The sequence below is a fragment of the Equus quagga genome, chromosome 3, assembly GCF_021613505.1.
Source record: "Equus quagga isolate Etosha38 chromosome 3, UCLA_HA_Equagga_1.0, whole genome shotgun sequence".
Classification (NCBI taxonomy): domain Eukaryota; kingdom Metazoa; phylum Chordata; class Mammalia; order Perissodactyla; family Equidae; genus Equus; species Equus quagga.
Window position 1 is genome coordinate 65107129 of NC_060269.1, and position 144179 is coordinate 65251307.

Here is a 144179-nt window from a genome sequence, read left to right on the forward strand (position 1 = left end):
ACTCCCTTGGAAACAAGAACCAATTATTATCTCTTATCCTTTTAACTTGACATGAAGATCCTCCTTTTGGAAAAGGGAATCTGTGAACTTCAGTTCTCCATGTGGTGTGACTCTTCATCACTAAAAGATCTAAATTCTAAGTTATTGCAGTTCCAACGCTACTGAAACACTTAGATGTCCTCTTTTTCTTTGGCTTTCAGCCAGGGAGAAATGTGATTGTTACTAAGACATTAACAGAGTACTTTCAAACATTGAAATGATCCCATTAAAATAATGGCCTTTGGTTCCTGTCATGTAAGCACGGGACCCAAGTTCTCACGTTGAATTATTAGACACAGGATACAAAAGGTTAAGACAGCAAAATGGGGTAGATTGAATTCCGTCCACAGAGTTGAGTAATATTTTTCAATTATTTAAATGGTATTTTGACATCACATAGAATTAACCACTAACAAATTAGACTTTCCCTTTTTGTGCTTTTGAGTTCATGCATTTAGTGTCCAGGAAAAGTAATAACCTTATGATAATGCCAGTAACAGCATGGAGAGATTGCCAACACCGGGGAATGTGTTGGCCCATAATTTCAGTCAGGTCCGTGCCATTGTTCTCTCTGAGAACGTTCTCATTGCTTTTCTTTCTCTTTAGATTTACGTAGATTGCTAAGGCAGCTTTCTTAACTCTATAGCTTTTTTTCTTTTAGTCTATTACATTTATAAAAGATAAAGCAGCTCTCCATAATTGAATCCTATGTTAACAAAAAAGATAGAATTAAGAAAACGCAGAGAAAATGGGAGATGGGGAAAGTGTTTAAACAAATGGCTGAAATTGTGGGCAATTTTCCAGTTTGATTTATGTTGCTCTTAATTGCCAATTCCCAGGAGGCTCTTCTGCTTGTTCTTTAATAGGAGAGGGGATGGTCTATGCTTTGACCAGGAGTGAACCTGAAATGATGGACGGCATGGGCATTTGACAGTTATGCTCTGTGTGCGTGAAGGAAACTTCCCCTGCCTGGGCTGAGAGCTTAACTCACTTGGTTTGTAACTCCCATAAAGGCCAGAGCCCACACTCAGGGTGCATTTGAAAGTCACAGCATCACTTCACTGATTTTAAAGGATGATGTTTACTGTCAATTCTTTGTCCAGGAATCCATAGAGGTTTCTTACCTCAATGCAAAACTGAGGGAGAAACACATTTGGAGGACATTATTCAACTGTAAGGTATTGTAATAGCATGTGCTCCCTTACACAAAGGTAAAATTTATTTTGAATAAAAAATTACAAATATGCAAAAGTGCATCACCTCTTGTTCTACTACAGAGAGAAGACCGCTGTGAACTCATTCACATGTATTCTTCCAACACGTTATAGGTGAGTGTGTTGTTGTGGACTAGATGCTTGTGTGCCCTCAAAATGCCTATGGTGAAGCCCCAACACCCAATGTGATAGTGTTAGGAAATGAGGCCTTTGGGAGGTCATTAGGTTTAGATGAGGTCATGAGGATGGAGCTCCCACATGGGATTTGTGTCCTCATAAGAAGGGGAAGAGAGTAGAGCTCTCCTTCCCTCTCTCCATGCACACAAAGAAGAGGTCATGTGAAGACTCAGCGAGAAGGCCGCTGACCACAAGCCAGGAAATACATCTCACCAGGAACCAACTCACCTGGCACCTTGATCTTGGACTTCCAGCCTCCAGAACTGAGAGAAATAAATTTCTGTTGTTTGAGCCCCTCAGCCTATAGTATTCTTTTATAGCAGCCTGAGCAGACTAAGACAGGTGTATTTTTTAAAGTGTGGACCAATGGTTTTCCATCCCTCGCATTCTTGTCTTTCTTTTTTACTTTATCCAGGTGTGAAGTACTCTATAGAGAGAAAAAGGTTTGTATGATTATGCTCCTCTCATAGTAGAGTGGTTAAAAGCAGGAGCTCCAGTCTGTTTGTGTTCAAATCCACCACTTATTGGCTCTGTGAGACAAGGCAAGCTACTTAACCTCTCTGTGCCTCAGTTTCCTCAACTAAAATAGGATGTGTACAATACTTACTTCAAAGGGCTGTTGTAGGGATTAAATTAGTAGATATATATCTAGTATTTAAAACCTCTGTCAAATGGTAGTCACTACAAGAATTTGCTGCTACTATTCCTGTTACTACTATGGACTTCTCAGATTGAACACTACCAAGGTGGAACTGAAACTTGGGGAGGAGGACAGAGAGATGGGGACAACGTGGGGGAAAGAGAGAAGAGGAAGAGAAACCAGAGAGAGAAGGGTACTCCAAGACAGCCACCTGACTCCATAAGGACTGAAAACAACATAAAAGAAAAATTGTCCTAAATCCAGCCTGGGACAGAATCTTTTTGTATGATGTAATTCACAACTCATTCTGAAAAGAAATTAGCATTTCTGATCAAACACTGGAGCAATTTTCTGATAAACTTTAATGGGATCAAGTCTTGTTCCGGGAAACCATGCTCTGCAGTGACTGCCACTCTAGAGTCTAGCGGTCACGCAACCCTGGGTGAGGGTAAAGTCCCAGGTTCCTCTCAGTGTAATCGTTAATAGTGTGCCCTTGCTCTCTCAAACTATGCCAATTGGGGCAACAAATTCTTTGGATCGTATTCCTATCTTTTTTGTATGGTGTAACTTTTCATATATAATTTAACAATGATTATCCAACCATTTTTTCTTTAAATGTGTCTTCCAAAAGTGAATCTTTAGCATATATTAAAGGCTTTCCATTGCAGCAAGAATAAAATAAAATTTTGACACATCTTCTTAATTAAACTGCCAAAAAATATTTTTACTTGACAACAACTTGATAAGTAAGAGAAAAGGTGTGTGGTCCCATCCTTCTGTATGTTTATGATCTGTTAGAAATAAGTTTTTTACCAGCAAAGAACAACTGGAATTTGTAATTAAAAATACAATAGCATTTACATTAGCACCAAAAAAGTGAAATACTTAGGTATAATTCTAAAAAAATGTGTACAAGATCTATATGAAGAAGCTACAAAACTCTGATGAAAGAAATCAAAGAGGAACTAAATAAATGGAGAGATATTCTATGTTCATGGATAAGAAGAATTTATTGTTAAGAAATCAGTCCTTCCCACTTTATCTGTAGATTCAATGCAGTCCCAATGAAAATCCCAGAAACTTATTTTGTGGCTATCAATGAATTGATTCTCAATTTGATATTGAGAGGCAAAAACCCAGAATAGCCAAGACAATATTGAATAAGAAGAACAAAGCTGGAGGACTGATGCTATTTGACTTCAAGATTTACTAAAAGCTACAGTAATCAAGACTGTGTGTTACTGATGAAAGAATAGACAAATAGATCAATGGAGCAGAATAGAGAGCCCAGAAATTAGACCCACACAACTATAGTTAACTGACCTTTGATGAAAGAGTAAAGGTGATTCAATGAGAAAAGATAGTCTTTTCAACAAATGGTGGTGAAACAACTGAACACCCACATGCAAAAAATACACCTAGACACAGTCCTTACACCTTTCACAAAAATTAATTCAGAATGGATTACAGATCAAAATGTAAAACACAAAAGTATAAACCTCCTAGAAAATAACATAGGAGAAAGTCTAGGTGACCTTGGGTTTGGAGATGACTTTTTAAGTATGATACCAAAAGCACAACCCATGAAAAAAAACTGATAGATTTGACTTCATTAAAATGAAAATTTTCTGCTCTACAAAAGACACTGTTCAGAGAATAAAATGATGAGCCACAGACTTGGAGAAAATATTTGCAAAACATGTATCTGATAAAGGACTGTTAGCTAAATATACAAAGAAATCTTAAAACTCAACAATAAGAAAACAAGCACCCAATTAAGAAATGGGCAACAGATCTGAACAGACATCTCACCTAAGAATATATACGGATGGTAGATAAGCGTATGAAGAGATGCTCAACATCATATGTCATTAAGGAATTGCAAATTAAAACAATGAGATAACACTAAGACACCTATTAGAATAACCAAAATACAAAACACTAAAACACCAAATGCTGGCAAAGATGTGGAGCAAAAGGGAATTTCACTCATTGCTGGTGGGAATCAAAATGCTACAGCCACTTTGGAAAACAGTTTGACAGTTTTCTTACAAAACTAAACATGCTCTTACCATACGATCTAATAATCGCACTCTTTGATATTTACCCAAATGAGCTGAAAACACATTTACACAAAATACTGCACATGAAAGTTTATAGCAGCTTTGTTCATAATTGCCAAAACTTGGAGTCAACCAAGATGTCCTTCAATAGATGAATGAATAAACAAACAGTGGTACATCCAGACAATGCAATATTATTCAACAATTAAAAGAAATGAGCTATTAAGCCACAGAAAGACATGGACGAATCTTAAATGCATATTACTAAGTGAAAGAAGCCAGTCTGAGAGGCTACATATTCTATGATTCCAACTCGATGACGTTCTGTAAAAGGCAAAACTATGGAGACAATAAAAAAAATGAGTGGTTGCCAAAAGGACAACAATGGGATCATACTATCCATATTCTTTTGTAGACTTTATCTTTTTTTGTAACTGTTTTATGAGGGTTTTTCAAGCTACTAAATATTCTATAACATTATTTTGGCTATAGTGATTTCCATTTTTTTATACAATAAGTGGTTATACCAATTTCCCATTTTAGAAATTTAGGTTGGTCCCAACAGCTGGTAAATAAACAGCACTGTGACAACATTCTTTCAATTCCATTCTTTCAGATGTGAGTGATTCTTTGGTTAGGATAAGCTCCTAAAGGCAAAATTGTTTGATAAAGTCATATGGATAGGTAAGGTTTTTCATACTTATTGCCAAATTTCCCTCCAGAAACATCCCAGTTTTCATTCCCAACAGTCTGTTCCCTTGCCAACACTGAGGATTATCATCATGTAAATCGATCCTAATTCCATAGGCAAAAGATACCTCATTACTATTAGTTTTAATTTGCATTTTACTACTAATGAACTAAAATATATTTTAATATGCTTTTGGCTATCTAAAATTCCTTATGATTTTACTGAAAGATATTTTTAAATTAATTACCATATTAAAGGAAATGCTGGCTGGGGACCAAGTTTTATTTTAAAAAAAAACTAAATCTCTAAATACATAGGCCCACCTATTTAATAATGTTAATTAATTTAAAGAATGCTTTCAAGCGTAAAGAAGAGATGACAGGAATTAATGTTCTTCAAAGAACTTTAGATTATAATTTCCAATTCTGTTAGTGGCTATATCTACTGATAAAAAAGTACAGCACCTATTAAGCTTCTCAATAGCAGCAGGAAATTTTTAAAACGAGGTTTTGTTATGGAGCACATCCGGTAACAAAGAATCAATCTATACAGGAAGACCAGAAAAACAAAGTAAACGCCCCAAAGCAGGAAGGGTACCGCTACCTGCCAACCTTTCCACTGCCTGTGCCGTGGTGAAGCTGTGCTGATTGATTTGAATGAACTATGTTTGCTGTGAATAGCTGCCTGGATTCACGGAAGTCTTAGAACCATCACTCGGAATGTGGTAGAATGATCAATCTTCCATTTTGCTTACTTTGAAACTCACCAGCCTCCTACTAATAGGCTTACAGCCAAATCCTTAAAGTCTTATGAAGAGAATGGGAAGTTCAACAGTAGATGAGAGATCTCAGTACATCTCTAAAAGATGGGAAGTAAATGGAAGCGAGTGAGCAATGAAGCAGAGCTAAACGTGCGAGACTTTGAACTCAGCCGTGGAAGCCACGGACCAGCCCTGCAGGCAGGGAGGATGTGACTGGAAGCGGAACCCTAATGGAAGGTCTGTGTAGGTGAAAGTTCACCCCCCACCCACCCCTACAACCCGCACAAAGCAGGCGGGGAAAGTAGGTGTCTACAGTCTCCTCCCCAGCACAATACCAGAAAAGACAGAAGAAAAAGCCAAACATAAACTGAGGATGCTCATTTAAAAAGTGGATGAGCTGCCTTGCCATCAGCCAAATAAGGACAATGACACAATTTGAAGGGCACTTATGTCACGGTTCATGCCCTCTCACCCAGTTAGTAGGTCACCCCCACGTCTTTTTATCACCTCATATTTAGAAATGAACAAGAAATAAAAATTTACCAAACATTTGAGGAAAATCCGCAATAGGAAAAAGAGGAACAGACAAAGATAAATGAGCTAGTTGCAAGATTTTGTGCGACTAGATCCCCCCTGACCATTTCCCTAGCTGTGAACTACCAGCACAACTACAAATTTGTTTGCAAATTCCCGAGGAACAGCTGGTGTTGCTTCTCTAAAGATACGCAGAGAACCAAGAGGTCGGTTTCAATGTGTGGAGCCTGATCATCAACAGTCAGCCAGTTAGAGATTTCTACTAAGACCTGTGACTACTACACCTGGAGGGCATTTCCGTTTGCTGCATACCGACTGTAATACTTCATTTCATCCACTATAGAGTCAGGGCAGGATGCACAAAATGTTCACAGGAGCTGGACTCAGGATGAGCAGTTCCCTGTTGTTCTTACGTTGAAATCTGGGGGAGAACTAAATGCTATTATTCAGAGCTCATTAGTAGAAAACAAGAGTAGTTTGGATGTCTCTGCACTGATCCTTGCTCTCACCGGATGGCGCTGCGGTGTGACAAACCTTCATTTCCTTTGCCGTAAGGCTCACATACTGCTACCATTTCAATCACAGGAAACAGCCATGGAGTGAGCTGCTGGTGAGGATTCCTTCAAGTTTCAGGGAGAACTAAGCCACCACACTCCCATGATTCAATTCGTGTCCTAGGCATGGAAAATGGTGGTTGGACATTTCTACCAAAGCCCGTTATTTTTGAAGGAAGCCAGGAGATGTCATTCTATTGACTCTTTCAATTCCTTTTTCTTTCCTCATTTCAGGGATCTATAGTGCTGCTCTGTTTTGCTTTCAAAAAGAGAACTTGAAGCACATAGCTTGTGTGTTTCCGTGACATTTTATGGAGAAACATCAAACTCTTGCGTTTGTAGTTTGGTACCGGACATTTTGGAGGTTTCTGTCAGTGCTTGGTATAGCTGCTGTTAAATTGCTTTCAATGAAATGATGAGTACTTCATTAAGTTCAGTGCAAACCTCACAATCAGGACACTAATTTGCTTACAGGAAGTGTACTTGCAGCAATTAGAATGAGTTCTCCGAAAGAAGAACTGAAAGATGAAGTCTGCAGTGTCTTGATTCTACTCTTGCAAAGAGAGAAGCACCATTTGGTTGCTTCATGCATGCTACCCAAAGCCAAATGAAAACAAGTCATGAATAACTCCCTCCTTGCGACTGCTAAGAAGAATATAGTAGTACAGTTATCACATATTTAGGAAATGAAATTGAGGTGAGGAGTGAAGGACATGAATAAATGAGTGAAAACTTGGCTGAATTTCAACCCTGGCCATGTAGCACTGACAGAGGACGTTGCTGACATTGCTGTCAACGTCTAGAACCAGAATCTCTTGTGCTTTCAACTGGTTCTCGGAGAAAGGTCATGGGATTCACACTAGACACTCCTTTAACACCCAGGGAATCTGCCCAAGAGCAAACGTGGCCCCATCTGTACCCTTGACTCTGATCAACACTTATCAAGTTGGAGAGGGCACGGAAAGCATCCTTCCCCAGCAGCTGTTTATAAAGTAAATGACCCCAAGTCCAATTCTTACCAAGTGCGTGCTATGGGAGGCATATGTGTCAATGGAGCCGTTAGCACAATATTTAATCACACTTCAGCCGTAACCATATTCACCAAGGATAGAAACTTCCAAACATTGATTTCTCAGATCTTCCTTTAGTTGTAAGGAATTCATTCCAGGAACCCCGTGTGAATGCACTTTCTATGAGCAAAGCCAAGCCTTGTGACTGGTGAAAGGGAGGAGTTCATTCACACGTTCTAACTTAAACTCAGCCCTGACTAATGTAAGTACCACAGAAGCTCCCAAACATCGGTCTGGATTTCTAGAACTGGAATTCAAGTTCTCCTTGCAAGCTCTAGGGATTTACAGGAGTGAACAATCTAATATTATCTGTTTGACCTTTTTAATATCAGAACAATAGTAGTTAGCAAACTAATTCATTGCACTTAAAAGCTGGCTTTCGTGAGCGCTCAGAGAAACTTCTAAACAATACCTCGTGTTACCAAGGACTGGAATCAAAGCTCTGAAACTTGTGCAATCCTCCCTGAAATGTCAAGGAATCCACACCAACAATTCCATGTATTTTTATATTCTGCCAAAAAATAAGTCACAAGACTATGAATTTTCTAGCAGGGGAAATAAGAAATAAGCTTACTGCAGTATTGAAAATGTCTTCTTGAAACTGCCTTAACTCCGGACCACTGCTGACTGTGTTTTCTGTAAGCACACCTGTACTCATCATGTGGCTTATTGGGCGATATGGAGTTAGCTTATTATACACCTGCATTTTCTTAACTGTATCACTTTCTGACAGATGCTGAGAAACTTTGCTTTCATTGTCTAGGATGCGAATTAAGCACTCAAGATTTTCTGACTTGGTTCTCCCTGAGTCTCCAAGGAATTAAGATCAGATTCTTACTGAAGTTCTGATTCTTAATAAACAAACTGGGCTTTGTGCCAGAGTTTCCAAAATATGAGCGTTAACACACAGCACAGGCCCTCAGTTCTCCTTGACACGGCAAAGACGTCTTACCTTCACCCACAGAGAGCTCATTTGCTACTGAAAAACTGGTAGCAATGCTGTGTGCTGTGAGCTTTTAGCAAGAAAAATGTACTTCAGTATAGCGTCAACAAGCGTAGACAGAAAATGTAAATATTACTGTCGCTGTCCAAGGACTAAAATCAAAGCGTTGAAACTTGTGTCCCCCTATTTCCCCTTAAACTTCAAGGGATCCACTCCAGTTGATCTTTGCCATTTTGCTTCCTATAAGCAAAAGGGTGTTTTTCATTTCTTTTTAGCCTCGTAGCAGGTGTAAGGAAGACAGTAACAATCCCCTTAGCCAGCGTTCAAAAGAGCTTCCCCGAGTCGGTCTGTATTGTTGGGAGCCAGCTTCAGAGCTCTGCAGCTTCTCCCAAGTTTTGAAAAGCACACACCAGCTACTTCATTCAAGTCTCCTTCAAAAAGAATTGTTTTCAAAATTTTGTAGCTCCTCAAAGACATTGGCGTATTTTCTGTGCCCAACAGTCTTAACCATAATGACCCTTCAAAGAAGCCTCTAGACATTGCTGTCACCTCAAGGCGCAAGAGGCTCTCAGTTCTCGGGGAATTACCAAGGAATTGACTCCAGCTGCTTCCTGGCAGGTTGCTTTTGGAAATTAGTAAAGACCAACATGTTTGGGCAGTAAAATGAAGGTGTTAGCATACTCCTTGATTAATCATCAGCCTAACAGACGTCAGCTAAGACACCCCAGTATTGTTATCTCAGCCAAGGAGTAGATTTTAAGCTCAGTTATTTCTCTCACCCCAGGAGACTCAAAACTTCCACGAATTCCTGCTGCCTCTCACTGTGGATAAACAGAATTACTTGTACTTGTAACAAATATATTACTGTAAATTGTTTGTGATATATGCCATAAAAGGAATGAACAGGGTGGTGGGAGAGAGAAGAATCATGGGCAACAGTGAGTGGTCAGGGAGTTAACTACTGAGGAAAGAGAATGCAAAAAACCTAGAATTTCATGACATGACTCTCTATCAACTATAAGGTACCATCCACTCCTTCCAAGTCCATTTCCAGGGAGCAAACAAGGGCAAGAAGGAAGAGCTTCCTAAGGGCAGAAGCGAAGGCATCATCAATCGTGATGTGAGCAGTGCTGCAGCTTTGGCGAGAAGGGATGTTGATGGAGCTTCCAAACACCTGTCTTGCCTAGGATCAGATTCCAGGGCTAGAGCTTGGGTATCTCCCTTCTCCTCAAAATTTTAAGGATTCCACTCAAGGTGTGCTGCTTCCTGGATTTCTTCCCAAGAACAAGCTTTGTGGATAGCAAAAGTCAAGCTGTAATAGACTCTTAGTTAGCCTCAGTCCTGGCCACAGGGGGTACAGATAGAAGCTTCCACAACAAGTTTTGAATGGCTAGGATTTGACGGCATGCTGGATTCCCCCCTGCTGAAAGAATCCACTCACACACAGCGTTAATAACTAATACAAACGCTACTGAAGATCTCAGCAAGGAGACAGTGGAGGGACCTGTGTAACATCACACAGCCCACAGCACGCTCATTAAAGTCCTCCTTAATGGCCCTTTGTGCCCCAGCCCCTGCATCCAGTTTACATTTCCAAAACCAGGACCAGGCTTCTCCAGTTCACTAGATCCGTCTTCCTAGGGAGGTCGCTAGATGCCATCTTTTATTATGTCCCATGCTCTAGGGGAGCTCCCTTAGGTTCCTCAGCCATGGTAGTTTGTTTTTCTAAACAAATTCAGTACTCTTACAAACAGGAATTATGATGAATAAAACCATCTAAATAATAAAACCACTGATAAAGGTAACCAGGTAATCAAAAAGCAAAGGAAAATTGGGTATGGTTGAGCAAGCATCAGCAATAGATAACGCAAACTGAAGAGGCGGAGTCATGATTCCAGTCGGCTGCAGCACATCGGTTGCACGGATGATAAGGCTCCAGTCAGCAACTCGGGGAGTGGACTGCAGCCCCTGGAGAAAGGAGCCCCTAGACATCAACAGCGGTCAAGGCCTAAGCTAAATGGAATTTGAAGCAGGGCTCCCATTTCAGAAGGGAAATAGAGGCAGAAGTCCAGTCCTAAAGAACTAGAGAGGCAGGAGATGGTGTGACTCAAAGGTTGTGTAGTTATCCAGAAGCCATACGTAGACAGAAGGTCAGTGAGCACCACAGCTTTCGTCTCTGAGAGCCTTCCTGCTCCTCCTCAAAACCGGGAATTCTAAACCAAGTTGGAGAACATCAAGGCTTCACCTGGGAGGGCCTGGTCATTAAGAAGGGCAAAGGGGGCTGCCGAGCTGTATGTGCCTGGGGCCAGGCACTGCTGTCTGACGCTGACTCTTTGCAACCAAGGACAAACCACGAAGTTAAAAAGTTATGATGTGCAGTCTTCTGGAAAACAGACACTCCCTAACCTTGCCATTCTGATTGACTGTTTCTGAGAATCACCTAGATGATGAACCTATGAGTTACTAAAAAATTCATAACAATAGAACAGTCTCTTGGAATTTCCCCCTAGACTTTCAGTGTCTTTGGTCTAAGATGTTCTATTGCTTTCTGATTCTACTCATTTCTCATGTCTGGAAGCTAAGAGCGAACTCACCAGATTTGCTTAGTTTCATTTAATAGAATATTTTTCCTTAGTTATTTCCTCCTAATTTCAATTTTTTTCTTAGCAAAACAAGACTCAAGGCACATAGTGAAATAATTTTGTACTCAATTTCAGAATTTCTTTAAAAGTATTTTTTTGCAAATAACCGAAACTCCCAATATTAGGAGAATAGGTTAGAAAAGTATATTTCAATGTAAAGGAACAGCCCACAGCCTTTAAAAGCAACCATTAAGCAGACAACAAGGGAAAAATTGATGATAAAGTATTAAGTTAAAAAAAATAAAATGCTAAATTCTCCTCAGGACACTACAAAGAATCAAATATAAAATCTGACCTTGGAAGAAATAGCTTACATTCCAAGTGAAGTCAAGATTGTGCTAATCTACACCAGTAGAAATCTAGTAATGTGTGTAGGAGTGGATTGTAAGCACGTCAGACAAAGGAGACGGAGCACAGCACAGCACTGAGCTGAATGCACTGATGTGGGTGAAACGACCAGAGATGCAGGGCTTCACCCATCAGCTGCTACAACTGGAAATGGTTCTAACAGTCTGCTTGGCTGGGAGACTGAAACTTGGACTCAGCAGTAGCCTACATCCACCAAGACTGGTATTCTAGAACTTTCCTGGCATAATGTAGAGGAAGGAATTCAAGGGATTATGGTGATAGTAATGTTGAGTGAATTTCTCATACACAGCCTGACCTCATACACTATCTGCACCCCTTCTACATTCCTCAAGAGGGTTCAGGGGACCCTTCCTCACTAAGGCATTGAGAATTAGAGTAGCGAGAGAAGCATCAGTCCCCTCGTCTCCTAGATGCTGATGTGACCGTGGAGGGTGCCTCTACTGAGATGGGCTCCTTGATTTCAGAGGACTCATGGGATCTCAGAGTAGCAGAGGCCAAATAGCACTTAACTGTCAGAGACAAGTGGGTACAATTAGAGTTATGGTGACCAGAATCTTTTGTTCTGCATGGAACTTTGATCCAATGTGGCTCATTGATCACAGTGTTCCTGGGAATAGAGTAGATGGGAAACCTACTAACATGTGTCTTGGTCTATATAAAAGGAAAACTCCAGATCTATGGTCAGAAACCTGACCTGAGTCACTACAATGGAAAAACCTTACTCCACTTCCACACTCCATCCATCTCACACACCCTGGACTGAAGAGGAGACTCACCTTAAGGAAGGACCTTGCAACACCGTCACAAGTACATACTCCTCCAAACCTTCTCTCAAAGGACATATGACCCTCATAAATGGTAACTGTGCGCTGGGAAAGGAGAATGCCTGGATCTTTTGGGGGTTATGGGACACTAGCTCAGAATTGATACTTATTCCTAAGGACCTAAAACATCTCTGTGTTCCACTAATCAAAGTGGGGGTTATAAGAACGAGCTGAAAAGTGGACTTTTAGCTCAAGTCTAAATCACAGTGGACCCTGTAGGTCCAAGGACCATCTTTAGCATTATTTCTCCACTTCCTGAATGTATAATTGGAACAGTCACACTCGACAACTGAAAGGCTCCCCGCATTGGCTTCTGACCCATGGGCTGAGGGTTGCTGTGGCAGGAAGGGCTGAACAGAGTTCCTGAAACATCCCCTCTCTGCTAGGACAGTAAGCCCAAAGCAATACAGCACCCCGAGAGGAATCTGCAGAAGTCAGTGCCCCCCGGCAGATCTGAAGGAGAGGAATGAGGATAGTTACCACTTTTCTCATTTAACAAATCTGTCTGACCTGTCAGGAGGTGGATAGATCTCAGAGAGTGTCGATTGTTATAAACTTATACAGGTGCTGCCTTTTATTGTGGCTGCTGCTCCAGATGTGGAAACTTTCCTGGAGCAAATCGGAACTACTCATTGCATCTCGTATGCAGCACCTGGTGTGGCATATGCTCAGTTTTCTCTACACCAGTTTCCAAGGACCGCCAGAAGCAATCTGCTTTAATTGGCAGAGCCAACTGTACACCTTCAAATTTTGCCAGAGGGTGGGAATATTGATGATCTTGACATCCCACAAAAATCATACTGATCTACTGTATTGACAACATTATGCAGATTGGACATGATGGACAAAAAATAGGAAATATTTAGATGCCTTAGTAAGAAGACAAATGCAAGCCAGAGGATGACAGATGAGTCCTGCCATCCAAACAGAGCATGCTGGGATATCCTCTCCAAAGTGAAAACAAATTGTTGCACCTTTCACCTCTCACCACTGAAAAACAGATGATAACGCTTGGTCGGTCATTTTTTATTTTAGAGGAAACATACATCATATTAAGCATGCTATTCTGACCCATCAAACTTCTGTTTTTGAGTGAGGACCAGAGGCCAAGAGAGTATCTGCAGCAGGCCCAGGCTCCGGAGCCAGCCGCTCTGTCCCTTGGGCCTTGACCCAGAATATCCATGAGGCATGAAGTTTCCATGGAAACTAACAATGTGGTATGAAGCCTCTGACAAGCTTCAATAGGGGAGTCACAGTGCAGAACCTCAAGGTTAGGAGCAAAGCCTTGCCTCTTCCACAGATAATTATTCTCTTTTTAAGAAATGACTCCTGGCTCTCAACTGGGCCTGAAAGGGACTGGATGCCTAGCCATGGGCTAGCATACCATTATGCAATCAGAGCATCCCATCGTGGACCAGCGTTATCTCATATACCGAGTGATAACGGCGCGGATGCACAAAATCGGAGACACATTCCCACGTAGAAATGGTACAACGACTCAGGCTCAAGCAGGCTCAGAAGGCACAGGTAGCTCACATGAGCAAGTGTCTCAGACTCCCCTGACATCCGCTCCTGTCCACTCCACTTGGACGACCTCGAAGAGATTTGCTGAGGACTCATTGACTGAGGAAGGAAAAGGCTCCGCCCTGTTTCAGATGGGCCTGCACCGTACGTGAGCCTGAAATGGACTGCTGCTCACTGCAGCCCAATCGGGAGTGTCCCTGAAAGACGGCGGGAAGAGCTGAATGAGAACATTTGTTGCTGTCTTTGGAAAGGTAGCCGGAGGGACAGGTCTGCGCTGATTCAGAGGGAAGGGATTAACGGTTTGGCGGTTGCTCAAGGACTTGGAAAGAATGAGATTGGAAGATTGGTGACTAGGGTGTCTGGTGACAAAGAGGTATGTGGGTGGATCTCCGAGAATAAGCATGGGGTGGGGGACATGTGTGTCCCACAGGAATGCTAACTATAGGGCATCCCCGTGGTCGAGGCTCTTAACCATTAGGTGAGAGTGAGCCAGCCCCTTGCCCAGCAACCCAGTTCTTTGTCCACATGTGCATGTGCAAGAGACTCTGGCATTGGGGGCGGGGGGCGGCTGTCTTAGTCAGCTCGGACTGCTGTAACAAAACATCGTAGACTTGGTGGCCTAAACAACAGACGTTTATTTCTCACAGTTCTGGAGGCTGGGAAGTCCAAGATCAAAGTGCTGGCGCATTAGATGTCTGGTGAGGGCCCTCTTCCAAGCTGCAGGTGGTCCCCTTCTTGCTGTCTTCTCACATGGTGAAGAAGAGAGAGCCAGCTCTCTGGTCTCTTCTTATTTGGGCACTGATTCCATTAGTGAGGGCTCCACCCTCGTGACCTAATTACCTCCTGAAGGCCCCATCTCCAAATATCATGATATTGGAGATTAGATTTCAATGCTGAATTGGGGCGGGGGGCGGACATGAACATTCAGTCCGTAACGGGGACTGTGCATGAACCCATTAACATGGGTTTCTCTCCAGTTAAGGCTGATCTAGCTACTGCCACTGCCTAGTCTGTCAACTATAGAGACCTAAGCTGGGCCTACATTATGGCACTTTTTCCTGGGGAGACCCACCAGCTGCCTGGTGGTGGTTGGTTATACTTGACTGCTTCCACATGGAGGAGACACAAATTTGACCTCATTGGGATGGACACAGATTTGCCTTTTTGGACAAAAATGCTTCTGCCAGTGCAATTATGTGTGGATTTACAGAACACCTTATTCACCATTATTCCACATGATATTGCTTTTGACCAAGGAACATATTTTATAGCAAAATAAGTGCAACAATGAGCTCATGCCCATGGTATTCACTTCTCTTAATGAGTGCCACTTCCTCAGAAAGGACAAGCCTGATAGAACCAGTGGCCCAGTGGAATGGCCTCCTGAGGACTCAGTTACGTCAGTTAAGAGACAACATGCTGAAAAGCTGGGGTTCTATCTTATAAGAAGCTGTATATACTTTGAATCAGCAACTAATACACTGATGCTTTTTTCCTCCATAATCAGAAAACCAAGTCCCAGAATAAATGGATGAAAAGGAAAGTAACTCCCTTCACTATTACACCTAATAAGCCACTTGCAGAATTTCTGTTTTCCATCCTTGCAACTTTAGGCTTTCCCGGTTTGGAGGCATCAGTCCTCAGAGGAGGAATACTTCCACCAGGGATAAAAACAAGGGTTCCATGATGACCGCCACTGGGCCACGTTGGAGTCCTCACACTTCTGAACCAACAGGCAAAAACGGGACTCCTGAACTAGCTAGGGGGATTGGTGCTGATTCCAAGTGGCCGGGTTACTTCTATACAATGGACAGAAGAGGATATTTCTGGAGCCCAGTGGTTCCAGTGGATTCTTCAAGATTCTCTTAGTATCTCTCTGCTCAAAATAACAGAAAGTGGAAAATTACAGAAACTAAAAAGAAGACAAGACCATTGACAAGACTTCACCTGGGGTACCCACCCAGGTAAAGAACCCCAATCAGCTGAGGAAAAAGGGAACATGGACTAGGCAGTGGAAAAGGGAAGTTTTTTCTTAATACATTGGAATATAAAAAAGACAGTACAGAGAGTGTCTGGACATCTATACCCTTCACCCAGCTTCTCCTAATGTTATCATCATCATTACTGTGGTGCATTTGCAAAACTAAGAAACCAGCATCGTGCATTGCTAGTAACTAAACCCCAGCCTTGATCTGAGTTTAGCAATTTTTGCATCAATGTTCTTTTTTCTGTTCCAGGACCCAATCCATGATATGATTCCAGGACTCATGATGTCACGTCTCCATTGTCTCCTCTGGTCTGTGACAGTCTCTCAGCCTCTCTTAGTTTTTCATGGCCTTGACAATTTTGAAGAGTCCTGGTCAGGTACTTTGAAGAATGTCCCTCAGTTTAAGTTGGTCCGACATTTCTCTCATGATTGGACTGGGGTCATAGGATTTGGGAAAGAATGCCACTGAGATGAAGTGCCCTTCTTGTCACATCATATCAGGGGTGCATGACCCCCACATGACATCAAGGGTGGTGTTAACCCTCATCTCTTGGTTAAGGCTGCATTTGCTGGGTTTCACCACAGTCAAGTAGCCGTTTACCCCTCTCCTACGCTAGGCATTAAAAGTGAGTCTCTAAGTCCAGCCCAACCTCAAAGGGCAGAGCAGGAGGAGAATTAAGTCCCCTTTCAGAAAGGGGGGCGGCATCTGCACATAGTTTTTAGACTAAGGAAGAGCTGTCTCTTCTCCCCCTTTATTTATTCACCATTTATTTCTATCAGTATGGACTCCGTTACTGTTTGGGTTTAAATCCAATACTGCTTCATATTTTGTAGTTCAGATTGTTCCCTTGTGGCCGTGAGGAGCACTTGCATGTTGACTCCTGTGTCCCTTTGACATATCCCCATCTTTTTGTTTTTTGAGCATTTCCTTACTTTCTGGCCCTATAAAATACTCCACACTCATCTTGTATTTTCCCTGTCCCAGATCTAAAATCAGTCATTCCTCCAAAGAACTCTGGTTTTTTAATTGGAGAATAATAACTAGAAATCAAGATCTGGGGACTGGGTATCTGTCATTGCTTCTACGTCCTCTCAGTGGACAAAGCTAGGTGCATGTGAGTATATTCTAACCCACGTGTATAGACACATCTGTAATTGTGTCTGTATCCATCCCTCTGTATATGAATATTAAGTGCACGTGATTCCAATGGTGCCTCCAACTCTAATCCAGTACTAAAGACTTCATTCCAGCCTTCCCTCCTTGCTTATCTGTAACTCTAAGAAAAGAAAGCTCTAAATATTAACGATGGTCTTCTAAACAAGTACTCAAGCAGCCTTTGCATATTTTCCTGTTCCTGTGCTTTGTGTATATTATATGTTCACTAATTTTTCCCCCCTCTTACTTCCCCCTTTTTATTTCATATAAGGATTGTTGGTAGTGGTTAACTGTCAAGTTATTGTTTAGGTTACAGAATATTCCAGAAGGACTCTAATTAAATTTGAGGAGTAATAAACATCACCCAGAGATGGAAGCCATGACTGACTCCCGGAGGGGGCTACCTCCCTTTTGGGGGAAGAGAGTCCCAGCATCTTCGTTTACTTGAAAGACAGTCGCATCTGATTAGGTAGAAGCATAAAGTTGCTATTGTTTTCACTGGGAAGTTCAACTGTGCGTAGGACACTGTGTATACGCATGCTGACTACCCAAAGAGGTGAACTGTAGTGTTATGCTCTTCTCTCTCAGCTCCAAGTCCGCGCTTCTATGCTCTGCTGTGTAAGTCCAGGACTGGAATTCTGCAAACTACATTTCGGCGGGCTTCCTGTTGGGTTCGCCAAGAGCAGGCAGTAGAGGGAGGTGAGAAGGCTGCCACCATCACGCAGCAATGGCAGCAGCTGCTTTGTCCAGCTTCTTTCCAAACTTCCAGAACCAACCTCCCGTGCCACCTCAGAGGCTCAGATGGCAGCGCATCCTCCTCAGAGATCTGAGTCCCAGTTCTACAGAGACCCCCTCCAAGCTCCTGCTTTCTGATCATGTCACCTCCTTCCCTCCTTGCCCCCAGTCCTGGTAGCTCCTCCTTGCAATGACCGTCTGTGTGTTACTCAATTTCCCCTTTTGGCTGTGTCAGTTTTCCAACTCATGTTTATCCAATTCTCTATATTACATTTTCTCTGTTAAAACAACTAATTTAGTTTCTATTTTCCCACTTGTATCTTCACAGATATTGAACAGAATGTATATGCATGAGGCTAAGAAACAACCAGCAATATGCAAGCTGAAAATGGTTGTTTTGGTGTGGCAAGCTCATGGGTGCTTCTGTATCTTTCTCCAAATAATCCTAAAGTCCTAGTGTGATTTAGTTTCGTAATTCCATGCCCTTTTCAGAGGACAGTGTGTACCCTGTGTACCAGGGCAAGCTACCCCTATGTGTAATGATACGTAAGTGGATCAATTTATGTAACCTACTGGTAATTGCCAGATAGGAGGGGACAGAAGGCAAGTGCTGACAGAAAAAGCAAATGGAATACTGAGAAAGATTCTAGCTAATGGAGAAAAACATGTATTCTGGTACAGAAGAACAATGCCAGAGTTCAAAAAGAGCACAGCATTTTATTACATTAAAAGTTCTGTCTTTCTTTTTCTTCCCTGCTGTTTGAAAGTAGATGGGGTACACAAGTGAACTGCAGTACTTCTGGGAGCAACAAGGTGTGTTTCCAGAAGCAGCATGAAGGGAGACTGCTGTCCCACCTGAGCCTTCCCGGCCGCTGCACGTGGGCACTAACACCCTCTGTTGCTCAGGACACTGAGGAGTCAGGGACTGAATTGTGCTCCTCGCCAAAACTCATATGTTGAACTCCTAACCCCTAGTGCCTCGCAATCTGACTTTATTTGAGATAGGATCTTTAAAGAGGTTAAATTAAGCTTAAATGAGGTCATTAGGGTGGCCCTAATCTGATATCACTGGTGTCCTTATGAGAGGAGATTAGGACACAGACGCACCTGCACGCGTGCACATGAGCGCGCGCACACACACACACAGAGGAGACCACGTGAGGACACAGGGAGAAGGCGGCCATCTGCAAGCCGAGGAGAGAGGCCTCCGGAGAAATCCAGACACCTCAATATCAGATTTTTAGTTTCCAGAATCGTGGGAAGATAAATGTCCGTTGTTTAACCACCAGCCTGTGGCATTTGTTCTGCAGCTCTCGCAAACCGACACACTGCGCCCTTGATTAGCTCGGTGACAGCCCCCTTGCTTTGATCCCACTCCAGAAAAGTGCATGTTTTGTTACTAGACAGGGCTGTGGCCCCAAACCCCTATCAAGTCTCTGTCTCTGGAGAACTGGGCTGGACAAAGTATGAATTGCAAGGGCTTCACATCAGGTTATCTCAAGTTCAAGGGGACTGGCTTTCTATCCTGAGAATAAGCAGTGTGCGGTGGGGTGGCACAGCATGGAGCCGGGCGGATCTCCACACTCACTGCATGTCCAGCAGATCATCCTTCAGATCCCTTCCCTGTAATGAGGATGCTCATATTCACCCCATCGCTATGGACTGAATGGCTGTGGCCCCACCCACCCGAATTCAAATGTTGAAGCCACAACCTGCAGTGTGGCTGTATTCGGAGACGGGCGGGGCCCTGATCCAATAGGATCAGTGTCCTTATAAGAAGAGACACCAGAGAGCACTCTCCCCCACCCCCAACCAGCACACACACACCAAGAAAAGGCCACGTGAGGACATAGCAAGAAGGAGGCATCTAAAAGCCAGGAAGAGAGCTCTCACCAGAAACCGAACTGGCCGGAACCTTGATCTTGGACGTCCAGCCTCCAGAATTGTGAGAAAGCAGATCTCCATTGCTAAGCCACCCCGTCTGTAGTACTTTGTGATGGCAGCCCAAGCTGATGAGCGTACTCAGAGAGAGGCATCGGGAGTTAAATAAGCGAACGTCTCCCTCCCCAGCTCCCAGTACCCAACAAACGCTGGCAGAGATTATTAAAAGTTTAAGACTAGTGGATAGAAGTGAAGTGACTTTGTTTTCTAATGGTCAGAGTTACCCAAATGGAGGGAAAGCCTGGGCATGTGTGACAGCAGCCGTGACAAAGCCCCGGCACAGGCCGGGTAACCAGCAGAGTCGTGGTCACAGCGATAATCCAAGCTCCAAAAGGAGGCTGGAGGACCTGTCTTCTCAGCTCCCTTTCAACACCAAGAGTTTGGGGAAGTTTGCACTGCGATTTCAAAGTCTTTTCAAGCTGCCTTAATAGTCTTTTTTTCTGGATAATATATCTTCAAACCTATAAAGAGATGGTCAATACCACAAAAAATTATCAAAAAAGATGTCCTTGTTGAGTGATCCTCTTGCATGTGTGTGTCTGCTTGCAGAATCGAAAATTCCTGCTTTCACGTTTCTCCAATATCAGTGTAGCAGATGTTTCACAGACCACCTGCCTGGTGACAATAAAGTTACACACACACACACACACACACACACAGAAAAAAGCCAACGAAATGGTTCATCTGTGGCTTCTTCAACTGTTTCCAACACAACAGAGCAGCCCTAACCAATCTCTCCCTCTGGCTTTCACAGCAAACTTCTTCCCAGCCTGCGGGCTGATTTTATTAATTAGCAACTGAGGGTCTTATTCAAGGGGCCGCATCTTAGTCCCAAACATTCCCTGACCTTGTCCTCCTGCAGGGAGACCTGCCTGGCCCGCCTGGTGCCCGTCACCCTGCCTGGTGCATGCCTGTAGGGCACTGGACTAGGCTCTCATTCTGGGATCCCTTCGCGGAACACAAGAATCATCAGCATGGGTCTGACTGACGGGCCCCTCTCCGCCAGGTGTCCTCTCCTTGAGAACAGCCACACAGAACGCTATCATGAGCAGAGCTCCCTTGGGTTTAGTGCCTCTCGTACCTGCAAACCATTTGGAAGTAACAATCACCTTGTGCATGCTTTGAACACCTCTGAATTTTGTCAAAGATGGACAACGGTGTGAGGCTGGCTGCTGTCCTCTGTAGACAACCGCCTGGACCAGCGTGTTAAAACCAGGAGAGAGACTGAGAACCAGAACTTCTGGATTGTGCTGGACGCGCCCTCTGGTGGACAGAGAGAAGGCCGCCGCTTGGTTGCTGCAAAACTGAGTACCAAAAAATTGCTATTAAACTATATTAAATACATTTGATGACTTTAATAAAGTCAAGCACATTGTCCTGTTTTTCAGAATTGTTTGGTAAGTTTATTTAATGTTATTGAAGTAGCATGGTGGTTAGGAGTGCAGGATTTACAGACAGCCCGGGTTTGACTCCCAGCAAAGCTACTTTCTTGCTGTATAAACTCAGGCAAATTATTTAAACTCTTTATGCTTCAATTTCCTACTCTACAAAATACCTCAAACTGTGCTGTGATAACCAAATGGGTAAATGCATGCAAAGTGCTTATAACAGTGCCCAGCACTAAATAAATGCTAATTCTCTCTCTTTTTTGTTTCTGGGAAAGATTTGCCCTGAGCTAACATCTGTTGCCAATCTTCCTCTCTCTCTTTTTCCTTCTCCCCAAACCCCAGGACATAGTTGTATATTCCAGTTGTAAGTCCTCTGGTTCTTCTATGTGAGTCCCCACCACAGCATAGCTATTGACAGAGTGGTGGTGTGGTTCCACCCCTGGGAACAGAACCTGGGCTGCCAAAGAGCACACCAAACTTTAACCACTAAGCCATTAGGGCCGGCTCAATAAATGCTAATTCTTAATCTTAAAAGATGCTGAGAAGTCAGGTATCTGATCCAAAGTTACCCTCTCCAGAAATCTTGTATTAACCAAGGGCCCTTCTTTGATCAGTCCCATAACAACCAAGATTTCTACCTCTGAAACTGACACACTCTCTGCATCTACCCTTCAGCAGGTGTCTCCTGCCCCCACCTGCAGGTTCAGCCATGCCCCTGTGTCAGGACCAGTCTAGCTGGGTCATGCTATCACATGTTGTTGACAAATACTGTATGATCTCACACATATGTGGAATCTGAAAAAGCCGAACTGAGAGAAACAGAGGGCAGAGAGGTAGGGACCAGGGCCTGGGGGAAATGAGGAGCTGTTGGTCAAAGGGTACAAACTTTCAGTTATAAGATTAACAAGTTCTGGGGGTGTAATGTACAGCATGGTGATTATAGTTAACGATACTGTATTATACACTTGAAAGTTGCTGAGAGTAAGTCTTAAATGTTCTCACTACAAAAAAAGAAATGTAATTATGTGACAGGATGGAGGTGTTAGCTATAGCTATGGTAACCATTTTGCAATATGTGAGTGTGTCAAAGCAACACACTGTACACCTTAAACTCACACAATGTTATATGTCAACTGTATCTTAATAAACCTGGAAAAAAATTTCATATAAATATCTGGGCATATCCATTGTTCATTTATCTATACGATCTTGTGTTCTGCTTATCTATTTTTCTGAATATTTCCTATATCTGCAGATACTAATATTGCTACATTTGTGACAAATACTGTTTGCATTATGTTAATCTTTTGTAGATCTTATATTTATTTCTAGATAATCTAGTCTTCATTTTTAAATATAAGCATATCTAAATTGAAAAAATGAATAATAAAAATAAAAAGCGAGCCTACAGAAGGACTATGATTAAGGCTACTGGCACATAAAGCACTCCTGAATCAAACAGATGAGAAGCCATCTCAGTTTTTCAGGGAATTATGCTTCCAAATGAACAACCAGCCTAAACTGAAAGGGACTGTGACCTTTCAAGATTTTAAATGGCTCTTAGGCCCTGTTTGGGATCCAGTTTATGCACCTCCCCAAACAGCCTGCCCCGTGGGCCTCCGTCGCTTGCCTTTAATCCTAAACCCCATGCGCCCAGCCCCCATGCTCATAAAATCCCAACCACTTCATGCTTACTTCATCTTTTTTCTCATACCTTTTTTTAATTGACATATAATTTACATATCATAAAATTCACCCATTAAAAGTTCACAATTCAGTGGTTTTCAGTATATTCACAAAGGTGCCTGATCATCACCATTAACTTCAGAACATTTTCATAACCCCGAAAAGAAACAATGTACCCAACAACAGTCACTCTCCATTCTCCCCTGCCTCCAGTCCTTGGGGATACTAATCTGATTTCTATCTCTGTGAATTTGCCTAACCTGGACATTTCAGATAGATGAAATCATACAGTAACTGGCCTTTTTGTCTGGCTCCCTTCACTTAGTGTAATGTTTTCAGTGTTCATTCATGTTGTAGCATGTGTCAGTACTTTATTCTTTTCAAGGCTGAATAATGTTCCATTGCATGGATATATCACATTTTGCTTATCCTTTCATCAATTGATGGGCAGTTGGATTATTTTCACTTTTTGGCCGTTATGAATGAATTATGTTCACTCACGTGTGAGTTTTTGTGCAGACATATGTTTTCAGTTCTCTTGCATATATATACCAAGGAGTAGAATTGCTGGGCCCAATGGTATCTCTATGTTTAACTTTTTTAAGAACTCCCAAACTATTTTCTACAGCATCTGCAACATTTTACATTCCCACCAGCAGTGTACAAGGGTTCCAATTTCTCCACATCCTCACCCACACTTCGTGTTTATAGCCATCCTAGCAGGTGTGCAGTTTAATCTTATTGTGGTTTTTATTTACCTTTCCCTAATGACTAATGATGACAAGCATCCTTTCATGTGCTTGTTGACCATTTGTCTATGTTCTTTAGAGAAATGTCCATTTTTTAAGTTGAGTTTTCTTTCTATCATTGAATTGTAAAAATTCTTTATCTATTCTGGATACTAGTCCTTATCAGAGGTATGATCTGCAAATATTTCCTCCCACTCTCACCACTGTTTCATCTTCTAGCCCTAGGGTTATCACAGGTGTGAGCTTTGTTGTTTTGTCACGGCATACTCACAAAGGCCCCAGCACCCAGGTCAGCCAACTGTATCATGGAGGGGCTGGCTTCCCCAGCGGCTGCCCAGGACGATCAGGTGACAATATGGGGGAGTTAGTGCCCCAAGAGGTGGACAGTGACTAATGAAGGACCCAAGGTGGGAAGGAGTCAGCATGTAATTGCCCGCTCTTCCTCCACACGATGGACCATTCTGAGCACAGTAGCTCCAATGACTTCTTCAGAGACGGCCTGTGTGATCAAGCAACCTCCTGCATTTTCTTATGAAGTTGTGACCAGCTAAAGAACCCCAACTGAGACAGGGCCCTCAGCTACCTAGGGGACTGAGAAAGCTGGAGACCCCTCGAAAAGGGCACCATTCACCAAAGCCCATTTCCTATGTGGCCAAGGAAGATCATGGAAAAGGAAGACCATCACAGAGGCTGGAGTCCAGGCCCCTGGGAGTGGAATTTGGGCCTAATCAGTACTGTCAGGCAGAACACCATGCAGCAGTTACCTGTCCCAAAGGAGGAACCCAACACCTCTGCCCATTGTGTCTTGAGAGTCACCAAGAAAAACGCAACACACTTAAGCACTGGATGGAACAACCTTTCACTTACATAGAAAAGAGACAGAGAAGGATCAACTTCAGTGGTACGCTATGGTCCCTCGCGGTTAGCAGGTCCCCCTGCAGCCGCATAGAGCAATTGGCTTACGCACACCCTCTCATGCCACAGCAGAAGGACCCCAACCCCTCCCCCGTGGAGTCTGAAACACTGAAAGCTGGGGGCACGCTGAGAGCCATTGAGGCACACACTTCAACAGAATAAAGGGATGCTCATTGACTATAAAACAGGGGAAGACATTCCCTCACAAGGTAATAAGCCCGGCACCAGCTGTAAGGGCTTCCTCTTGGTAAGGAAGCATTCCAGGCCGAAGGTCCATTCCTATAGGGTCAAAAGAGGGTCAAAAGACCAAATGCATGAGACTGCCTTTTCCAGAAAACCCCAGCTCAGGGAGGATGGTGGATCCTGCCATCACTCATCTCTGGGTGGCTTCACCACCCTGTCTGTCTGCTCAGCTCCTCCCTGCCCTGTCTAACCAAGTCCCTGTTTTATAACGTTTCCTCTCTTTGAGGTCCATGGAGTGATTCTGAGATCCAACAGAAGAGAGACATAGGGAGATCTGCCCACATGTGGTGTAAGGGCCCCCCAGGACAATCCCTGTGCCTCAGGTGCAGAAGGAAATCACTCCAGATGGGAGGCGGCCAGAAATTCCAGGAAGACTGAAATTGAAAGAATACCCGATGGGTCTGAATATCATGAGAGAAGACGTAGACAGTTGTGGTTTCGGGGTGTGTATGTGGAAGTACACGAAAAATAAGCAAATAAACAAGCAACCGAACAACAAATAAATCAAGGAATCTAAAGAGTTATGCAGAAAAAGAAAAGCCATCATAGTTTACTACATGACAGCTCTAAATAGTATTTATATGGTCATAAAAATGTAAATACACGCTACTGCTTAAACCATAATTATACTGGGAAAATATGGTTTTATCTTCATATTCCATGTTGCTTAAAACTGAAAATTTTGAAAAATCAAGAAGCCATATAGGCATTCCTTAGAGTTACTGATGTAAATACCAAAATTATCAGCTAAAAGGAGTAAAAATAGTTGCCTCTTGGGGGTGGACCACGAGGACGAGAGATGCAGGATTGCTACTTTTCCTAACAAACCTTGTAGAATATTCTATACTTTGAAGTTGAAAATAACAGCACGCATAATTTGACTCCAATAAAAGTGATGCCCAGGCTGCACAGGACAGTGGCAGATCGGGCTCCAGCCACATCTCCTTCCAGCATGGAATGCAAGGCTGAGAGTTTGAGAAAGATGGGGGTGTATTTCTCACTAGTGAGGAGGATAAAATATTTTTGCTGGTAGGAGGGTGAATCAGAATGAGCGGAAATGGCACCTTGCTGTTCTGGATCCTCGCAAAAATGCCACTAGGCCAGCAAACACCTGTGAGGAACCCCTCCACAGAAGGACCCCGCGGAGCAGCAACCTGAGCCAGGCAGTGTGTTCTGTCTCATAACCCCGAGAACACCCGTGAGAGAATCCGCCACAGGAGGAATCTCAGCTTCACGGGGGCTTATTTCAAGTAGAGAAAGAGTTCAAATGGTAAATCGAAGGCCATTTTATCTGAGTGCCCTGTCTTTGTCATGTGTCACCTTGGCTAGGCTGAGGCACATTTCCCAGAATTCCTTTATTTTGTGTTTCTGGGTCACAAGGAAGATTCTTGGGTAATTTGGAGGGCAGAGGGGAAGCAATGGCCACTTCACAGCTCACACACTTTGTTGCTGATCTGCTGACCCACCTCGCTGGCAGGAAGCAGCAGCTCCCCCTGAAGCTGCTCTTCCTTCCCCGGGAGCCTCCCTCAGCTTCTCCTGGGCCAGGGGTGTGGGTGTAGCTCCATTTAAAAAGTCCCCAGCTTCTGCAGGACACTCATTCCACCAAGGCCACAGGCAACAAGAACTGATATGAGTTTCAGCCCCTCCCCCAGGGTTCCAGCCCACACTTGTGCTTCGCAGCCTGCCCTTTACATCCATCTGCCCTTCTGGACTCCCTGTCAGGTGGACTTGAGGCTCCAGCATCAGACGTGGGGACAACAGCCTTACAGAGACTGCTTAACCAGCTCCCACAGTTGTGTAAGTCCTTGTCACAATCCCTCGGTCCCTATTTTTTTGCATATTTAGATTCCTTTTCTTGTGGGTACTGCCTCTCTGGCTGAACCCAGACTTGGAATTTAAAAATGAATTTTGCCTGCTTCCAGGGATGGGAATGGGACAGACCAAGTATGGAGCCTGGCTTGGAGGAGTCAGACCACGGATGCTACATGCTGTATGTCTGGGCACAAGAAGCTTGAAACAAGAGGCGACCAAGAGCCAGCACCAGAGAGGTGGCAGTCAAGCTTTCAATGGGCAGAGAGGGGAATTGAGGCATGGAGCAAGGGTCACTTACAGGGGTCAAATTCAAAACAGGAAGAGCCAACTTGGGTGACTGGTGGCAGACAAGGGTCGTACCTGCTCCATGAAAGCCACTGTGGCCAAGGTGGTCAGGGTTGAGTAGAGCAGAAATTGGCTTGAGAAGCCAGTGACCCCCTCCTCCCTACACCCCACCCCACACACCCTGATCAGGGTCTGTTTCTGTTTGCATTAGATAATTTGCATATTGTGTCAGTCAATACCCGGACAGGAAAACAGAAAGTACCCTGGATATTTACAGTAGAATAGGATTTAATGTGGTGAATTGGTTACAATGTGTTGGCAGAACTGGAGATGCAAAATAGGGTGAGGGTGGGAATTATCCAGAAATCAGGAAGCTGATACTTGAGCTGGAACTGTGTTTGCTGCTGCTGTGGTTTCTGGAACCCTGTGGCTGCTGCTGCTGCTGCTGCATATAATACTGCTGGAGCCCACCATCACCTGCCATGGCTGCTCCTTCCTGAGCCAGAGCGTGGGACGGGGTGGGGGGGGGGGGGGGTTGCAGCAAGGGAGTCTGGGAAATGTAGTTTCTGGACTTCTAGCCCCCTGCAAAACATAGAAGAGCGCAGAAGGGCAGCAATGGAGCTGAGTGCCAACAGACAGCATGTAGCACTCTTATTTTTCCAAACTGGCTGGAGGAACAGAGAAAATGTTTTTGTGAATGGACATCTTGGGGAGAAATGTGGACAAAACAGGAGTGGCTTTAGTATTCCCACCTAGTCCCATGGACTGACTTTGATCCATCCTGGAGCAAAGTCAGAAAAGTCAGTAGCTGCAGGAGCTGTTTTCTTGAAAGTCTCTGTCCACAGAAAGCAGGGGGGCTCAAGTGACAGAGCGTAACAAATCCGTAGGGATCAGGCTTGTTGGACCGCGTGCAAATGCTTAACTCCTGGGAGCAGGAGAAGAGCTTTAGCTGTGAGGAGACACGCACAAGGAAGGGGGTGAGGGAGGTGAAAGCCCGCTCTGCACCCAGAGGGAGCCTGGGGTGCCCTGCGCTCGTCTGCTTGTCTGCTCGTCACTCAGGCTGCCTGAACAAAATCCCACAGGCCGGCAGCCCCAACAATCGACATTCAGTCTCTCACAGTTCAGGGGCTGTTAGTCCAACACCAAGCTATCGACAGAGTTGGCTTTCCTGAGGCCTCTCTCCTTGGCTTGTGGGTGGCCATCTCCTCCCTGTGTCCTCACATGGTCTTCCCTCTGTGTGTCTATCCTAATCTCCTCTTCTTATAAGGACACCAGACCTATTGGATTAAGGCCCACCCACATGACCTCATTTTATCTTAATCACCATTTTTAAGACCTTGTCTCCAAATATAGTCCCATTCTGGGGTCCTCGGGGTTAGGACTTCAGCAGATGAATTTGGGGTGGGAGGACAGAATTCGGCCCATAACAAGTTGGGAAGTTTGCAGGGTCAGGGTTGCCAGCGAGTCCTCAGGAATCCCCCTCGGCTCTGAGCAGCCCTCTTCCCGATGGAGGGCCAGGTGACACTTCTCAACACCATGAGACCGATAAAACACGGAGGAAGTTAAGAAGACGTACGTGCCACTTCTACAGGACCCATCTGACCCCTGTCAGCTAGTTTATAATTTCGGGTGACTGCCCTCATGGTGGAAGCCAGTACTTCTCAAACTTTTCTGTGCATGCAGATCTCCTGGGAGCTGGTCAATACGCGGATTCTGACTCCGTGGTCAGGTGGGGCCTGTGGTTCTGCATTTCTAACACACTCTAGGGACCACCCATGCTGCTGGTCTGCAAACCAGACTTTAAGCAGCAAGACAGTGGTTCTCAGCTCTGACCCTGGTAGAACCTTGGGGCTTTTACAACTCCCGAGGCCCAAGCTACACCCCGAACCAATTAAATCAGATACTAATTCCCAGGGCCCAGGCATCAGTATTTGTAAAGCTTCCCAGGCTATTCCAATGTGCAGCCGAGATGGAGAACCACTTCTGTTGATGAATTCCCGCTACCCAAAGTGTGATGAAATTGGGAAAAAGACAGTTCCTCCCCCTGTGCCCCGGCCACGCCCCCTCCCCCAGGCGGCTTTGACACCAGGCAGTGCCGGCAACAGAGGCGGTTTCAAGGGTGGGCCTGGGTCTCCCCCAGAGCAGAGAGGCAGCCTCATTCCCAAGGATGTGGGCAACGCTGAAGACTCCCTGGAACAATTGGGGGAGAATCTGAGGAGTCTAAAGTTTCACGTTGGCACGTGGGAGACAGGAGGCTAGCAACACCTGAGAGTCAGTTTTATAGTGACCTCTTTCACACCCACAGTCTGGAAAGATATGGGGACATTCAGGTCACACAGGTTCAAAGCCAGGGCGACAGACAAGGCAAATGCAGATATGGTTGCAGGCAGAAAACAGTACACTGTCTGAGACCCTGTCTGGCTGTCAGGAGACAGGAAGCTGGCCACCGGGCACACACCTGACTGTTCTGCAAAGCAACTTGAAGCTATGAGGCAAGGTGAGTGCACACACCCCCCCGTCGGCGTCTGTCTGGGGACATGTTTTCTGCTAGCATTTCTCTTTCTCACTACATCTGGGCAAATGGGCCGGACATCCCAACACTCCCCATGTGCATGCACTTTGAGAATAAAGAAAGAGGCTTAATTTATGGCAAATGAAAGGTCAAATATTAATGTTACAGGCTTTAAAGGGAAACCGAGTTTCCTCGGAGTCTCCATCTTCTAAACACAACTGTATCCCCTCGGGGGCTGGATGGATGAGGGACGGAGGTCTTCCCGGTGGAGACATCTCCAATCTGAACCGCTCCCCTTGGTCCAGGCTCTCTGGCCTCCGAAGTCCACCTTCCTCCGTGTGCTGTGCTCCCTAGATGATGGCGATGCTTGCACAACAATGTGAATATACGTAATGCCACTGAACTGTGCACTTAAAAATGGTAAAAATAGTAAAAAGAAAGAAAGAGACAAAAGAAATAAAAATGGCTACTAAGAGGTTAAGTCACAATCCTGATGCCAGGAGTTAATCCTACTCCAAAGACTCCAGGTTCATGTTTCAATAGTCAAACACACAGAATGGACCCTAAGAAACAGGCAACAGGAATTGATTTGCCCATGAAGGAGAGAATGTTGATGTTGGGTGATGACCAGGTGCACACCTTGACATCAATAGCTGGGTGCTCACAGTCAGGGTCGCAGGCAGCTTGGCCTGCGCTGTGGCTGCTGTCTCTGGGACAGTGACTCCCAGCTTAGGGGGGATGCTCTGTTCCCATCAACCTCTCTCGGTTTTACTCACTTTGCGGCAATGTCAAGTTTTCCAGTACTCACTACAAGGATTTTAACCATGAGAGTTTCTTGTGTCTCTGGTAAAGATAAAGCCAGAGGCCTGTGTCCCGGTCTAAGTACAGCTCATACCTGTGACATAAAGTCATAGCTGATCAAGGCTATGTTTAGACCCCTGGTAAAGGGAAACCCTAAGTCAGATAACATAGAGGGAACCCATCTTTTCTTATAATTGGTGTCAAAAGGCTCTATTACTTTAAGGAGGCTTCGTCAATATGTCAAGCATTTAACAATCCTCCAGTCTTTATATACAAAATAAATCACATTCCCTTAATTGCACACATTTATAACCAAGTTATGGCTCTGGGCTCAGAAAGTTTTATAGGCAAATCCTTTCAAACTTTCAAGCAACAGATAATTCTTAAGCTATGCTGCAGCACAGAAACAAATGGAAACAATCCCAATTAATTTAAGAAGATACCACAGTCCCAAAGCCAAAACCTGACAAAATTAGCATGCACATAAAAAAATAGACCACTCTCAATTATAAATGTTGATCCAAAAGTCTAAATAAAGTTCTAATGAGTCAATATCGACTTTATGTTAAAAACTAATATGCGTGAATTAATTTGATTTGTCACTTCAATAGATCAAAAAAGAAAAACCACATAATCATCCCAATAGGATTTGTTAAAATTTGGTACCTGTTCTTCAAAAAACAAATCTTTTCTAGAGTAGGATTTTAAAAATATTTTCCTTATATGATAAGTAACATCTATGTGAACACAACAGCCAAAACCATATTTACTTGGTAATTTTTTAAATATGTCCCCCAAAATTTTAGTTTTGAGGGATTTTACTAGTAAGTATAAAAATGGTGCTATGATCAAATAAATTTGAGAAATGATTAATTAACTCAATTAAACAGGATTTTATGTTCTTATATGTATTCTAACTGTCCAGATGTTCCATACCCATTTGACCCTATGAGACACTGTTTCCACAGAGCATCTCACCAGACTAGAATTTTCTAGGAATTCACTTTGGAAAATGTTGTAGTAGTGATCTCCCAAATAATGTGGAGAACAAAATAAGAATGCTGCTGGCTCCAATTTAACATTGTTCTAAAATTTCAGATCAAATTGTTCACAGCTAACGTATTGGTATGGAAAGATACAAGAAATAGATAATCACTGTGGACATTAGGAGATTTGAATGAGTCTGTCAACCAACTTGACTTGCTGACACCTATAGAACACTCCATCCATCAAGAGCAGAAAATTCATTCCTCTTGAGTGCACTTGGAACATCTTCCAAGATGGACCACATTCAAGGCCATAAAACAATTCTCAATAAATTTAAAGTCATTTAAGTCATACAAAATATGTTCTTTAACTTCAGTGAAATTAAGCTAGAAATCAATAACAGAAAGATCTCTAGGTAACCCCCCAAATGTTTAGAAACTAAGTAAAGTACTTCTAAATAACTCAAGGATGAAAAAAAAAAGTAAGGCAGTACTAAGGTGCCCATGTTAAAGTAGGCAGTAGTTCCAGTAAAGCAGTGACTAAAGGCCCATATTAGAAAAGAAAGAATATCTCAGATCCACTTTAGGAAACTAGAAAAAGAAGAGCAAGTTAAATCCAAAGTAAATAGGAAAAAGGAAATTACAAATATCAGAGCAAATTATCAATTAAATAGAAAACAGTAAAACAATAGAGAAAATCAAGGAAACCAAAGCTGGTTCTTTGAGAAGATCAATGAAACTGTTAAGCTTCTAACCACTGTGATCACGAAAAAAAGAGAGAAGACGCAAATTATCAGTATCAAGAATAAGAGGGTGACATCTCTACCAGTTCTATAGCTATTAAAAAGATAGAATATTATGAACATAACACTTATTAACAACTCAGATGAAATGGACAAAATCCTTGAAAGACGTGGATTAACAAAGCATACTCAAAAAGAAATAGGTAACTTAATTACCTAGACCTCTTAAAGAAATTGAATTCGCAGTTTAAAAATCTTCCCACAAAGAAAACTCCCGGCCAAGACAGCTTCAATGGTGAATTCTACAACATATTTTAGAAAGAAATAATACCAATTCTACACAAGTTCTTTCAGAAAATCGAGAAGGCAAAAACACTTCAAAATTTACTATATGAAGCCGACATTACACAGATACTAAACCAAAGACATTGTGATTAAAGAAAAATGAGATCAATATTCCTCACAAACATAGAAATGAAAATTCTAAATAAAAGTTTAGCAAATTGAACCAAACAATGTAACAGAAGAATAATACAGCATGACCAAGGGCAGTTTATCCCAGAAATGCAAGGGTGGCTCAACATTTGAAAATCAATCTATGTAATTCACCATGTTAACAAATTTAAAAATAAATTTCATCTCAATCAAAAATAAAAAACCTTTGAAAAAAATCCGACATCTATTCCTCTTTAGGTTTTTTTTTTTTTTTTTTTGGTGAGGAAGAGTCACCCTGAGCTAACATCTGTGCCAATCTTCCTCTACTTTTTGTACATGGGATGTCTCCACAGCATGACTGAAGAATGGAGTAGGTCCACACCCAGGATCCAGACCCACGAATCCAGGCCACCAAAGTGGAGCACATGGAACTTTAACCACTCAGCCATGGGGCCAGCCCCCCAACATCTATTCTTGATTAAAAATAAACCTCTCAGGGGCTGCGGTTAAGTTTGGCGTGCTCTACTTCGGTAGCCCAGGTTCGCAGGTTTGGATCCTGGGCATGGACCTATACCACTCATCAGTGGCCATGCTGTGGCAGTGACCCATGCACAAAATAGAGGAAGATTGGTGTGGATGTTAGCTCAGGGTGAATCTTCCTCAAGCAGAAAAAGGAAGATTGGCAACAGATATTAGTTCATGGCAAATCTTCCTCACCAAAAATAAACAAAAACAAAAAACTCTCAGAAAACAAGGAATAGAAGGGAATGTCCTGAACCTTGTAAAGAATATCTAACAAAAAACTTACAGATAACGTTATACTTAACAGTAAAAGACTGAATGTTTTCCCCATAAGATCAGGAACATGGTAAGGATTTCTGTTCTCTCTGCTTCTAATCAACATTGGACTAGAGGTTCTGGTCAGCATAATATGCCAAAAGAAATAAAGGCACCCAAATCAGAAAGAAAGAAGTAAAATTGTTTTTATTTGCAGATGATCTGATCGTCTAGATAGAAAATTAAATGGGGTCTACAAAAGCTACTGCAACAAATGAAGAAGCAAGATTAGCAAGATTGCAAGGTCAATATACAAAGATCAATTGTATTTCTAAACACTAAGAAAAAATAACTGGAAATTCAAATTTATAAAACAATCTCATTTAAAATAATATCAAAAATACAAAATACTTAGGGAAAATTTGGCAAAAATGAAAGATCTGTACACTAAAAATCTGCATGCTTTGCCCTCAAAGAAGTGAAACATAACTCTCCACTCCTCGAGTCTGAGATATGCGTAGTGAATTCCTTCCGACGAGAAGGAAAGAAGGAAAAAAGAGTCCCTTCAGAGAGGAGAAACCTGACAAACCCTGCCTCTGCCGGGCACTCGAGGGCCACGTCAGCAGCGATGAGTCATGGTGGCAGGATGTACACTTTGTGATACGATGTGACGTGATGCGATAGTGCGTACACTCGATACGATGTGATGAGAACGACGCTACCTCTGCGGTCATCCTCTCAAAACCAATGACCCCAGCCTTAATCATGAGAAAAACATCAGACAAATCTCTACTGAGGGACAGTCTCCAAAATACCTGATCAGGCCTCCTCAAAACTATCAAGATCATCAAAAACAAGGGAAGTCTGAGAAACTGTCACATCCAAGAGGGATCTAAGGAGACTGGACAACAAATGTAACGTGGTCTCCTGGATGGGATCCTAGGTCATAAAAAAGACTCTAGGTAGAAACTAAGGAAATACGAGTAAAGTATGGACTTAGTTTTTAATAACCTATTATTATTGCTTCATTAAATGTGACACATGTACCATACTTATATAATACGTTAATGATAGGTTAAACTGGGTGTGGGGTATATAGGAAATCTCTACACTAGCTTCATAATTTTTTCTGTAACTCTAAAACTATTATAAAGTAAAAATATATATATTTAAAATAAAAATCTACATGCTGAAAGAAATTTTATAAAGATTCAATAAGTGAAGAGATATACCATGTTTTTGGATCAGAAAACTCAGTATTGTTAAGTTGTCCATTCTCCCCTAAATGGATCGATCAAGTCCACAGAACCCCAATCAGGCTTTTTCTGTAAAAATCGACAAACTGATTCTAAAATTCCTATGGAAATTCAGGGGCCCCAGAATAGGTAAAACAACATTGAAAAAGGAGAACCAAGTTTGAGGACTAACACTAACTGATTTTAAGACTTATTATCAAGACAGGGGGATACTGATGTCAAGACAGACAAGTAAGTCAACACCACAGAATATAAAGTCCAAATATAGACCCACACATATATGGACATATGCTTTTTAATAGAAATACAAAAGCAATTCAGTGCAGAAGGAAAAGGTAATCCACAGACTGGGAGGAAACACTTACTAGATACATATCTGATAAGAACTTGAATCCAGAATATTTTTTAAACTCTCAAAAATCGATAATATTGGGGCCAGCCCGGTGGTGCAGCAGTTAAGTTCGAGTGTTCTGCTTTGGCAGCCCAGGGTTCGCTGGTTCGGATCCTGGTTGCAGACCTACACACAGCTTGTCAAGCCATGCTGTGACAGGCATCCCACATACAAATTAGAGGAAGATTGGCATGGATGTTAGCTCAGGGCCAGTCTTCCTTAGCAAAAAGAGGAGAATTGGTAACAGATGTTAGCTCAGGGCTAATGTTCCTCAAAAAAAAAATCGATAATATTAAGTGCCAAAGAAGATGTACAGATGGAAAATAAGCATACGAAAAGATGTTCAACATTATGCATCATTAGGGAAATGCGATTTAAGTGTTAAAAAGACTGACCATACCACATGTTGGTTAGGGGAGGAAGTAACGGGTTCTCCCATTCACTGCTGGTGGGAAGGTAAGTGGTGCAACCACTTTGGAAAATAGTTTGGCAATTTCTTTTAAAAAGCTAAACATACCATATGATCTAGCCACTCCTAGGTGTTTACACGTGAAAACATGCGGCCATACAAAGACTACACTTGAAATTTCTTGGCAGTTTTTATTGTAATAGCCAAATACAAGAAAAAAACCCAAATGGCTACCAACAAGTGAACGATAAATAGCTTATCCATGCAAGGTAACACTCCCCAGCAATAAAAAAGAATGAACTATTGATATATGGAACAACAAGGATGAATATAAAAATAATCATACTGAGAAAAAGAAGTCTGGCAAAAAGAAAGAAGCCAGGGAAATTGAATCATATGTACTATAGGATTCCATTTCTAGAAAATTCTAGAAAATGCAAATTAACTGATAGTGACTGAGAGAAGATCAATAGCTGACTGGGAATAGGGATAGGAGGCAGGGAGGGGAGAGAGGAAAGAATTGCATGGGTCCAATGAAACGTAGGGGGCATATGTTCGTTATCTTTCTTGTGGTGATCGTTTCATGAAAGTATCAGTCTGTCCAAACATCAAACTGTACACTTCAAATATGGATAGTTTGGTGTATGTCAATTATACCTCAACACAGCTGTTAAAAAATTAACACATTTTAAAAAAACTTTTAAAAAGCAAAGCAAACGACAAATTGGGAAATATTTGCAAATACGTTAAAGAAAAAGGGTAAATAAAATAATCTGTATACAAAGATTTCACAGAAATCAATGAGATGAAAGATAATCACTATAATTTTTAAACGGACAAATTACATGAATGTGCAATTCACAAAGAATAAGCACAAATGACTAACAAAGATGAGAAATAGTAATCCAAAAATAATACAAACATAGAACACAAAAATAGAACACTCTTCTCTATCAAATCGACAAATACTATTTCTAAAGGTATATTCAGTGTTAGTGAGGATATGAGGGCACTTATAGAAATACCTTCTTAAGGTCATTTTGAGAATGCATATGAAAGTCTTAAAGCAGGCTTACCTTTTAGCTAAAGAACTCAGCTCCTAGCAATTTGTACTAAGGCTAAAATCATGAACGAATACAAAGATTTATCTGCAAGCATATTCATTAAAGAATTAATTCTAACAAAAAAAAGGGAAACCCACAACAATAATAGGGGATTGGTCAACTACATTATACTTCCTTAGAATGGTGTACTAACTAGCCAGTAAAAATGTTATAACTAAAAAATATTTCTGTCCAGTACATACAGAATGATGTACGTTTTGTGGGGGAATATATGAATATATATACCAAAATTATATCCTTCTTTGTGTTTTTTGTTTTTTCAGTATTTTTTTACATTTAACATGTATCGCTCTTGTTTTTAAATTGTTTTAAAAAGCTTACTTCTATGTTCCGTCTACTTAGGCTACAAAGCCTTAATCAGCACAGATAAATGAATTTGCATCAGTGGTATACAAGCAGCTAGTGCATTTTCTATCCCATCTACCACAGGCCTTGACTCTCTCTTTTTTTTTTTTTAAAGATTGGCACCTGGGCTAACAACTGCTGCCAATCTATTTTTTTTTTTTCTGCTTTATTTCCCAAACCACCCCCTCCCCCCGGCCCCGCCGTACATAGTTGTATATCTTAGTTGCAGGTCCTTCTAGTTGTGGGATGTGGGACACCGCCTCAACGTGGCCTGACGAGTGGTGCCACGTCCGCGCCTAGGATCCGAACCCTGGGCCGCCGCCCATGCGAATTTAACCACTGGGCCACGGAGCTGGCCCCGCCTTGACTCTCTTAAAATACAAATGTAAAGGGAAGACCTCTCCAACACATGACTCTCTAGTGGGAAGACCATCCTTCCCGGGGTGTCCTAAACAACAATGCGTAGCCCCACACCCCTGTACATCAGGCATAATAAGAAAGTCAAACCTGGGCATAGGAGCAGGAATCGGGGACAGAGGGAATGCGGTGGAGTACGGTACCAGTTGGATCAGTCACTGGCAACTTTACAGTATTGTATTGACAGAGGGAGAAAGAGAGGCCTGACTGCAGGACATCGACATGAAACACCAAAGCAGGCTACGAGGAAACAAAGCCCCTGACTCCCACTGTGGCTGCTTGGCTACTTGACAACACTACTGTAAACTCTCTCACCAAACAGGCCGCTTCTAACAGAAAGACCATCTTGCTTAGTGGGGGCATCTGAGACTTTGGCTCCTAGTAATCAACTTTTCTAGTGACTCTCATTAAATCTATACACACACTTTGTATTTATACAAAATTCTCCAAACTCCGAGTCATCCACTGGTCTCCTCACAGATAGAACACGGCCCATATTCATCTACAGCTGGCTGGGTACCTGCTGAGGATCTGGATTGTTCACTGTCTTAGGTGTTACATTCTGGGGTCTTTTCACACTCTGTTTCAAGGGCTCAGCAACTTGCTGTTGCACAGCTCATACACTGCTGCCATCTAATGGAAAAACCATGCAACCTGCCAGAGCTAAGTTTTTAATAGGTTTCATTCCAAATTCCTCAATAAATATTCTGTCAACCGAAACTATCACACTGTAAGTCATCCAGGAGGAAAAGGGCATGGTGAGAGCAGACAGGACCTCTTATTAAAGTGGAATTAAGCATCTAAAGACAAACGGGTGAAGGACATTCTTCTAGTAAGAACCTGAAGGACAGGTTGCCCACTCTGGAATGGGTGGAAGCTCAGTGGCAGGGTGCCGTGTGGAGAAAAAGATGGAGAACCAGGAATGAGGAAGAGAAAATGCAGTAATAATTCCAACAAAGTAATCCTTTGTGAATATTATAGCATTTGAATAAGTGGCCTCATATTGGATTTGCAAATGAGTCACTAAGAACTGATTGAAACTTCCTGGGGCATGAACAGCAGGACCAGAGAAGCAGGACATCTAGTTACCTTGGTCCTGAAACAGTTTACATAGAAAGTTTAGGTTCAAGGATCAGATCAGAGCCCTTGGAGATGAACTGGCTCTAGGCTCTACGTAGAACAGGCCTGTGGGCCGCTGCTCTGCAGTAGCAGACTTCTCCACTTTTTTCTTTGTCCTATTCTCATTTCTTAAGACCTATTCATTCTTTTTGAAATATTTTTCATCTCTTCAATTAGCTACATTTTCCTGCTTGTGTATCTCGTGGTTTATAGTTCTGTTACAACACTAATCACAATTGTTTGTTTACAAGTCTGCCTTCCTCTCTAGACTGAGACCTCATCTGATCCATTTTCTCTGTATGGACATGCCCCTAGGGTCTGGTGGAGGTCAGCTCTCCATAAACTGTCAACTAGAGGGCATTCTGGATGTGTTTTTGCATAGTTCACACCACTCTTCCCTTTTCTCTCTGCCAAGTAAGCCCCCAGGGAAAGGAATTTATGGATGGAACCCTGAGGACAATTGTGTCGGGAGCTGAGACCACAACCGGGAGAGCTCTGAGGCACAGCTAGAATCCGTGCGGTCTGGAGCAAATAACTCAACAGTTTGGGAATCAGTTTCCCATTTTTCTGAAGATGAAAGTGATAAGATTATAATCTAGGGGAGAGACACGTGGACCTTGCAAATAATCTTGTAATTAATCCGAGGGTAGTGACATCAATAAGTTTTTCCACCCCTCTTCTGCTTCTATCACCCCAGTTTTCCTTTGGGGACCACACCAAGGCAGAGACAATGCTCCATGTTAACCAGACTGTCTCATTGTTGTCCTGGGCACACAGGAAGCCTCTGTTTCCCAAGCTGCTTGCATGTGGGTGAGTCATGAAATGAGTTCTGGCCAATGGAATGCAAGCAAAAGTGACGGACCTACTTCCAGGCCTGATCTAAAAATCTCCTCTCATCCTTTTCTGGCAACACTGGAGGCCATGCATGAAGGACGGTGGTTTCAGAGAATGAAAGGAGCCAGGGTCGCTGAGTTACCGCCAAGAAGAAAGACACAAAGGAGCGCCTCTTGACCTGGAACAACTGCACTGGAATCTTCTTGACAAAAAACAACTTGTTGAGTTGGCCACTGACATTTAAAGGTCATTTTTCCAAAAAGCTTACAGTTTACTTTGGGAAATAAGACATGCACTTTAAAAAGAAAAGGACAACAATAGCAAGCACTCGTATAATGCTTATCATGGGCCAGGCACTGCTCGAAGCACTTCACATGTAATAACTTCTTTAATCCTCACTGTAAATTTCCAGGGTGGAAAATATTGATTACCACCAATTTTTGCTGCCAACCCTCCTCTTTTTGCTGGGGAAGAGTGGCCCTGAGCTAACATCCGTGACCATCTTCCTCTACTTTATATGTGGGACACCCGCCACAACATGGCTCGATAAGCAGTGATAAGTCTGCACCCGGGATCCAAACCCAGGCCACCAAAGCCAAGCACATGAACTTAACCACTCCGCCACCGGGCCACCCCAATGTGATTCTATTCTTAAAGAGCTGATAATCACATATAAGGTAAAATTGGGAGCATCTACTGTGTAATACTGACTATTGAGTACTGACTATTGAGAAGTGAGGACTGAATATTGATACATAAGATGCCAAAAAAGGGAAAGCCAACAGTGCAGTGACGGCAACCATAACTACCCTGCCGAGCACTCATCAGGCCAGGTGCTGGTCCAAGTGCACTTCACACGCTGACCCACTTAAGCCTCATGGCAACCAGACAAAGTCTATACTGTTTTTATCCCCACCTTACACAGGAGGAAAGATGCACAGAGGTTCAATGGCTCGCCCAGGCACCCAGCTAGAGATGGCTAAGATAGTTTCGTGTCCACACAGCCTGGCTGCAGAGCCCCCTCCTACCCATCAGTCTCTACCGCCTCTCATGACTCAGCAAGAAGAGCCAGGATGAGACACATGGATTCCACATCTTGTCATTCCAAGAATATGAGCTGGGCTCATTATTTACCCTCTCTTAGCCTGGGTTTCCTCACCCATAAAATGGAGCTAACAATTTCTTCTTCATTCACTAACTTATATTTACTACTGGTATTATTATATGATTATTATTATTACCAGTATTACTATTAAATACTGAGGCAAACAAAAGAATGGGGGGGGGGAGTGTCAGGCAAATGCACTGAGGCAGAAAAACACAAAGATGTGTAACCTGCTCAAAATGTCTTGGAAGGTCTGTCAACTACAAGAAATAGCTCAGTCTTACTGCGTCAGCTAATTATAGATATATCTGGTGAAAATGTTTCTTTCTTATTTTATCAGGACCTTCCTATCAGGGCAGGTCCTCATGGCCTGCTCCCAGGAATCTCTCTCCCGCGCCTCCTCTACACCCCTCCTTTTCCATCTTCTCACTCCGGGTCATCGGCTTCATCCGGTTCTACTTCCTGAGCTTGAGCCAGCAAGTCCCACTGAACAACAGTTTTTACATCATTTGAGGTGGATCTTCAGAGAGGAGCACCCATATTATAGGGGGAATCAAAAACTAAAGAAACGTTCACCTCTCTCGCTGACGTGGATCACCTCTCATGGGATAATTCCAAAGCATTATTTTGCCAAAAGGTCCCCTTCACACCAGGACAGGAAGGGGACAAGAATGTTTGGAAAATAGTAAGAAGACCAGTCTGGCTGAAGCAGAGATTTCATTTAGATAACATAAAGAATTTAATGAAATAAAACCTAAGAAATACAAAGTTCAAATTAGCATGCAAGGCCTAGGGAGGAGAAACCATTTTTTACAACCCAAATGGTTCCTGTTAAGTCTATGCACGTACTAGCCGACCTCAGTACTGGGTCTGTACCTGATTAATTGTCCAATTGATTCTATGGTTCCATCCAAACACTTTCCTTTATGTTCTGCTTTCCAAGGTAAGCAGCCGCTCCTGGTTGGGAAAAACCAGTTGAAAATGTAAAGTAAGTCAGAGGAAAAGGCTATGAGAAAAGATACAAAGGAAATTTGAGTACACTCATGTTCACTTTCTTTCTCCGTTGCTCTTCTCCAGCATCAAAGCATGGGTCTTGGCAATTCCATTAAAATGTAGCCAAGGGAACATCTATGTCTGGTCTTTGAATGAGATGGCATTTAGCTCAACTAAATCCAGATTTTGAGTACCTGTTGTGAGCCAGATCTTGTGATAAGATGAAGAATATAAAGAAAAATAAGTCCCAAGGAGCCCAATAAAAATGGGCAAAAGACTTGAACAGCCATTTCACAAAAAAAGAAAGAAATACATGAATAATAAATGCATGAAAACGTGCTCAATTTCACCTCTAGAACGGTGAAATGTGAAAGTCTGATCATTTCAAGTGTTGGCGAGGCTATAGAGCCACTGGAATTCTCATACATAGCCAGTGAGTGCACTGATGGTACAACTGCTCTGGAAAATATTTTGGCAATTCCTTAGAAAAGTAAACATACACCTACATCATGACCCAACAATTCCACTCCTAAGTATCTCTACCTAAAAAATATGAGCTGCACAAAAACGCACAGCAGGTTTATTCACAATAGCCAGAAACTGGAAACAGTCCAAACATCCACCCACTGGTTAATGGACAAATTGTGGTATATTCATAGAGTGAAATGTTTCTCACCAATACAAAAGAAAGTTTTACTGAATCTCATAAACATTACACCGAGCAAAAGAAGCTGGACACAAAAGAGTACATGCTTTATGATTCGAGGGTAATGAAATTCCACAAGAGCAAAGCAAAACTAGGGTGCTAGAAATAGGAAGACTGGTTGCCCCAGGCTGCAGCTGGATTATTGTGGCAGAGATTGACTGGACAGGCATACAAGGGAACTTTCTGGGTGAGAGAAATATTCTCTATCTTAATTGGGGCTTTGTTGACATGGGTATATACATTTGGAAAATTCAATGAATTTTACACCTAAAACCTGCGCTATTTTTTGTCGCTATACTTCAATCAACACAAACAAAACAAACAACAAAAATGGATGCAATAAAACCACTTAAGAGGTTCTTTAGTCACGGAGGAGAGTAGTAATGGTAGTTGGGACTAAAGGTAAGGGAGCAGGGGGGAGGATAAGAGTCAGAATAGAGATAAGACTATAGATTTGAGAGATACTGAAGAGGCAGAATTAACAGACCTTGCAGACAGTTTGTGCAGAATGGGTGAAGGATAAGTAGGAATTGAAGATGACCAGCAGATCCTTGGTTTGAAACAACTAAATGGCATGTGGTTTCTATTTTATGAAACACTGAAGTTGAAACAGATCTGTGAGGGAAAGAAGGCAAAGAGCTACATATTTTACATGTTTTTGAGGTGACCATAAACTGTGCAGGTGAGTTTTGAGTAACGGTCAGATATATGGGTTTGACCTGGAAAAGAAGTCATTATCACATAATGACCTCTTAGGAATCTTTATCCCATAGATAGAAAGTGAACCTTAAGAGTAGAGGAGATTGCCTAGGGAGAGAATGTTGAGTGCAGTGAAATAAAAAGGACTGGTATGACAGAGACTTGAAGGATTCTAAATACCGGGTCAACTAGAGAAGAAAGGGCTGGCAAAGAATACTGAACAATGGTGGGAGAGATAGGCAGAAAATAAGATGAGGACATGATCATCAAAGAAAGAAGGGAGGAGTCAACTGCACCGAGTGCCCATAAGAGGTCAGGTAAGATAAAGATGGAAAAGCCTCCCTTGGATTTACCAGGGAGGTCATTTTGTGGTCTATTCAGGATTTGAATAGGTTAAAGAGTAAATGGGAGGTGGAAACGTGGATCCAGTGAATCTGGATGCCTGATCCAAGAAAACTGGCTCTGAAGATGGGAGGGAAAATAGAGTGGTACCAGAACGGAAGCGTAGAGTTAAGAGCGGGCTTTTAAAAGAAAAGATATTTGAACATGTTTCAGTGTTGATAAAATCAGCCAGTAGAGAGAGAGAGATCGAAGATATAGATCAGAAAGTTTTCTGAGAAGCTGGAAGCAGCTGCCACAGGTAGAGGGACTGACGTAGATAAAACATGGGATTGGAGAGGAGGAGAGGGTGAGCGGGTGCAGCTGCAGACAGTTCCATTCATCTGGTAGAGAGCTGTTTCTGCATGATGGTTTACATCTTCCTCGTCTTGAAGTGGGAGGCAAGAACATCTCCTGAGGGGCACATGGGGAAAAGAGGCACAGAGATTTGGGATATAGAACTAGGACTTTGTATATCTGTGAATTAAAAAAACAGGATTCCTGGAAAGTGTTCAGTGCTCAGTGTACAGTTGGAGTTACTGTCAGGATTTTCTCATGATAGCAACTCGCCTAGTTGTGCAATTTTCTCTGGCAGAACTCTGTGGTTCATCCCCAAGCTAGAGAGGAGGATGGTTGGGCTCATCTAGGACTACGGTTTGACAGAGAGGATACAATGAAAGGACAAAGGTCAAGGGACAGGGTGTTGGCAAGAGGATGAATTAAATGACGTACCATGGAATCTAAGTAGGATAGGGAGGGAGACAGGAGGAAGTCAGCGGAAGGAGAAGACAGGTGGAATGTGGACAGGAAGGCTTGGTGCTGCCAAAGAACAGGAACATTGGAAGTATTTGAACAAGGAAATCGAAAGGACCAGAGGATTGGTCAGAGTGGGGATGTTGTGTTGGTGATTTCAACAAGTAGAGCATTTGGGAAATGAAATGGCCCAGGGAGTAGATAGCTAAGGTAGAATGGAGAACGAAACACAGACAGAAAGTCTAGGATACTGGATGAGTCATCTGCGTGGATGTTGAAGTACCTCCTCTTGATGACAGGAGTTGTGGGGGAGAGAAAACTATGCCATGGTTTGATACCAAAGTCTTCAGTGAATGAGAGGAAGTGTCTCAGAATCAGTAGCTAACAGCAGTGAGCAGGATGTGAGAGCAGCATAGCCAAATGGCAAGGGATGGAAGAAGTATTGAGGCTTGAGCACACATCAGCCCCCTCCCACCATGAAGAATGTGGGCAGTGAGAGGCAGAGGAACCTCCTCTTGAGAAGACCGAGGATGAAATTCTGTCTTTAGAAAAGGCCACTAGGTTTTCTTTTAAGGCAAAAGTGTGGAGGAGAATGTGCAGTGAAGATGAGAGTTTACTGAATCACACGAGTGAGTCTGTTGATCATGAAGCACACACAGAGTTTGGGAATGGGAGGTTCAGTCAAGGGGAAGGAGCACAGAAATGGACAGAGGATAGAGAATAAAGGATAGTGCCCAGAATGACAACATGTGGGCGACAACTGAGAAAAAAAAGGAAGACAAGGTGTGATGGACTGGATTTGCACAGTCCCCTGTTACACACTAGCACTTGGGCCTCTTAGAATGCAGCCATGGCCTGGAGGGAGGCCAAGAAGTTTGGGATGGGCTGTGAAGTCTCATTCCGCATGATCTGGCACATGGCGTGGATTGCCAGGGAGCAATACAGCAATAGTCCGAGGTCCTTCCTTCACCATGATGGAGTTGTCCCTGTCCTTTGGGTTGGTGCTCTGCATCAAGACAGAGCCATGCAGGGGCTGCTGGCTGGCAGGACTGCTATGGGGGCAGGGAGGGGGCGTTATCCAGAGTTAAAGTGCCTGCCATGGGGTCCTGGTGGGATGCTAGGGGGAGGCTAATAGCCAGTGGCCAACTAAGTCACAACACTGATGGTGTCTGACATCAAAAAGTGGGTGTAGTGGGAGCAGGTGGACAGGAGAGCTGGTCAGACAGTGGATAATAAAGTGGGGGGCCCACCTCCCCACATCTGGGCAGGTCAGCCACAGTCCATCCCAGCAGACGGCCAGCCCTTCCCCTCCTCGTTCTCTTGAGAGACAAACAGTCCTGGACTACGTTCACCTATCGCTTAAATACGTAGTAAAAGATAACAGATGTGTGTCTCCAGCAGAGGGAGCACAACATCAAGAGTAAGGTGACCTCTTGCAATAGCTTCTTGTGCCCTCAGAGGCCTCTTGAACTGCTGAGGGATAAAAACGGCCAACCTTTGGAGTGATAGGAACAATCAAGGGAAATAGCCATCAGAAACGGAAAGGCTCAGGGGCCGGCCCCATGGCCGAGTGGTTAAGTTCACTCTCAGCCTCCGTGGCTCAGGGTTTCGCCAGTTCGGATCCTGGGCACGGACATGGCTCCACTGGCCAGGCCACACTGAGGCAACATCCCACACAGCACCACTAGAAAGACCCACAGCTAAAGTATACAACTATGTACTGGGGGGATTTGGGGAGAAAAGCAATAAAAAAAGAAGATTGGCAACAGTTGTTAGCTCAGGTGCCAATCTTTAAAAAGAAAACAGAAAACCTCAACATAAAGTCCACCGACCTTCCGGTCTTCTCTGAGGAGGGATTGATCTTAAAGTGCTGTAACAGCAAAGACTTCAGTGAGGGGTCCACACTTGGGTCCTATCAAGCGTCCCCAGTGTCACCAGAGTCCCAAGATAGAGCTGAAAACAGCCAGTCCCAGGCAAGGTCATCACTGAAGGAGTCTGGGCCACTTCTCTCTGACCTCCACCCCATCCCCATCACACACACCAGGGTGCCGGATGATTGTGTTGAGGGATGAAGTTTATGAGGATGAGGACTGTTTGTGTAACTGTTGGGGATGAGGCTTAGTTGCCAAAGCTAATCACATAAATAATCTCAGTGTAATAAGTTATTTGAACCTTAAAACTTTATATGGCGTAGCATTTGGTCTTCAACCCTCCCAGTGGGACTTCCGTCTGCTCCTCACCTTATGTCCAGCCCTGGGAGCCCCAAGCCCCAAGCGGAGGCCACACCCCTCACTGCCAAGGGCGGCCCCTGCCTGCCCTCTCCCTGCCCTCACCAACCCTCTCCTGACATCAAATCCTCATGAAGTGATGACATATTTACCCGCCCTTTTGCTCCTTTTCAAAGCATTTTCAATAGACGTTATTCACTCTTTCGAGATCCTTATAAAAATTAATGGTATATATGTACATTTGTGTGTACACATATACTTGTAATTTTTCACCAAAGCAACACAATTTCCCCAAGTTTTATATGTTAAACTTAATGCATTCCAGTTATTATTGTTCTCCTTGACACTTTTTGCCCTCCTCTAAACCACTTCCCTCCTGCCTTCTGTGTGTTTTATAGACCGCTTATGCCTTCTCCCCTGGAGCTCATCTATCTCCAGGTTTGTTGGCTTCATGAGATCATTGTACTCTTTTCCGCAAGGCTCTCATTTGTTCATGATTGTCCTCCATGAGTCTGCCTAACCACCCTCACAGTCTGACTCTCTGGCACTTTCTCTCTCTCCTTATCCCACATCCTTCCTGTCATACGAGATAGTGGAATAATAGTGATCAAAACATGGCCACTGGCCCCGGATGGAACAGGTTCAAAGCCTGGTGCTGAGCAAGTTGCGTAAGTCTCTGTGCTTCCATCTCATCTGCAAGATAGAAAAATAATGGTGCCTTCTTCTGGGTTGCTGCAAACATGAACTGAGTTGATGTGTGGAATGCCCTTGGAGCAGTGCCTGTCACATAGGAATAAATGTCAGCTATTAGCAATGTGACTCTGACCAACAGACTGTTTTGTTTAACAATCGACACCGTCTCTGATGTCTCACATTCTATGATCTCTGCAGTCAACTAAAGACCTGTGTGGTCGTCAGTCTTCATCTGCTAATCTCATTCTACTTTAGAAGGAGACACAGGACACTGTCTCCAACAGCTTCCCATCGCTCCTTGGCAATCCTCTAGTCTACACCATATCTGATTTGTGATTTGCCCCTTCTGGTTTCGTTCTAAGCTGGGAGTTAGGTCAAGTGGATAACATCATCTCTATCTTGCAGAGAGGGTAAACAAGGCCCCGGGAAGTTAAACAGTTTTCTGAAATATACATACCTAAGCAGCAGCACATAAAAACCTACCCCATCTCAGTTGATGGGAAAGGAATAGATCTGCCCTTTCTTACAGAATGTGTGCTACAGAAACCTGTCAGAGAATATAATTTTCAACTCACGGCAATACAAAACACTTCCTGAGGATATGTATTCCACTTACTTTTTCCAGAGGCTCTAAAATATGTCTTTGAGTTAAATTACATCACCAAAGAGTTATAGACCCACCCCATTGTCTAGCCATGTGGCACCCATGGGACTCCCTCTTTAGAGCACCTGCTCTCTGGCCATCCTTCTGCAACTCCCCTCTCAGATGGACCCAAGTCTCCTCCCAGAGCCTAGACGGCCCCTCCGCTGCGTCTGTCGGGGGCAGACTCACAGTTGAGGTGGACAGCCTTGGGGCGGCTGCTTGCTAGGGATTGTGGCAGGGCTCGGACATGTGGACTGAAGCGTCCACAGGCCTGAGCATGAGGCCTGTCTCGGGGTGGGAGGAAGCCAGGGTGGGAATAGGAAGATGGGCTATGGGCCTGGGATTTCCATTTTAACTCTTGTTGCAGGTCCCACAGATGTCAGAGGGAGCCTTTCTGCCCCCTCTCCTGGACGGATTCGTTTTTCCTGGATCACAGTGCTCCGCCACTGGCACAGTGAAGGCAGGATAAGAGCCAGCCCTGGACCCGCCACACTGGTTACTGGGGGATCCAGAACTCGCCCTCAGGGCTGAGGACCAGGAATCTGTGTTCCTTCTGAAGGACTACTTTATCTTCCAGTCCCTCGACATGTCTCGTGGCTTCTGGCCACGTTTCCCTTTCTCGTATTTGCTGCTGGAACACGCAGGGCTCCCTCCCAGGCTTGCAGCCTCACGGCAGCTGTGCTGTGCTAAAGCCATTCAGGCCTTATCTTATTTTCCCTACTCTTATCTTCCTTCATCAAACACTGTTTATAAAAGCTTGGTATAGCGTATGTTTTTGTAAATCACCTCAGATCTTGTTTGGACAGGGCTGGCAGAAAACAAAAAGAGAAAGGAACTGAAAAAGACCATCATCTGCTTGTTGGGCCCGGGAGCCCCAAGCGCAGATCATCCTCACTCAGTGTTTTCAGAACCAGTGGCACTGGTGCAGGTTAACAAGATGACTGTGGGAACCAAGCTTCCAGTCTGCTGGGGCTGGCGTGGCCCTCGCTCCTGTGGGCCTTGCTCCTGTGGGCCTTCTTGGCACTTGTGTGGGGATGGAAGAACATGTGCTTTATGTTCTGGTGTCGTGACAGCTCCCTGACTGAGCTCTAGATGCAGGTCAACACACCTCAGTCTCTTATCTTCAGGACCCCTGTAGTTTGCAGGTTCTCCAGGGTCAACAAGCTGCAAGGATGCAGGAACCCAGAGAGGTCCTCAGACTAACCTATACGGTCCCACCCACTCCCACTTCCAACTCATGTTTGCAGCTTGATAGTGGAGGCTGGCGTGGCCTCTCTAGGATGGAGTCCATGGATTTCTGACACTCAGCTCTGCCATGCAGAGCTCTGCTCAGAACTGGACCTCAGCGGCGTGGACATAACAGCATGTAGCGAAATCTCTTAAATGGGTGGAGTCACCAAGACGAGGCCCAAGGCGCCCGCTAAAGCTCCAGGAAGGGAAGTCCCGATGGAGGGGGGGTCAGGCAGCTCCCTCCTTGAACATCTCAACACAGACACACCCTGAAACAACCACATTTTGCTTTATTAGGCGTTCCATGGTAATATAACACAGAGTTTTTAAGGAATAAACACGAGACTTGTTTTTTTACCATAATTATTTTGCCATTAAGACAGTGGTTACAAAAAAAAGGTACTCTTCTGGCTACACACATTATCAGCTTTTGCACTGAAAGTTCCTCCACTCATGGGTCACAATCACAATTCCAAGGATTAAAAACCATCTATTATTGAATCCTACGCTGTTTGAGAGCATCAAGTCACTGCAGTTACTCAGTTCTGAGACACTGTCAATTTATTTTAGCATTTACATATGACATTCATTGAACAGACACACAGAGCAAGCCCACAGGGAAACATGCTTACACAGCCTGCGGAAATCTTCAGCTTTTAAGTTGTGTTAAGAGAACAATCCAAAAACCGAAATGACCATGACCAGTACAGGAAAAACAGGAAGACTCAAGTGAATACTGAGGAGCTGCAAGTGTTTCTTAGAATTGAAACAAAAAATTTTTTTTTCCAACTTGTTCAAATTTCCTTGAAGTGCAGGTGAGAAAAAAAAAAGCAAATATATTAAGTTAACCAATTATTTTTTAAAAGTGCAATTTACTTTTAAAATAACAAATAAACAACAACAACAACAAAAAATAACCCCAACCATAACCCCAAAGGCAGAACATGTGGAGAGAAGAGTATAGTGACGGGCTGACCTACGTTTTTAGGTTACACTTTACAAAAGCAGATTTGGTTTAATCAAAGCCTGCGAACGTGACATTGCTTAGAAGTTGTAAACATGTCTGGAAGGAAACGCAACACAGATCAGCAAAGGCAGGGACGGGCAGAAAGGCAGCTGTGGGAGGGTCTCTGAGACAGGAGAGGCGGGGATGTAGATACAGGATAACCTGCGGCATCCTAGGGGCCACACGTCTGGTTTGTAAGGTTTTCTCCCCACAATAGCTCCAACGTGTGTATCACTCATTAAGTAGATTTTTCCTCTTGCAAAGTAAAATGGACTTTAAGTCAAATTTCCCCAGGATTTTCTGAGTTTAGAAGGCCTGCCTATATTGCATGATGTCTTTGGAAATGATTGGATAGAAAAAAAATTTTTCCCCGAAGTGAGAAGTCCTAGTGTGTTCTGGAATCCCCAAAGATACCTAGCTGGGAACTGGCAGGGCCTCAGGGCCAGACTCCCACTAGCTCAATATCTCTGAGCTGGTGGCTGGCTTGAAGCTGGTTGGGTCACTTGGGTTTGGGGCTCAATTTACAGATCTGATCATGCCTTTAGCCAGTCAGCATTGCATGGAGGAAAAAACTCTCACGTCCTGTAGCCTCAGCCTTCTTTAACATCTCGGCACGGTCTGAGGTCCTACTCTGGGCCCACGTGTGAGGGTGTGGGTGAGTAACTCGGCCCTTCCCTGAACCTGGGAAGCGTCTGCAACTCAAACACATGTCCTCGTGATGGCGGGTGGGTAGCACCAGGCTTACATGGACTAGCGTTATCCCCGCAGTCGCGATGCCAAAGTTCACATGCTTCCAGGCAGGTTCTTAGGGCCGCAGTAAAATGGTAGACCCGGATAGCTGAGAAGTCAACACGGGAAGGAGAGAAAAACACCGTCTCAGAGACAAGGGCTGCAGGAGGCACAAAGAAAGAGACAGACATGTGAAAATATTCATGAATGAAGAAGCTAGAGAGAGAGAGCAGAAAAGAAGAGAGGAGAAGAGAGTCCTCAAAAGATTTAATCTGCAGCAAAATCTAGGCCAAAAAGAAAACCTGCCCTTGTTATCAACAGTTGACCCAGAAGACTACGGAACGATGATGTGGACATTTTGGAGCCTCTCAGGAGGCACATGATGAGTTTGCCAACCAGCCTGAATCAGCTTGGTGGTTACATAATTGCATCATTAGGATGTCCAGTTCAAACCCCTTGTATTAATATTGAATTAGGCTTTCCAATTTAGTATTAAAAAAAAAACCTCTCCCCAGTCCCCCACCCACCCTTCCCCAGCCCCACAAAGAAAACTTTTTTAAAAATTTAAAAAGAAAAAGGCAGCTCTGGGCAATTCACTTTATCTTCCCCACCATGAAAAGGAAGATGATAACAAGTACAACAGAGGCTGGCGATGAGAAACACCCTCGTTGTGATTTGCTTTGTTTCGCATGTCTGAGTGTTGGATGCAGTTCCATGTGTGGGGTTGGTGAATAGACCTGGGTGTGATATTTGTAGATGTGTAGGGAAATAGGTGAGCAAAATCAGTGACTCCGGGTGAGGGACGGAGTGCAGGGCCCGAGAGGGTGCCCCCCCCCCTGAACTGGCTGCCCCCCAGTAACTATCACAGGCTCTTAAAAAAAAAAAAAAGGAAGGAAGTCTCAGAATGTCCTCAGGTGTCCCATCCCCCATGCCCAGGTGGGCTGCGGCCGGCAGTCTAGCCCAGGCTGGTGATGTTGGCACGGCCACCAGGGGGAGCCACGATGCGCTGGGTGGTGCGGCGGGGGATGTTGTCGTCGATCTGGGCACCTGGAGAGGAGAGAGGGGCGAGGGTCACAGACGCGGCCACAAGAATTCCTGCTCTAAACCCGAATGACACAGCTCGGCTGAGGGGAAAAGGACCAGGCCCATTCTTCGTCCTTCTCTCAAAACCTCACTGAAAGCTTAAACAAAGAAAGGGACAGGCCTCAAGTAGCCAAAGAATCACAGACTGCATAGAGCAATCCTCACAGATGCTGGTCGGATCCAGTACTTGAAAAAGCACAACCACGTATAGAACAACACTGCACTCAGGCTCTGGACTGACTCGGACCACATCCTGTCCCTATTCTCATTAGTCAAAGTGAGTGTGGCTTCTTGGAAGGTGCAGCCCTGTCTGGCATTCTGTTCCCCAAGAGCCCAGATCCACTGCGTGAGCAGAAGCAGGACTAAGGATGCCTCCTTATATCTGAACGGCCTGGTGAGATAAGACAGCACAGACATTTGTATTATTCACTTTACTTTATGACAAAACTAAGGTTCGTTACTTTTAAATTTTGTGGTAATCCCTTTACGGCATATATGGTAACTTTCTCAAAACCAGTATATGTGACAAGAAAAAAACATCTATCTGCTTAACTGTTTCTTGAACACGCCATAAAAATCTGGATGTGTACCTGGCACAGGGAGCGGGGAAAGTGGAAGGTTTTCAGTCATGGGCTAAATGGAAGGAACTTGCAGGTAAGGGAGCTCTAAAGTCTGGACCGTTTCCTCTCCCCTCCCTGACATTACGAATTTTATCCAAGCAAATATCTAAAATGATCACACGGCTCTATTCTAGGCACTTGGCGTGTCTAGGAACTCGTGTAATCCTCACAAGCAGCCCATGAGGTAGCTACTGTTATACCCATTCCACAGACGAGGAGAGTGAGGCACAGCCAGCATCTGGGCTACAAAGTTAAGCTGTTCAAAGTCCAGACTCCATGAGCTGAACTACCACATTACACTGCCTGGGGGGGGGGGGGGGGGTAAGGAGTCTTGAAATACCACAACCTCCTGTTTATGATGGACGTAACACATTGAAAAACTGTCTCCTAATACACCAGGTATTACACAGTGTCTGCAACATGACATTATACGTGATGTCAACCCATGTTGAGATTCTGAAACCCAGCTGGCCATTTGCCGTGAATTACATCCCCGGTGGTGTTAGTATTTCCCACTTTGGGAAGAATGGGAGTCCCATTCGTCTCTGCTTCTGCTGCTTCTACAAAAGTGATTCTAGACTCACCAGCGCCACCGAGCATGGCCCTGCAGAAGTGGGCCCAACCAAATCATAACCTTACCAGACAAGCTGAATCCAGACTGGTGCAGGTTCCGGACAGGTGGGGCCTGCTGCTTGGCAGGAGATGTCTTAGCGGAGGAGGCTGGAGTGACTGTCTTGGGTGTCACAGACACCTCGCACACAGGTCCGTCATACAGGCCGCGAGGGACCCCTCTCAGCTCTGCCAGCTGCAAAACACAAGAGCCCCTAGACTCAGGCGCATTCACAGAGGACGCCTCCCCAGCAACCCTCCTGATGGGGAAGGAAGAGAGATCGGGACAGGCTGTGAGATGTGAGGATGGAGGGCTCTCCTCAGGACAGGTACTGTTCACCATGCCCTGAATACACTGTACATTTTCCATGCTCATGACATTCTCTCTACCGAATTCCCTTGTCTCCCTTCTCTGACTTGTCAAACTCCTACTTAAACTTCAAAACCCAACTCAAAATGCTCTCTCCCCTTGACACTTTCCCCCATGACTCCACAGGAGTGGTTCTCTCCTCTGAACCTCTCTGCACACTCCTCAACACAGGACATACTGCAGTTTCACTTCATTCTGGCTGGTTATGGACAGGCCTGACTCCTCCGCGGGTATTCTGAACTCCAGGAATAAAAAGACCATGTTTCCCTTATTCCTGAATCCTCCATACTCACCTCAATATTCTGACTCAAAGTGCTTAGTAAGTGTTTATGGAACTGAACTTAATCCATGATAAAAACAATTCCTAAGATCAGAGCTACTCACCCTGCTCCTTGCCTTGATACGCTTGTAAACAAAATCAGGGAAGGGCTTCCGGGGGACGTAGCGCCCAGAGCCTTCAGTGACATGAAGGGTGCCATCTTCCAGGACAATCTTCCCCTGGCTGATGACCACCAGTGGAGAGCCGCGGCACTCCATGCCTTCAAAGATGTTGTACTCGAGAGACTAGTGGAAGGGAGCACAGTGCGCTTTAGAACAGGCCCTGCCAGCCCGGCCAGGTCTCATCAGCCTGGAAGCACCCACTGCGATATCATGCACCCACGAGAAAGGCCCAGGGAGGAGGTCCTGTCCCAACTGGGCGCCCCAGCGGGCGCTTCATCGCCACATCTTAATTTCCCTGTCTAGAATGTGGAATAGTCTTTTCCTACTTCTCAAAAATTTGGGGGGGGGGGGAATAATTGAACAGAAAAACTGTACGGAAAAGTCTGAGAGTTTGCAAATGCTACACAAATATAGAGAGAATAATTCCTTGTATTAACAGTGACTTTGTTCTCACAAACTCAAGCTCCAATCAGATTAAAATCCAAAGGCCTTCTCTGACCGAGTTCTAAATTTAATCTCGAAATGGACCATGCATGAGTAACCTTTCCCTCTGGCTTGCTTGGTTTTCCAATCTGTTAGCGATGTGGTTAAACTGAAGTCCCGAAATGAAAGGACTGTGGTAACCTAAGAGACACGCCTTCGATAAAATGTTTGAGGTTTAGTTAATTTCATCTGTCTCCCTCGCAAGGCTTATGTGAAGAGGACAACACGGAAAAAAAGCATCCTGCATGTGCAGATCACCACGAGAATCCTGTCGGCTCTGAAACGACCTTTGAAAGGGTGGGCACCGTCCTTTCAGGGCTGCATCAAGTGTATCTTTTCCATGTCATTACACAGTTAATGGTCTATACTCTAAGAAGCTCTTCTTGTGCCCTACTGGAGTAACAGAGGCAACCCCGGACATGGTGCCATTTGCCTTGGGTTCACATCTCAGGTCTGCGACTGGACAGTTGTGTGACTTTACTCAAGTCCTTAACACTCCCGAGTCTCAGCTTCCTCATTAGAAGGGAATAAGGCCCACTTCACAGGACTAATGCCAGGACCACACAAAATAAAATGAACACAAGCATCTGGCACGCTACTCAGCACACAGCAGGCATTTAAGAAAACATTCATTTGTTCACTGTGTTTTTATTGCACTTTCTCAACAAGTCTGCAAGCTCTTTAGCGTCAGACATCATAAGATGCACATATTGAATTTGTTGCCTGTAAATGACTGATGACAAGCACCCAGCAGAGCTGTGGGCCATCTCCCAGTTTTTGAAAAGTGGAAGAACCAGTTCATGACTCTAAGTGACAACATTAATAAGTGCAACAGTCAGGTCGCAGATCAGGGTGTTTGGAACCTACCCTGTGTCAAACCAGGAGGCATCGACGCTTCCTGGCTCACCAGGTGTAGACATTTTAACCTACATCCACAAGGCTCCCTAAAATTACTCATCTGGCTGGATGCCTGGAAATCCACGCAGAGGCTTAGCAACAGGGTTGTCAATAACAGTTAGCTAAACGCTCCAAATTAAAGCTAATTAGCCCGTGGTAGGAAACACTATATTACACGTGGAAAGCCTCCTATTTGTATTCTCCGGATGATGAATGCTGCACAGGCATGTTTAATGGTGGCTCCTTCAAACAGAGAAGGACGGAAAAGAGGCACTTCTGGAAGTCAACGTTTCCCACATGGGTTGCCTGGAGGTAAGGGTAAGGCAGTGCTATTGCTCTGGAAAGGTTCCAGGTGGAATGTCTAGAGGCAGAATCTGTCTTCTCAAATCATCTCTCCTTCACATCCTCTCTCTGCCATATTAAGAGCTCCAAATGCCAGCTCCCTGGCAGGGTCATCTGCAGCTCAAACAGAGTCCAGTTGGCCCTTCATCTTACCTCTGGGGACGGGACTCTGCACGGGAGGGGAAGCATTTTCTCCATCTAAGCCTGACCAAGAGGCTGCACACACAGTCTGGCAGGGAAGAGCCCTGCACAATTTTGGGTTCTAATTCTGGCTCTACCGCAAAATAGCTATGTAACGTTAGACTGGTCACTTAAGCTCTCTAACCTCTGTTTATTTATCTTCCCAATTGGGATAATAACACCATCCCTTTATTGAGAAGGCCAAATGAAAGAGTAAATGGGACCGTAATGTTAAACGCTTATGAAGAGGTAGGTTCACTGGGCAGGACTCTAGGACCCCTGCCCATAAAGAAGCCATTCTGGACCCCCAAGAAGTTGTGATCTAAATTACAAATCAGTGTGGCTGTAAGGCTATGCTGCAAAGCTAAGCCAGCCAGTGGGGAAGGAGGAAAAAAGTCAACTATCAATGCTGAGCACTGGGCAGCCTTCCCAGAAGGCACCCACAGATGCCAGCAGAAGCTCGAGGGGAGCCCCGCAGCCCAAGTACCTCTGCCCTAAGGGGAGAGAGTGGGATCCGGCCATGGGCTCAGGGCTGCCCTGGGGGGACGCCAGAGCCCACCCCTGCTCTGTCATGGCGCTCTGGGGAGGTGTCAGAACTTGCTGGCTGAGGCTATCTAGGATGGGCAGTCTAGAATTAGACTCCTACTGAGCCATCATTCAATTTAGAACTTTTTCTAGAATATTCTCTTCAGTCATTAAGAATTCACTTCAAAATTCATGAGTTTCTGGCATAAAATACTTCTGTCCTATGCCCATTTCTTTTCCAAAGCTCTCCCTTTGTCCATGTTTCTACAATATTTTATTTGTTTATACATATACACGCAAACATATACACATACACACACAATTTGTGTGTGTGTGTCTGTGTGTGTGTGAGAGAGAGGAAGACTGGCCCTGAGCTACCATCTGTTGCCAATCTTCCTCTTTTTTTGCTTGAGGAAGACTGTCACTGAACTAACATCTGTCCAGTCTTCCTCTGTCTTTTTTTTATGTGGGATGCTGCCAAAGCATGGCTTGATGAACAGTGCTGGGTCCATGCCTAGGATCCAAACCTGTAACGCTGGGCCACTGAAGCGGAGCATGCGAACTTAACCACTAAGCCACTGGGTCAGCCCAACACACACAATTTCTTATATGAAGAACCACTGGTATCTAACACTTCTGCCTAATGCCCATGGACCTCACAGAATCACAGGACTCAGAGACCTTGTCTACACCCCTCATCCTCAGCTGAGGAGTCTGGGATGTGACGAAGTCCCTTGCCCAGGGTCCCATTAATGAGACGGGACATCCCCAAGCTCTGCAGTCTAGACCGAGAGGCAAGTGGTACCTCAAAACTGCAGATTCTAAAATCATGATCAGAACCGGCTGCTGGGGGCATTTCTCCTATTTGGGGAAAAGTCAAAGTCAATTCGTTCTTTTAGGACAATAAGAGCATCTGTCATTTAGGTTTCTTACAGCAACACTGACATGAGAAAATAGCGGCTTAAAATAACAAGAGTGCCCAGTGGGCATCTCAGGAGTGGACATTTGAAGGTTTTATTTAGATTGCTTGTACCAAGTGCAGCCATGAGAGGTGGTGGATGAAACCATTAACATGGAATGGTGCCTGACTTCTAGAAGCTTCTGATGTCCAGGTATGACTTTGGAGACTTGGAAGGTCTATAGATAGAGACCTCTATCTATCTATACAGAGGCCACGGTATTCCAAACTGACCTCACTAAAGAAAAAGAAATAGCTACCTTTTTCTCAGCACATTGCAAGCTATAACAGACCCTGGGGAAAAGTTCATTCCTATCACAGTGAGTTCTCTTCATAAATCCTGGGGATTCTCCTCGCCTCTGTCTCTTTCTGTGACTGTCATTAGTTTGGATTGTGTCCGCATGGTTAGCAGGCCTTACGCTGTTGTGGGTCTTGGCAGAGATGGTTTTAATGCTGTCGGGGTCCCAGATGACCAGGTCAGCATCGGATCCCACAGCAATGCGGCCTTTCCGGGGGTAAAGGTTGAAGACTTTGGCTGCATTGGTGCTGGTCACGGCCACAAACTGGTTCTCGTCCATCTTCCCAGTGACCTGAGAGCATAACACACACACACAAGCACACCAAACGCAGGTTAAAAAGTTGAAGGACAGAACACTACTTAGAGATAAAAAGGAATAAACTTCTGATACAACAACTAGATGGATGTTAAGGGCATCATGCTGAGTGAAAAAGCCAATCTGAAAAGGTCACATACTGTATGATTTCATTTATATTATAACATTCTCCAAATAAAAAAGTTAAAGAGATGGAGAAGATTCCTCCAGGAGTTAGGGGTGCTTGTGACTATGAAGGGGCAGCATGAGGGGGTCTTTGTGGTGACAGAGGAGATCTGTATCTCGACTGCAGTGGTGGTTACATGAATCTGTGTGACAAAATGACATAGAACTATACGCACACATTGCACCATTGTCAACCTCCAGGTTTTGATATCACATGATAATTATGTAAGATGTGACCATGGGGGAAACGGGCGAAGGGTACACAGGATCCCTCAGGCCTCTATTTGCAACTTCCCCTGACTCTATCATTATCTCAAAGAGAAAAGTTAGAAAAAAATTTGAAGGAGCTACAGTGTCTCCTCAGGAAATATCATTTGACTTGAATGGTCGCCCTTGTCAAAAATTCAGGCGCAGGCTTAGGCTTCCGGTCTACTCAACCCAGTCCAGCTTTCTGTGGCAAGCCACAGATGCCCATGCTGCCTCCTCACGTCCATCCCTGCACTTTCTCGTCTCCACCACTTGTGTTCCACTTCCCTTTAAGCACAGAATTTGAGGAAATGAGCGTGTATCTCTGGGTTAGGAAACCCGCTCTAAAGCCAGTAGAAAAATGGGCAAAGGAAATAAGCCGGTACTAAGAGAAAGAGGAAAATACAAATGGCCAACAAGTGTATGAAAAAAATATTCACTCTAATAAGCAATAGAAGAAATTAAACATAAAACAACGAGATACAAAATTCACTAATGAAATCAGCAATACTTTTGGCTTTTTTGATGATAATACCAAATTGAACCTGGTAGAAGAAACTGGGGAAAGTCATACACTGCTGGCAGCATATAAATTGGTACAATCTTTCTAGAAGGAAACTTGACAATATATATTACAAAAGCCTTAAAAATACAGACCCTTTCACTCAGCAATACCACTTCTAGAAATTTCTTCTACAAGCATAATTAAAGATGTATCCAATGATGTGTTTACAAGGATGTTCAACCCAGTAAAAAAATCAGAAACAACACAAATCTTCAACTGAAGAATTTCAAATGAATTATAGTTCAGCACTAAGACTGAATAGTCTGCTATTAAAAACCAAGTTTTTCAATTTTATATAAGAATGTGGAGACTCTTCATGATATATTGTTTTTTTTTTATCTTTAACCTTCTATTTTTTTATATTAATGTTATGATAGATTACAACCTTGTGAGATTTCAGTTGTACATTATTGTTAGTCATGTTGTGGGTACACCTCTTCCCCTTTGTGCCCCCCACCCCCCCTTTTCCCTGGTAACCACCGATCAGATGTCTTTGTCAATATGTTAACTTCCACCTATGAGTGGAGTCATATAGAGTTCGTCTTTCTCTGACTGGCTTATTTCGCTTAACATAATACCCTCGAGGTCCATCCACGTTGCTGCGAATGGGCCAATTTTGTCTTTTTTTATGGCTGAGTAGTATTCCATTGTGTATATATACCACATCTTCTTTATCCAATCATCAGTTTCTGGGCATGTAGGTTGGTTCCACATCTTGGCTACTGTAAATAATGCTGTGATGAACATAGGGGTGCAACGGACTCTTGAGATTTCTGATATCAGGTTCTTAGGATAGATACCCAGTAATGGGATGGCTGGGTCATAGGGTATTTCTATTTTTAACTTTTTGAGAAATCTCCATACTGTTTTCCATAGTGGATGTACCAGTATGCATTCCCACCAACAGTGTATGAGGGTTCCTTTTTCTCCACAACCTCTCCAACATTTGTCACTCTTGGTTTTGGATGTTTTTGCCAATCTAACGGGTGTAAGGTGATATCTTAGTGTAGTTTTGATTTGCATTTCCCTGATGATTAGCGATGATGAACATCTTTTCATGTGTCTATTGGCCATATTTATATCTTCTTTTAAGAAATGTCTGTTCATGTCCTCTGCCCATTTTTTGATCGGGTTGTTTGTTTTTTTGTTGTTAAGCCGTGTGAGTTCTTTGTATATTATGGAGATTAATCCTTTGTCGGATAAGTGGCTCGTAAATATTTTTTCCCAATTAGTGAGTTGTTTTTTTGTTTCAATCCTGTTTTCCCTTGCCTTGAAGAAGCTCTTTAGTCTGATGAAGTCCCATTTGTTTATTCTTTCTATTGTTTCCCTCAACTGAGGAGTTATCATGATATATTGTTTTTAAAAACAGGCCACAATGTTTGTATGATGCCGATGTTATTTACACACTCACACATCATACACACATGGGCACTCTTGCACTGGCGAAAAATGGAAAGACATTTGCCAAAATGTTAATTGTAGTTCTATCTGAAAGATGGTGCTATGAGTGATTTTTATTTACTTCCTTATTCTTTCTGGAATAAGAACATATTGTTTATATAATCTAAAAGATCCATTAAGAAACAGAAAACCTGTTCTGTTATTATGTTTTAAAACACTGAAAATGAAAACGCACAAAGATCCCCTACATGTCGGTGTATGTTCACAGCTAGCCTGCCAGAAGCCTGCGGTGTGCAGAAGTGCCAGGCCCAGAGGGCCCTAAATGACAGTTTTGAGGAAATTGAGTCTTTTTCCAAGAGCAGAAGGTTAAGTGAGAAAGTCACCAGGTTGCTAAGGAAGCTTTTTCCTGAGCGATCAAAAAAGTCATATTTTAAACACTGTCTTCCTTTCAGTCTCCAGTGATCCACAGATGATAATGATAAGAAATACATATGTAACATTTAAGAGGAAATGACCTATAAGGAGTGGTCTTGGATTTCCAAACTTAACAAATATTGTCACTCAAGTACGAGCTTCTAGAATTTTCTCAACTGCCATTTCAAGGCCTAAATGAGACCACGGCCCTCAGCTGAGGAGGCAGGGGACAGCTGAGGCCAGCACATGAGCGAGACCACTGCTCCTTACCACAGCCTTATCCCAGATGACGGACATCCGCTCCTCGGTGCCATTGGTGCCTTCAGGGATCAGGGTGAAGTTGTCCTTCCCCACAGCCTTCTGGGCAGTGTTGAAAGTACAATGGGCGCTGCCCGTGACCTGGAGATCTCCACTGGAAGGAAAACAGAAGACTGGCTTTTAACGAATCTTCAACTTCAAATCACCCTCGAACATACTTTTTTAATGTGCCAGGCCACTGAAAGTCTTTGCAATAGCCTATCCTCCCCTCAGGAGATAGGAAATTTGGGAAGACATGAAATGATACCAAAGCTTCTTTTTAATGCTGTGTATCTAACTCTACCGTGTGAGGTATCTGACGGGTGACACTGCCCCACAGTGGAATCCTTGATACTCCATGCATCCCCTCTGGGTGCCTTTCAAGATGGCCCAGGTTTTCGTCTGGAATTCCCCCCAGAACAGCATCAGAGTGATAATCTCCTGCTCCCGTTTAGCAATCCCAGTGTGGAGAACAAGGGTGTCTCTGCAAGCCTGCTTTTGCCCACCACGGTGTACCCCGTCAGGTCGCTCTGGTCTGAGCAATGACTGAGAATGGAAAGTGAGAACAAGTCGCCAAGACTCACCAGGACAGCAAGGAGTTCAGAAAGTCCGGAGTGGTGGGGTCAGGGCTCAGGGGTGGGGAGGTGACGAAAGCAGCAGCCTTGGCCCAGTTCTTGCTCCAGTAGTGGGAGCCATCAGTCCCCAGGCTGGCGGTGATGGGCTCACCATACACTACAGTTCCTGAGAAACACAACAACAAAGCTGGATACGGTAGAAGGGGGGAGGCAGGAAACCACTGCTGCTGGAGTCACACCCTGGCCAGCAGCACGCCAAGTGCTCCCAACATCCCTTCAAAGAGGACACCAGCCCAGCTCACAGGTGAGGAAACCGACGCTTGCGGAGGTCAAACACCTCAAGCAGTCAAAGTCACCGATCTAACAGGTGCTCCCTAAGATTTCACCTTTGGCCCCTGCTCCTTTAACTCAACACATTCTCCCTATGTGATCCCAAAAATTCTACCTCCTTTCCTGCAGATTCCCAAACCTTTCCCAATCTCCAGCTCAGACTGCCTTCAAGCACCCCATCCCAAGTGGCATCTAGACTGATTCTGGGGTGATCCATTGCACCTCAAACTTAACCTTGCTGTTCACCAAACACTCTGCCTACTGTCCCAGCATGCCCCAGTCCCCCTGCAGCATCTGGCTCTGGCTACGGTGCTGAGAGGGGAAATTAGACGCGTCATCAGCAGACTGAAGCATCTGGGAGCAAGTACACAGCGCTCCGCCAGCCCTGGTGGTCTAGTGGTTAAGATTCGGTGCTCTCACCACTGCAGCCCAGGATCGTCTCCTGGTCAGAGAACCACACTACTCATCTATTGGTTGTCATATTGTGGTGGCTGCATGTTACTGTGATGCTGAAAGCTATGCCACTAGGATTTTAAGTACCAGTAGGGTCACCCATGGTGGACAGGGTTCAGCAGAGCTTCCAGACTAAGACAGACCAGGAAGAAGGACTTGGCCACCCACTTCCCAAAAAATTGGCCATGAAAACTCTATGAATAGCAGCGAAGCATTGTCTGATATAGTGCTGGGAGGTGAGAAGATGGTGCAGGAGGACCGGGCAGGGTTCTGCTCTGCCATCCATAGGGCCGCTAGGAGTCAGAATTGACCCCACGGCACTAACAACAAAACACGCCCTCCAAATCCGCCCAAGAGACAGTCTGGATCCCTGAGTCACCACCTGAAGGGAGCTGCCCTTGAGGGTCAGACTCATAGCAGACTTTGTAAGAGTGAGAAATAAAGGACTCTGCACAGTTACACTGCTGAGATCTCAGAGTTTCCAGAAGCCTAGTCTAACTTAATACATTGTCAAGAAAGAATGTCAATTCCCTGATGCTACAATCATGTCCTCTTTTCCATCCATTCACGTGCAAACCAGAATGCTGGGAATCATTTCTACCCATCGAATCCAGTGCTTTAACGCCTTAAATACATCCTTTCCTTTCCTCTCCACATACCTTCCCTTAAATCAGGACTCCGGCATTTCTCCCCAGCTCATCCCAGCAGAGCCTCACCAACAGAGTTTAGATTTATTTTTGCTTTCCCAACCCTGGATTCATTCTCCGTGACACTTCCAGAAAGATCTTCCTAAAACGCAGCCTTCCCATGCCATTCTCTTGCATAGAATGCCCCCAAGGAGCCTTCTGCCTTCGAGGATAGACACAAACCTCTCACTGAAGCATCGGATGGCCTTCGTTATCTGGGTTCACATCAAAGCCCATCTTTTCTTTACCAGTGCCCAAAACTCAATCCCGTCCTCCACGCCAATAATCCAATAATAACCCAGTTTTGAATTTTTTGATTCTCCATTTGACGGAGATACCCTGAAAAAAATGAATCTGCCTGCACACGGTAGGCACTCAATAAATATGTGTTAAATTAATTAAAGGGTGTACTATTTCATTAATTAAAAGCAAGAGAGCCGGAAATGGATCTCAGGCCAGCCTTCAACCACCAGGAATTCACCTCTCCTCACCTCCTCCCATCGCAGGGCTAACCCCCTACCCTGCAGGGGTCTTGCCAAGTGTTCCCTTTTCTCCAAACACAGGGCCCTCAGGGCCAAACCCTTCTCAGTCAGGAATGTCTCCTTTCCTCTCCACAGCCTTTTCTGAGGCCTTATCTCTTGATAATATACCACAACACCCTCTTTGCTGCAGTCTCTGCTCTGAGAGCTGGCTCCTCCGCCTGTCCCCTCCAGCCTCAGGAATTTCACAAAGGAGTTGCTGTTCAGCCAGGGAGTGTCAGGGGCCACAGCAGGCAGCTCACTTGAGGAAATCAGTAACAATCCCAAGTAGGAGGGAGGGTTCCAGAACCCAGGGGAAGCCTCACCCAGAAGGAATCCCCCAGGGAAAAAAGGGCCAATGTTCAGAATGGCCTGGAAGGTCCCCTGGGTTCCTGACCTACTCAAAGGTTCCCAGGCAGGATTTGGTCCCCAGGAGCCCGCTGGGCAGCTGCACAAACCACTCAGCTCATCCCAAAGTGGAAAAACACTGCGTAATAAGAAGGCCTTGGCTGCTAGCGAGGCTGTTTACGAAACGCACATGGCTGAGCAGGAGCCAGCGCTGGGCCCTGGGCTCTCACAGGAACTCTGGCTCCAGGCTGCTGGTTTGAGCATCAGAGGGAACTGGCTGAGCTGAGCACAGCTCTCCAACCCAGCCAGGTCTGGAGGTCCTGCTGGTTATTGTCTGGGCACAAAGGTGAGGTTTGTGCAAGTCACTAGGAAAACAAAGGACCTATAACCCTGAAGGTTTCCTGGTTTTGTCGACATGAAAAAGTTCAAGAGAGCAGAACTGCTCTGAGGAAAAGGGATGCTTGTCGGTCTTTGAAAATCCGGGGAAGCATCGTTTCCTGATTTTCCTGTCACTTGTTACTGCTCATCCTCCCCCTGACTCTGCTCTTCAGTCCTGCCTCCAGAAACTTGAGTACAAAGAGGGCCGGTTCCTGGAACATGTCCTGAATCGCACAAGGGTGAGTGCCCGTGACCACAGCCTTATCTCCCGTGAAATACAACACAGACTGGGATGGGGAACCTGGGACTCAGGAGCTAGGTCCTGCTCCCCGTGTGCACAGGAACCTGCATCTCACCACAAGGGATGAACTCGGCCTTCAGCCTCTGAAAACCCAGAAGTGGATCGGAGCTTCAAGGCCACTGATCAGACTTGCCTCCTCAGACCAAGGCTGAGCCAGGACTCCTGAGCCGGGGCCAAGCTGACACAGGAGCACCTGGAGAAGGAGGGGGCATCTTGCATCTCACAGCTCAACTCTGCTTTGCCCTGTTCAGCTTCCAAGGGATTCAGATGTCCTTGCTGTCTTCTGGTTTCTTTCTTTTCCTCAGCCCCCAAAGGCAGGGCAGGAGTTAAGCTGTCCTGTAGATAGCTTCCACCTCCAGAGGAGTGTGGGTCCACAGGTGGGGGCTCTGCCGCCGGCACCAAGGCCTGGCCTCCCCAGGGCACCTCTCTCCATTTGATAAACACTGCACCCGAGGGAGCCATGCATGAGCTTCTGGATGGCATTCAGGCCACAGACACTGCTGAACTGCATGCCAGAAACAATTACTACTAATAATAATAAACCACGAAAATAGGCTTAATTGGCCTTTGCACACTCCTCCAAACACACTGCTGACGCTTTCTTGGCAGCAGTTGGCCCTTTAGGATTTTCTTCTCCACGGAAAGTCTAAACTGAAGGATGTGACCCGGGCCAGCCTTTGGCAGGCTCCCTCGGGTGGTGGGGACTGCAGGGGCCTTGGGGTGGGGTTTATTCACCATGGGCCTGGGGCCCGAGTGCACTCAGGAAGAAGAAATGGAAGGCTGGGCTTTCGACATGTTTGACAGCTCCCGGCTCTGACGGTTAGTCATTTCCCATGAACGAGAAGCAGGAGGACAAATCCTGAGTAGAAACAATGCAAAATCATGTATATATACTTCAAACCACAGCCGCAAAAGCACAGGGAAAAGCCGACTGGGGGAGCACACGCACATACACACACCACTCTCCCTCTCCTCTCAGAGCCCATGCCAGGAGCCATCAGCCTGGGGTCTATCCGTGGATCCTCGCATCAGATTTCGGTACTGAGGGTTGTTCTAGAGGAACAGAATCTTCAAGTTTCCTGAATTGGTCCTGGGGTTTCTGTAACAGTCTTTCTAATCGGAATTAAACGGCACCAATGACTCTTTCCCATTAGTAAAGAGGGCGCCGACTGTCTATGCAAAATACCCCCACTGGACACTCCTGATCAAACGCTTAAAGAGGCAGAGTTCTGGGTGACTGTATTTGATGCCTTAGCACATTTTTGTCAAACTGAGTAGAGCAAGATTGGCTAGTTGTTCCTAATTAACGTTGGACAAAGTAGGGAAAGAAAAGGATGGGTTCAGGGATTCAAATTCCCAGCTCAAGCTCCACATAAATGACCCGAAAGTTTGTGTCTGCCCTGAAGGAGCTCCTTATTTCCTGTAGCCTCAGAACCAAACTACCTCAAAACCGAGCCCAGAGTCCCCTCCCGCAAGCAGCTAAATTACAGCAACTGAATTCCCAACCTCGCAAAGTGTCTGCCATTCAAGTGAGGGCACCAACAGGGAAGGAATCCCGCCTCCAGACAGCCTTCTGACTCGAGCTGCAACGTCACCTCTTCCCTGAGTCTCCTGCAGATTTCAGACTTGCCATTGCCCACAACTGTGAGCCAATTCCTTACAATCTTGTGTGTGTGTGTGTGTGTGTGTGTGTGTAGGTTCTGTTTCTCTAGAGAGCCGTGACCACCAGAGATTTCGGTGAGATTTTAGGATATTCACAGCCCAACCCATGTGCCACTCTCTGGGTTCAATGCTGCTAGGCTGTACTTTAGTTTAACACTAAGGATTCATCCCCAGGTTGGGGAGGTCCTCACAGGCCCTGTGACCATGTGCTTCTCATTATGCTCAAGCCATTCTCCTTGACCCACAGGGCATAGGAAGTCTTGTCTCAGGTTTGGGTTCCCAGGGCTTAACACCCCTCAGTAGCCACAAATGTTCTGAATATTTCTGCATCTGAGTTACAGGGTTGGGGTGGGAGGAGGATGGAGAAGGATGTCCACCAGATGAGGTCATCAGGCACTGCCTGCATGTCACCATTCAAATACGGGAGGTGGCAGCGGCAGCACGTGGACAAAACACAGTTTGAGGGAGCCCGTTCTAGTGACACCCCTGTATTAAGACTCTAGTGGAAAGAGAGATGGCCAGGAATCTGGAACTATGGGTTCTATTTCTCACAGGCTGGATGATGTGGGGCAAGATGTTCAATTTCCACATTTTAGTTCCTCTTCCATGACAAGACCTACTAAATAGACCAATGTCTAAGTTCTTTTGATGAGTCAAAATTGCCCAGAGTATTCTGGTCCTGGCTGTGTCTTCATTTCCCTCTCTGCAGAATGGGGTTGATGATGCTGCCCTGCCGAATGGCACAGAACCGGACAGCATGTGTAACGCTCTCTTGGGGAAGACCGCACGCAGTTGTGTTGGGTCAAGCAGGCATGTGAAAATGGTTCTCATTTACATTTTATCTCACATCTTCACTTACCTAAACACCTCCTTGTCTTAGAGTTAGGACCTGCAGGTCTCTGGGTGGGCAGGCACATGGGGATCAATAAGAGGAGAGGCTACTGCTCCTGCCATTGATAGGAAGATAATTTTCAACAGCTCACATTTGTAGAGACAGGTTCACTTCTCTTACACAGCCTGACCCTCTGAGACGGGGTGGGGTGGGGGTGCATGTCTGTAAACAGGGGCGTCTCCCTCTGAGCTCTAACCTTGGTTGGCTTGCTCCTCTTCCACAACACTGACCATTTCCCATTGTGACTTCCTGCTCGTGTGACCCTCCCCTGCTAGTGAAGGAGCTAACTGAAGGCTGGGACCATTTCTGGTCTCCAGCACAAAGGCCTGAAGTATCACCTAGTAAAAGTTCGTTGAATGAATGAATCTCTCCATTTTACAGAGGAGGAAATGGAGCAGCAGAGTTGGCAGCGTCCCACACTTGCCTCCAGGGACCAGAAGAACCCACCTGAAGTAGAAAAGCAATCCTTAGCAGAAAACCTTTGAGCTAAGTTAGCAGGCATGTTTGCTGTGCTTTTCTAACCAGCACAAAGTTAAACCTTCACTCTTTCCCCATGATAACAGGAGGTAACATTGTTATACGATACATCTTTACAGGCATTCTCTCAGTTAAGCAGCATCATCATCCTGTGAGATGAGTCACTATGACAATCCTCCCCTTGCAGATGGGAAAAGGAGACCTAGAGATGGTAAGTAACCCGCCCAGTATCACATGCTAGTGCATCGTGGAGCTGGATTTGATCCAGGACAGGATACTGATCCCAGAGCACAAACGCTGGATACAGCCTTATACTGGTTTTCTTCTTGGTCGGTGGGGAATGCTTGCCTCTGTATTATCCCTAACTCTGCTGGGTGTCGGACTTTGGTTTCTACCAGGTTTGTTGAGGAACTAAACCCAAAGAGATACCAGAAAGGAGATGGTCACAGCGTTTCCCATATTAAAATAATCTCAAAGCATGAAGGTAAGTCAGATATTAATGTGGATACTGGTGGCCTGAAGTCCGATGCCCGAGGATCAATACCCAATTCCACTCTTCACGAGCTCTGAGCTTCAGTTTACTCAGCTGCGAAGTAAAAAAAAGTACAAAAATTCCTGCCCAGGCCACCTCCCAACGTTGTTATGAAGTTCCAACGAGATGGAGAGAGCCTTCACAACCTAGAAGCAAGCTTGGATTTCTCATCCTTGCTCATTAGCACTCAAATGCACCGGAAATTCCCTTCTGGCAGCTCAGGCTTTCAAGGACTAAAGGGCCACAGTTTGAATGCAAAAGGCACGCTGGGAACCACAATGCCGGCACAGTTAAGACTCATACCCAGAAGGTTCTGGACCGAATAGGCTGATATAGTCCCATCTTAGTGCTCAGCCCCCAATACACATACAGGGTCAAAGTCAGAAAGACAACAGAGGGCCCTCAGGCACTGAGCCACAGAGTTTTAGAGCAGCAGTGGACTCTGATAGCATACTCCAGCTCTGCATCTTCAAATGAGAAACCTGCAGCACAGAAGGGAGAAGGCGCCCAGCACTACAGGCAGACGGCCAGAGCCCAGCACTCAGATGGGGCTAGCTAGCGCCACCTGCCCTGGACCGAGGTCTGCTAGAGGCTGCACTCCTCCATCCTCCAATGTGGACAAAGGAGAGTCTGAACTGGGAAACAAGGCCTCAGTTTCTAAATTACGTTAAACTGAAAGTTTAATTATATTAAAATTACATTAAAATGTTTTCTTAACTTTTTGTTTCTTATTATCATCTGGGTATGGTATGATTGCTAAAATAAATCAAATAAGCTAAGCCCTTACTTCCCCTTTTCAGACCCTGCCAACTTCCCCTTGCTCCACGGAAAGAGCAATTCGGTGATTAGGGTTGGGTGCTGAGGCTGATTCCTATATTGCAAATGTGTGCCTGGGTAATAACGGGCCCAGGTGAGGGAGGGTCACCGAGAGTAATCATCCACAATGTCTCTTAGAAGCACAGCTCAAAGCTGATTCTGAGTGGATGACGTTATTTTAATGGTGAATGTTCCTTTATTTCAAAAAGGCAATTCCTTCTAGCTGCCAGCAGAGGGCAGGTCTCAAGATGGGAATGCAGCAACCATTTGAGGCAAAGCTTAAGGACAGAGGCCCCACAAGAGCTCCAAAGAACAGGGGCCGGGAAATGCTGGGTCCGTCTGGAAGCCATCATCTCCTGGGACAAGCTGACTCAGTGGTCACTGAGCAATTTGTTCTAAGTCTTGCGTGAAGTCACCCAACAGTGAAAAAATCCTGCAGTCCTCCTTATCCATGTGGATCACATCCCGCAGAGAATCAGAAACAGAACCACGGAGGTCAAACTGCTCCCTTATTGACAGAGAAAGACAGAGAGAAAGAGATGAAAGGATAGAGAGAGAATGCGAGAGAGAGAGACCAAGAAAGAGATACAGAGACCAGGAGAAAGCTAGACAGAAATCAAGAGAGAAATGGTGACACAGAGATGGAGAGAAAATCGGAGCAAGAAATAAAGACAAATGGCGGCAGAGAGATGGAGAGATACAGGGAGGAAAAAGGGTGGGGGAGCACAATGAGGAGAGAGGAAGGAAGAAAGCAGGGAGGGAGGGCGCTTTTATGATGTTCATGTTCACATCAGGCCAAGATCCACCCCCAGAGTCAACTGTACACTATCAGGCTACACTCTCAAGCACAGAACAGGTGGTGTGATTATCCAAACTCATAGCCAAGGCAGGTTACAAGAGGGCTCTGCTGCATTCATTATGGGTAAGACGCTCCTCAGAACATCCCCTCGAAGCAGCACTGGAAGCTGTACTTAGTAGATTAGTTTCCAAGAACCTTCTCGATGGACTCCCTAGTAATAACAGAAAGCCAGCCTCAGCTCAGAATATATCATTAGAATTTACAGGAAGTGACCAGGAGAGCAGGACACAAGGGAGTCTGGGGCAAAATCCCCCGCCCCACGCCCCCACAAGACGCTCTTATTTACCCCAGGTGGAAATCACTACCAGCCACCGAGAGGAAACACATTTTGCAGCAGAACGTTCCCCAGGATTCTGTGGCAGATGGCAACTGATGTCATCTGTGTATGTGCCTAGTTTATTTAGACTGCATCAAATTAAACCCACCTTTTTTATAGAAGGGAGGCAGGAGGGAAATGTGCCCGCCCACCCACCGTTTGCCGGGCAGCTCTAAATCGATACTAACAAGGCCACAGCGGTGAAACAGGGAGAAACTGGAGCTCCCTGCCCCGCTCAGCTGTAATTAGGTTAATGCTGGAACATGATGAAAGCCGCCCACTTGGCTTGAGGGCCTGGAAAAGGAGCCTCCCAACCCTGCCGCAGTCAAACAGGCGGTGGCACTCACCCTTTTTCCGGGCCTGAGCGATGACTTCGGCTGCGCTCTTGCTCATCACCTTGGTGATGTAGAGGGGGCAGTTGGTCTGATTGGCGATGGTGATGGAACGATTCACAGCTTCAGCCTCAACCTACAGAAGAGCATCTGAACATCAGAACTGCGCCCACTCCATCAACCCGTCTCTACCCTCCACCACCGAGAGAGGCCAAGATGGATGAGAGACCACTGTGTCTTCAAGGTCCTTCCCTGAGTGGCACTGCAGGAGGGAGATGTGACTTGCCCAGTGTCACTCAATATTGATTCTTCGAAATGATGAGGCAATTCCCTCCCAGCCCTTCTGAGTGGTTCTCAAAGTGTGGTCAGCAGGCTTGGGCGTCTGTAAGAAACGCAGATTCTCACACCCTTCCCCAGATCCATAGGATCAGTAACTCTGGGGGTGGGACCCAGAAATGTGGGTCTTCACAACTCTGTGGGGTTTTCACACTTGCTAATGGTTGAGAACCAACATGCACGGAAACTTAGTGCTCCCAATTCGGTGCAACCATTCCTGCTGCACAGTCCAGTCAAGACATTGAGGGATGCAATGTTTGTGCCGGGCTTCTGTCCGATGCCCACAAATGAAGCCAGCATCGCCCGAGGAACAATGCGACCTCACAGGGCTCCGGGAATGGAGCAGGCAGCATTTGTGTGAACCAAAGGCCCTCTGTGTATAAACATGGCCAGGCACAGACTGGTACGACCCTCGGCACGAGAGGGGAGGTTGCTCTGATTAATAATCTGATTCTTTAAACCTGATGCTTCAGTGAATGATATTTCAAGATCCCAAGTGATTACTGCTAAACATGCGCTCAGGTGAGACTACTCAGATCAACTTATATCTTACAGAGGAACCAGCAGGGTGGGTTTAGAATGGGCAACTGAAGGAGCAGACGAACCCGTGCAACGAGAGAGCTCAAGCAGCCTTTTGCTCCCTCCCAAACCCTGGCAAAAGGCTGTGGCGTCAGCTCCTCGAGGCAAGGGGCTGGGTCTTACTCAGTTTTTTGTATCCTTCAAGCCCCACCTTCAGTAGCTCCCAACGTCGAGCCCAGTACACAGCAGGTGCACAAAAATGTTTACTGATCAAATAAATGACTTCATTTCGTGTTAAAGGTTAAAGGCAGGCTGTTCCATAAAGAGCTGCTATTTTCCACAAGAAATGACTGCGCTCCTAACTGAATCATCCTAGCTGCCCGAGTCTCTCCAGGAGCTTGGCCAAGAGCTGAAGTTCTATAATTGCATTAACTGGTAATCTAATTTAATAAACCAAGACAACTTCACTCACATTTGGCCTTTCAGGCATCAAATATGTGAAGAGAGATGTCTAGAAATCTAAGGGCAAATCAAATGGCTCTTGAAAAAGCTCATTAAACTTTCAAATGTTTTTAATTCCTGGAATAGCTGACCGATCGGCCCTCCCTCCCCTTGGCTCCAGTTACAGCAGAAGCGCCTCTGGCCCGAGCAGCACCGAGGAGGGACGTCCTGGGTCTCGGCGGTCACCTCAAGAGTCCACAGAGAGAAGTGTGAAAAGGACGTCCCAGGAACCCTCACCGCTTCCCACGGGTGCAGGTGACCACCCAAGGTGCCGTCCCCACCAAGAGCCCATCGGGGTGAACAGCCGCAGTGTTCATAACCACAGGGCACAGTGGCCTGGAGCGGGCTGTCCTGGGTGGACTGCAGCTCGAAATCACACGAATCAGGGAGGAAATGGAGCAGAAGCGCCAGTGCTGTCGGGGGCCCACCCTGAAGCCTGGCGTCAGTTAAGACTGGCTTTTGATTGAGGAATCCACATCCCAGGGCCCTGTCTGGCCCCACTCACTCATCCGCTGTGAGGGGAGTTCTGAGCCCTCCCCGGCCCCAGCGCGGGGCAGGCTGGTGTGAGGGCAGAGGCTCAGCTACAACGTGACCTCGTCGAAGGAGAAGGTCCTTCAAACCCAGCTCTCCGCGTTCTACCCAGAACCATGGAAGGGCCCACATTTACCCTTCAGTGTGTGCTGTGACGCCTCCAACATAAACATAAACTGTCTTACACACAGTGAACTCCGATTCAAATAATATTGCTTTAAAATATTATAAAAATCATGTTATAGTTTAAAAATAAAAACTTCTATTTGCCTTATTATGGAGCTGTCAGGGATTGGGGGAAGGGGAGTCATCTAGTCCTGCATTCTGATTTTAAAGATGAGGCACCCAAGGTCCAGAGGAAAGTACCCTGTCTAGGAAGACATGACAGTGTCGGTACCCGACACTCCCTTTACATGACAGCCCCTCTGCCCTTTGGGGGTCCAGTCCACCAACTGTCCGCATACCCTAGTCACACCTTTCTGCAAGGCCCAGTTAGAACACTCCCTTCTCTGTCAAGGATTCTTCATTGCCCTCACCTCCGAGTCCCCACCGTCTTCCCAGACACCAGTGTGACGGCCGTAACTCACCCAGCGCCCCATCACGTGCTACCCCCCTCATGCTCCCCATCTCCCTTTCTCCCCAGCTGGTCTAGAAGTCCTTGCAGAAGGGATCATGTTCTCATTCTGTCCCCCAGGGGGCCTCAATCATAATACGTGCACGGGCACCACTTGTGGAGCGCTGGTTTCTAGACTTCTGCATTCCCTAGCATCTCCTTCAATCTCCCCGGCTGAGGACCGAGGAGAACCCTCCCGGGAGTCTCACACGGGGGAGGGGAAGAGCAGCAGAGACCAGCTGGAACGCGTTTTGTGCAGTTCAAGCCCAAGTCAGCCATCATGACGCTGGCGATCAACCATGAAACCGTGAAGGAGTATGTTTTTGCATGTTATTAACTACTGTTTCACATGTATTGGCAGCCTCTCCCTCAGTGGACTGTGAGGCTCAAGTTCCCTCAGAATGGCTCCATATTTTATTCTCTTTATCACTCACATAGAGTTCAACACACAATGCATCCCTAGTGATAAACTGAAAGATTGTCCCCAGTACCCGAAGGAGAAGGTGCTGGCTCGTGCTAGCAGCTCACAGGGCCATGATAAGGATGCACTTGCTCAGAGGAAGCACCACCTACGGGGGCCCCCACGGAGTAGGTGCCTCTGAACAGCAGAGAAGCAGATGACCCTGGAAAGCAGCCAGAAGAGAAAGCCCCAAAAGCAGCCTCTCGTGAGACATGACTACCCTCCCAAGGAGCCAAGAGCTCCTATGCTGGAGCCTTCCTGGATCTATCAGCCCCCAGGAGCCTTCCTAACCTGCTGCTGGGGACACTGAAACCCTCAAGGCAACAACTTCTACATGTGCTTTTGGTAATCCAAGGTGAAGGCCCAGAAAAGTATTTTTTTACTATAAGTGCTGCTGCTACAAGAGAAGTGTCTTGTGTCTAATCGTGGAAAAAGGGGTTTGATTTCTGTGGTCAAAACGAGAACCAGGTCAACTCTCCTCTGACTGCTTTGGCCTCTTCAGTAAAGCAGGGTGGGCTTGCTTCCTGTTTTCGGGGATGCAGAGCAGACAGCAGGAGAAAGACGGAGGCAAGCCCCCAGGAAGGCTCTAAAAATTCAAGAAGCAGGTGGCTCTCAGAAGTAGCCTCCTGTGACAGGAAAGGCGGCACTGGCTTCTCAGAGAGCAGCATCTTCTCGCCCACTGCAGAGCTGGGGGAAGGGGGGGACGGCAGCGGCTCCCCAGCCAACCAACTGGAAGAAGGTGAGAGTAAACTTTCTAATTAAGACCAATCCCAGATGTCACCACCTGGTTACACAGGCTGGGGCTTTATGCTGAGCCGGGGTGTGCATATGTGTGTGCGTGCATGAGAGAGTGTGTGTATACATTCAGGAATGGGTTGGGGGAGCAGACGGGACACTACACTCTCTGGTTCTCTGATGCCAGGCAGTCCACTCCACGCCTCCATGGTTTTTCGCAGCACAGCTCCGCGGCACCACGCGCAGGGAGAGGATGTAAAGAGGTTCCCAGGATACAGCCACGCATCTGCGTGAATGCTGCCCCCGGGAGTTGTGATAAGGAGGCTGTGTTGTGTCTGCCTCACAGGATGGTTATAAAGCTGCAATGTGACCTGCTGAGCATAGTGTCTGGTACCGTGGGTGCTCAGTAAACGCCAGCTCTGAGTGGGCGCACAAGGAAAAGAAAGGAAGCACGTGAGCCATGCCATCTTTCTGCCTCTCCTGGAGTCCCCGCAGCTCAAATGCCTGGTCCCAAAACTGCTTCGAGACTGAACACAGGACCAACCCTCGGTGGAGAGCGGGGCTGAGGGCCAGCATGCCTTCCACGGCCCTTCCCGCCCAACGGGTTTGTCCAGATTCTTAAATCTGGTTAAAATGGTCACCAAGGCCAGCTCCGAATGGGAAACAAAGCCAGAGAAAGGGATCTTGAGGGTGCCTGTGCAAGTGAAATGGAGTCAGTATGCATATGTGTGCACGTGTGTATGTGTGCGTGTGTGCTTGTGCGTGCACGTTTATGTATAAATCCAGCCTCAGGTACTTTCAGCATCAGCCGCTGAGGCTGTCACCCTCTCTCCTACCAGCTGCCTCCCTGGGATCACTGACGGCCAGCCACGGTCACAGCGTGGGCCCGCACAGCTAACACAGGGGCATAAGATGTCACCTGCAGCCTCCTTTACCCTCATGCTGGCTCTGGCTCACCCCCTGCAGCTCTGAGCACGCGTGGGAAGGCTGGATGGTTATGAAAGGACCTGCATCCCATGGCCTGGAGAGAGACCACACAATTTGGAAAATTTAATAGCTCCCACCCTTTCACCTGGAGAGAGAAGAATGTCCTCAGGACCTCAGATCATGCTGACGGTGCCCTGGTGTGCGAGTGTCTCTGTGTGTACATCTCTGTGTGTGTGTGTGTGAGACTGTGTGTGTCTGTGTGTAACTGTGTGCATGTCTGTGCATGTGTGTGTAGCTGTGTGTGTGTGCGTGACTGTGTGTGTCTGTGTGTGACTGTGTGCATGTCTGTGCATGTGTGTAGCTGTGTGTGTGTGTGTGTGCGTGCAGTAAGGGCAGAGCGAGAAGTGTAAACTCTCAATGTGTGCAAGACATTCCAAGTGGCTTCCACTTTCTCTTTTTTCTGCCTCTTTCTTACATTCTTTCTCCTCTTCCAGCCTCGCCCAAAGTCTGAAGAAAAAGGCTATGGCTACGTGCCACCTCACCCGCACCAGGCAGCCTGTTGATGGCACCTTCGATGTCAAACCTGCATGAATCCATTTTCTTTTGGGGGAGCAGACTCCTCTTCCACCCATGGGTCCTGACGTGAACACCTCCCAGATGCAGAGGGAACATCCTAGTTCTGAAGTCGTGCAATATGGTGGCACTGGTCCCATTCATACTCTTGTCAAACATCTCCCTCCACCTCCTTTTCCCAGAAGGAAAAACTACAATTTTAAGCCAACATCCAGTTCTTTGATGACTTTATCTGAGCTTCTCTGCACTGTCCCTTTTCCATCACTTCTTTCCCAAAAGAAGAAAGTCTATTTGTTTCCGTGAGAGTCCCCAGCATTCTCTTTGCTCAGAGTCACCAGGTCCTCAAAAGCCTGACCTTGAGCCTTTCACTAGGGAGCCAACTCTTGAGAAGTATTGAAAGGCCACAAATTCTAATCAGAAAAACAGATTCTCCGTCACATAGGACATAAGCGACCCCCATCTAACTTATAAGCCTTGCCATCCAAGACAGCGATTCTCAACCCTCGTGCCAGCAAGGATTCTGCTCATAATTTTCCCTCCCCGATTCTGAAAGATTCTGTCTACCAACCTCTGCTGATTATGTTATACCCTGTGCAGACTTATAACTGGAAAAACCTATAATTCCCCTTATGCTTTTTAGACATTTAGAAGAGCTTTTCGATCCCCATGACTATGTTTTGGTGACTGGCAAGATTTTGGAGGCACCAAGTTATGAAACACGAAACCCAGATTGCAAAATGCTAATAAACAGCTGTCCGTATCTACCCAAGAAAGCGCTGGGAGAATCAGAGACACAAAGAGGCGTCCTCAGGCTAAACAACCCACACCGCCGTGTCCCGCAGCTCCTCTAACACTGCACTCTGCCTGTCACACACACACAGGCAACCTATGACTTCTCACAGGGACCAAAATCAGCATCTGAAAAGCCCCATTCTCGACAGGCAGAAAGTGGGTTCTATGTGGCTCTGGCAGCGCCCAAGGGACACCAGTTCTCGCATTCCATTCAGCAGATGTTCACCTCCTCAGGCCGGCTCAGCACATGTCCCTCGGGACCCGTGATGCCCAGATCCAGGATCCTCTGCTGTTCCTGCAATGTTTAAAGAAAGCCAGGCTGTCAGGGAGAGCTAGACTTCAGATGGCTCTGCCTGCTAGAGACCTGGGTAAAAATTCCTCAGGCAAGACAGAAAAATAGCATTGCTCACCACTCGGCCCTCATCCCAAGACCCCAGGAAGGGAAGGGCTCACTACCCTGTTCCCAGACCTGCCTGAGCCATGACAGATCAATTACAGCCTCCCACATATGTTCAGCTATTCCCCTGGGATGCTGAAAGCCGATGTGTTCCCAGCCCTGGGCTACAGTGTAAAATGTCTGTGTGACTAGGGGGTCCATGCCTCCTGCCCCACAGGCAGCTGCTGTACAGCACTGTGGAAAGGGAACAGGCTGGATGCCCTGCAGAACACACTGAGGTGCAAGTGTCGCCAACATTTATGCCATCGGTGACACTCCCAGTACAGTGCCCCAGGATGGTCACACCAGGTCACCCTGCTTTTCCTCCTCGGAGGTGAACTACAGAAGTTGCTTTGCTTTCTTGAGGCTGCCTCTTGCCGGGGGGATCACAAAGTAATGATGAAGAGGAATGCACCATACCTCTGCAATGATGTCGCCATTTTCCGCATGGACTTGGGCAATCGCGCCAATATCCCGGATCACGCTCAATACTTCATAGATCTGAGAGAGGGAGGGGTAGGATCAGAGACAGAGACTTTTGCCTCCCTGTTCACAAATACAACCACCTCCCTCTTGGCCACAGGGATCAGAAACAGCACCCTTTGCCTGTTTCTATTAAGGCCAGCTTTTCGGACATGCCCAGAGGACAATGTTTCTGGGCACATGAGGAAGCAGAACCTAAAAGGATGTGGATTAGGAGTGAGGAGCTCAGGGATGACACCCGGCTCTGCACCAGATGTGCGAAGGAGGCTCAAGACATGCTAGGCCATGTTGCCCCACTGAAGGCAGCTCCCAAGACAACAGCAGTGGCCCAAATATACCAAAGGCCAGTGAGCCTGTTCTGAAAAGCCAACTTTTCTTACCTGGGAATCCGTTAGCTGGAAGCGATCTTTGAAAGCCATGTACACGAGGAAGGAATTTACCCCTGGGGGACAGAACAGAGAAATGGAGATGTGACTTTAATAGATAACCCAAAACCAAATAATCTGGAAGGGAATGAGAAAGTTATAATACTATGCATATGTATATATAGAGAGAGACAGAGAGACAGAGAGAGAGAGAGAAAGAGAGACAGAGATGGAGAGAGAGAGAGAATGATAAAGCAAATGGGGTAAAATATAACCCACTGGGGAATCTGGGAATAGAGTGCACAAGAGTTCCTTTTAATATTCTTACAATTTTCTCTAAGGTTAAAATTATATCAAGATTAAAAGTTGCCCATATCTGTATACCCCTACAAATACATATCAGCATTAGTCACAATAGCCAAAGGGTGGAAGCAGCCCAAGTGACCACGGACAGACGAATGGATAAACAAAATGGGGTCCATCTATACAATGGAATATTATTCAGCCTTAAGCAGGAAGGACATTCTGACACATGCTACAACATGGATGAACCCTGAGGACACAATGCTAAGTAAAATAAGCCAGTCACAGAAGGACGAATACTCTAGGATTCCATTTATATGTCAAATTCATAACGACAGAAAGTAGAATGGGGATTCCCCAGGGCCTAGGGGAAGGGGGAATGGGGAGTTACTGGTTAACGGGTACAGAGTTTCAGTTTGGGAAGATGGAAAGTTCTGGAGACGGATGGTGGTGATGGTTGTACAACAATGTGATCGTACTTAATGCCACTGAACTGGACACTTAAAAATGATTAATATGGCAAATTTCGAGTTATGTTGTATTTTACCACAATTAAAACTTAAAAATTAAAAACCAAAGTTGCCTCCAACTGTTGTGACCTTAACAAGAAAATGAATTAGAAGATTCTGTAGATGAAGATATACAGAATCTGTAGATGAAAATGTCTTTTCTGTGGTAAACAGACTGCGCTCCGTGCTGATTTTTAAGAAACGTTTTTAAATAAAAGGTCCATGAGTGCAACAAGCAGATGTCACAATTCTCATCCTGGCATTTTAGTTCTTGCCTCCAGAGGAACCAGACCGAACATCCCTGCCCAACATCCATCACAGTGGTAAACAATTGTACTGACAACCCTCTAGCCTTGGAGTTTAATTCAAGCCACTGGGGGTGCTGGAAGCTACCCGAGTTCAATGACTCAGGACATCCTGGCCCTTCCCTCCTGCTAGACAACAGTTGCTATGGTAACCCTTCTGGCTGATTGAGAGTAAATTCATTATAAGTATCAAAAGTTAAATCCATTTGAGTCTTGGTATTCTCAAAAGTGAGAAAGGTCAAAGCTTATCTATTTTCTTTTATGTGGGACCTTTGTGACAGAAAGAATCTTAGGATATCTAGTCCAATACCCTCACATGATAAGATTTTTTAAAAAATTTAAGTGATTTTCCCAAGATCATACAGCTAGGTCATACCTGCTTTTTGTGGAAGAGCAGAAAAATAAACCTAAGATGCTAGATTTTCATTCTGGGCTTTTTCTAGCATATCCACGCCTAGAGATTTCCCTCCTGCCATATTACTTAGAGCTCATGGCACTGCCTAGAAGTCCTGGACCCCTAAAGCAACAGATGCTTCCCTGATGGTTGAGATCCACTGATGGTTGAGGTCAACACGTGACCCCAGGAGTCTAGTCTACAGCCAAGCTCAAGGAGACCCTGGAAGACAACGTGGTGTGACAACACCACCTAAATCCCCTGAGATTCCTGGGAACAAGCGAGAATCTTTCAGAACCCAATCCCTGGGATCTTGCTCCCCAAAATAGTCCTACAGAACAAAAAAGACCCCTCACATTGTCCCAGAGCCTCATCACCCACAAATCTATCCTGGTCCTTCCAGGTTTGCAGAAAGAGGCTGCCCAAATCCTCTACTCCGGGTCCTGGGTGCCTTCCTAAGACTGCCTAGAATCCTCACTGGGATATCCAGTGTCATCCTTTGGGGTAACTGCTCTTGAAGCCTCAACTCCCCAGCCCGGCTAGGGCACACAGTTCCCTCAAACTAATAAGCTGTGAGTAGTTGTTACATACGAACAGGTCCCCCTAATAAGGCTCATGTGCTCACATCAATGAAAGCTTCTGGTGCTGTCCTGGGTTTGGCTCCCTCCAACCAGCATGAACTGGAGCCTAGGCCCTCTCTCCTTGCAGGCAAAGGGGTGAGGCGCAAGGGGGAGCTATAAGAATTATTCACAGAGCTTTTCTTCACAGAGCTGTGCCAGCTCATAAACTGAAATGGAAATATCCCCAGAAGGTCAGCACAGCCTACCGTGGTCTTTCACCAGGGCCTCCATCTCCTCTTGGATGCCCTTATGCCACTCAGTGATGTCCACGTGCAGAGAGTAGTCGCAGCAGGACTTGCTGTCAGCCCATTCCCTCCACTGGTCGAAGGCGGCCAGCAGGCTTGTCCCAGGCTCGGGAACAACATGGTCAACTAGAAAAGAACAGAGATTTGTCATCATCAACAGAAACCTTAAGGGCCACGGGCCGGCAGGTGTTTTCCCATTTCAATCTTAAACATGGCTTGAGTTCAAAATTGAGATGGTGACCTGCTTCTAAGAATCCACTTAAGCCAGCTGACTACCCAAGAGGGAGAAAGCAGAAACTTGGCATGGCATGACCGCCCCAGTGAAACCACGCATGAACTGCCCAGATCTGATTTCCCAGCTCAAAACCCCTGAAAGCCCACACCTCGGGCACTTTTCACGGACAATGAGTCCTTATGGACAATGGCAGTGTCAAATGGCCGGCCAGAGCTGCCAAACCCTTCTCTGTGTTGATAGCTGCTTGTGAGACACCCCCCACACCCCGCCCACCCCACCCACCAGAGGACAAGGAACTTGAAGACGCTGGACCAGAGCCATGCAGACTGGGCCTCTTAAACGCTCCCTTGTTATCCACTTCTCATCACCACTCGTATTTCTGCAGCATAATACCATTTTGTAATTTAAGGGAGATCTTTCATCTTAAAAGTTCAAAGCATTGGAAAACTGTGGTTATTGTTGTATTATTATTGAGCTAGGCTGATACGGAGGACAGAGGACCCTGGAGTCAGGCTGACTTGAGTTTGTTTCCTGGCTCCACCGTCCACCAGCAAGGCACTCTTGGGTAAACTATTTCATATCCACTAACTGAAGTTTCCGTGCTGGTTTAAAATAGAGCTATTACCTACCAAGTACATTTGTTATGAGGATTAAATGAGACAGCATATCTATCAACCTTATTTCACTCCCCTATTTAAATCCTCCAATGGCTTCCCCTTGCTCTTCAGACAAAGATTAAAGTACCCAACAAAGCCTCAAAGATCCTGCCAGCTTGGCCCTTGCTTACCTCTACAGCATCACCCTGGACCGTCTCCCCCTTGCACTCTGCTCTCCAACCACACAGGCTGCCTTTCAGTTCCTACAATATCAGCCTGCTCCCTTCGGCCACAGGGCCTTTGCACATTAGTATCTCTCCTAGGTCTTGGAGAGCTCTCACCCAGGTACCAGGATGACAGGAGTTTTCCCAGAACTATTCGTTACCCATTTTCTGCACAGGGACGCTGGTATACAAACTGAAATGACTTGTTCAAGGTCAAATCAAACTTACGCAACACAGAAGATAAAACCCAGGACTCTGAATGCCCAAAGCAATGACTCATTCTTCTAAATAAAATATCAGATTTTCTACACCCAGGTAAGCAGTTCTCAGCTAAAAAATCCCAGCCCAGGCAATGTTAGTGAGCTCAGATTTCTGAAATGGATAAAATCTTGCAGATGCTGCTAAATTGTAATCAACTGAGCTTGGCTTTATATGTCTCAAAAATATGGACATCTAAGCTGAATTTTCTTTTGATAAATTTCACTTTTTGTAAGTAGTAGTATGTGTACTTAAATGGGTACATACACAGCTGGTACTGTAATGCATACAATGTCATCTAATGAAAGCAATGAGGACGTACACCTGTAAGGCAAGGCTGTTCCATTTGTACAATGCTACCATAGAAACTCTGACAAAACAATTCCAATTTTCTTCTTAAATTGTGCCCCCAACCCCCCTCAAAAAAAAAATAAATAAAGATAACATGGCTTTGTAGCAGTCACAGTTTGGACAGAACCTCCCCTGGCTTCATCTCGTCCTCCTCCAAACCACTCTTCTTAGCAGCCAGAAGGATCTTAAACCTTTCATCAGATCCTGTCGCTCCCCTAATTAAATCCTGTCCACCATCTCTAGAGTAAAATTCAAACTCCTCTTGGTCCTGCGATCCGGTCCTGGCTCATCTCTCCAACGTTCTCTCTGCCACCTGCCCCCCGCCACCACCATCAGGCTACCCCAGCCACGTTTCACTCTGACCTGCCCAGCTCCTCCCAGCTCCAGGCCTCTGCACAAGCAGTCTCCTCTCTGGAAACCCCTTCCCCTCGCTCTTTACTTGGGCATCTCCTCCTCCTCCTTCTCATCAGGCTGAATGTCACCACCCCAGGGTTGCATCACCACTTGCAGGAGTTTCTTTATAAGTTTCCCTCGTTTGCTGACTCCCCACTAGGATGTAAAGGCCCTGAGAGCAGGGAGTGAGTGCCTAGATATAGGAAGTGCTCAGCGAATACTGTCAATGAGTGAATTGATGTTCCCTCCCAGCTCACACTCCACCTGCAAGAGCAGGTCCAGCATAGAAGGAGGTGCTCTCCTGGGAACACAACCAGATCTTCCTGCTCAACCCCAAGCATCTGTAAGATCATCTGGTGCCATGCTCCTCACACTTCAGGGTGCATAAGAATTCCCTTGAGAGCTTATTAAAACACAGGCTCCTGGGCATCACCCCCAGAGTTTCAGATCTAGTAGGTTTGGGCTCAGACATGAGAATCTGCATTTTTAATAAGCTCCTGGGAGGTAAAGAGTCCATCATGGACCCCTCTGAGCATCACTAAATGAGTGCAAATCTTTTTGTATTTACCCCCACCTCACCTCCCTTCACTCAGGCCCATTTTACCATGAGGGTCCCACTGACCACGTAACAGCATTAACACTCATAAAAACTATCAAGTTCCCTGGCTGTAATGCTGTGCCCTCCCTCCATATCCAAAAATAGCTCGTCGAGTTATGAACCCTTGAAAACTCAGGACAGAGACAAAGCTGAGGGCTTCAGGGAAATAAACATGTTTCCTCCAAGACCTAAAGACACTCCCAAACGCGTCCACGGAAAGCCTCCACATGTTTTCCCACAGTTATCTTTCCATAGGAGCTCTCCTGGGAAGAGCTGCTCCAGGGAACACAGCAGAATGTCACGCTCCCTTCCGGAGGCAGCAGATTCCCCATGAGCACACAGCCTGAAAACAACTCGCACGAAGCCCACAGGCCTTTTCTCTGGTGACTTTCCTGAGCTCTCTGCCCTGCACAAGTCCGGCTTTTGCTTTGCAGCTGACTTCTCTTCACTCGTGTGAGACGTGAGGGAAAGTTCACCAATCCCACCTTCCACTGGACTTTAGGGTCAATAAGCCCCAAGTTCTGGGTCCTGCTGCAGCACTTCCTCACTGTGTATAATCTCTGGAACCTCCATTTCTTCATCAATAAAACATGGGCCTGACCTCCCGTGAGGGCTGCAAGAAGTTTAAGAAAGCGTGTGGGAGAGCACCTGGCAAATGTCTGGCACACACCGAGTTTGCATTCCCTTAGGATGAGCAATCGGAAACCCCACTGTGGTTTCAGTGGGAGGCCATGAATCTGGTTTATGACGGAGCCCAGAACATGCCCCAGGACAGTGGCCTGAATTTAAAACCAGTGTGCGGAGGGCTTTCATCTAGAAGAGACCAGCTATTTCCAAGGACTGCTGTTCCTTCTCTTAAAACTGTCAAAGGACACTAAATTTTTTTAAGACCCTAAATTTTTTCAATTTTATTGAGATATAGCTCACATATTACACAATTCACCCATTTAAACTGTGTCATTCAATGGTTTTTAGTCCAGTCATGGAGTTGCACAACCATCACCACAAACTAATTGTAGAATGTCACCCAAAACAGAGACCCTGCGCCCATCAGCCGGCACCCCCCACTCCCTCCTGCCCCTGCTACTCCCGGCCGTAAGCAACTGCTAATTTGCTTTCTGTCTCTGTAGATTTGCCTGTTCTGAACATTTCATATAAAAGGAATCACACAGTATGTGGCCTGGCTTCTTTCACTCAGCAAGATGCTTTCAGGGTTCATCCGTGTCACAGCGCATGTCAGCACTTCATTCCTTTCCACTGCCTTCGGTGGTTTTGGTATCCGATTTTTATGTTTACTGGATATTGGCAAAGCGTTAGACACAGGATAAATAAGCTGCTCCTTGTAAATTCATACAGGACTTGTTTGGAGTCTGCATTATTTGAAAGACTTTATTTTTTTCTTAACTTTTTATTCTGAAGTGTAGCTTCCTGTGTACTTGTAAGAAATGATGGAGAGAGATCCTCAGCCCCTCCACAAGGCGACGCCCAGGGGTGACATTTTGCCCAACTTCAGTACAACATCACAACCAGGAAGTCAACGCTGACATAATCCAAGACCCCAAGTTTTTAAGAGGCCAGCACAATTGGTGTTTCTGATCAGTTCTCAAGGGCCCTTCATATTTAAAGCACATAAGGATGGCAGAAAAGTCACCACTGCATCCCTAGTATGGGATTGCAGGGGCTGAGCAGGAACCACATTCCAAACATCTTCTGGGGGGATAGCACGTGGAGAGAAGGAAGAGTCAGGGACAGCCCCGTCAGGTCCTTTCCTTGAAGCCTCACACCCAGTCGCACGGAGGGGCAGTTCCACACGCACCGCCCGCGCTCCCTGGCAGACTTACTCTATCAGAATCGCCCATCGCCAGCCTCCCATTCCAGAATCATCACTGCTCATTCTCTAGTCCCAGCACTTAACTGCATGTGCTTCGGCCTCTCCCTTTCTCATCTTAGACAAATTAATGGACTTGAATGAAAAGCAAACCATCAGGGAGATGACAACACAAGCCACCACTGGCTTATCTATGGCATCCCCGAGCTGGCATCTACTCAGAAAAATGCTGGGTGACCTATTCAACAAGAAATGGCTTTTGTTGGTGGAGAGATAAGAGCCTTTGGGAGCTCAGCCTGCCAGTTAGGATAACGTGCTTTTGTTCTGAAAAAAGGCCAAAAGGGAAGAGAAAGCACCTGCCCTTGGGAATATAAGGGGGACCCAGAGGACAGGCAGTGGAGGACAGACGGAGTCAGACGCCTGTCTTCTGGCTAGTTCTGCTGCTTATTCATCATGTGACCTTGGGCAAGACAGTCAACCTCCCTGGGCTTCAGCTCCCTTATCTGTAAAATGGGGCCAATGCTAGTATCCAACCCACAGCGCTCTAGTGAGGTATAAATGAGTTAACATGGGAACGACAGGAAGAACGCCTACTACATAGCCATGCTCAGTAAACACGGCAGGAAGACAAGGTCTAGTCCTTTACAAGGAAAACTGCCGCGCAGTAACCCCTCTGCGCAGTATTTAGGGGCCTCTAACGCACACGGTTACAGGGCTAACTACCTGCCTTGTGCAAATACACTGCTTCTCCCGTGATGCAAGGAAGCACTGTCCTCAGAGCTGGAAGTATCTGGAATGTTTGTGCCTGACTTCCTCCTCTACAAGCTGATGACAATAAAGCACCTCACAGCATTTTCATGTGTTCACTGAGACGGTGTTTGTAAACTGCAAAGTGCTGTTCAAATATGAGCAGTTATCATTTATATCCTCTTCTCTCCATCTCCCAAAGCACCAAGCAGAAGGCCGGGCACACAGAAGGCGCTCACCAAGCACAGGAGAGACCCAACATCACGCACGCCTCTGGCAAGCAAGAACTTGGCCAGCTCTGGTCTTGGAGCTCTGCAGACCTCTTACCCCCAGGGGCCCAGCCACGGGACACCGCGATCGAAGACGCCAATCTAAGAAGCCCTGGCACGCCACCAAAGTCCTCGGAGCACACAGCTCTCCATCCGTCCGCCACATAACTCGCCATGGCTGGTGTTTAAACCCCAGCCCTCCTGAAGGCTGGCAAGGGGCCCCAGTGCCTTGGGTTAACACTGGCCAAAGAATGACTGACTTCAACGTATGTATAATTCTCCTACTTCAAAGATGAGAGTAATAGTAAAAGTAACTAATATTTATTGAACACTTCCCATGTGTCTGGTACTATTCTACGCATCTTCCATGGATTATTGTGTTTAATCCTTACACCAACCCCTGAGGTCAGAGCCAGTCTTGGCTCCGGCTTCCAGCTGAAGAAGCTGAAGGACAGTGAGATTAAGTAACGTGCTCATGTTACTTTAAATGCACCTGGCGGGGCCTGCCATACAGAAGGTGCGCAACACTCACACTGCCCAAGCCTCGGCCAAGGGAGGCCTGGGGGAGAACACTGGAAGGCAGTTGACAATGTGGTCTGAGCTGTGCAGCTACCGACTGGCAGAGGTGGGATGTGAGCCCAGGACGTGCGGCTCCAGAGCCGCTACTCTCAGAAGAGCGGGGAGCAGCGGCTGAGATGCGAAGGGCAGTGTTAGGCCCTCATACTTTACACCTACAGCGATTAGTTCAATAATTCAATATAGAGAGGGAAACCGTGTCATCAGCCTCATGGTCGCAGGCTATTAACAGACTCCTAACTGCCGGAAGCCTGCGGCACTTGGTGATCCCCCATTTCTCTCCTGCCCAAACTTCCGTCAATGTACTCTTGCTTTTAAAACTAAACAAGTACATTCATACAACCACGTCGAGTCACAAGCAACTGTTGAGCATCCAGCGAGCACTGCTAGAATCATTAAGCCAGAATCTGCCGGGAATAAGGGCTGAAACGAGATCCAGTAAGATGTATTCATAAAAACAAACACATAAGGATGTCTTCAGTGATCTGATGATAGCCAGCTTTGGAGGAAACAAAGAAGTAGAAGATAGAAACCGTGCCCTTAAAATGTCTAAAATCTAGTTGGGAAAAAAAATACATTAAAAAGTACATATAGGAAACAATTCTGCTTGATCCTGGGACCACGGCCTGCTCCCCGCCCACCCTCCCCGCCAAGCTCTGGAAAGAGCCGATGCTGCCGACGTCCCCACTCGCTCGCCTCCCGTTCACTCTCGGCCCACTGCACCCATGGCTCCACCCTGCCAGCACCCTCCAATGTGCTCCTGATTCCTCCCATCCCCGCCCCCCGCCAACACTGCCTTCCACGGACCTGGGGTGACCCTTGGCAGCATTGCCCGCCTGCTGCCCACACCTGCCCCAGCTTCGGGATAGCACTCTGCAAGTTCGCCTCTCGCTTCTCTGAACAATCTTCCTCCGGCTCCTCTTTCTCCCCGACATTTTCAATGCTGGTGTCCCCAGGAGCTCTATCCTACTTCATCAGATTCCACTTAGATTTCTGACATTTATTCAAAAGGTCCCGAGCTGGGGATCTGAGCAGAGGAACAGCAGGTCCTTCTTCGGCTGACCTCCATGGAGCTCCTTATTTCTTCTTCTTATCTTTCTTTTCCTCTCATTCCTCCCAGCCGGTCCTCGCTTTCCTCCCTCCTGAACGCCTTCCTCCCAATTTCTCCACTTCCCACGGTCTTCCTCTCCATCTTGGGCTCAGCACTCACCAGGTGGATTCGGGGACCTGGTTTTCTTCAGTCTCAGGCAAACCCCCATAAGAAGCAGCTGGATGCAGGTGGGACCCACAGGCTGCAGCACAAAGGTTGGCTCCTGCTGCACAAAGGAAACTGCCCATCCAGAAGCTGAGAATGGGCACCTGGAGCTCCCCACACCTGCAGTCCACACCCCCTGCCCAGCAGATTTCCCTCCCCGTGGCCTGGTCCCACTGGAATGAGGTTACCATTCCTTCCAGACTCCTGGAAGATGACTCTGGGAGTCCAGACTCTGAGCTGGAGACTGAGGGTGGGCAAAGAGAGGTTGGGAGCAGGGCAGAGAGAAGGCCCAGATTCCAAACCCAGTATTACTTCTGATTCTAAAGACCATCTTGGAAAGGTATCTTTGGCTTTTCCTTCCATTTGACAATTTAACACAGGCATAACCAGAGCTCCCCATTTTAGGGAAATATATCTACCCCTCCAGAAATATTTTTAAATGGGACTGGGACATTCAACCATGTTTAATTTCATATCACTGTTTCCATTTATTTGATAGCAATAATATCAACCTCACATCGGTACAGTTTTTAGCGGTTCACAAAGTGCCATCACATACCTTATCTTGTCTAATGCTCAAACTAGGTAGGAGATGAGGAATTTGGGGGCCATGAGACCTGCCTGCAATCGTGCAGACATTAACGCAGAGCTGGATCCAAACCCGCCTTGTTTTACAGCCTTTACTAGCCATCACCTCCTTGGCATTTCTATGAATAGCACTCACCTCTACTTTCCATATCGAAACCCTTTGCACTGAAAACACACGCAGGTTCACTTAAGTGGGCAGCTCATGAACTGAACTCAGTGGACAGAGGGGAAAACGGCCAATGCGAGTCGGCGAAAATCAATTTGGGGCGTCAGGTAAAGAGCTTGTCAAAATGTCAGCACCTCATAAAACCCTTTTCAAGGCTTGGTGTAGCTTGCGCATGGTCTCCTTGCGTGCAAGATCAAAGGCCAGGCTAATGAAACCTGTGTGTGGTGATGGAGGGTCATTTATAATGTATAAATCCTTGAAGAGTGACAAACCCAAGACGAGCAGAAATCTTCTCTTTGACTCATCAAAAGCAGATGTGGAGAGACTGGGAGAGAATGAGAGCCCACCTGTAGGCCACATGGGGTCAACCTTCCCAGGAAGGGGCCCCCCCAGAGTCAACCAGTGGGCATGGGGAGGGAGTGCCCGAAGTGATGCGCTTCGCCAGAAAGGGCTTTACTTGAAAACCAGCCTCCGAGGCAGGACCTGGTGGTGCGCTCTCCATTCACTCAGAGCGGATGTGCACGGGCTGAGTGGCGCCTGCAGGGAGCGCTTCATCAAACCACGAGTGGGGAGAACAAATCTGCAGGAACTCCGTTTAACCACCAGGAGTGCTTAAAGGAATTGAGTGGTTTGTGCACAGTGATGCTAATAACGGCCCATGAGCCTTACTCACTGACATAAGAAAGTCTGGCAGACTCGACTTGCAGAGACTGCTAGTGGCTAGAGTCAGGTTCAGATCCAGGGACCCTTAGAAATTGCTCTATCTTTTTAGTGATCAGGAATCGGAGTCCCACGGAAGTTTCAAAGGTTGCTAAAAGACACATAACGAGATGCAGCAATACCAGAATTAATCCTAGGTCTGAATCCAAAACCTGTATTGTTTCCTTTGCTTTTATTTTTATAATAGGAGAAAATATTACCTATAATCCTGCCATCGTAATAGTAACTATGAATCTTTTTCTATAGCGTCTTCTTCCAGATCTGTCATGTGCACATATTTTATGTGGTGTAATCCCAGGGCACACTCACTTTTAATTGTGGCTTTTTTCTTAATACCATGTTGTCTGAGAGTCTTCATAATTCAATTTTTTATGAGAGCTACTTTTGGGGGAAACCACTATGACTTTCTTAACCATTCTCCTATGTCGAGCCTCTAGATTGCTTCCAATTTCCCTCTATTATACATAATGTTCTTATGAACATATTCATGCAAATAACTCTCCCCCATTTTAAATGGGTTTCTCTGGAGAAGGTCCTAGAGTTGGCATTCCTGGATAAGCCACGGTTCTTGATCACGTTGCATTCCAAAAGAGTCACCACTTTACACTGCCACCAGCAACACATCAGGATGTAACCCCAGCCAGCACTGGTATTTCACTTTATTTGCTAACTATTTAAGGGGGTAAAAAACAAAGCTCTTTCACTATACTAGGCCGTCTCTGTTTCCAATAAATGGCCACCTTCCAAGACCCAAATAGGGGGCTGAGTAATACATGAGATGAGATCAACCAGCTGTACAAAGAAGTCACTGACAATTTAACAAGAATGTGATTAAATGGCTACGTCCAGCATCTTAGTTCTAGCAATCCCTCAACGCTTCTCCCCGCTTTGTCAACCTGAGCCCTACGATGATTTCCACAAAGGCCGCCTCATTACGCACATAAGGCAGCACAGATCTCGAGAGAGCCCAGGCCCCTGGGTCCCAGGTGCACAAAGAGGCGCTGTGCTTCCTCTCAGCTCCGTGTATGTCCACAGACGGACACTCAGTAGAAAGTGCCATCCCCAAAGCAGGATGACGAAATTGTGGCCTGGGGAGAAGGCAAGGAGAGCCAAAGGTGAAAATCTCAGCCAAACTCGTTAGAATGCAAAGCTTCAAACTTGAGGTCAATGCAGAAGTCCTCCAAGAGATGTTGAAATCCTTGGCTAACTGCGGGAGAGGGTTCTGTTTCCTGTAATTAGATAGGCATTCTGAGTCTGAGTCTGAAAAGATGCCAAGTTTCATGGATCTCTTATCCACGCACCGGCGGGAGAACACAAAGTGTGCTTCGGGCGAGTACTTGGAGCCTGGAATTCCTCTAAGCATTCTGAAGTCCTGGGGAGAGACTTCTCACAAACAGGGACTTCACAGGCCCTCAAGCTTGCCAGCTCTCAAACGCACTGCTCAGAAAACTGGGCCTCAACTCCACCATCTGAAAAGCTGGGCTGAAATATGCTTTCCTTCATGAAAGAAATGCTAGAGAACCAGTAAAAACAGTGCTAGGTGAGCAAGGCCTCCAACGCTGTAACTGTCCACGCTGACGTGCTGGGGACAGGGCCATGATGGAAACGCACAGGGAATGCACTGCAGATCTACAGGGCTTTGGCTCCCAAGCTCACCTGTCTGGGGTTGAATCCAGGCTCTGCCACTGACTAGTTCTAGGACCTTGGGCAAGTTACTTAATCCCCCAGTGCCTCAGTTTCCCCATGTGCAAAATGAGAATGGCAACAGTGCCCACTTCACAGCACAGGAGTTAAAAGCATGAACTCTGGAGTCAGCTCTGCCACCCCCTGGCTGTGTAAATCAGGGTCCCTTACTCTCTCTGGCTCTGTTTTCTTATCTGTAAAATGGAGATAATAACAGTACCTGTTCACAGGGTTGTCAGGAAATGGTATTTGTAAGGGGCTTACAGCAGTGCCTTGCACAGTAGGTCCTATATAAGCATTTGTTAAATAAATGAAGAGTAACATAGGATTGCTTGAGGCTATAAGGCTGCTTGTCCCAATTCCTGGCATGCAGTCTTCTCCAAATGTTCAATTTTACTTTGAGGTATAGTGCAAAGGGGATCTTGGGGCAAAGAATCTAGGAGACCCAGGGCACCCTCCAGTGCTGCTTGGGGGCCAGCAGGAGAAGGGCTCGGCAGGGGAGGCTCAGGAAGAAGACCCAGGAGAAGTGACTGTGCAGGGGAAGCGGCTAGAGAAAAGCATTACTGAGGGGGCCCGAGGCTCCCAGTGCCCCAAAAAGCGAACTTCATCCAGCAGAACAGCCCTGGGCATAAAACCGAGGAAGACCAAAACAAGCAAAACAAATCTGTCCAGTTTACACAGCAAGTAAGCACTGGGCGTAAAATAAAAGACTGTAAATGCTAGAGCAGGAAGACCCTCTGTCCACAGGCATAAACCCAGACTTTTCACCTCCCAGGGAACCTCCCTGCACGCATGCACCCCTCCTGACCCTGGACATCCTGATGGAAACAATCTTCCCAGCAGACGGAACGTATCAGGAATTAATAAATTCATCCCCCGTTTTATTATGAATCAAATGCAAGGAAAACTGCCAATCAGAGCAGATAACACAACTAATCATCATTAACAGAGATCATCGAATTCCAATCAAAAGCCAAGAAACCTGATCCCACTCTCAAAACAACACTTCAGTTAAATCTCCAGCAGGCTTTTACAATACACAAACTAGTTATATTTTCAAAAACCCCTATGGATATGGGAACCACAAGCTGGGATCGATGACCTGGTTCTCCCCTTTCCCTCTCCATGTGGGAAGGAGAGGAGCTGGCAGGAGATGAGGTTCCTAGAGCCCGAGGCTCTACAGATGTCCTGAGTAGACCCCCTTCCATCAGCACTGTGTACAGACACAAGGTGCTGGGCGCCGGGATGAGGACGGGAGACTGTACATGTGCCTATGTGTGCGCATGCGTGGATGCAGCTGTGTGTATGCACGTGTGTGCAAACATGCGCGTGTGCCTGTCTGAGTGTGACAAGGCAGAGGGGTAGGAGGCGAGCTCCCTACTCGGCTTCCCGTGGCCTTCGGGCTGCTCTAAGGAAATGAAGGAGACTTGCCAGTTTTCACCACAGTCTCCCAGAAAATAAATTCCAGACTATGAACAAATTACATAAAGGGTGAAAGAAAGTAATGAGCGACAGGGACCCTAGAGGTCGGGGGCATCGGGGGACAACCTAAAGGGACTCCATATGGGGCCAGGTCAGACTCAGCTCTGAGGAGCTCCACCTCGAAAGAGGGGCGGCAGCTGGCCACGCCGGGCCAAGATGAGGTGGCTGGGGAAACATGTGAGTAATGACACTTCCTCTGTTTGTCTCAGCTTTGGGTTGCCCGGGGCTACCAGACCACAGATTCAGTGCTGGCCTGCCAAAAATAAGAGATTACAGGGCTCCGTGGAACATCACAAAAAAATAAAAGTCACACCACAAGGCTTTCACATGCAAAGATTGAGTCTGTCAGAGTTTTCTTTCCTGCCGGTTCCTTGTTGGGAAGGGAATCCAACTATACACTCAAGGACCTGCAGCTTCCTAATTAGCGATCAACAGAAACACGTGTACTCACACACACAACGTGTGGAACTATGTCAAAATGCTCCAGCCAAAACCCCAAGGTCATCGTCAAAACAGGAAAGAACAACAAGCAAATTAATGAAACAGGGTCATGTTTACATTCCTGTTGAAGTAGATAATCAAACAAACCCTATGATCTGATAATAATCATCTTTCTGTGAAAATATAGACGGAACTAAAAGACGTGATGTTCACACCTACTATATTTCAGGACACCATTTATGAACACACATCAAATAACATAACACAGACAAGAGCGCCTAGTTCAATAAGAACTGGCGTGTACACAGGACTCTAGCGAATGAGCACGTATCCCGCCCTTGCCCAAAGCTGCCGTGACAGTCTCACTGTGTATGGCAAAGACTGTATTGGCTATTGGATTGGAGCTCAACCCAGAAACAAAAGCAGGAGGAATCTGGTGTCTATTCTATTTATTCCAATGTTGCACAATTCTTCTCCTTGCATCCCCTCCAAATAAAGCTGGGCAGGGAAGGAAGAGTTGGTGATGTCATATGTTGACTGGGATCTATCTAGAGCCAACATAATTGACGGGTGTTTTCCTCCTAGGAACCTGGACTGAATTCAAAAACATAGCATAACATCTCTGGACTCTGAACCACGGCCATTATACCATCATGTGCTCCCCATCATAGGCTGAGGGCTAACTGTTCAATGGGTCTTTTTTTCTCCCAGTGGATTAATAAGACTCTGAATAAAAGCCAATACATCTGGACAATAAGGTTGAAGCATGAGAGGGGACCCAGTTGTTCAGGGAGACTTTAATTACACTTTACAACTGTGTGGGTAGATGAGAGTTCAGGTTGCACACCAACACCAGCCGGCACCACTGTCCATAAATTTAAACACTTCCTCACATTATGTTCTCTTCCTTCCCAGGGATGACAGGGATAAGAGATAATAACCCAGATGCAAAGGAGAGCTCAAGGGAACTTTTCTTTTCATAAAATTCCTTTAAGTGTAAATACCAAAAACCTGGAAAACCAGAAAGAAATAAGGAAAACTCAAAAATTTTCCGTTATTCCATCATCCAAAGAAAGTTATTATTAATATTTGAGGTATGTCTATCTAATCTTTTTTCCTACCCACTTATACACCCACGTATGATATTTTTTTACAAAAGTGGTAAATAATTTTATAGTATGTAAATTATACTTCAATAAAGCTCTTTAAAAAAAGTAACATCAAATTGGACACAGTGATCCTGGCCTGCTTTTTTCCATCAATATATTGTGAACATGTTCATATTAATAAATATTTTTCACAATGGTTTTTAATGACTACACACTATTTTGTCCTAGAGATGGCCATAATTTACTTAACCAATCACCTATTTTGGTCTTTTGCATTGTTTCTAATTTTTTCTCATCATAAACAATGTTACAATGAACATCCTTAGAACTAAATGTTTGCACGTTGACTATTCTGAGTCAAGGGGTATGGATATTTTTTGTTTATAAATTTTTAAAGTTCTTGTTAAATATTGTCTTACTACCCTCTAGAAATGCCTTATCAATGTGAACACCTATCATCAGTTTACGAGAACCCATTTCACTAACCCTAGCAACACCAGGCAGTACAACTCCTTTTCACATGTGAAAATTTAGTAGACAAAAACTTAACCCCTTGATATTTGAATTGGTATTTCCTTTATTACTCATTCAGTTGAATATGTTTTCATAAGTTTAACGGCAGAATTATTTCATCCTTATTTATATCCTTTTTCTATTAAAGTGTTCATCTTTTTATCAAAATGTTAAGATCCAGTTGGTTATTTCTGGCATACAGGAAAGCTATAAATTTGGAATACATATTTTTAAAGTGATCATCTTAAGAAGCTTTCTTCTTTGATCCATGATTTTCTTTAGTCAATTCTTTTGCATATTTAAGGTAAACCATCTAATGAGCAGCAATCATTTTGTTTTTACTTTCCAATATTTTTACTTCTTATTTTTCTTGTCTTATTACACTGGCTAGGACTCACAGAACAATGTTAAATAACAGTGACAGTAACTGGCATTCTGGTCCCTTACTCATCAGGGAGTAGACACGATGACTCTGCGGGCCGGCCCTGGTGCTGCAGCCCAAGTTCCATGGCCTGGGGATCTGACACAAAACAGAAGTTCAAGGCAAAGGGAGAGCAGTTGCTACGCATTTTCCAGAACTGAACAAAATGCCTTTGAGAAACACATACGATATCGGATACTAAAACAGACCAAATGAAGACAGTGCTAATATTTCCTACAGTAAATCCAAGACTTGACAGGGCAGGGATTAGGCTGAAGATGGCCAGACGTCAGACTTTTCATTAGTCCTGCAGTAAAGAAGTGTTCAAAACATGGCAGCCACAGAGCCTCACAGGCAGCCCACAGCTGATTTCCCAGCTCTGTACTTCCTCTGACTCTCTCAAGAGGAGGAAGGCAGGTTCTCCCAGGCATTCCTTCTCCTCCTCCTCCCCCAACTGGGTGCATTTCCTCCTCCTCCAGGGAGGCTTCTGAGACTACCCAGATGGAAGCTGTCCACTTGCCCTTCGGACCTGGCAGAGCACTCACCTGGTTTCTCCTCCTCCTTGGCACGACTTTCCAGGACACAATGACACCTCACTATCCAAATCTGGCCATCTGATTTCTCACTCAAACTCCATAAAATTGCCAAAAAAGACCTCCATTCAGTCAAAACAAACTGTTCTCAGGGAGGGGTGGTTACAGATTCTCACTCAGGGCCCTTCTCTTCCTCCTTCCACATGATGCTGAAGAGCTCAGCCACCTGAGACATCTCAGCCAAGGATGACTTGAAGTTGTGAACTTAAACGGCGGAGGGTGGCAACCACAGTCAGGTGCACTAACAGCTCTAAGAAGTGAGAGAGGACAGGAAGGGAGGAGGCCGGAAAAGGATGAAATGGAGACAAATATTCCCAATAGCCAGAGACCATTTGAGGAAGTTGTTAAAAACCCAACACTTTGAAGGTAAGCATAGTGCTATAACATAGCTTCACAATAATAACATGAATCACCAAGGAAGGCTTAAATTATGTTCCATTCCCTTCACTTAGAGGGAAATAGGCACTACCCTTAAAGAGGTATTTTTCATCAAAATAGTAAAAAGTGCTTTTGTTTTAAAGGGTAAATTTTTCAGGAGAGGATGGAAGGGGCCTTTCAGGAAGGAAGGGACTTAAAACATTCATCATGTGCCAGGCACATACTCAATACTCTGGATACTCTATCAAATTTAAGCCGCAGAGTAACCTTGAAACATCGTATTACAGATCAGAAAACTGTGGCTCAGAAGCATCGTATGATTCAGCAATTCCACCTCTGCGTGTCTGTCCAACAGAATTGAAAGCAAGGACTCAAACAGATATTTGTACACCCCCGTTCACAGCAGCACGATTCACAACGGCCAAAAGTGTCCATTCACAGGTGAGTAGATTTAAAAATGTGGTATGTAGATACAATGAATATGATTCAGCCTTAAAAAGGAATGAAATTCTGACACACGCTGCAACATGGACGAACTTGGAAGACATTACGCTAAGTGAAAGGAGCCAGTGATGAAAGGACAGATACTGTATGATTCTACTGATCTGACGTCCCTAAAATAGTCAAAGCCATAGAGACAGAAGGTAGAACGGTGGTTGCCAGGGGCTGGGGGGAGAGCAGGTATGGAGAGCTGTTGTTTAATGGGGAGAGTTTTAGTTTGGGAAGATGAAAAAGCTCTGGAGATGGACAGGGGTGATGGTTGAACAACAATGTGAACATACTTAATGCCACTAAACAGTACACTTAAAAATGGTTAAGAAGGGGGCTGGCCCCATGGCCGAGTGGTTAAGTTTGTGCGCTCCACTGCAGGCGGCCCAGTGTTTCGGTGGTTCGAATCCTAGGCACGGACATGGCACTACTCATCAAACCACGCTGAGGCAGCGTCCCACATGCCACAACTAGAAAGACCCACAACAAAGAATATACAACTATGTACCGGGGGCTTTGGGGAGAAAAAGGAAAACAATAAAATCTTTAAAAAAAAAAAATGGTTAAGAAGATAAATTTTAGTTTATGTATATATTATCACAATTTAAAAAAATAAAGAGGAAGGAAGGAAAGAAAAGAACGAAAACTGTGACTCAGAGAAATGAAAAATACTTGCCCAGCTGGTGTGCGGTAAAGGTAGGACCAACCATGTATGGCCAAATCCAGCCCAAGGCCCCTTCCCGCCACAGCACAGCCCTGGCACACCCCCTGCCCCTAGGGCACACTCCTGCGATGGTCCTTGCACAACAAAGGCTTCACTTCAACGCCCTGCTCCTGCCCTCCAGGAACTGACTCCCTCGAAAAGAAGGTTCCTCCCCAACAGCCTGCATATTCTTTGCGAACAGGGGCCATATCTGCACTTCTAATGCCTACATTGGTACCTACCACGTGGCCTAATAAACATCAGCTGAGAGGATGAATGGCTGGATGAATGAACAGGGTTTCTTAGCTGTGGAAACCACAGAGATAACTAAATTTGCTTACACAGAGCAATGGCTATGATGACACTGGGAAAGTGACCACATCCTTTCTTCTCGTTATCACCCGCCATCAGCCCACAACAATGCAGCCTCCCCCACCTGGCACAATATGTATTCTCAGTTCTAGTAGGCGCTCAGCACTGTTAGATCAGAAACATGTGGAAAGCAAGGATGGCGTCACCCTCAAATCCAGCGCATGTCCTGAAACCACGCTTCATGCCTGATGGCCCCTGATGATAGACACTCAGCAACATGCCAAGCAGGATCAGTACTGGCCACGGAGAAAGACAACCAGGGCTTCAGTCCCCATTCGGTTTCATATTAGCTGGGTGGCCTTGGGCAAGTCCTTAACCTTTCAATTCTGCAGTTTCCTTATGGGAAGTGGGGGATATTTCCTGCTCTATCTATCTTACAGAGTGAGAGCGAGGGTCCTAGGAGAGGGCAGCTGTGAGTAAAGGGGCCTGTAACTACAAATGCAGAATGTAACTAGTCAGTACTCTCACCTATGGAGAGGGAGCATGGCCATCGGAGGCAAGAATGGACTGGCCTGGGAGATCACCAGTACTCAGCCAAGAAGGCCCAGGCCTGGCGAGCTACAGAAAGTGTGCCTAGAAGAGGTACACTTAACTACAGGGCCTCTGCCAAGTTCCCTCCCTGGCACAGGACCATTAACCTGCCCACCCCACCATAAAGCAGAATGAAAGATGGTCAAAAAAAGGCAGCAAAACAGAACTCACTCTGGGCCCCACGGTGAGAGGGGAGCAAATCCAGAGGGGCCAGAGGCAGCCATTCCAGCCAGCCAGGAACAGGGAACCCCAGGGAGAGGGCTCCAGGGGCTGTCCGGTGGGAGAGCTGAGAGTCCTGCTTTTCTGGGGTGTCCTTGATTTCAATTATTCTTTCTCATCTCTATGAACATCCTTGTACATTTCACATCAGATGTCCCCTTGCAGGGTCAGGAAAACATACTCAAAGCCTAGTTCTCACATCACAGGTCAAGACAAGTTTGACTAAGAGTCAGTGAAGGAGTGGACTGGCCTTAAAATAAAGCCTAAAATGAAAATCACAATGAGATACCACCTCACACCCCCAGGGATGGCTGTAATCAAAATAACAGACAATAACAAGTGTTGACAAGGATGTAGAAAAAATGGACCCCACTGCTGGTGGGGATGAAAAATGGTGCAGCCTCTACAGAACAGAGTACGGCAGGTCCTCAAAATGTTAAAGATAGAGTTACCAAATGACCCAGCAATTCCATTCCTGGATATATACCCAAGAGAAATGAAAACATACATCCACACAAAAACTTGTCCAGAATGATCATTCATTGGTAAAAGCCAAAAAGTAGACACAACCCAAATGCCATTAACTGACCAATGGATAAGTAAAATGTAGTACATCCATACAACATATTATTCAGCCATAAAAAGGAATGAAGTATTGACGCACACTACAACATGCATGAGCCTTGAAAACATTATGCCCGGCAAAAGCAGACAGACACAAAAAGCCATATATTGTATGAGTCCATTTATCTGAAATGTCCAGAATAGACAAACCTATAGAGGCAGAAAGTAGATTAGTGTTTGGCATGGGCTGGCAACTTGGGAGTAGCTGCTAACTGGTATGAAGCTTCTTTTTGGGGTAGTAAGAAGGTTCTGAAATTAGACAGTAGTGATAGTTGCAGAATTCTGTGAATATACTAAAAACCCACTGAATTGTACACTTTAGAAGAATGAATTTTATGGTATATAAATGACATATAAATTTTTAAAGAGTCTATATAGTTTGTATAAGCCAACACATAAACACGTGCACGTACATAATGAATGAATGAGTGAACGAAGCCTCAGCTGAGAATACCCTATTACTCAGCATCTTTTCTTGATGAAATTCCTAAGAACAAGCAAGAAGAGGCTGTTTTTTGCAAACTGACTTAAAGACAGAGAATGAGAGAAAGAAAGGGCTGAGCCAATACGGGAAGAGGGAAAACAATCAGGAAATAACATTTCCTGGCACAATCATGGATGGAAAACCTATCGGTCGCTAGAGGCCACCTTTACTGGCAAGGAGACAATGGAAAAGGGGCTTTATGTCAGAGAAGCAGAAATGCTGCATAGAACGTGGTTTCTGGATCATCCGACTCTCTCAGAACTAAGACATAAAAGTCAAATGCCCATTTGCACAAGCCAAAGAAACCAGAGAATACGGTTGAGTTAAGAACTTTCCATGCCCCTACATAGAAGAACCTATTTCTTTTTACTTATCAGCTTTTCCAGTCTGTCTTCATGAAGAGGCCTTCCCATTTAATGAAAACTCACATTTCACCACAAAGAAGGACGACATCATCTTCTTCAGCTATTCTCTGGAAGGTAAGCTTTTTCTCAACGATGAGTTTTTGCACAGTGGAAAAGCTTCTGTTTGCATCACCAGCACTCACTGTGGGGAGTGAGCTGAAATGCACATAAGCACACTAGTACGGATAGGAAGGTGCATTATGGGAGAAAGGGCACAGAAGTGGCCTCAGTCCTGCCCCCGAGGTCACACCAGCCCCTGGGCATTAGTTTCTCCACTGCAAAATGAGGAGATTGCAATAAACAATCTCCAAACGTGAGACACAGCCTCACCTGGGGCCCAGTCAGGCAAACAGCCACCCCCAGTAATACAGATTTTGGTGCTGAAGCTTTACCTACCCTTCAAGTCGACCTTTATTTAAAAGCACCTTTTCCTATAATATAAAGATAGAAAATGATCAGCTATCTTGAATCTCCTGCTATGCAGAATATAAAATTCAGCAAACGAATCTTCCTTTTCCAAAGTAAGATGGAAAATACGTTTTTATGGGGCTGGGGGAGAAAACTCTCCAATAAACAGCTGAAAGCCTTCAGCAAGAAAAGAAATTCAGGCGATGGTGAGGATGGGCCACCGTAACATCAAATAAAAGGCCATTCCAGAGCCATGCTGACCATTTAATTGACTCCTGATGAAAGAAGAAGAAGAAAAAAGATGGATGATGAAATGAGAGGGTTGCTGAAGTCTATCACCAAAAATAAATTTACCCCTGGGGCTGGCCGTGCGCTGCTTCCACAGCCCAGGGTTCGTGGGTTTGGATCCTGGGCGCAGACCTACACACAAAATCAAGCCATGCTGTGGCAGCATCTCACATACAAGATAGAGGAAGATTGGGGCCGGCCCAGTGGCACAGTGGTTAAGTTCACACGTTCCACTTCAGTGGCCTGGGGTTCGCCAGTTCAGATTCCGGGTGTGGACATGGCACCACTTGGCAAGCCATGCTGTGACAGGCGTCCCACATATTAAGCAGAGGAAGATGGGCATGGATGTTAGCTCAGGACCAATCTTCCTCAGCCCAAAAAAGAGGATTGGCAGCAGATGTTATGTCAGGGCTAATCTTCCTCAAAAAAAACAAAGATAGAGAAAGACTGGAGTGATGTTAGCTCAGGGATAATCTTCCTCAAGCAAAAAGAGGAAGATTGTCAATAAATGTTAGCTCAGGGCCAATCTTCCTCACCAAAAATAAATACATAAATAAATTTACCCCTTCAAACGTCCCAGTATCCAGGTGTCATGATAGAAAGGTATCAGGAGCAAAACTGGTCTGGAGCGCCTGCTCCTCCCTCCTTCGCAGCCTACCCGAGGCCCGTCGCACCCACCATCTCACCGAATCCTCACGGCCACCCTATTAGGCGAGACAAGCTGATCCAGGCTCTTCTGACAATTGATAAAACCAAGACAGAGATGTGGGGCAACTGGTCTGAGCTAATACGTAGCAGAGTCAAGAACAGAATTAATGTCTCCTGATTCCCAGCTCCATGAAGTTGTCGTCAAGAAGTGCAGGCCTCAAATTCTTTCCATTACACCTCATGCTGCTCCTTGGATTATCTCCATGAAGGAGAAAACAATGTGCAGAACAGCAATCCCAATGCTGAGAAATCGTTTGCTTTTCCTCCCTTGTCCCTGCTCCTCCTCAAAAAATGGCATCTGCCTCAGGTGTCTCCCAGCCAGACTGGCGAAGAGCTGAGCCTAATGAACCTCACAGGGGCCACGCCAAAGTGCTTCAGAGGGATGAGGAAAGATGAGACCCAGGCAAGGGCAAGAAGACCCGTGAAGCAGCTTGTGTGACGGAACTCAGCACACTCTGGCCCTGCATGGAAAAGGGCCCCTGGCCTCCCAGAAGAGGATTAAGCTCAGCGGATGAATGCATGGCATCAGTTACTCCTCCCCATTGCCCTCCAAATCCCAGCTGTGATGCAGGGGGAAATCTAGGTCATCAATCCCATGCTGCTGTTGGGAGACCAGAGATGCTCAACACACCATCTTGGTGAGCATCTGCCCCTACTGGGCACAGCCTCCTGTTTAGTGAGAGACGTTTGCTTTCTGATCACTTTCTCCCTTTATATGACAGAAAAAATACTTTTAAATAAAAGTTGGATGGAAGAGCAAGATAAAGCTTGAACACCAAAATCTTTCTGTTTTTGGGGGATGGATATTAGCTCCACGCCTAACTGCAAACTCCAGGTGGGGGCCGCATCTGGGATGTTTGCAAAGCACCTGGCACAAGCTGGGCACAGAGCAGCATTCACGAGCACACTTTTTCATTGTCAAAAAGCACAGAGTACTCCTTTATTCTGTGGTCTGTGAGTGCCGTTAGCCCGGAGGCTTGGATCAGAATCCCAGGCCCGACACTGGCAAGCTCCGTGGCTTCTCTGGGCTTCCCATTTCCTCATTTATGGCAAGAGGATAAGCCCACCTCTCTTCAGGTTGATAAGGATTAGAAATGGTGTGTACAGGGCTTGTGTGGCACAGAGCCCCAGTAAATGATATCCGCTACCTACTCCCTCCAAATTACCATCTTGTGTGCAACAGACGGCGTCATGCAGCTCCTCCCTACGATGCCTTGCAGGTCAGTGGAAGGATCCAGAAAGCAGCCACTGGGTCATTCCCTTTCAGAGCTCATCAGAGAACAAGAGAAGTGAACGCAAGCCCCTTAGAGGAAGAGCGACAGACATCTAAATGTACCTGAGACAGCCCCAGTTTACGTTATTGTCCTGGGGTAACAATTAGTGGCACCCCCTTTCACTCTTAAAAGTGCACCCATTTGGACAATGACTTAAATGCCCATCCTACCTACAGGGCTGAAGCCCGCAACTAATTATGTAAAATGACGCTTAAAACACACCACCAATACCATGCCTGAGCTGCTGTACTCTGTCAGGTTTGCATTTAAAACTCTGAAGCAAAAATTGCATTTCCTCTGAGACACGAAGTCCACCGCCTTCTCCTGGGCTGAGAGTGGCCCCAACATATCTATCAACCCCTCAAGGCATCATTTTCTAACTAGACTCTCTTCTTGCCTTAACTACATATCTGTTCTGCCTGCTTTTTTATCCCTCATGATTTGTGCAGCTTATAACCAAGGCAAAAAAAGCACACAAATAACAATCATAAGGACTCCCAGCTGAAGGAAAGGAGCATGAGACGTGCATGTCGAAGAAAAGGCAGCTGTTTGTCTGTCAGAACTGGTCAATCCTGGGTCAGGGACCGGCGCTTTCATCTCCGAGGGGTCCAAGGCAGTCCCTTCATTTGATGCCACGAAAGAGGAATGAGTCACTCACCCCACCCGCCCAGGGAGGAGCGAGCTCCCAATGCTGCCAGGACTCTCCCGCCACACTGCTCTGAATGTTAGGCTCCATATGACTAAATGCTTCCTTAGCCGAAACACCCACTGGGGAAGAATTTGCCACTAATGCTGCCAGAGGAATGACCCCAGGCGATGCACTGGAAGCTCGTGGAGCTGCAGGCCTGTAGGAAGGTGAATGTGAGGCAGGTTAGTGAGGAATGCAAACTGCCTAACGAGATAGTAATGAATCCACAAGAGAGACTGAGGGGTCCGGGCTTCAAGAGCACAATAACAACCAATTATAAAGTTGGCCTCATTTGAATTCCTTTTTTGGCTGAAAATTCAAATCTAGAAAGAGTTATTGACTTGAGGAGCTGTTTCCTGGTGACATTGCTTTGCATCTGCAGGCCAGGGTGTGTTGTCAAGAAATTCAGGCCCCAAATTTTCGGGCCATTATTTGGAGGGGGAAAAAAAAAAGTGAAAAGTAAAATTTAGTTTTTTGGTATAAGAAGCCATTTTAAAGGGCTTCTTATACGTAGTTGTTTTTCCTGCTATGTTCAAAATAGAAACTCTATCACATGGGCTTGAAGATGAAACAAGCCTTGAACTCTCTTCCTGACCTCACCAAGTGGCAGCACAGAGAGACAACCCACCTGAAGTCAGCTGTCACATGACTGTGTCCTTAGATCAGGAGAGGCCCAGCTGACCAAAGATAGACAGATACACGGATATAGATTAGACAGATGATATATTTTTAGACAGATAACAGGTAGATAATAGATTAGATAGCTAGATATATAGACTAGATAGATGATAGATTAGATAGATAATTGACAAATGGAGATTGATTGATTCACACATGTACCAAAAGTGTCACAATAACCATTTTTAATTAGTATGGCACGAACAATCTCACTCACTTTTCACACAATGCTAAGCAATAGGAATCTATTGTCTCCATTTTATAGATGTGGAAATTCCATCTAGAAATAGATCAGACGACTGCACTCAAACAGAAAGTATTAGAAAGGGGAATTAGACTGAGATCTTCTGATCCCTGGGGCTGGCCCATCCCCGCCCTGTGGTGTTACTTGCAGTCTTGTCCTCTGAAGCAGTGAGTGAATTCCACTCAGCTGGGAGAGGGAGGCTGCGAAGGAAGACCCGAACGGTTGCCTTAAGAGTCCGTGATTCCATGTTATTACCAGGCTCTTTTGATTTTTCCCTCACAGGCTCCCCACAAAGAAGGATTCCAGTTCTGACCTATCATTAGCGGCAGATTAGGTCATAAACACTATTGATTCAACCTAAAGACAGTAGGGTTTTCTCAGGGAAACCAGCACAGCAGGTGGTCCACAGGGCTGGGGACAGCAGGTCACACTCCAGCTCCACTCTGCCTCCAGCACTCCCTCTCACCCCACCACCTGGCCCTCTTCCTGCTCCTCGCCTCTTACCCCACTTCCTCCAAGTCCTAACCAGTGCCCTATTAGGGTGTTAGCCAAGTAAAATCTTCCAGGACACCAACGACAACAACTGAAGGAGTAGGAGGCCCTTTTTGATGACGTTAGCTCAGCCTCACCCTGTTGCATAAGCTTTCAGAAGGCCCGTGGCTACAGAATCCACCCACCCCAGGTCGCGACTGCAAATCTCCCTCCCGCCACAAAGAGGACAGGATACAGCAGAGAGCCAGGGGCAAAGGGCACCTCTAGCTTTTGGAAAACCTTGGCGGACATTCGTTCAGTTTCAGCAGAAGTCCAGCTGTTGGACAAGCACGTAGGTCCATGGTTCTTAACCCTGCCCATCACCTAGAAGCTTTAAAAACTACCCCTGCGCAGGTCCACCTAAAATAATTAAGTCAGAAGATCTGCTCTCTGTATTTTGTGAAAACTCTCCCGGGGGTTCTAGCCTGCAGTCAGAGTTGGTAACTACTGCCCTGGCTCATTGCCAGATTCCCTTCCCCAGATAGTCAGCCTCGGCCAGAGACCCAACCCCCCGCTGCATCTTCTCTATCATTAGGGGAACATTTAGTCACATTTAAAGAAAGCTGCCTCCCAAATGGGTTAACCAGAAAGAACTCTAATTTCTACTCACTATAATTCCCCTGTATCATTAACCACGGCAGCTAAGATGGACTCAAAGCAAGGAATCTGGGTAAATGGCTTCACCTAACAACAGCAGCAACTCGGAGATGAAGGCCTCAAAACCCAAAGAGATAAATAACCATTTCCCTAGAAATAGCGAGGTCTTCTCAAAGACGAAAACAGGGAAAGGACGGGAGAGGGCCCAAATGGAGTGATTTGGGGCCAGAGGTATGGGAGTAGGTAGGAAAACGCAAATCCCTTGGCCAACGACTCCCTCAGACAGTCATTTTCCCCTTTAAAACACTGTGTACCATTAATTTTTTAAAGAAGGATAGAGTATTCATCCATTATGGGTTCCCATGAAAAGCAAAGCAAACCAATGCAAACCTAGGCAAGTAAAGCGAAAGGAGTGCACTGTCCTGGTTCCCGTCTTGAACAGGAGCAATGTCAAACAAAACCACTGAAAATGTACAGTGTGGTCAGGAGCTTTCTGAAGTGACTAAGCGGGGATGTCCCTTCTTACTAAATACCTCCTTCCCCTACAACTCAGCATGGAAGCTGTGCAGGGACCAGTCATGTTGCCATGGTTTCAAGGGAAGGTAAGCAATGGGGAAGGCAGACATGGAACAGCGCACTTCCTCAAGCCCTAGGATTCCCCAGAGGCAGAGGGGCTGCCAAGACGGGAAGGACAGGGAGAGAGGCGGGGAGGGTCAGGGCTCTCCCACAGCCCACCTTTCCAGCCAGAGCAGCCCTGCTCACATCAGGCTTCTCTGGCAGGTAGGGGGTCCCGTGGAAGATTTCACATGAGAAAAGGGTGGCCCCAGAACAACGACATCAAAGCTATCAAGAGCAGAGGAGCAATGGGGTCGAGGCTTTGGTCCAGACTCATCCAGCTGCTTATCGGGCAGCCAGCACTGGCAGCTTCCATGTACACTGGGGGCCACAGAAAAACTGACAGGGCTTGGGGCCAGCCTGGTGGCGCAGTGGTTAAGCGCACACATTCCACTTCTCGGCAGCCTGGGGTTCACCGATTCGGATCCAGGGTGCAGACACAGCACTGCTTGGCAAAAGCCATGCTGTGGCAGGCATCCCATGTATAAAATAGAGGAAGTTGGGCATGGATGTTAGCTCAGGGCCAGTCTTCCCCAGCAAAAAGAGGAAGATTGGCAGTAGTTAGCTCAGGGCTAATCTTCCTAAAAAAAAAAAAAAAAAAACCTGACAGGGCCTGATCCATGCACTCCAGAAGTCTTTGCCCAGCTCACTCAGCCAGGACACAGAACTAGGGTTTCTTTGGACACATGTGTGTCATGCAGGCTCTTATCTAGCCCCAGGGAACCCTGAGCCCACAGGAGGCTGACCACTGAAAGCCTGTCCCTCACATCCAAAGGCTAGAAAGGCCTTGCTGGAGCCCAGCATTTCCACTTGCCCATCACTACTCCTGGCTCAAGCTGTCACTCTCGGCCACAGGACTGACAGGAAGTTCCCAACAGTTTGAACATCCCACTCCTATGGAAAGTCACAGATGCTCTGGAAGCATCGATTACTGAGACTCTCCCAGCTCTGCAGACAACACCCATAGGCAGAGTCAGAACTGAATCGGGGAAGATGCAGATGCCTTCTGAAGAGAAGAAGGCCCACCCTCTTCGAGGGCTGGGGTGATGTCCAAACCATAACTGCCAGCTCTCAGGGCCACGAGCCAGGCAAGAAACCCCTGGGTAGATGCGGGTAACTGCCACAACGTCCATGAAATAGGGCCTGGGGATCCAAACAGGAGTGTCCCTGCTTCTAGAAAGGCCTAGCAGACCCTAAACCCCACCAGGCCATGAGGCTGGCTGGTCGAGCCCAACCCAGTGGTCTCCTTCATGAGAAAAGCATTTAGTAAAGCATATGCGCTGGACCTTGGCAAAGTGCTGTGCTGTTTCTCAGGATGCTTCAGCTTTTGCACTCTCTTCCTCCATCCTGCTCAGCACCACATCTTAGGCGATGAGTCCAAACTGTCCCAAGGAGTGAACGGATCCTTCTGGTCCAGTCATTCGTGACCAACATCTGCACAGTGATACCTCAGCAGGCCATCCCACGGTGTTCTGCTTGCAGAAGGCACTCATGTCCTCAGGCGAAACGCGTGAGCTCGCTTATGTGGGGCCTGGGGAGACGCGAGGAGAAGCGGACAGAAAGAGCCCACGCTGACAGACCATTGGATAACGTGGCTTTCTAATCGCCAGGCCACAGGCAGATTCTGTGGCGACAACTTTGGTCCTGGACTTTGAAACTTGAGTCTGATGTGGTCGGGCTTTTTGGTAAACACTTTTTAGCCCGAGTCAAATGGATGATGCAAAGGGAATAATCAAAGTATCAGTTACAGACATTCATATTATAGTGTGTGTGTGTTCACACGTGGACTCTTCAGAAGCCGGGAGCAAACCCAAACGTCACATGGATGAAAAAATGACAAGCAGTGGATGTACCACAGTGACACTCGGAGCCACATAGCCTCAGGAAAGTCCCGCCAGCAGGGCCGTGGGAAGCCACCTTGCCTTTATCCCAGGCCTCCTGCCGCCCAGGCGGACTCCCTGGCTGGGACAAGCCCAAGGGGTTTTGGGGAATGACCACTGGGTCAGCCATGGTTCTTGGGGCCACTTCTCCACAGATCTGACCCTGTGACTCAGGGAGCAAGCTCTCTCACAGGAGGACCCACGCAGGAGCTGCTGTCCCCACCTCCTTCCGAAACAACAATCTAGACAAGGGGGCTGTCCCCATGCAAGACCTCAGGGCGACGCCGAGGATCTGGGCTTTCCCCTCCTGTCTCCTCCCCCAACTGCCGAGACAGTCGACTGGCTGACCAGTGACTCGAGGGCTGGGGCAGCAGAAACAGGGGGCTGCTGAAGAGACAGCTGCGTGGGTCGAAATGAACACAATTAACAGACATGTAAATCCTCCTCCCACCCCAGGATGCTCAGTCCTCTGACATCACACTCAGATGGAGCAGGAAACCAAGTCCCATTAGCATATCCATTCATTCGTTCATTCATTCAACAGCAGGCATTAATGGAGTGCCTCAGGAGGGAAACCCTGCTGGGGGGTGGGGAATACTAAAATGAAAGGGACACAGGGGACTTGATCAAGCTGTAACACAGGATGAATGTCATAAGGGCCACGGGATAAAAACCCATTGTTTGCCGAAGTGCAAAGAAGAGGTCACAGACGACAGTGAAGGGGGCTGAGCAGGGGCTTCAGGCCAGAGGTGGCACCTCAGCTGGGCCTCGAAGGGTACGAAGATTCTCAGAGGCAGAAAAAGAAGGGAAGGGCATTCCTGGCTGAGCTGACTACATCAGTCTGGGCAGTAGGACGGGGCCCCGTCACGGAGGGCTCTGCCACTTGGGCTGCATTCTCCAAGCGAGAGGGAGATCACCACTGTGCTGGAGAAAAAGCTGGGCTGCCAGGAGACTGTGGGCCGCAGAGGCGGGATGTCAGGGGCAGTGAGAGCCCTGAGAAGGCTGGGGCAAAAATCCAGTAGAGATGACAAAGGTCTGAATCAGTGGCAGTAAAGGAGCAGGCGCAAGAGATAAGACTGAGACAAAATGAACTCAATTCAGCACAGGGTGACTGCAGATCCAAGCCAGCATGACATGAGGGCAGCCCTCCCGGGACTGGGTTCTGGAAGAGACACAGGAGTGCGGGGGAGGACGGTGCCTCTGAATGGGGATGGCTGGATGGAGGAACCCGAGGCACATCCGGGGAGCCCCGTGTAACAGAGTGTGACAGGTCCAGAGTGGAGGAGACAGGGGCCCTTCCAGCACTGCAGCAGCGGCCTGTCCTCGCCTCTCTGTGCTCAGGCAGATCCTGATCTCTGCCTGACTGATCTCTGCCTGACGGCAGCACCCCGGAGGCGGGGAGGAAGTCCTCCTGGGCATGTGGTGCTCAGGCCTCCACACCCTCAGGGAAAGCCATGAGCTCAGGGTAGCAGAAATCAGTCAGGCTCTCTTCTCTGACCCATGCTTTCTGATCCTCCAGGATCTAGAGTCCACAGACCTGGCCTGGACTCCGGAGATCCATACTTCCAAACAACTCCCCAGGTGCACTTTACAATCGCCAGTTAAAATGCAGATTCAGCTCAACTCTCTACTTCAATAGGTTGGGTGGGGCCCAGGAAGCTGAATTTTTAAGATGCACCCCAAGTGACAAGGGGGTTCACAGTCTGCTGACTCTGCTTGGAGAAGCCCTGTGCCCAGATGTTCAGATCAGACTCTCCTGCAGCTGGAGCCTCCTTGCTCTGGCTCTGCTGGGAAAGTAGGGATCCAGAGGGGGTCTCTACAGAGGCGGGGGTCTGCTGGCACTGAAGGTGGGATGGAGTAATCATAACTACCAGATCTGCATGCTCACTACGGGCCAGCTTCTGTTCTGGGGCCTCCACACTCAATCTCAGTAACAAGTGTCCCCATTTTGTAGGTGAGACAACTGAGGCTTAAAGCAAAGGTCACATAGCTGGCAGGCGGTGGAAGCAGAGCTGCAGGTATGTGTTCCACACCTGCCCCCTGCACTGAGTCACAGGGTAAGTACTGGCCCTTCCCTTTGGCCTCATTCTTCCCCAGCTGCTTCCCAGAGACTCTGGGGTCTTAACTCTGAGGATCACAAAGCCCCCAGGAGGCCAGAAGGGTTTTCCCCAAGCAGCCACCCTACCACCTCTATGACCCCTCGGCCGCTCTGGATGCCGTCTGCACGATGCGTCTGGAGCCACTGCCCACCCAGCACTGGACAGAAAGGGCAAAGGGCGTTCCCTCTGCCCTGCGCTGGGTGCCCCACACAAAGATCTCATTGTACATCCCTCAATGGGCAGCTCTGTCTGACGGCAATAATATTATTTTCTGCTGCTGCTGTGTCACCCCCATTTTTAAACTGGGAATATTCGGCTATATTTTCCTCTGCAGCCAGTGCCACTTCAGATAGAAATGAAGCCTCCAGGTTCCATGACCTGGGAAACACACAGCAGGGGACAGGTGAAGACTCGCCTGCAGGGGCTGGCGACCTGGCCTGGAGAAGCTCAGAAAGACGGGAGGACGGGGGTGCGGGCGGCGTATCAACTTACTTCAATGGCTTGTTTCTGCAAGTTTTCACTTGAATCTCTTCAGAGCACCCAAAGCATTTATTTCTGGCCTTGATACCCATTAAAGAAGCTACAATCTCACTGGAGCGGGTTGTAGGTACCAACGAAGTCACCTGAAGCTAGCTATTCCTCTTTGCAAGGCTCCTCCTCTGTAAAGCATGCCCCAGACGCTCACTCACTTGAAGCCATGCAGGATGTATGAGCAGCAAGCGGGAAAAACATCCCGATTTCCTCCCCTGTGTTATCACCACTGTCTCCTGAGGGGAGGGCAGGCTAGTGGGAATTCTATAGAGGCCAGTAGCCACGGCGGTTATTTGCAAGAGTAGTTAATATTTTTCTCAGGCCATAAAAGTATTGGAATTTGGGGGTGTGACAACTCTGACCACATCCCCATCACCTCTGATTACTTTCACTCTCTGGGGGTTTGTTCATTAAATCCTCTGACTCTAACCCAACCGAGTGCATCAGAGACCCCGCATTAACACTCAGTCGCATTCTGCCCAACTGAGCAGGGCTGGTGGTCTGCCTTCTCACTTCTGCCTCATTCTGCTCTGCCACAAGGCTCTGCTGACTATTCCGGGCCCCCTGGGCCAGGTGCAGGACTTGTTGAGACGTCTCTTGTCCCCGTACAGAAGGAACCACCTGGAATGAAGAGAAAGAAGCCCATGGCCAAAGAGAAAGTCAGGGCATCAGCAAGAAGGAAGGGATGTGCCCACATGGAGAAGGGGAAGCAGAAAAGGGATGGAAGCAGAGCAGGGATCAAAGAATGGGTCAGGTGTGAGGAATACCCAAGAGGAGAAATCAGACGACGGGGTCTTTCAAGTAAGTCTGAGAGAAAACAGGCCCTTTGTGGATCTGCTGAGCAAAGTCCATTGGTTAGAGGCAGACTCTGGCTCTGAGCTCAGTGAACTAGCACCTGTGCGATCTGGAGAGGACATCCAGGATCATCCAGTGCCCATCCTTCCCTGTGCAGATGAGCAGCCCAAAGAAGTGAAGACACTTGCCCGAGGTCACACAGCAAGTCAGTGTTGAAGGGAGACCAGAACTCCAGATGCCTGGTTGGGGCGTTTCCACTACAGAGGGCTCCCACCCAGCAATTCCTCCAACAACAGACATCACTGACCACTCCTTCGGGAAATATTACTTGTGGATTATTAATACTCTGTGACCAATGCATGGGTCTACAGGGCCCTCACACAAATGCCAAACTGAGGCAGATTATAACCTTGACTTGGCCTTCCAGGCTGACACCCAAACGGTCTGTGCGGCTCCACAGCCGGCCCTGGAGGCGGGCCAGAAATGCCCACTGGTGCCAAGTGAGGCCTGACAGAGACTACTGACAAAATGGCGGGCTTCTCCATGTGGTGAGAGTCCCGAGGTGCGTGTGGAGGCCCTCCTTGGGAAGGGCACCCATTAGATTAGAAGGTGATATGTGCAGCAAGAACGAGGCAGTGAGGCCTAAACCTGGAGGCTCTGTCTGGGCAGCGATGAGGATGCTGAAACAGAAGAGAGCGGTCCCTGATCCTCCAGGACCGAGAGAAGACCAGAAGCTGAGAGTGTGACTTAAAACACAGGGAGCCCACACTAGGAGGGGATGGCAGGGCAAGGTTCTCCCAGATGGTAGGACAGAAAATAGGAAGCTTAGAGCAGACACCCAAGTTACAGTTAAAAAGACCAACATTCGGAAAAATAACCAGTAAGCTAGTTTCTCTAAAGCATAAATAGATAAGTTCTTTCTACTGTGACCCTCTTTTGAACTGAACTGTAAGCTTTTATGACAGACTGTAGATTGACTTTCACTCTTGGATAAAAATCGTATTATTTTTTTTAAACATGTGTCTGATGGGCCAGTGTGCAACTTGCCTCCCCCCTCAAAAACAAAATGATATTTGTCAAAGGGACAATCAATGGGCACACTGGAAACTGACCATTCACAAGCAACGTGTGCTATGACCCCAGGAGGCAGACTTTAGATTTGGCTGAAGGAAAAGCACAAATCCTTCGGAGCAGCACATAAAGGGCATCTGGCTGGTGGTGGAGGCAATTTTCATATCTAAATGGCAATTAACAATATCTGTGGGGGCTGGCTCTGTGGCTGAGTGGTTAAGTTCACGCGCTCCACTGCGGCGGCCCAGGGTTCGGATCCTGGGCGCGGACATGGCACCGCTCGTCAGGCCACGTTGAGGCGGCATCCCACATCCTACAACTAGAAGGACCTGCAACTAAGATATACAGCTGTGTACAGGCGGGGTTTGGGGAGACAAAGCAGGAAAAAAAAAAAAAAACACCAATATGTGTGGGTCCTTCTCCAAGCAGGACTGCCCAATCCATTTATGTCAAAGCAAGCCAGGAAGCATCCCCCGCATTTGACTTCCTATCATTTGCCGCACTCCACTCTCATTCCACGATGCACCCTCAGGAATTCTTTAAAAATCAAAATCAAGTACTTACGAGCAAAGGCTCAACATTAATAGCTTTGAAGATTACTCCAAATGCTATTTTCAAAGTAACCACAATCAAATCACATTTTCGGGTTAAGGAAGACAAAAGCTCTCAAGCAGAAAAAGAAAGAAGCCACTCCTTTTATCCAGCCCAAGTTCTCCAGAAGCAAATTCTCAAGTTCAACTGGAAAACTCAGAGTCGGACAGAAAATGAGGAGAAGGAGACGAGACAAAGGCTGGCCCACCCCAGCCCCTTATGTGGTAGATCAGCCCACTGCCACTTCAGCAGCTTCGAGAAGGAAAGAATCCAACAGCACAGACCCGTGTTCCCAAGCACTAAGATGATCACGTTTAAGCTGTCTTACTGATCATGGTGGTCCCCCCAGCCAGGGCTGCCTTGGTGCCTTGAAAGAAGTCATCGGCGGAGGTCATTCCCTGGTCAGGCATCTGGAAGCGGGTATGGACGTCAATCCCTCCAGGGATCACCATCCTGGAATGGGCTTCGATGGTTTTCACTCCTCCTGGTACAATCAGGTTTTCTCCTATTTGCCTAAATAAACAGGGTGGGTGATAATGGTTGTAAATGAAACATCCTTGAATCAAATGGAATCTGACAGACACTTTCACCAAGCTAAAAACTCTCCTTCCCTACATTCCGCAGACTTGCTGTCATTCATAGGTGTGCTCCCTGCCCCCTACCCCCATCTAAGAGGCAACGCAGAGCATACTAGACAACAAAATTTAAATAAAGCCTCAGAGGCTCTGATCAAAGAGGTTTATCTACCAGAAAACCCCTAAGATCAAATGATAACAAGGCCCCAGGATATTTACACAAAATGCCTACACTTTCTCCATAACATCTATCTTTCCAATACAGAGAAAACAGATGGAAGAGTCGGGGTAGAACAAAACAAAGCAGCAATAATAATAATAACAGAACACTAAGATTGAAACTATAAATTTGGAAGTAGGTGATCAGCAACTCAAATAATAAAAGCAGAAAAATTAATACTTATTATGTTGGGGGATATGGATTCATTTCCAATTTTTTAAAAATATCTTTGCTACATCTTTCTACCAGTTTTTTTTTCCAAAGGAAAAAGTAATCAAGGAGGGGTTGATAAAGTTCTAAAACAAATTAGTGACGACTAAAAATAGCACACAGTCTTGCTCACTTCTAGGCCAGTGTCTTTCCGCTGGACCAGATCATGCTGCCTTCTAATTGGGGGAAAATGGAACATGAAAGTCATGGTATTTGAGAGCCTGGAGCCGAGACTGTCACAAGCAAACACACATGGAGAAAACATTAAATGTGGAAACGTTAAAACCTATTTTAGGTTCATAAATCAGGGTGTGAGTTTCCAGGCAACCAACACATCCACCCAGGTTTTCCACTCCTCTGACTGGCTTGCTGCTCACACTTGATGAATGCTGCTTATTTAAAAGATGTCATTTGCTGCAGTGTTTGTCTTTAAACAGATGTGCTCTTTCTCCAGAGCCCTGTGAGCTGTCCCAGTCAGAAGGGCACGAGAACACTGGTATGTACTCAGCTCACTTAACCCTCTAGCACCCAAAAATACCCTAATTCAGTAACTGCTCTGTTGTCTCTCCTTTGTAACACAATATACAATAAACAGAAGAGCAGTCTTATTTGTGTTTGTTACCACTTGAAGAGTGAAACCTAAAATTCTCTGGGGGTGAGGCAGTAATTTGTCTATGTTACTTGGTAATTAATTGGTGTCCTCTGGCCCCAACAACTTGGATTCTTGATTAAGAAAGCAGATGTGCTATGTTGATAGAAGAAGCTGCATTCCACGTTCCTGTCCTTCAACTGGGCAATCCATCCCAAACAACCACATTCTGGGAAAACCTTTAATATATTCAATAGACCACAAAACAAGTATTTGAGCTGACAACCAGAAGATATTGTGTCACCTGGGTTAAAAATAGTAAATTATATAACACCTAAGGAAATGGGTAGGCATTTAATTATGACTTTGCATTTAATTTGAGACTTTCAAATCTGGGTTTTCAAATTCACTAATTATCACCAATCAAAACGGACTTAGATCCTAAGTTAGTCACTCTCTGAAGTCACTAAAGCTTGACACTATGTATGTGAATTGTAGGTAATGCCTAAGAACACTGGAAGGGACACAAATTTGTCTATATAATTGGTTCCACTTACTTGATCAACCCATCTTCCATGTATATGTCTGCATAGAACGACTGGTCATCATTAACAATTTTACCTCCTTTGATCAGAAGACGATCACTCTGAAACAAAGAAGCAGTAAGGTCACAATACATACCTGAGCCATGGAGAACATTGGTACTAAGAAAAATGAGCTAAGGACACATTATCACTATGCAAAAGTAATGCTCAAAATGAGCCAATTTGGGAAAGGTTCAGCAACAAAGATGAACCTGTTTGTGGCAACCTATTCATCACCTGATGAGTCAGAACATACTGACAAAGCTCAAAGCTTATCCTAGTTTTAAAAAAAACCAAAAACTCTCTCTCCCCATTAGACCTGCAACCAAAAAAAAAAGTCTAACAATCTCCCTTTAAAGGGCAGTGAAAACATTTCAGATAAAGAAGACAATACTTTTTAAATGGCTTTAGGCTAAATTCCATTAAAAAAAAAAATACACCCACATATAGGGAAGTCAATTCTTGGCAAGGCTTGTGTCGGGGAAAATTAACCAAAAGTCTGTTGTCATGGAATACTCTACACAAACACACTTAGTTCAACCATAGTGAGGTTTCAATTCGATTTAGTATCTTCTTATTTGCATTTATCTTTGAGCTAAATCACAGCAATTGTAGCAGAGAGAAAAGAACACTTCAAATATGCACCATTTTAACAAGTAAGCTGTTAAGAAAAAGGTAAAGTTTTACGATAAAATAGATGAGATGGCAAATTCTAAAATCTAACACCACTATGGATTGTTGATGCAGTTAGATTTCAATTGGTGCAAAAAATACATAACAAGCAACACATGAGGGCCAGGAATGCAACAGAAATGTTACATTATGACTCGTCTCTATCCCAAGTGCTGTTGATGGGATGGCTGTGTTCAACGATTCACCCACACCTGTGCTACTCCAGACTGAGTTTCAATGTTACAACGTACAAAGTTGAACCACAGATTGCCCTTTTAACAGGCAAAACATTTTAAAGGCTGGTATTCCTTTTGACAATAGTTAACTCAAAATTCAGATACCAACAACATTCTCAGCATGGGTTACTTATATTTAGCACCTACCAGGAAAAGAAAATTATAGGAAACCTCTAAAAAAATATATAAACTATTAGAGATCCAGGAAAAGAAGGCACTTTTACATGTAAACGCACACCCATGGGTTTAGAAAGTATTTATTGGTTTTCTAACATAATGAAAACAGTAAGATCATTTTAATTTTGTACAAAGATACTTTAGAAAGTCAAATGGGAATATACAGTCAACAACAATTGCTGCACTTGCATAAGGTAAGTGTAAAGACCTTCACAAAATCCTGTCATCTACACGTCACCAAAGCTGCAAAACAAATATGTGAGGAGGGTGGAGATTCTTATTCCCATGACACTTAAAGCAACTGAGGCTCAGAGAGGGTGCGAAGCTTGCCCAAGGTCACGGGATCCAGTGCACTTTCCTCTATCTATAAAGATCTCCCTTCTCCCCCAATATCCAGCTTTGACAGAATAAATATTGCCTGGGAGGCAAGGAGAAGCCCTGCCCTTCACCACCTGCTCCCTTAGTCGCTGCGCCACCTTTCCCCGTCATCACTGCGAATCCCCGAGCCAACATCATGCCGAGAAAAAAATGAAACATCACAGCCCCGTTCACTGGAGCTCCTTCCAGAAGGCTTCTTACATAAGAGGCTGGATGTGGTGATGGAGGGACAGACAGCAGTGCTATAGGTCCTACGAGAATGCAAGCAGATTTTTTAAACTGTAGAGGGGGCGCTCTTTTGAAAGTCGGTCTTGTTGATTGTTTGCTTTTTAAATGTTTTCTTCCCCACACTGTCAAAATGAAACTGCCTTTTTCATTCACTAAGAGAGCAAATTATTTGAAGCTTGCAGCAAATCTGCTCCCCACCCCCACTCCCCGGACTTCTTCCTCTACTGCAAAGAACACAAAATGTTGGGTTCCCCTGCGGCCGGCCCTTTGGGATTTGGGGTCTTTGGCCTTCAAAAAAAAGCTAGTACCCACCCGGCTGTAGAACAGCCCAGCTCATCCTAGCCAGTCCTCCCGAGCACACGCCCCCTCTCCTGTGCATTTGTTCCCACACCTCTCGCCTGCGGATGGGTGTGCCTCGTGCATCCAGAGGAAGACGGGGTGCCCGTGGCTAAGGAGGCAACCAGAGTAAAAGTGCGCCCTCAAATCCAGCCCTAAAAACCTCGAGACTTGTCAAAGATACTTTCAGTCTCTGCCTCAGTCCTGGGTTCCACACCAGCAATCAGCTGGTCAACTGTAACGGCACATCATTATATAACAATGAATTTCCCTCGCGTTCCTCCCTCCCCGGGATTTCATTCAGACATGTAGAGAACTAGGACTGGCGAGATTTTTCCAGGAAAGGATGGGGAGGGGGTGGAGGTGGGGGCAGGGGAGCGGCGTGAGCGAAAACCTGCGTTCATCGCAAAAGCGTCGCAAACAGATCGCTTAGATGTTTTTCTCATGATTTACAAACTAACACCCCCCGGACCCAGAACTGCGCCGACACCTCCGGCCGCTGCGATCATTGTCTGGCCGAGGCCGAGCCATCTGCTCGGCGCGTCGCGCAGCGCCATTACCTCCCCGAGCCCGGCTCGGCGCTGTCCCCAACGCCCACCCTCCCAGCCCGCTTTGTATGCGCCAACACAGACGCCTCCGGGGCTGCAGAAGGGGCAGAAGGAGACAAGAAAGCTAGCCTAGAGCCCTCCCAGGGTCCCAGCCCCAAAGCAGAAGGCTCGAGAAAGCCGAGAAGGCCACCAAAAACCAGTCCAGGGCAACAAAACGCCCACGACTGGCCCCCCACCCTCCTCTCCCGCTCATCACCGCGTCCCTGTTTTTCCTTCCCGTTTCCACATCATCCCGGTACACCCTGCCCTTTTCAGCATCCCTCTGCGCTGTCATTACGCCTCTAAGGCTGAAACCCGCTTTTTCTAAAGAGCCGGAGGAAGCCTTCAGAAAGCCGTTTGTGGGGGCGGGAGACACTGGGAGAATCCATTTCCCATCTCCCCATCCAGCTCCTGGAGTCCAGCCTCGCAGCACGCAGCCCGGAGAACAATATACGAGCTTCAACCATGCATATTCAATCTGGCATCCATTTGCTTACACCCCGCAGGCCAGCACTGCAGCATCTCGCTCTGACAATAAACGGATACAGGGGATCTGGCGCGCTACCTAATACGACCTTAACGCACTCAGGCTCCTATTTTAGTGCCTTACAAATTCTATATTATTGCATCTCCCACCACCACGATCGCCTTCTTTAGCAACAGGGGAAAAAAAAAAAAGTTGGGCCCCTCTTCTTCCCCCTCCTTTTAAAAAATTCCGTAGATGTTCTGTGCCACAAAAGGTTCCTAGCCGACCGCAGATTTCCCAAATACCAAACTCACCGTGATGCGTGGGATATTTTTCTTCCCCTGATAAGACATCTCTCTCCTAGGAAAAAATTAATTTCAAGAGGGCAGCTCTAGAGCAAAAATTGCCAGTAAAGAGACTTGATATTTTTTGCAGGATTGAAAAAGGTGCAACCGCTTAGCTGGTCTTGCTGATTGCAAATTCCAGGAACATAAGGGATAAATGCAATCCTCCGTCTCTCTTTCTTCCTCTCCTCCAACACAGCCCCAGCTAGGGCGGAAAAAAAGAAAGAGAGAACAGGAGGGAAGGGGGTGGAAATAAACTACAGCAATAAAAGCCTCGGTTCAAGTCGGCCACCGCGGCGCATGCGCCGCCAGCCACTCCCTTTCCTCTCAGGCAAAAGCCATCCGCTTCGAGAGAGACGAGTCCTGATTGGCCACAGGCCCGGGCTATGCAAATGAGCGCAGGCGGGGAGGGGACCAGCGCGAGAGCGCGAAATGCTGCAGTGTGCGGCGGAGGGCGGCGGTCCGAGCGTGCGCCCGAGCGGGGAGCGCGCCTTTCGCGCCCTTTCTTTGGGTCGGGGCGTCAGGCACTGGGCCTGGCAGCAGCCCCAAATGCAGCCTCAGCAGTGCAGGGACAATGGAAGGGCGAGCATTACGGACAGGGGGAGCCCAGCCCGGAGACGGGGGGCTTCAGCGCGACCTGGGCGGCACGCACCCGCTCGCGCGCGCCCCGATGGATGCCCGCCCGCGCGCCAATCCGCGGAGGCCGCCGCTGCAGCCCGCGTGGGGTGACTGCACCGAGCCAATGGCTTGGCTGGCGGCGAGCGCGCGACTGCACCGCCGGCCGGCGCCGCGCCGCCCGGGAGGGGCGCCCGAGCCCTCCCCCGCCGCCCTCGCCCTCGCTGTCGCCCTTCGGGAAGTCTCGCTCGGCCTCCGCCCAGGAGTCGACGGAGACTCCAAATGGCAGCGAGCGGAGGGATGGGGAGCAGGAGGAGGGCTCGCCGCGACCCCGGAGAGGGCGGCTGGGCTCCCCCGGGGGCGGGGAGGGCGGCGCCCGAGGCGAGGCCGCGAGGAGGAAGTCGAGCGTGCGGGCGGGCGCCAGGCTGCCGGGGCGGCTGCTGCAGACTGCAGACTGCGGCCGCCACCACGCAAGGAGGGAAGCTGTAGTCTGCTGCTGGGGATGAGAGACCGGCCCCGAGACGTCCTTTTGTGCCTTCGGGCCACAGGGAACTAGGGGGCGGGGGGAGCAGCTGCCGCCTGTTGAGGGAAAAATGGCCCAACCTCGGGCCCAGTTCGCCCCTGTAACAGCCACGCCGCCCGGACCCATTTGGAGCCTTGGGGAGGTGCGGAGGCAGTTCGCTGGTGCCTGCAGATGTGAACAGGAAAAGCTATTAGGATTAGAGCGCCCAAGGAGCCGAAGGACTTAGGGCGCTGTAGACGGCCCCCCACCACATAATGAGGCAGAAAGCGAGGAGATGAACTGAACAAGCAGGAGGAATGAAAGAAAGGAGAGCTCATATACCAAAAGAAGGGGAAACTGAGTCATGAAGCAAGCCTCCCAGAATCAGTTAAAAACAGAGGGGAGTCTTGACTCACCAGTCAGATAAACTAGTCACACTTAAGATGGCCTTCAAGGCCTCTCTTCCTGGTGCTAACAATGGAACAGGCCTGGGACCCCTTGGCTTTCCCGCTCCAAGACATGCTCTGATGCTCTTGCTTCACAATCCCTGTGGAAGAAGGCGGGTCCGGAGCAAGCTCTCAGGGGTCAACTCTGGAAAGTGGCCCAGGTGGGTAGGATGCCTGAAACATCTGGGCTGTCCCACAGTTTCGGGCCTCTCTGTTTGACATCAAACAATAGAATCCTTACATAATCTAAGCCATGGGACAGCCATGAAAAAAGAATCTATTATTTATTTATTTTTAGCATGCTTTTTGGTGAGGAGATTGGCCCTGAGCTGACATCTATTGCCAATCTTCCTCCTTTTTTTTTTTTTCCTCCCCAAAGCCCCAGTCATAGTTGTATACCCTGGTTGCAGGTCATTCTAGTTCTTCTGTGTGGGACACTGCCACAGCATGGCTTGATGAGTGGAGTGTAGGAACACATGCAGGATCTGAACTGGCAAACCCAGGCCACCAAAGTCAAGTGTGGGAACTTAACCACTTGGCCCAGGCTGGCCCCCAGAAAGAATCTATTTAATTGGCTCACACCTGCTCAATAAAGATTAGCTAGATAAATACAAAATAATCCTGGGGATACTGTGGGCCCATGTTCCAGCGTCTCTGCATCTGGTCCTCCTGGCCACTTTGGATGGTTATCTGTCCAGAAGGTATAAAACGCACCCTTCACTGCGCTCCCGTGAATTCTGAAGTCCCAAAAAGAGGCTGTGGGGCAGTAGCAAGCTTCCTGGCTGGTTAATTAATTCAAGTTCCGGTTAGCCATGCATCTTGAAACTAAAATGGAAGCACTTCCTCCTCCAGCTAAGTGATGTGCTAAGAGCAAAGAGAGCGGATGGCAGCAAGGATTGGCGTCAGCCTGTAAGGGGTGAAGTCACAAGTCTGAGGAAGCCTAAGGCGGGCCCTCCTTCCAGTGAAAGCCAACTGCAGGTTCCAACTGGGACCAGGGGAGGGGCAGCAGGGGGATGCGGGTCCTATCAGACCACAAGAAAAGTACCATTTGGCAAGCAAGTAAATAATGAGATTCAAATTAACTTAAAATGACTTCTAATTATATTATTTATATTGTTGGTATATTTTCCTGCTCCTGGATTGTTTGATCTTAATGGATTTCACTATATCTTGTTATTTACCAATTTGCCCTTGAATGTTTTGCTTTGTAATAAAAGCCTCCAAGAGCTCGTGTCTTGGTCTTACTTGTATCAGTCTTATTTCCACAGCCACTCACATGAGGTTCTTAGTCCGTGATAATTGACATTTCTACTCATAAATATCCAAAGATGTAAGGTTTCAATGGATTTGTCCTTTCTGACTGCAGCCTATGAGTATCTGGCACATAGAAGATATCAATAGTTTTAATTGACCCAGGAAAAGAACTGTCTGCACTCTGCATTTCTTGCCGCACTTCCAGCTCGATGCAGTGCAGAAAAGTAAAGGGGATTTTCCATCCACTCTGCTCTGACAGACTGGTTAGTAGACACTGTTTTTTTACACTCTTTAGACAAGCACTCAATGCAAATTTCCTGTAAAGTTACAAATCATTATCCCAGAACCAAATATTTGAACCTCTTCTCACCATGGTTTTTCTAAATTTTCACAAAATTAAATGTCAAACATGAAAAAGCATTGTAAGATGGCCTGTTCCACACTCACGACCCCTTCCCAAAGCCCCTGGCTACCCATACTGCTCCCCCAGTTCCTGGGAAGAGCAAAATGTGGTGGCTAGATGAGACACTTGTTTAATGAAACGCTTCTTTCCAGAGCATTCCAGGTGGTCTGGGTTCTGGAGAACCCACCTGAACAGATCTGTGAGCGTGCGGGGTGAGCTCTACCCAGGTGCTGTATCAGACTCTGATCCCCACTTCCTCTGCAGCTTCACCTCCCATCGCTGGGCAGCCACGCCCCCATCCCCATGCTTGGGGGCTGTGTGCAGACATGCACCAACACACACACTTGCCCCTCAAGGCAGTGTGCCTTCTCAAACCTGTGTCCTGCCTTTTGATGTTCCCTCTACCTCCCTCCGTTTTCCCTCAACACTTGCTCCTAAAAGTGAGCTTAAATGTCACCTCCTCAGTGAAGTCTGCCCTGACCCCAGCCCCTAAAGCATTAAGCACAACCTCTTTTATTCACCTCTGCTGTCACACGCTTCCCACTTTACTGTAATTATCTGTCCATTCCTTCTACCTGAGCATGACTCCAAGAAGCTAAGAGCTCCACATTCCTCTTTTTCCAGTGACCAGCACACTGTCTGGTCCATGGCGGGTGCCCTCACATTTGGTGCATAAATAAATGTTGTAATTGCTAATACAAGATAAGAAGGTTCTTCCACGTCACCACTGTGGTTTTGCTGTCAACAAAATCCCCAACTCAGCCTTTCTCTTAGCACTGGCGCCTTACTGGGTCTTCCTTCTTGGCAGCCCAGCTTGTCTCCTCCAAGTCCCTGAAACTGCAAGAGAATCTTGTTATAATGCAGCTTATTATTCCTTGTGTGGGTGTAGCTGCCTGAATTTTAAGCTATGCCTTCCATAAACAAAACTGCCACGTCCCACCGAGCCTGAGAGCACCCAACGCAAAATGAAATCCAGAATCATACAAGACATCTGATTTTTTCTCAGCACCAATTTCTTCAGTTCTTTTCTCCACCCTCCCATTATTCCATGTCCATCCTATTTTATACCATTCATCATATCTTGCCACCTACACTAAACTATCCTCACCTAAACACAACTAGTTGAGCACGATTTTCCTTCCATTCGGAGTTTGAGCTCACAGAGACTAGGGACTCTTTCGAAAGTCTTACTCATTTCCTAACCTTTGATAGGGCCCCAGCGGCGGGGGCTCAAGAGGATGGGATGCATGGGTGGATGTATGAGCATGACACCCAATCAGGATTTTTAAGATGTTCGCATCACACCCGCTGCTGGGCACTGGGGGTGGGGAGATGAAGCGCTGTCACTCGGGTGCTCGGTGCCTGGGCTGCTTTCAGTTCCTCTGCACCCTGCACAGGACATGTCCTGCCCCGGAACAGGCCTGTACTGCTCTTGGTTTCATCTTCCCACTTTGGGAAGCTGGAGTAACCATTTCTGCTTCTGTGGCCCCCCAAGCTTCTGTGAAAGTATTACGTTCAGGATGTCACCGAGTAGGGAAACTCCAAAACATAAATTGCTGCCGGGAAGAATGCAGCCTGGGTGTGGCAAAGAACTGAGAACCCCGAGTCCCTGCATTGCTGCAGTATCGACGCCAAGGGCTGTGGCCTCAGATGCAGGCTGCAGAGAAGATTAAAATTAATGCGGTGGTAAAGAGAAGGTACCAGACTTCTTCTTTGCCAAGAACTGAGGGCATTGACGAGGACACTTGAGCTGGAAGTGATGCCTTCTTCTCTACAGATGGAATCAGGCCATAACTCTCGCTTTCTTTGTGCTTGTAACCCTGAAGGGGCAAGCCACAGAGGGACAGCCAAGGGCAAATGAGCCGAGCTGCCCACGGCCTTCCCCAGTGGCTGCATCCTTTACCGGGGGACGAAGCAGGGACCGAGGAGGGTCGGCAGTGGCTGGTCCTCTGGGTCAGATGCTGCTTTTGCCAGAACTAGAAAGACTACTGATCAACTCAGTTGACTCAGAGACTGTGAAAGCCTGCTGGAGAAATCCTCACTACACGAAGACACAGGGTCCAGTGTCCAAATCCTGTCAGACCTCAAGGCACAGAGGAAAGTGTGCACATCACAGAGTCTAGGAGACTTTGGCTTTCCCCTCTTATCTGCAATTAGCACACAGTCCTCCCAAAGACCCCTGCATTACCTACCTTCACAGCTTCCTCTGACTGCAGGTTTTCCCTGGGGTCTTTCTGTCAGAGCTGGCGACAGACAGCATCTTTCTCTGGCCGTCGTGTCTCAGGCCTGCCCTCTGGTGGCAAATGAGGAGACTGCGTTCTGGTCCCTTGGGTCCTTTGTCTGACCTGGTGCCTCAGGACCAGGACAGAACCCTGGAGATGCTTGTCCCCGTGTTCCTGGGTCTGAATCACCTGGAGTGATTTTGCCTCTGCGTCAGAATCGTCTGGGACCCCAGCTCAGACCTTCTGATTAGACTCTCCAGAGATAAGGCCCAGGAACGTTTTTTAACCAGCCTACCTCTGACCGCTAGACCACCTCCACCCTCCTTTGCGGAAGAGGAAGCTCAGGGAACATGAACTAAAATGCAGGTCTCACTCCCCACCCAGGACTTTTCCCATCACCAAAGTACACCGACGGCACTGCTCTTCACCCAGGGAGAACAACTTCTGAAAGAGGGTGAAGTAGTATTATCACCATCCTCGCAATTGTCTGCCTTCTGGTGAAAGATTATGTACAGTAGGAAGGAACTAACACTGACAGCACCTGCTGTAGTCTGCTATAGCACCAGGTGCTTAAAAGACAGCTTATTTATTCCTCCCCCAAAATCTTACTAGGCAAGTCTTCATATCCTTATTTTATAGACAGGTGAGTACAGCTCAAAGAAACCTTTTGTTCACGTCCACGTTCACACGAGAGTGAGAGCAGGATTCGAATCCAGGTCTGTGTGATGACCCCGAGCCCAAGAGGCTAGTGCTTTAAGTGATAAAGTACATGTTTAGCAGAAACCAGGACCCACCTTGTGAGGAAGCGGGGGTAGGTGTCTAGTGTCTCTCTCTTCACCTCGTTTACAGTCCCTGGCTGCGGCTCAAGGCTCCGAGAACTTCCATTATCCCCTCAGGACCTGTGGGCATTCCTTAGACGCTTCCCCTTGTCCCAGAATTAGTTTGCCATCTCTCTTTCCTCGTCACTCAACAGGACTCAGTTTCCCTCAGTGGCCCAGCTCTCTTCTATTGGAAACATGACAGATTAACACCAACATTTAAATGAGCAGTGAACCCTAATGTGCTAAAAGGAGAAGGCCCTGATGGGCAGAATTTCAGACAAGGCAGGCTATTTGGATAAATGAACTGCAAACCGCTTTCCTTCCCAGCCTCATCCTGGGCTACCCACCCCCAGCCCCCGACTCCGCAGCGCCCTGGTTTCCTTCCATTTCCTCCCAGGGGCCGGCTGCTGCTGCTGTTCCCTCTTCTCCCAGGTGTTGCTGGGCTGGCTCCTTCTCACCCTTCAGTACCCTCTCAGGGAGACTCCCCCGACCACCCGATCTGAAGTCAGCCCACATATCCACTACGACTCCCTGTCTCAGCACCGTCTCCTCAACAGCAAGCATCACGACTTGGAAATCTCTTTCTGTATTTGTTTACTTGGGTATTTTTAGTCTCTGCCTCTCAACTGCAAACTCCCTGAGCGAACTTGTCCTCCACCACACCTAGCAAGGACCTCACAATACTCCATAAACACCAGATGAATGAGCAAAGCAATGGCAGAAGCTTTCTAACAACCCTGTGCAGGTGTCTTCCTGGCCCTGCCCCACTGAGCCAGCCCCACAGCCTAGGTGACCGAGGCCTCCCCTTCTATCTCTGCCTCCCTGATGTAAACCCCAGGTTTTTGCAATGCCGGATGGTGAGAATTCGCCTCCTAGAACTGAGTCATGTGGCCTGGGCTCCAATCATCCATGGCAGAGGATGCGGATTCCTCTCCCACTGGGAGCCAAAGCTCCACTCCGCTTGCAGGTCCAGTTGTGGTACCTGCGGTGGGTTCCTCTTTCCAAGCCCATACTTCAGTCTGGGCCTCGCCTGCACTCAGCAAATGCAACAGATCCTGAGGAAACTGGGCCTCCTTGGTTCAGAAGCTGTGTCAGCTCCCAAAAGAACCGAGAAAAAGTGTGAACTGTCTGCCCAGAGAGTGTAAATAATATTTCAGGAGTTTGTGTCACTTAAAAGAATCCAGCCGTGCTCAAATAATGAGAACTACTCACTTATTCAAAACACCCCGTGCCTCTTGCCCGTTTGTCCAAACAGGTTCCCTGAAGACCCCTTTGGAGCAATTTATTAGCTTTGTCTGTGAATTCCTGGAAGTAGCCCATTTGGGTATTGTAAAGATTCAAAGAAACGCTGAATTTTCCTGTAATCAGATTGGTCTTCCTTGCCTCTTCCTCACTGCCCTCTCCCCTGCCCACCCCCCTTGTTTTCAAGTTAGCCAGAGTATCATTCACCATGTGCCAGCCCGAGAAGACCAAAGGGCAATCGGGAGGGGAGCTCCCAAGCTCCTCCACACGGCCTCCTCCATGTGCTATACCATGTGGTACACAGCGAGGCTGGGGGGTGATGGCAGGGGCACACCCCATGCTCCACTGGCTCCAGAGAAGATGTGCTCCTCTGCTCCAGGCCTGGGGGCTGTGTGTCCCCAAAGTGTCACCCATCCAAAGACTGAGCATCCACCAGCTTCTGAGCACATCCAGCCTCCCTGAAGATACAGGATGGGACCTCTCGGAGACAGAGCAGATAAGGAAATCACTGAAAGGATCAACAGCCAACTGGAGTTGTGCTATGAGCAAACTGTCCATCGCGTATGTGGGCCTTTAAACTACCTCTACGTGGACGGGCAACATTGACTCAGTGTAGGCACACAATCAAACCAGGGGAGGAAATCGGAGTGCCTGCGTTCGTCCACACGGCTCAGGAGCTCCCTTCTGTTCCTCAGGAAGGGAGAGATAAAGGCAAATTAGTTTACTAATTAAAGTGGCCCCTTAAGGTGATTGAGCTGAGAGAGGAAGAAAGTAACCCCCGAGGTTTGAGAGACTAAGGGAGATGGTACCCTTCCTCTCTCTTCCTCTCTCCTCTCCATCCAAGGCCACCACTCTCTTTGGAGGTGTCCCCTTCTGTCCCATGTTTAATTCACTGGGACCCTGCTTCTGGGTCTTATTCTCTCCTGAAGTCAGAGTACTTTTCCAAAAGTACAAATCTTACCATGTTACTGTTCTGCTTATAATGCTTTAATGCCTCCTCAACATCTCTGGGATAAAGTCCAAAATCCTTAGCATGGGATCCAGGCTTTTTGAATGATCCAGCATCTGCCTACTTCTTTTGGCTTCCTTAGCGCTCTCTGCAGCCCTGTTTCACACCTTGCACTCCAGCCACATCAAACTCGTCACTCTCCCTGAAGGTGTCAGGCTATTTGTAGCTCTGTGTCTGTGCTCACACCTCTACTGCTCCCAGCACACCCATCCCCTCTCTGACCCCTACACTGCCACCTCCTCTGTGCAGCCATTCCTGAGCCCCCAGGTAGAGCTGACCACCCCTCTGTTATGCACACTGGGCTCTGTACAGACTTATAGCAGAGTACCTGAAACAGGCACCTGCATTATTTCTTTATACGTTGTCTTCTTCTCCTAGGCAATAAGCTTCTTGAGGGCAGAGACTATACTATCTTTCTTCACCACTCACCATGGGGGCTTGCATACATACAATAGGCACATGACAAGTTCTGAAGGAATGGATGGATGGGTGGATGGATGAATGATGGATGGATGGGTGGATGGGTGGGTGAAGGATGGATAGATGAATAAATGAATAATCTCCTTGAACAAAAGTCCCAGTTATAAAATTCAATTACATCGGGACTTGAGTCTAAAATGATCTTCCAAGGCCCACAGTTCACAACCAGGCTCTGTCTTAGGCCCCATCCATTTAGTTAAAGTTCCCAGGGGGACCAGTGGGTACTCGTGACAACCATTCTCTCCTCCAGAGGAGCCTGTGGAACTGTAACTAAGGCCTGGGCTCCTCTAACTTGCTACCAGCACCACCTTGTAGTCATAGATGGATTAGGCCCTCTCTGGGAGACACAGTCCATGTTGTAGAAACTTCTAGAATCTGCAGACATGTCTCCAGACACTTCTCCTTAATGAGATAGGATTGGAGAGCTTGAACAAAGGACATCTTAACAGCACTGGCATCCTCCAGTGTGACAAATATCCTTCTTGGTTGGTTTGGCTGAAGTCCAGTAGGCAAAGGCAGGGCGATAAAGTTCACCTTGTGAACTGTCCTTTCAATCCAATATTGAGACAAATGCTCCTTTTCCCACCCCTCCCACTTTTTTTCCTCTTTTTTTCTTTTTGGCTATATCAAGTCATTTGGCCATTTGCCTACAGAATGCCAGGAGTAGTCATAATCTGATGGATGATCAAGGTTATCACCAGACTGTGGGGGTCTGAACTCTGAACTCATGGCCCCTGGGGAGCCAGCAGTTTAAGCCCTTTCCTTTCAGCTCTCTTTGGGATCAAGGCCAGAGCTGGGAGATACAGTGTGAGCCTTATACAGACCCTTTCCTGAGTCCCCCGCTGCTGAGGAGGCAAGGTCTGGGCATTCACATGACAACCTCCAAATCAGAAAGGTGGAGAAGAGCGGCGGGGAAGACTATGTCAAGGCCATTGTAATTTCTACTAGCAAAGAGGCAGCAAAACTTTGTAAGGCTGCAGCATAACAATAAAAACACAGCATGCAGTATCAGGACATATGGCCATTCCCAGCTTACGCCACCCTCTCAGCCTGTGGTTTTCCATAGCCAGTTGGCCAAAATGCAGCTTACTTGCATCACTATTTCACCCTACCTAGGTTAATACTCAACAGCTGTTCCTACTGAGACAACCCAGGGTTTCCCCCACTTGCCTGTGATGGTTAATGTGGTCCTCAGGATGTCAGCCATGGTCCAACCCCTCCTCTGCCTCACCACAGACCTTCCTAGCACCGTAGGGCAGTGACTTAGCCTCTCTGTGGCTTCAGACCTTCAATAATTCCAACAGCAACTGCCTGATTCTGACCAAATGCCTGATTCTCCCCTCCCTGACCGTGGCAGGGGCCTCCTGACAGCTTCCTCCAGGCCTGTTTAACCTGCAACCCTCACGCAGCTCTCCTGTGGCAATTGTGTCTGCCCACGCCAGTCTGTGTCCAACCAGGCAACACATCACTGAGAGAGACGGTGCCATTTGAAACGTTACTGGCTGTGGCTCTCAATCAAAGCATGAGGAATATAGTGGCCCCAGATGACTTCAGTCTGCACCCCAGCCTGATGGAGTCCAGGAACTGAAATCTGATATGCATGGGAGGACCTCCTGAGGAATGGCGGACCTCGCACAGAATGGAGGACCTCCCACAGAATAGCAGGCCTCCCACAGAATGGCCGCCTGCCTGCCAGCTAGTGCTTCTCAGAGGGACCTACTCTGGGATCCCAGTCCCAGGGCTCCACTTAACTGATGGACCGCTGGCCTTTGCACCTGAGAGATACCCCCCAAACTGCCACCACTGTCACCCATTTTGCCTGAAAAGTGACTAAAGAAAGCTGAACCGTTTGATGGACTGCACCTGGCCAACTAAAGCACCAGTCCCAATCTTGTCATGAGAGTCAACTTCCTTCCATTTCCATCTTGGCATAGAAGGAAGACCCGGGACAGATCACAGCCCCTTCCCAGTGGAGGGACCAAGAGTTCTGCCTCAAGGATATTAAGATATAACTCCTTCTCCTCACACAGGGGGTGTATCTGGTACACTCATAGAATAGTGGATAGAGACAGGGTGGAGTGGAGCGATTCTCCATCCGTCTGACACTGTCACGTCCCCATAACCCACCAAAGTTACAGCCCTGAGAAGTGTCTCACACTTGAGTGCGGGACAATATGGAATTCTATGTTAATCATTCCTCTGACCCATCCCGGCTATGTGACACCTAATAAATCAATGCAGATAAAACATAACTATACATCTACGTCTAAGAAAGGGAACCACGTGTGACGTGACATTGCCTTTCATGGCCCTCCCATCCAGGGAGCTGTGTTTTGCAAAAGAACTTTCTGCGATGAGGGGAAGTTTCTATATCTGCTCTGTCCAACACAGTAGCCACTGGCCTCCCCCACCCCCTGCCACCGCCACCCTGTTCCTGTGGACCACTAGAAACATGGTTAGTGCGCCTGAGGGACTCAATTTTTTATTTTATTTCATTTAAATTAATTTCAGCTTAATAGCCCTTGTGGTTACGGCTGTTCTGCATCAGACAGCACAGGTCCAGCGGCCAGGTCTTACGCTCGCCTCACTGATGCAGAATACACAAGTTAGCATAGGTCCAGCGGCCAGGTCTTACGTTCGCCTCACTGATGCAGAATACACAAATCACAAACTGGTGGCCCACAGGCAAGATCAGCCCAGAGACACATTTTGTTTGACTACACAGTGATTTTAATAGATTTTGAATTTGTAGCCAACATTTAAAAATTAAGACACTTCACATGAAAAAGCCACACTTCCACCTTCTTCTGGAAAATCAGAAGCTCTAGGCAACTCTAAGGTCTGTTCCCAGGTGGCGCCAGGTAGCTGGACTGAGGTAGCAGCTGCCCATGGAGAAGGGGCCTGGTTTCTCCTTGCTCTAGTCTCCACACTCGCTGCCCTGAGGCTGAGTTTCGCTACTGTCTGTCATTTACCTGGACCCACTGCATGCATGACTGTTGCACATCTACCTACCTGGCTCCAGGTAGCCTTGATGTAGGTCTATTCTAGCCAACCACAGCCCTCACCCAACTTTTTGAACAAAGTTTTCACTCTGCCTGTGATTTTGAAGGGCCTTAACTATATAGAAGAAGAAAAATAACTTTTAGGAAACAGCTGCTATTCACTAAGAATTGTCACGTGCATTATCCATTTCACACTGTGGAATCAGTGGTATTGTTCCCATTTTACAGATGAAGAGACCAAGGCTGAAAGAAGTTAAATAATTAAGTTAACTGGGCCAAGATCAAATTAGAAAGTTGTTTGCAGCATTCAAGCCCAGACAAATTTGGCTCATGAGCCCTTTATTTGTCTGTCCTGAAATGTTATTTCCAGACCTTTACATTCCCATCACCTTGCAAAAGCCCCACCCCAGCACACCCTGTGCACTGTCATCTCTCAGCTTCCAGGACACTTCTCCACATTTATTCAGGATATAAGCCAATGGACCGGCCTTTGCCTCTGTGGCACTGCAACGTGGCAGAGCTGTTCAGGAAACCATGTTCTCCTCTTCTTCTAGGACACACAAATGGACTGCATTTCCCAGCCTCCTTAGCAACTAGATGTGACAGACTTCTAGCCAACTGAACTCAAGAGGAACCTATGGTTGTCTCTCCAATGCCTATGAGACACAGAGAACTCTCTCCAAGCTCTCTAAGCTCTTCTCTCCTTCTAGTTGGGTGGGAGGATGGTGCCCCCACCTTGGGAGCTATGTGCTGAAAATGGGAGAGCCATCAGCAGGCTGAGTCTGCACTCATCTGCATGGAGCAGAGACCCTGTGCCCATCTCTGTGCCTGCTGATCAGGAACACACACCTTGAACCATTATACGATACAGAAATAAACTCTTCTTGTGCTTGAGCCATTATAAATATTGGGGTCTATTTGTTACAGCAGCAACATTCTTTCTACTTTAATTCCTATCATAATCCTGTTTGGATTTAAAATTTGTGTGAAATACACAGACACACACACACACACACACACACATCTCACTTCCTTTACCTTCTTGACCACGGTAACCTTGGCCCACCCTTGTCTTCAGCCATTCCCTCTCAGGGCTTCATGAGCCCCCATCCCCACAACACATCCTCAAGCCTAGAGAATCACCTTCTCCACTCCCAGCTGCATTCCATGGTTCATCACCTGAGCAATTCTCAGCAGCAGCATCTTTCCATTTCTGGAGCAACAAAAATGTCACTACTCCTTCACCAATGCTATAGAGAGAAGCCAGAGAAAACTCGCACTGCCTTACAGAATGAGACAGATTATCCCAGAAGAGCATCTCACTTCCACTTGTCCTTGACTTGGTCACCCCCTCATGCCTTTCAGCAGCTGTCAAGACCTTTACCATCTTCGCAGACCACGCTCAATCCTGGAACTCACAGTCTGGCTGGCAAGGCAGGTGCTGAACAAAGAATTACATGTGGAATGAATCTTCCTAGGAGAAAATCACACTCACCCATCTTTCCTCCTTCCATAGGGTCTCATCAGAAGTGATCAGCCTGTTCAAGGGTTATTCCTGAATCCATGCTGTGTCCCACCACCTCCCTCCTGGCTCTCCACCTCATCCCCTCCACTGCTCACTCCCTCCAGCCAGGAAACACCCTCCAGCCTTTCCCATCCCCTTGGCCCTGCATTCCTCACCACCTACTGCCCTGGCATCGCTCTTCCCTCACAGCCAAGCATCGTGGTCTCCACTTCCACAACTTCAACTCCCATTTGCTTCTCAGCCACTGCACTCTGGCTTCTTCCCTGACTCCACTGAAAGAACTCTAGCAAAGAGTCCCCTCCATGGTGGCCCTAAGGAACACCTTGCAGTCTTCTAGTTAATTGACCTTCCTGTGATACTTAACATTAATGCCTCTACCTTTTTTCCTCTAAATTCCCCTCTTTTTTTTTTTTTAAGATTGGCACCTAACATCTGTTGTCAATTTTTTTTTAAATTCTTCTTCTCCCCCAAAGCCCCGCAGTACATAGTTGTATATTCTAGTTGTGGGTCCTTCTAGTTGTGGCATGTGGGATGCCTCCTCAGCATGGGTTGATGAGCAGTGCCATGTCCATGCCCAGGATCTGAACTGGCGAAACCCTGGGCCATTGAAGCAGAGCGTGTGAACTTAACCACTCGGTCACAGGGCTGCCCGCCCCCCTTAGCTTCTTTGACACCTTTCTTCAGGCTCTCCTCATTCCTTAATGGCCCTTCTTCCTAAGCATTCATTGTGGATTCCTCTAACTCTATCCTAAATATTGACAATCCTTGACGGTATCTCCAGAGCCTCTTTTTCTGCCATAGTTTCAACAACCACTTAAATGCTTCTAACTTCCAAATCTTCATTTCTGACCCTTCCCAATCTTTGTCCATTCACTCAACAAGGATATATTAAGTGCCTTTTATGTGCCAAGGGATAGGATAATGAAAAAACTTACAACACCCCTGCCCCTACGGAAGTTATACTCTATAAATAGGTAAAGAACAAAAACACAAGGTAACTACAGATTGTGGTAAGTGCTATCAAGGAAACAGTCAGAGGATAGAGTAAGATGGAGAGGCACTTCAGATACAGTGGTCTAGGAGGGCCTTCCTGGGGAGCTGACATTTAAGTGGGGATTTAGTCCCAAGAGCAAACATCAGAACTTTGCCTCTGGAGGCAAAATTCTGGACTTAGCTGCAGGCAGCAGAGGTCAAGACAGCATCCTGAAGGAGAAGTGAGAACGAGGTATCTGGGAACTAAGTTCAGGACTGTCTCTGCAAGGAGAGATCAGGGCTTCCTCGCAGCAGCAAAGTTGCAGGCTCAATCCATGGATCGAAAGTGAAGACTTAGTCCATCTCTGGACTAAGATGAGAGTCAACTGTGCAAATATCTGAGCGAACAGAGTTCATGTCAGAAAGAACAAAAAAGTGGAAAAGCTCTGAGGTTATGATTAATTGGTGTGTTTTTAGAACAGAAAGGAGTCTGATGTAACTGGAGAACTGGGAGCAGAGAGAGAGTGACAGAGATGAGTGTGGCAGCTTAAAGACATTGCCACAATTCTTCAGCATCCTCCTATTGAGAGGTGGGGTCTATGTGCACTCCCCTTGAATCCCGGTGGGCTTGCGAGTACTTTGACCAATTGAGTCTGTGAGAAGATGTGATATTTGTCTTCCAAGTACAGGTCACAAAAGGCCATGTTCTGCGTTCTGAACCACAATGTAAGAAACCAATAACCCTGAGGTCACCATGATGTAAAGAAGCCCAAGCCATGGAGAGGCCAATGTAGGAAGACCAGTGGACAGTCCCAGCTGAGCCCAGCCTTCCTGCCATCTCTGCCAAGGTGCCAAGCATGTGAATGAAGAAGGCTCCAGATGATTCCACCCCTTGTTGTTCAAATCATCCCAAGTCATTCAGGTTACCCCAGCTGAGTCCTCAGGCATCCTGGAGCAGAGACGATACATCCCTGCTCCACTGCGTCCAATTCCTAATCACTAAATCTATGAGCATAATTAAACTATTGTTGATTTCTGCCACTAGGTTTTGGGGTGGTTTGTTACACAGCAATATCTACCGTGTACAACTGAAGTTAAAGCAGTAGGCAAGGACCACATGTAGAAGACTTTCTGGGGCCAGCCTGGTGGCATGGTGGTTAATTTTGCGTGCTCCACTTCGGGGGCCCTGGGTTCATGGGTTTAGATCCTGGGCGCGGACCTAGCACCACTTGTCAAGCCACATTGTGGTGGCATCTCACATAAAATGCAGGAAGACTGGCACAGATGTTAGCTCAATGACAATCTTCCTCAAGCAAAACGAAGAAGATTGGCAACAGATGTTAGCTCAGGGTCAATCTTCCTCACAAGAAAAAACAAGAAGACTTTCTAGGCCATGGGAACAAATTTGGATTTTATGCTATATTTAAAACAAAACATTTAAGGGTTTTATTCAGGGAGAGACAAAATCTGATTCATACTTTCCTTATATCATTCTGGCCACAGCATGGTGAAAGGATTGCTGGGAGGCAAGCTGGTAAGAAGGTAAGCTAACCATGGCTAAGACTAGGGTGGGGGCAGGTAGGATTGAGTGAAACGGACAGCTATGTCATTTATTTGGAGGTAACACTAACAGTTGCCATTTTTCCAGTAATAACTGTGCCAGGCATTGCTCTAAGTACTTTACATGTGTTAACTCCGGTTAATCCTCATAATACTCACATTTAATCCTCACAGAAACCTGATGAGGTAGAGAGAGGTTAAGGAACTTTCCCCAGGACATAAAACTAGTAGCCAGGAATGAAGCACCTGCAGTCTCGTCAGAGTCCGTGTCCCTTCTCTCACCCACTTTTGTTGCTACTGTCAACAGAAATCACCAACAGATTGGACGTGGGTAAGTGCAAGAAAGATACCTGGTGTGAATCCTGGTTTTGACACCTGAATCTAGGCAGATGGTGGTGCCACTGACTGACAGAAGGAAGACCAGGAGAGGAGCAGGGGGACGTGGGGTGAGAATATCAGGCTGGTCAAGACTTCCACTAGCAGGAAGGAAGATTTCCATTTGAGATGCCTTGAAGACATCCAGGTGGAAATATAAAGCTCTCAGGTGAGAAGTCACAGCTAAGGATATTAATGCAGGAGCCACCAGCTCACGGATGGTAACTGCTGTAGACTGAATGTTTGTCTTCCCAGAATTCGTGTATTGAAACCTAATCCTCAAGGTGAAGGTAGTAGGAGGTGGAGCCTTTGGGAGATGATTAGGTCATGAGGGTGGAGCCCCCACGAATGGCATTAGTGCCCTTATAAAAGAGACCCCAGAGAGCTCCCTCGCCCCTCCCACCATGTGAGGACACAGGGAGAAGACAGCCCTCTGTGGACCAGGAAGAGGCCCTCACCAGACAGCGAATCTGCCAGCGCCTTGATCTTGGACTTCTCAGCCTCCAGAACTGTGAGGAATAAAAGTCTCTTGTTAGGGCCGCCCTGTGGCCGAGTGGTTAAATTCACGCGCTCCGCTGCAGCGGCCCAGGGTTTCGCCCATTCGAGTCCTGGGCGCAGACATGGCACCACTCATTGGGCCACACTGAGGAGGCACCCCACATGCCACAACTAGAAGGACCCACAACTAAAAATACACAACTATGTACCAGGGGGCTTTGGGAGAAAAAGGAAAAATAAAATCTTTAAAAAATAAATGTCTGTTGTTTATAAGCCCCCTAGTCTAGCAGCCTGAATAGACTAAGACAGCAATTAAAGCCAGAGGACACTATGAGACCACCTGGAAAGGGTGAGGATGGTGGAGAGAAGAGGGCCCAGTTCTAATGTTTCTAATTCTATTTTAAAAAAAGATCTGCCTGTGGGAACTGAAAAGGAGTGGCCAGAGAGAGGCAGGCAGGAGGGTGTGGTGTAATGGGCACCAAGAGAGGAAAGTGTTTCAAGACAGTGGGAATGGTCCACTAAGGCTGCCAAGGCTGACAGAACATCCCCACCCAGACAGCCCATGGCCGTCACATCAGAAACACGCAGTGACAGACTCCTGGATGAACCTTTCCCTTCTCTTTGCCCGCCTTGCTTCTCTGCAGGTTGCTGTGGGCGGCAGGTAGAGAGTGAGATAATAAATGCGACAGCAGTGGGATGATAGAAGCTGCCATTCATAACCACGCACAACTTCTCGCTCCCCTCCTCTGGGCGATTCTGGTTCAAATTCAAATTCCTCTTAGACCCAGAGGCCCCACAAACACTTATATAATTAATGATGTTTTCTTTCTTTTCTGGTGGGAAACAAATGGGATCAGTAAATTATAACTCCTGCCAATTACACTTCTGTAGACCACACTGAGGTCCACATGCGCCTTTAACAAAAGGATAAACTATACACATCGCAGAAACAGAGCATGTAATGCTTGGAAATTCCCATAAGAATCCCCATAAGAAATCTCCTTCTACCAAAAATTATGGCTGCTCACTCTTTTAATGTTTCTACTAAAGAACAGAAATGAACCTGCCTCAAGTGACATTATCGGGCGTCACCAAGACACATTACTACTGCTCCAGGGAAGGGAGGCCCCCAAATCCCTTCCGCAAGAAGTTCTCACTGATTCCAGCCGCCAGAGCCTGATTGTGAGCTGTGAGCACACTCATTTATGTCCCTCTTCAAGATCAAGTAAGTGGATGTCCAGAACTTCTCAGACTTGCAGCCAGAAGTTCCTCTCACCAGCAGAGGGCTGCAATCGTTGTGAATAAAATCTAAATGTTATCTCAAATAGAGAATAAAGTGGACAAATCCTCTGACAAGGCTCTATCTTTAAATGTCCTAAGCCTTGTCTTACTGCTCATTTGTAAAGAATCCAGAAGAGGCCTGGCCTAGAGAATGGAAACATACGTAGTCTTGTGAAAGTTCTAAAACACACCCTGGGGTCAGTCAGGATTACCTGCCAAGACCATCAAGCATGTGGGGTCTGCTCCTGATGATAACTCCATCCAGTTTTAGCTGAGCCAACTCTGGGTTATTATCATCAACACAGCATCTCCCATGGACTAGCTGCAGCAGAGCTGGGATGTGAAGCCGGGGGAAGAGGAGAAAGGTCTCTGTGGGATGCTTCCACACGGCACAAGGAGATGAGCAGTGTGATTCCTGGGCCGTCCTGGAAGACTACAATCCCAGGGCATCCTCCCTCCGTCTCTGACCCCCTGTTGGAACTTGCTCCATTTAACATGGGCTGGAGCATAAAACACCTTGAGGTGGGTGGAGGGGAATTTGGGAAACACGACACCAAAGCTAGAAACCATGAAGAAAAATGTTCATAGAGCTAATTTAACTGTCTCGATATTGTACATAAAATTAAAAGACAGGTGACAAAGTACGAAATAAAGATTTGGAACCTATAACAGTAAAGAGTTAATATCCTTAATCGATTCTTTACAAATTAATAAGAGAACGAGGAGCATTATACTATATTTAAAGAAAAGAACCAAGGAAAGGACATGAATACACAATTCATAAAAGAAGAAATGAAGTGGAAAACAAATACAGGAAAATATGTTTACTATTATTCAAAAGAGGACAATTTTTTAAAAAATGAAAACTTCAGTTAAAACAATAGTAAAAAAACTTTACTATTATTCAAAAAAGGACAATTTTTTTATATGACAATTTTAAAATGTCTTATTTTAGCTGTCAAATAAGTGGAGCCTGAAAAGATTAGGAATACCCCATTTTGACCAAAGCATGAGGAAATGGGCCCTCTCATTTCTTACACAGGAATGTAAATTCTTGCACAACCTTCGTGGAGGGAAATACAATTAAATATTTTAATGTACATTTCCCTTGATGCAGCAATGCCTTTTCCAGAAATTTATGCTAAAGAAATAATGTGCAAATATGCATGTTTATGGATGTTCTTCACAGTACTATTAGAAATAGTAAGAGAGTAGAAACAATGGAGAATTATTTAAATTCATGATACATCCAACCACGCAACTATGAAATTTTTTTAATGTGTATAACACATTATTAAATGGAAAAAGTAAGTTACAAAACCCTTTATACAATATGATCCTTTTTTTAATTAATAGACTTTATTTTTTTAGAGTTGCTTTAGATTTACAGAAAACAATGGGCAGAAAGTACAGAGGACTCCCATATACCCACCTCCCCTTCCACAAACACAGTTTCCCTATTCTTAACATATTAACGTCTTGCATTGGTGTGGTAGATTTGTAACAACTGATGAGCCAATATTGATACATTATTATTAACTAAAGTCCATAGTTCACATGAGAGTTCATTCTTGGTGTTGTACATTCTATGGATTTTGACAAATGCACACTAACATGTCTCCAGAACTATAGTATCCTACAGAATAGTTTCACTGCCCTAAAAATCCCCTGCGCTCCATCCGTTCATCATTCCCTCCCTCCTCCTGAAACCCTGGCAACCATTGATCTCTTTACTGTCTCTATAATTTTCTTCCTCAGAATGTCATAGCATTGGAATCATACAGCCTGTACCCTTCTCAGATTGGCTTCTTTCATTTAGCAGTAAGCATTTAAGGTTCTTCCATGTCTTCATGGCTCAATAGCTCATTTCTTCTTAGCACTCAATAATAGTCCATTGTCTGCAGGTACCACAGTTTATTTATCCATTCACCTACTGAAGGACATCTTGGTAGCTTCCAGGTTTGGGCAATTATGACTAAAGCTGCTAAAAACATCTGTGTGCAGGTTTTTTTGTAGGTCTAAGTCTTCAACTCATTTGGGTAAATACCAAGGAGTGCGATCACTGGATTGTATGGTAAGAATATGTTTAGCTTTTGTAAGAAACTGCCAAACTGTCTTCCAAAGTGGCTGTACCATCTTGCATTCGCACCAGCAACGAATAAGAGTTCTGTTGCTCCATATCCTCGTCAGCATTTGGTGTGGTCCGTGTTCTGGATTTTAGCCATTCTAATAGATGTGTAGTGTATCTCACTGTTTTAATTTGCATTTCCCTAATGACATACGATATTGAACGTCTTTTTGTCTATCTTCTTTGTGAGGTGTGTGTCTCCTCAGCTCTTATGCCTATTTTTTTTTTTTCCTGCTGGGAAAGATTCTCCCTGAGCTGACATCTGTTGCCAACCCTCCTCTCTCTCTTTTTTGTTTTCTCCCCAAAGCCCCAGTACATAGTTGTATATTCTGGTAGTAAGTCCTTCTAGTTCTTCTGTGTGAGTTGCTGCCACAGCATGGCTACTGACAGACGAGCAGTGTGGTTCCACACCTGGGGACTGAATCCAGACTGCCAAAGCAGAGCGCACAAAACTTTAACCACTAGGTCATCAGGGCTTGCTCTTAATGCCTATTGTTTAATCAAGCTATTTGTTTTCTTATTGTTGAGTTTTAAAAGTTCTTTGTGTATTTTAGATACCAATCCTTTATCAGATAAGTGTTTTGCAAAGATTTTCTCCCACTCTATGGCTTATCTTTTCATTTTCTTAACAGTGTCTTTCAAAGAGCAGAAGTTTTTCATTTTAAGGAAGTCCAACTATCAATTCATGGATTGTGCTTTTGGTCTTGTATCTAAAAAGTCATCTCCAAATCAAAGGTCACTGAGAATTTCTTCTGTTATCTTCTAGGAGTTTCATAGTTTTGTATTTTACATCTAGGTCTATAATCAATTTTGAGTTAATTTCTGTGAAAGGTATAAGGCCTATGTCTAGATTCAATTTTCTGTAGATGTATGTCCAGTTGTTCCAGCACCATTTCTTGAAAAGAATACACTTTATCCATTGAATTGTCTTTGGTCCTTTGTCAAAGATCAATTGACTATATTTATATGGGTCTACTTCTGGGCTCTTTATTCTGTTTCGTCGATCTATTTGTCTATTCTTTCACCAATACCACATTGTCTTGGTTACTGTAGCTTTATAGTAAATGTTGAAGTCAGATAGTGCCTGTCCTCCAACTTTGTTCTTCTCCTTCAATATTATGTTAGCTACTCTAGGTCTTTTGCCTCTCCATATAAACTTTACAATCAGTTTGTCATATCAATGAAAAAAGTGACTGCGATTTCGATTGGGATTGCACTGAATGTGTAGATTAAGTTGGAAAGAACTGACACCTTAACAACATTGAATCTTCCTATCCATGAATATAGATTATCTCTCCATTTATTTAGGTCTTCTTTGTTTTCTTTCATCAGAGAATTGCAGGTTTCCTCACATGGATCTTGTACATATTTTGTTAGATTTATAATTAAGCAGTTTTTTTGATGCTAATATAAGCAATACTGTGCTTTTAGTTATAAATTCTAAATGTTAATTGCTGTTATATAGTAAAGCAATTGACTTTTGTATATTAACCTTGTATTCTACAACCTTACTATAATCACTTATTAGTTCCAGGACTTTTTTGTTGATTCTTTGGGACTTATGACACAGACAATTATGTCATATCCAAATAAAACCATTTTATTTCTTCTTTCCCATTCTATGTACCTCATTTCCTTTTCTTGTTTTATTGCATTAATTAGGACAACACCATGTTGAACAGAAGTGGTGAGAAGAGACATCTTTGGCTTGTTCCTTTTGTTAGTGGGAAAGCACTTACTTTCTCACCATTAAGTTTGATGTTAGCTGTAGGTTTTTGTGAGTGTTCTTTATACCTAGTTGAGAAAGTTCGCCTACATTCCTAGTTTTCTGAGAGTATTTATCATGAATGGATATTGGATTTGGTCAAATGCTTTTTCTGCATCTATTGATATGATCATATGATTTTTCTTCTTTAGCCTGTTGATGTGATGGATTACACTAATTGATGTTTGAATGTTGAACCAGCCTTGCATACCTGGGATAAATTCCACTTGGTTGTAGTATAGAATTCTTTATATACTTTGTTGGATTTAATTTGTGAATGTTTTGTTTTATTTTTACAACTATGTTCATGAGAGATATAGGTCTATAGATTTCCTTTCTTGTAATGCTTTTGTCTAGTTTTGGTATTAGGGGTACTTTTGGCTTCATAGACTATTAGGAAATATGCCCACTGCTTCTGTTTTCTGGAAGAGGGTGTAGATAATTGGTATAATTTCTTCCTTGTTTGGCAGAATTCACTGATTCTTTCTGTTTTTGAAGATTATTAACTATTGATTCTAATTCTTTAATAGAGATCTATTCAAATTACATATTTCTTCTTGTGTGAATTTAGGTGGATTGTGTCTTTCAAGGAATTGGTCCATTCATCTAGATTATCAAATTTGTGGTCATAAAGTTGTTCATAATATTTCTTGATAATTCTTTTAGTGTTCCTTGGATTAGTAGTGATGGCCTCTCTTTCATTTCTAATATTTCTAATTTGTGTCTTCTCTCTTTTTTCCTCAGTTAGCATGCCTAGAGGTTTATCAACTTTATTGATATTTTTAAAGAACCAGCTCTTGTTTTTGTTGATTTTCTCTAGTCATTTCCTGTTTCAATTTCACTAAATTTATTTTTTGAATAATTTTAATAATAAATAAATAAATTTAATAATAAATAAATAAAATCTATTTGACTTTCACTTTTATTATTTATTTTCTTCTGCTTACTTTGGATTAATTTGCTCTTTTTTTCCTAATGTCCCAAGGTAGAAGCTTAGATTACTGATCTGATCTTTCTTCTTTTCTAATACATCATTCAATGCTATAAATTTTCCTCTAAGTGCTACTTTTGCTGCATCCCACAAATTTTGATAAGTTGTATTTTCATTTTCATTTAGTTTAATTTTTTTTTATTTCTCTTGAGACTTCTTCTTTGACCCATGTGTTATTTGGAAGTACATTGTTTAATCTCCAAGTATTCTTGGATTTTCCAGCTATCTTTCTGTTATTGATTTATGGTTTAATTACATTGTCATCTGAGGGCTTACTTTGTATGATTTCTATTCTTTTAAATTTTTTGAGGTATGTTTTATGGCCCAGAATGTGAAAGTTGGCGAGTGTTCTATCTAAGCTTGAGAATAATATGTATTCTGCTGTTGTTGGATGAAGTATTCTATAAATGTCAATTAGATCCAATTAATTGGTGGTGCTGTTTGGTTTAAGTACATCCTTACTGATTTTCTGCCTACTGGATCTGTCAGTAGATGCTGACATCTCCAGCTATAACAGTGGATTCATCTACTTCTCCTTGCAGTTCTATTAGGTATTGCCTCTTGTATTTTGATGCTGTATTGTTAGGTGCATACACGTTAAGAATTTTGGTGTTTTCTTGAAGAACTGACCACTTCATCATTATGTAGTGTCCCTCTTTATCCCCGATAATTTTCCTTGCTCTAAAGTCTTTTTTATTTGAAATTATTATAGCTACTCCAGCTTTCTTTTTATTAGTGTTAGCATAGTGTATCTTTCTTAATCCTTTTACTTTTAATCTATCTTTGTTTTCATATTTAAAGTGGGATTCTTGTAGAAAACATATAGTTGAGTCTTGTTTCTTTTACCACTTTGATAGCCTCACTCTTATTTTGTGTGTTTAGACCATTGATGTTTAAAGTGATTATTGATTTAGTTGGATTAACATCTTCCATATTTTTTTACTATTTTCTATTCATTGTTCTTGTTCTTTCTGTCTTTTTCTTCTTCCGCTCTTCCCTTCCTTTTCTGGTTTTAATTAAGCATTTTACATGATGCCACTTTCTTTCTTCACTTAGCATATCAATTATGCTTCTTTTAAAATTTTTTAGTAGTTGCCATAGAGTTGGCAATATATATTTACAATCAATCCAAGTCCACTTTCAAATAACACTATACTGATTCACACATAGTGCACATACCTTATAACAAAATATTCTCAATTCCTCCCTCCAATCTCTTACAGCATTACTTTCATTCATTTCACTTATCCATAAGCCATAATTGCCAAATACATTGTTGTTACTATTAGTATTTTCAACAGTTATCTTTTAGGTCAATAAAGAACAAGAAAAATTTCTTTAAATTTATTTTACCTTCATTTATCCCTTCTCTAATGCTCTTCCTTCCTTCATGTAGATCCAAGTTTCTGACCTATGTCATTTTCCTGCTCTCTGAAGAATTTCTTTTAATATTTCTTGCAAGGCAGGTCTATTGGCAACAAATTCCCTCAATTTTGTTTGAGAAAATTCTTACTTCTCCTTTACTTTAGAAGGATAATTTTACTGGATACAGAATTCTAGGTTGGTGCATTTTCTTCTCTCACCAGTTTAAATACTTCACTCCATTCTCATTTGCATGAGTCTGAAGAGAAGTCTGATGTAATTCTTACCCTTGCGCTTCTCTATATAAGGTATGTTTTTCCTCTGGCTTCTTTCAAGATTTTTTTCTTTCTCTTTAATTCTCTGCATTTTAAATCCATGCCCAGGAGTAGGTTTTTGGTATTTTTCCTCCTTGGTGTTCTCCGAGCTTCCTGGATCTGGATCTGTGGTGTGGTGTCTATCATTAATTTTGAGAAAACATCAGTCATATTCTTTCAAATATTTCTTGTTTCTTTATCTCTTTCTTCTCCTTCTGGTATTCCCATTACACATATGTTATACCTTTTGTGATTGTCTTGCAGTTCTTGGATATTCTGTTCTGCATTTTCATTCTTTTCTTTCTCTCTGCATTTCAGTACTGCAAGTTTCTGCTGACATTTCATTAAGCTCACTGGTTCTTTCTTGGGCTGTGTCTAGTATATTGAGAGGCCCATCAAAGGTATTCTTCATTTCTGTTGCAGTATTCTTGTTTTCTAGAATTTCTTTTTGATTCTTTTTTAGAGTTTCCATCTCTCTGCTAACATTATCCATCTGTCCTTGCATGTTTTCCACTTTTTCCATTAGAGCCTTTAGCATATAAATTTATTTTAAATTTCCTGTTTGATAATTCCAAAATCTCTATCACACCTGAGTCTGGTTAAGATCTATGTCTCAAACTGCGTTTTTCGTCTTTTTGTACGCCTTGCAATTTTTTGTTGAAAGCCAGCCATGATGTACTGGGTAAAAAGTACACCAGTATTTGCTCCTGTGGCAGGCTTCTGCTCCAATGAACTCTGATTCTCTCCAATTGTAGGTGCAGTAGTTTTCCCTGTGACCTAGATTATCTGATGGACCTAAGAAGAGTTGTTGATTTTCAGTTTGTGTGGCTTTTTTCTTGTTCTGGGAACAGAAGCCATGACTTCCAAGCCCTTATCATGTCAGACCAGAAGCAGGAAGCCCTCTCATCTGACCCCATTTTCTTAAACATAACATATACAGGGCATATATGCACAATAAATGTAAATAAAGGCATGTGTATAAATTTTTTTAAAAGATTCTAGAAAGATATATGGCAAAATGTTAATATTATTATTTATGGAGCAGGTACTATGTGCCAGTATTAAGCTCTTTACAATAATTAACTAATCATTATTATATGTTATAATTATATTATCATATAATTATTAATAATGATTGATTTAAGTAATTTGCTTAAATAATTTAAGTAATTGTTTAAATAGTTATTTAATTAAATAATTGCTTAAATAATTAAATAAATAGTTCATTTATTCCTCACAATTATCCTAGAGAAAGTCAATTTGATCATTTCAATTTTACAGATGAAGAAACCGAGGCATAGAGAGGTCAAGTAACTCAACTAAGTAAGTATTTGAACCCAGGAAACCTGTCTGTAGCAGTAGCATATTTAACGCAACAAAAACAGGTATTATCCTTGGGGTGGGATTAGGGCTGAGGGTCACTTCTTTGTACCTTTCTGTATTGTCTGGATTTTTCACAGTGAGCATGTATTACTTCTGTAATAAAATAAATAAAGACGCTGCCTTAAAAAAAAAAAAAGTAGGAATGCAAAGCAGCTGGGGAAAGAAATCACAGAAAACATTTCAGGGGCTGGCCCCGTGGCCGAGTGGTTAAGTTCGCACGCTCCGCTGCAGGCGGCCCAGTGTTTTGTTGGTTCAAATCCTGGGCACGGACATAGCACTGCTCGTCAAACCACGCTGAGGCAGCGTCCCACATGCCACAACTAGAAGGACCCACAACAAAGAATATACAACTATGTACTGGGGGGCTTTGGGGAGAAAAAGGAAAAATAAAATCTTTAAAAAAAAAAAATTTCAAGTCAAGTCTAAATTGCTCTTGCATCATCACGTCACTGCTCATCTCCAAACAGGCTGTGGTGCATATACTGGACCCAGCAGAAGACTTTAGACCAGTATTTCCCAAATATTTGACCAAGATCCTCAGTAAAAAATACACTTTACATCATGACCTAGCATACACATGTGTGTCTACAGAAC

At 45.7% G+C, this 144179-nt stretch overlaps 1 protein-coding gene across 1 annotated transcript; it reads right to left on the bottom strand.

Annotated features, from left to right (window-relative positions):
- Positions 1-48788: 48788 nt before the first annotated feature.
- On the bottom strand, positions 48789-117713 carry DPYSL2 (dihydropyrimidinase like 2). Its single transcript, XM_046656320.1, has 14 exons — positions 117406-117713; positions 113985-114073; positions 112162-112346; positions 79547-79711; positions 77225-77286; positions 76782-76862; positions 76152-76220; positions 69954-70074; positions 61048-61204; positions 60437-60578; positions 57181-57351; positions 53320-53499; positions 52596-52761; positions 48789-51300 (listed from the first exon to the last, which is right to left on the bottom strand). Exons 1-14 carry the CDS (start codon positions 117442-117444, stop codon positions 51209-51211), a joined length of 1719 nt encoding a protein of 572 aa, XP_046512276.1. The 5' UTR covers positions 117445-117713; the 3' UTR covers positions 48789-51208.
- Positions 117714-144179: the final 26466 nt, after the last annotated feature.

Bases quoted from the DNA above. Each gene is read 5' to 3' on its own strand.
- DPYSL2 (XM_046656320.1), bottom strand. From the start codon at position 117,444: ATGTCTTATCAGGGGAAGAAAAATATCCCACGCATCACG. The intron at 77,287-79,546 runs GTAGGCTGTGCT...TCTGTCCCCCAG, and splicing joins GGCCCTGGTGAAAGACCACG to GGGTAAATTCCTTCCTCGTG. The intron at 51,301-52,595 runs GTAAGGTTATGA...TCTCCTCTCCAG, and splicing joins GTCTGGATTCAGCTTGTCTG to GTGCCCAGATCGACGACAAC.